This window comes from Pinus tabuliformis, chromosome 5_1 (assembly GCF_031772625.1).
Source record: "Pinus tabuliformis cultivar Carrire ecotype Pingquan chromosome 5_1, CPIR1, whole genome shotgun sequence".
Taxonomy (NCBI): domain Eukaryota; kingdom Viridiplantae; phylum Streptophyta; class Pinopsida; order Pinales; family Pinaceae; genus Pinus; species Pinus tabuliformis.
The window spans coordinates 818,715,895-818,860,073 of record NC_142305.1 but is presented as its reverse complement, the minus strand read 5'-3'; positions in this window follow the sequence as shown (position 1 = coordinate 818,860,073).

Genomic DNA, 144,179 nt, shown 5'->3' with positions numbered 1-144,179 from the left:
CTTTTTTCCTTTTTTGTGTGGAAATGTGAATGTTAACTTCTCTTGGTGATGTGGCAAATGGATTAGGGATGATGGTGAATGGTCAGGTGGCTTGGGAGGAAAGTAGGGGTCTTCTTCTATCTTCCTAGTTTCTTTCTCCACAATTCAGCCTCAAAATAGGCCACAACAAGTTGACCTACAGAATGTCCTAATGCCTCCTATAGGATGTCCTAATGCTCCTACAGGATCCCCTGTATTCCTACAGGATCCAGCCGAGAGCAACAGGAGGGATTTGGAAGGTGGTGTAGGGCTTTGGGAAGGTGAATTGTGGGTGAAATGAGGCAAGGGAGTGGCTAGGACTCCTTCAGAACTCAAAACAGAGTTTGTGAGATGGTTGGATTTGCTCAACAAACTTGGAGAAGTGTTCTTATGGAATGATGAATTTGGTGAGGGACTTAGTGACAAAAAGTGATAATCATGGATGGAAGAGGTTAGGATGGGGTTTATGCTCATGAAATCCCTCTGCACTACTGAAACTCCTACACTACATAAATCACTAATATGTATCCATGAATCATGTTAAACAAGAAAGATTTTCAATTAACTAAAAAACAAAATTTCATTATCTAGTTTCCTATTTCATGCATGGGAAAACTTGCAGAATAATGTGAAACCTTTATGAGATCTAATGCAAGGCTAAAGATATCAGAAATGACAATTAAATCCTATTCTTGAAAACTAGTAAAATGCTGACCTAAGTAACAAAAAACCCTAAATTCCATGAGAAATCAGAATTCTGTCTTTTTGGGGCTGCATAGGAGTTCTTTCCTCAAACCATGGTCCCTGAAGGGAGGAGTGAGGCCAAATCCACCTACTAATATCTTTTTCAATATTCCTTTATCTTCCTAAGCTAACGCTAAATCAATGCACAAATGGAAGCAAACTAATCAAATCCACAACTACTTGCAACGAAATAATGCTAAAGGCAATTCAACCATTAATATATGAAATCAAATAAGCATATAAATACAAGAAGAGGGGCCTTTGTTGCTAGGGTTGGGCCCTAACCCAAGAGCTTCAGCCCTCTGAGTCAACTCAGTGCTCGATCAAGGAAATTCTCATTCCCATTATCATATCAGAAAATTACATAACAATGTCTTCCACAAGTCTTGAACTAGAAAAATGTTTAGTGCTTTCACATCAAAAATTTGAATCCTAATGAGGCTCTAGGCCTCCTTATTTATACAACTAAAGTCTCCAACGACTTCCTTAAATCTAGGGAGACTCGGCTCCCAAACTCAATATGTATCAGCTCTTTAACTATCACTGGTTCAACTGCCTTTTGATCTTCATCACTCGGCTGCTTGCAACTCCAAGCTAGTGTGATTTGATGGAGGAATATTCGAATGAGTGAGGATTAAATGAGGAGGATCTACCTCCTACAATCTCTCCTCCTTGTCTCATTCAAGTTTTTGCCCTTAATTAGTCAAAATTTCCATGATTTTCTATCAAAAACCTGCAATCAATGCACATTAGTCCACTAGGCATAACATTTCACTTTTACTCATCTCATTAAGCAAAATATAATCAAAATATGTAAGGAATTATGAGAAGAGATGATTTAAATAAGCTTGGAGGTGTATTAAGGTCCATATAGTTATCCAATGATGAGGCTCATCATCACCCCCTATTGAAAGTGTTTCTCATCCTCTGGGCAACTCAATCTATATCCATGTCCTTCATTGCTCTAGTGGCTTCCCTGATATCCCATGCTTTTGTTCTATTTTCCTCTTCCTGTGAATAGAATCTTGCCTTCCTCTCTATCTCCTCCCATCACTTTCTTTCTTCCTCTTCCTTCCTTCCTTCCAACATTCCTAAGATCAGTGGTGGAATGAGCCTCAAGCCAATCCAATTGACTTTGAGTCTTTGGAGAGATTGCTTATACATGGGTGTTTTGTTTAGTGCCTCTCTCATTCTCTGAGGAGAATGGTACTCTCTAATTTCCAGGATGTAGGGCAAAGTGTTCTATCTCCTTTGGAAATCTTGCATGTTGTCATTCCCTAAAAATCTAAACATGTCCTCAAAGTGTGTGACTTCTTGTTCTTGGGCAGCAAGGTACCTAGGTGCAAGCTTAGGGTCATTTGCAATCAGGTTGTGGGTGCTAATGACAACCATTGGATTTGATTGCTCAACTCTTATCATGAGGGGTTCTGTCTCTTCTCTTGCCATTACTTTCTTCATCTCTGCAGCTCTTTTCTCCTCATGATTCATCCATGATTCCAAGGCCATCAATTGCAAGTCCCCTATTTTTGAATTTGGGTCCTACACATTCAGATCTGTCAAGGCCAAGTTGTGTAGGTAAAACTCAGACATTTTAGCTCTATCCTCCAAGGTGCTTTAATCACAGAGATAAATGAATTGTATATAGTATTTGAAGGGCATAGTGCCTCTCTGTGCTAAAGTCTTAATTTGGAACTATAACCATTGTTCCTTAAGATACAATTCATAGGACTTTGTTGGCATCCTGCACTAGATTGCCTCTAAGGATAAACTGGCCATGGATGCCAATTGACTTTATCTCTCTTGTAACTATCCCCTTAGCCATGCATTCTCTGCTTCCAACTGAGCTTTCATCATTACCTCTATATCCCTTATGCTGCTCAGTTCTTTGCCCATCTCCTTTACTTTCTCCTCCATGTGCCCTATATCCTCCACTCCTTTAGATTTGGCAATTTGCATCCACCTATGTGTTCTTGCCCTTTATTTTTCAAGCTCAAAGAATAAGGGGATGGAAAATTTCAGTGGAATGACCCTACCCCCTTAAATGAACCTATAGTAAGAGTCAAGATTGGGTTGAGGACTAGGTTCCCTCAGTTCTGGATCTTCCTTCTTTGTTTCTTGCTGAATTATCCCTTCTTGGTCCATTTTCTGAGTTTCCTGTAGGAAGGCCTCCGCTTCCTGTAGGTCCTTCTGTGTCTCCTGTAGGGGACCTTTTCCTTTGGATGAGGCAGACCTAGTGATAGGCCTCCTAAGATAAGTGATGGGAGATTTGGGAGAGGCTTGTCCTGATGATCCTTCTCCTTCATTTTTCACAACAGAAACTATCTTTTCTTTCTTCTTTGGTGAGTCTTTAATGACAATATGAACTTTGGTGGTTGTTTGAGGTTTTCCTCACTTGTTCCTTGTACTTTTTCTTGTCCTAAAGTACAATGGAGTTTGCCTCTATCTCTTCCCTTTTTGCTTGATAGGTTTACTTCGGGTAGCAAGAGCAGTTGTTTCCTCTTTCTCAATGGGTTCTGGAGATACCCTTGGTGATTCTTCACCCATTTTTCCTTGAACTGTAGACCTCTGTTCTTCCTTGTCCTTTGTTTCCTCTTTTCCATTCTCATTCTCATCCTTGTCTTTCTCTTATTCTTCTCCATCCAGTTCCTCACTCTGTTCATCAGTTTCTTCTTTTGCATCTTCTTTTGTCTCTTCACTATTTTCCTCCTCCTTTTCTTCCTCTTCATCCCTCTCACTAGCAGTGGGGCTTTTGTCATATTCAAGAGTTTTTATTTCTCCCTCTACCTCCATGTATCTGAAATTTGTCCATATAATAGGGAGTCTCAAGTTTTGGAGGGCATATTCTAGGATAAGTTTGATTAACCCATGATGGACTAGCTGTTGATGTTTTCCTTCCTGCACCTTGATGCTCATATCTATCAATGATTGAAGAAGAAAGTAGGGTATGCTTAGTCTATTTTGAGGAGGTGTGCCTGCTCCAAACCTTAGTTCTTGGAGAAGCCTGAAATGGTATCCATATACCACATTGTATCTTCCTTCACATGATATATGCTTAAGGAGGTGGTAGTTATTTTCATACCAAGCGTATGGCAGGCTTTCTCTCCTGGCCCCATTTTTGTCCTCCATTGCCTCCTCTACTTCCAAAAAGAATTTCTTCTTTGCAAGTTGGTTGTTACCCTTATCTTCCTTTCTCCAAGGAAACCCTAAAGGAAGTGTGGTGATTTTGCATATGACTTCAGGGGTGATTTCTACTGAGAGGCCTTTCACCACAGTAGTGGCATGGGTCCTAGTTAGTGGTATGAGTGAGAGAGCAAAGTATTTGGCCACCTCATCATCGTATCCCCTCTTTTTTTCAAAGAAACCCATCCAATTGTGACTTGTGAAGATCTCTATTACAGGAGGGTGCTGATGAATTCTCACTGTGTTTGTGGGTTCCCTATTGTTAATTCCACCTGTCATTTTTACTCTGATGATTATGGAGGCTTGTATGGGTCTAATTCAAAATTCTAGTGTGTGAGAGATTTTAAATGACAATTCTATATATAATTCCCCTAGACTACTATCTACTTAACCAAATGGAAGGTGTTTCTATATTTTTTTAACTTGGAAAATATCGGAAGGTATAGCTTCTACCTCTTGGTTACTGCCTGATGAAGCCAACGTTTGATTTTTCCCTCTCTAAATGCCCACTTCCAATCCTATAGATGACTGCTCTATATCCTGTAGGTTCTCCTATAGGATCCTATAAGTTTTCCTGTAGGATCTTTTAGGTGCTCCTGCACTAAAAAACTGCTCACTGTATATCTTGTAGACACTGCTTCAAGAGCCAAGAGAAACCTTGCTTTGATGTATCCTCAAGATTGCGAATGCCTCCTATGCATGGGAATCAATGTTTTATTTCCTCATATGGGTGATTGTGTGGACGGTGTGCTGGCGAGCAAAGTACGAGCACCCACTTTTGGACCATTGGTCCCACTACCATTTCAATATTCCTCCTTACCTCGTAATCATATCCCACTTCGGTCATCCGTAACTTAACTATTTTTGGCCTCATCTCCTCTTTCTCCTAATTAGATTGTTGTCGCGTGTGTAGTGAACTAATTGTATTCTCCTCGTTGACTGGCCGAAGGTGGCCAAGTTAACTGGCCACCTTTGCTTATAAAACCAACTCTTACATAAATCTACATTTTTAATCATATTATGCTAACGAGAGAGCTTAAGCGAGATGACATACCTGTGGTAAGATGCCTTGATGATGCTGCTTGTTGGAGAATGATGTCCCTGTTGTGTATTTTCTGCATATGTTTTTTTTTTTTATATTGGCCTGCTTTGATGCTTTTTTCTTTGGTATGCAGGTACTGGAGGGTGATGTTGACGATCATGTTGACGCTGCTAAGCCCTGGAGGAGCTTCCTTGACAATAGGATCTCTATGCTGAAGATGACTGCAACTTGTGAAATTTCTTTTTGTGGGACAGGCTGCTATGGGATTTCCTACAGGAAACCTACAAGATGTCCTGTAGCTACCTCTCCCTTAATTTTTTATTCATTCTTTCACTTCTGGAGCATGAGGATTGTTGTCATGGGTAGATAAGGGGTCTAGTGATTGGTATGTGAGAGGTATAGCCTTCAGGTATTGTCCCCTTGTCCTCTAATCTTATCCTTCTTTTTTTTCTTTTGAAAACTGTAATCTTTTTGAAATTGACTTATTAGATGAATGCAGGGGTAATCATGGTGGTGAGAGGCATGGTGATAAGGTGGTGAAGTAAACATTTTTTTTTTTGACACAAGCAGGTCATCCCCTTGATGTAGGGTCAATTTCCATGGGATTCCCAAGCCACTGTAATTCCTACAAGATCATCCTGTAGGCTTTCAGGGAATCCTGTAGAAAACACAGAACTCGTACAAACTGAGCTAGATGAGTTCATAAACGGAGGGAATGATGGGATGATGAAGAATATAGAATGGGGGAGTGAAAACGTGAACTGTATAGGTACTTATGCTCCTCTATTATAGCTCTGATCCTCCTCCTGCTGACCTGCAAACAACCTTTTCAAAGTTTTTCTTTTCTCTTATATATATATATAAAACAACTAGTCTACCTCCAAGAGGTTTTCATCCTAGCTACTTGCTCTAGGTGTTGGGTGTGGAGCATAATTATCTTTTGTATTCAAAGGTATCACCGCATTGGACCCCAGTTCGTAATGGGGTGGCAATGCCACCCGTAAAATATTCGTTGTAGGGGGGGTCCGGGGGGGGGCGGGGGGGTGCTATGACCTTTAGGAGCCCCCCCTTGGCGAGGGGATCGGGGGAAGTGCCCCCGAAGCTAAAAATAGATGTAAAATTGCCTTGTAAAATGTTGTAATTTCCTAGTCAATCTAGGCCATTCAATAGGCTGAGATCTAATGGTAGAAGTTATGTTTAATTTACGGTTTTTTGCCCTAGAAGGAAACCCCTCACTATATATGAGGGAATTGTATTGCATCTATGTAGATTTGTATTCTGAGTGACGAAGAGACAGGAGACTGAGAGCGAAGAGGGAATTACAGCATATCTGTTGTAGGTTGTATTTCCTCAGTTTGCTTGATAATATAAAAGGAAGGACTGGTTGTTTCTCCGTGGACATAGCCCAAACTGGGTGAGCCACATATATCTGTGTCTCTCTTGTTTTATGTGTTTTCTGTGTTTATATTTCTGCAATATTTTATGTGTTCCATTGCTCTGTAATATATAATTTTCTAACAACTGGTATCGAAGTTGAAGGTCTATTTGGCTGATAAAATCACATGAGAGAAGGGTTATTGGTTCAAGTGGGAGCAATGGCGGAAGATGGTAGGTTTAGGGTCGAAAAATTTAATGACCAAAACTACTAGTTGTGGAAGATGCAGATGGAAGAATATCTGTATCAGAGAGATCTGTACCAACCATTGAGTGGAAAGGCAAAGAAGATGAAGAGTATGACAGACACAAAATGGGATATTCTCAACAGAAAGGCACTTGGAACAATACAGTTGTGCCTAGCAGTGTCGGTAGCGTTTAATATTTCAAAGGAAACGTCAACAGAGGGTTTAATGTTCACATTGGCCAAACTATATGAAAATCTATCGGTCTCAAATAAGGTATTTCTTATGAAGCATTTATTTAATATGAAAATGTCAAAAGGTGGACCTGTTGCTAATCATTTAAATGAATTTAATACAGTTACTGGCCAATTAAGTTCTGTAGGGGTAACCTTTGATGATGAAGTTAGGGCTCTGTTATTCTGTGCTCATTGCCAGAAAGTTGGAATGGTTTAGTTATGGCCATTAGTAACTCTGTCTTTGGATCTAGTACTTTAAAGTTTGATGATGTTGTTAGTGCAATCCTTAGCGAGGAAATGCGACAGAAAACCTCCGGTGAGACATCAGGTAATGCTTTGACTGCAAAGACTAGGGGAAGAAAAATGGAAAGAGGAAAGAGCCCTGGATATCACAGTAAGTCAAGAAAAGGCAGATCCAAGTCCAGATCAGGGATAGCGTGCTAGAAATGTGAGAAGAAAGGACACCTGAAGAAAGACTACAAGTCTTGGAAGGGAAAAGAAGGAGACGCGCAGCAAGAAAATAATCATGAAGCGAATGTAACAGTTTATGTGTTGCAAGATGCTTTGGTTCTTTCTTTAGAAAATATTATTGATGCCTGGGTGGTAGATTCAAGGGCCCCATTCCATGCCACACTTGATAGGAAACATTTTCATGATTATGTTCAAGGAGATTTTGGACAGGTTTGATTGGGTGATGATAAACCCTATAAAATCATTGGAATGGGTACAGTTTTCATAAAACAAAAAAATGTAAATCAATGGCTATTGAAGGAGGTAAGGCATGTTCCAGATCTAAGGAAAAATCTTATTTCAACAGGGCAATTAGGAGATGAAGGCTGTGTGACTACTTTTACAGATAAAACCTGGAAAGTCACTAAAGGATCCATGGTAATAACAAAAGGAGAAAAGGTTAGTATTGATGCAATGGTATTTCTAATTCTATTAATGCTTTAACCTCTATAGGAGAAGATACAACATTGTGGCATCATAATGTCGGGCACATGAGTGAGAAGGGGATGCAAATTCTTCACTCAAGAAATTTTCTACCAGGTTTGAAGCATGCTGATTTAAAATTCTGTGAGAATTTTGTTTATGGAAAACAGAAGAGAGTCAAATTCCTTAGAGTTGGGAAAGAAAAGAAGAGAGAAAAATTAGATCTTGTGCATATAGATGCGTGGGGACCTGCTCAGGTATCATCTCTTGGTGGCTCTCATTATTATGTTACTTTTATTGATGATGAAACCAGAAAAACCTGAATTTATTGTATTCGAAACAAATTTGATGTATTTGATACTTTCAACAAATGGAAATCTTTGGTTGAAAATGAAACAAGAAAAAGGTTGAAGTGTCTCAAATTAGACAATGGAGTTGAATATTGAAGCAAAGAGTTTGATAGGTATTGCTCAGAGAATGGAATTCGCAGAGAGAAGACAGTTCCAGGAACACCACAAGAAAATGGTGTGTCAGAAAGGATGAACAGGACAATCATGGAGCGTGCAAGGTGCATGATATTCCATGCAAGATTGCCTTTACAATTTTGGGCAAATGTTGTAGATATTGTTGTTTATCTAATAAATAGAGGCCTTCAAGTTCCTTGGATGGTGATATTCCAGAGGAGACATGAACAGGAAAAAAGGTAAACTACTCATTTTTAAAAACTTTTGGTTGTGAAGCCTTTGTCCACATTAATAAAGAAAATAGAACAAAGCTTGAGGCAAAATCAAAGAAATGTACTTTTATTGGATATGGTGTTAATGATTTTGGTTATCGCTTTTATGATTATGAAAAACACAAAATCATTAGGAGCAGAGATGTCATATTCAATGAAAAGGTTTTGTATAAGGATTGGCTACAGGAAAAGAAACAAGAAAAAGAAAACAAAGAATACACAGTGCTTGATGAGATCACAAAAAAAGTGATGGTGCCTGAAAATCATAATAATCAACATCAAGAACAACAACCACAATAGCAACAAGCAAACACCCGAAAGTGGTGTTAGAAGATCTACTCGGATAAGTAGACCCCCTGAACGATACTCTCCTTCATTATATTATGTACTGTTGACTGATTCTGGTGAACCAGAATGTTATGAAGAAGCAGTGCAAGTAGAAACTAGGAAGAAGTGGGAGCAAGCCATGAAAGAAGATATGGACTCCTTAGCACATAACCAAACTTGGGACTTAGTCAGGTTGCTTTCAAGTAAAACAACATTGTAGAATAAATGGGTTTACAAGTTGAAGAAAGAATATGGAGGTAGAAAAAGGTATAAAGCTAAAGTTGTGGTGAAAGGGTTTGCACAGAAAAAGGGTATAGACTTTGATGAGATATTTTCTCTTGTTGTTAAAACGACTTCAATTAGAACTATTTTAAGTCTAGTAGCAGCTGAAGATTTTCATCTTGAGCAGTTAGATGTAAAGACAACCTTTCTCCATGGGGATTTGGAGGAAGAGATATATTTGCAGCCGCCACAAGGATATGAGGTAAAAGGGAAGGAGAAAATAGTTTGCAGGTTGAAGAAGAGCTTGTATGGCTTAAAATTGGCTCCAAGGCAGTGGTATCTAAAATTTGACAGGTTTATGTCTGAACAAGGTTATATTAGATGCCACTCTAATCATTGTGTTTATCTCAAAAGGAAAAATGATGGCAGCTATATTATATTGTTATTCTACGTAGATGACATGCTTGTTGCAGGTTCTAACATGCAGGAAATAAATGTGCTCAAAAGATAATCGGTGAACTCATTTTCAATGAAGGATTTGGGTGCTGCAAAACAAATCCTTGGTATGGGAATAAATAGAGACAGGAAGAATCACAAATTAACGTTGTCTCAAAGTGAGTACATAGAAAAGGTGTTGAAATGGTTTAATATGTAGAATGCAAAACCAGTTAGTATACCTTTGGCTAGCCATTTCAAATTAATTAAGGAGGAGTGTCCCAAGGCTCAGGAAGAAATGGCTCATATGTCTAAAGTTCCATATGCATCAGCAATTGGAAGCTTAGTGTATGCAATGGTTTGCACAAGACTTGATATTGCACATGCAGTAGGAGTTGTAAGAAAGTATATGAACAAACCAGGAAAAGAACATTGGATGGCGGTGAAGTGGATTCTCAGGTATTTGAGAGGTACCACAAATCAAGCATTATGCTTTGGTGGTTCAAACATTGCTCTACAGGGATATGTTGATGTAGCTATGGTGGGTGATAGAGATAACAGGAGGAGCACAACAGGGCATGTGTTTATTGTAGTCGGAACAGATGTGAGTTGGGTCTCAAAACTACAAAGTGTTGTTGCACTCTTAACAATAGAAGTAGAGTATGTTGCTGCTACAAAGGCTAGTAAAGAAATGATTTGGTTACAAAGGTTTCTGGATGAACTGGGTAAGAAGCAGGAGTTGGGCAGGTTATATAGTGACAGCCAGAGTGCCATACATCTTGCAAATAACTCTGCATTTCATTCCAAGACTAAACATATATATCTCAAGTACCATTTCATGCGATCAGCTTTGGAAGATGGACAGTTGAAGCTGGAAAAGATACACACTAGCCAGAATCCTGCAAACATGTTAACAAAATTTGTAACCATGGAGAAAATGAGAATCTGCTCAGTTTCAATTGGTCCTCAAGTATGATGAAGAAGATGAGAGACAATTAGGTCCAAAGTGGAGTCATTTTCCAGCAAATGAAGTAGCAGTGGAGTTGTTATAATCAGTCTCCAAGTGGGAGATTGTTGGGTGTGGAGCCTGATTATCTTCTGTATTCAAAGGTATCACCGCATTGGACCCCAGTTCATAATGGGGCGACAACGCCGCCCGTAAAATATTTGTTTCAGGGGGGTAGTTGTGACCTTTGGGAGCCCCCCCCCACCCTGGCGGGGGGATCGGGGGCAGCACCCCTGAAACTAAAAATAGATGTAAAATTGCCTTGTAAAATGTTGTAATTTTGTAGGCAATCTGGGCCATTCATTAGGTGGAGATATGATGGTAGAAGTTATGTTTAATTTAGGGTTTTTTGCCCTAGAAGGCAACCCCTCACTATATATGAGGGAATTTTATTGCATCTATGTAGATTTGTATTCTGAGTGAGGAAGAGAGAGGAGATTGAGAGCGAAGAGGGAATTACAACGGATCTGTTGTAGTTGTATCTCTTCAGTTTGCTGGATAATATAAAAGGAAGGACTGGCTGTTTCTCCATGGACATAGCCCAAACTAGGTGAACCACGTATATCTGTGTCTCTCTTGTTTTATGCGTTTTCTGTTTTTATATTTCTGCAATATTTTAAGTGTCCCATTGCTCTGTAATATATAATTTTCTAACACTGGGTGTCTCAAAAGATGTTTTCACCAAGATATATTTTTATCTCTTTTTTCTTTTCTTTTTTTTGACACCATTGGGCTACCTCAAGAGGTTTCTAACCCAATAGTGGGACTCAGGTGCTTCATGGAGGTTTTCACCTGAGTCTCTTTATTTTTTCTTTTTTCTTTTTTTCCTTTTTATTTTCAGTGACTTGATGGGGTAGAAGTTTAGACTTGCTCCACTACCAACACTGTCTTTCTGATGCCATTGATGAATTGCTGCTTTGATAAGGGCTTCTTATAGACCTTCAATCTATGCCCATTAACAAGTAAAGGAATAGCCTCTGCATCAATTGTTCTTATCTACACTGAACCATTATCATGACATTTTTCTATGTCATAAGGCCCTAACCATCTAGTCCTTAACTTGCCTTTAAAATCCTTATATCTGGAATCATACAACAAATCCCAATGACCTTCTTGAAATTGTTTTTCCTTTATTTTCTAGTCATGCTAGATCTTCCTTTGAACTTGAGTCACATCTGTGTGCAGGAGGATCTGCATTCTAAACTCATCTAACCCATTTAGCTGGAGCAATATCTCTTGTTGTTCCCTGGTGAGATCTAGATCTAGTTGTGCTACCATTGTTAAGGTGTTGTATTCAAATTTAATGGATAGTAGGGCCTTCTTCCCATAGACCAACTCATAAGGAGTGAATCTAGTGGTGGTATTCCAGGAAGTATTGTAGGTCCAAGTGGCCTCCACTAATCTATCTGTTGAGTCCTTTTTGCTGCTGCTAATCACTTTGGTCAGAATGGCCTCCAGTGCTCTGTTGGTCACCTCCACTTACCCATTAGCTTGTGGGTGGTAAAAAGTGGATGTTCTATGCTTAATCTTGTGCTAGTTTAACAAATTTTCAATCATGTGAGATGTGAATTGGCTACCTTGATCAATGACCAGTTCACTAAAGTACCAAACTTATAAAATACATTTTCCCTTAAGAAATCAATCACTTTCTCCTCTGTTACCGCTTTAATGGCCTTGGATTTAGCCCACTTGTTCAAATAGTCAGTTCACACAATGATGTACTTCTTTTTCCTGGATGGAGGGTCAATGGGTACAATGAAATCCATGCCCCACTTGTCAAATGGCTCGAAATCCACTTGAGGTTCCAGAGGAGTTTCATCACTTGGGGTAGGTTTTCCCATCCTTTGGCACCGATCACACTGACTAGTATACCTCCTCACATCCTAGTGAAGAGTGGGCCAGTAATAACCAGCTTGTAGCACCTTGAATGTTGTCCTCTTAGCTGCAAAGTGACCTCCACAAGGCCCATCATGATAGTTTAGAAGGATGTCAAAGACTTCCTCCTTCCTGACACATCTTCTCAGAATTTGATTCGGGCCTAGTTTGAAGAGGTTTCCCCCAATCCAAGTGAATGGGGCGCTCTTCCTCACAATCTTGTTTTTCTCTTTAGAGGACAAGTTCAGTGGAAACTATGCAGACACCAATTAGTTTGCTATGTCAGCAAACCATGGAGAGAGAAATGAAATGGTGAATAAGTGTTCATCCGGTAACTGATCATCAACCATTCCTTCCTCTCTTGTAGGCAAAGTTAATATGGATAAAAAATATGCAACAACATTCTCCTTGCTAAGCTTATCAATAATAGTTAGATCAAACTATTGTAATAAAAGTAACCATATAATAATCCAAGCATTCACATCAAGTTTATTCATCAAGTATTTAGTTGCAGCATGGTTAGTATGTACAAATGTTTGGTAACCTAATGTAATGCCTAAATTTGTTCAATGAATGCACAACATATAGGAGCTCCTTTTTAGTCACTGTGTAGTTCAGTTTGACCTTTGACAGATTCTTACTGATGAAGTAAATGGCATAAGGTAACTTGTCATGTATCTGGCCTAGAGCTGCTCCTATGGATTTGTGAAAGGCATCAACATGTATATGGAAAGGAAGGGCCCAATTTGGGCCTCGGAGAATAGGTGTTGTTAGGCCCCTATACTACTAGTGTAACCCCTTATTGTTATTAGTACAACCCACTTATTATATTGATGTACCCATGTAGTGCCCATATTGTTATTATTGGCCCCATAAAAGCTCACTATTGTTATTATTTTGCCCTTACATTATCATTGTTATGTCGGCTCTAATTATGTTATGACCCCTTAAACTCATATATATAGAAAGGAGGTATTTTCATTTGTATCATCCAAGAATTGTTCATTTATGTAATGTAAAGGAGGTTGCCCCCTCGAAGACGCTGAATTCTAAGGCGTTGATCTATCTTTTCTATCTTTTTGTGAGCTGGTTTCATAACATTTGGTATCAGAGCTTTGGATTTTATGGTTTCACTGCTTCAAGCTGGTCATCGTGGAATTTTCACTATAATTTTTTTCTGCAATGTTTCAGAAGCTAAAGAAAAAAACCCATTTGAGAAGAAATCACGCTGAATCTTGAGTCCAAATTTCAGAGCTTTTTGCACTATATTTGCGGAGATATGATCTGAGGAAGTTGGTCTTTTTGCAGACTCCTGAATTACATTCCAAACAGGTGACCTTGGGAAAATCGTCATAACTTTCTCTCTGAGCATCAATTGAAATTTCGTAAGAAGGTACAAAAAGAGAACAAATTGTAGTTTCTTGTATATATTTTTCAGAGCCAAAGGTCGAACCAGTGACTCGTGGCACGTCGTACAAGTTCGCTCTACTGAACTAGTCTATAATCAGGTCATCTTGGGATATTGTGCATAACTATTCCTTGGAGAATCCAATTTGGATCAAACTAGTGGCATTGGAAAGAGGACACAGAGGGCTACTACAAATCACAAGTTCATAACTGGATGATCTGAACTTGCATAGATACATCAGATTCAATATCAAGCTTCTACAAAGTGAAAAAAGGTGTGTAGTTTTATTTTTTTAATTTTTGCATAAGCTTGGTTTGAAAAATTAGTTTGAATCGGTAATTGATGCCCCGAGGAAAGAAAATTCAAACACCTAGTAAGCAACCTAAAAGCTCTAGCATGACTCATGAAGAAGAGGAAGAAATGCAACATGATATATCAAAATTACGAGACCAAGTGCAACAAGTGTCACTTGCACAAAAGGCAACAAAATCTAAGATGGATGGTTTAAGGAAAGATGTAGAAGCTAAGATGGATGGTTTAAATAAAGGTGTAGAAGCTAAGATGGATTGTTTAAAGAAAGGCGTAGAAGCTAAGATGGATGGCATGGAAGCTAAGATGAATTGCATGGATGCTAAAATTGATGGCATGGATGATAAGATGGAAGAATTGAAGATAAATATGAATAAGTTGCTACAAGAAATGGACACTAGTGGTGAAAGGGTCGTAAAGGAAACTCATGATGAGAAAAAAAGAAATGTTAATCATGATTTCATAGACTCTAATGTTGGATCGAAGACCCACCATATTCCAAAAATCGATATGAGGAAGTTTGATGGCAAGGATCCCGCAACATGGATATTACAGATGGAGCAATTTTTCGATCTCAATAATGTGCAAAACACACAAAAGGTACGTATTGCAACTTTATATTTGGAACCAAATCAGTTTGTATGGTATCAATGGCTTTTCTCTCGTAAACAAATTATCACTTGGGCAATTTTTACAGAAGAATTGACAGCACATTATGAGGATACAAAAAGCAACATTTTTTTAGCCAATTGATAAGTCTCAAACAAAAGGGTTCAATAATGGAGCACATTGAGGAGTTCAAAAATTGAACATAAGGGTAAAAAATATTCCAGAGGAGCATAGGATTGATGTGTTCATAGGGAATTTAAAGGATAATATCCAACATGATGTTCGCCTTTGGGAACCTGATTCATTAGAGAAGGCATTCAGGTTAGCAAGAAAAATGGAAAGCAAAATTATGGCAACCAGGAAGCATACCACTCACAACTATAAAGATGGAAGTGTTGTTGCCCCTAGTCTTCCACAACCTATAAGGTTGACACCACAACAATTGGAAGAAAAAAGAGAAAAAGGGCTTTGTTACAGTTGTGATAGCAAATACACTAAAGGTCATAAGTGTGCTGAGAAGAAATTATTCTACATAGATTGTGAAGAGGAAGAAGAAAAGGAGCAAGAAAGGTCAAAAGAAGAGGATATACTCCAGGAACAAAGCCTAGATAAAGAAGAAATGAATCCGACCATATCTTGTAATGCATTGGAGGGAATTACCACTCCTCAAACCATCAAGATAGAAGGACAAATCAAGAAGAAAAAGGTAATAGTGTTGATTGATTCAGGAAGTACCCACAATTTCATTGTAAGGTAGCAAAAGAATTGAATTGCTTCTTATATCCAGCACCAGAGTGTCAAGTGATGGTTGCAAATGGAGGAACAATAAATTGCTTTGGAAAGTGCCATAATATCAAGCTATCCATGGGAGAATATGTATTGACTAGCCCAATGCTTTCCATTCCAATGGGAGGTGTTGATGTTGTACTAGGAGTCCAATGGCTACAATCCTTGGGTACAATAGCTTTTAATTTTCAAGAAATTTTCATGAAATTTTCTGTGGAAGGAAAGGAAGTTGAATTAAGGGGTATTGCAGGGAAACCGGGAAAGATAATCAGCTCTAATGGTATGACAAAGCTTCTAAAAAAGGAACAAAGAGGTGTAATTGCACAATTATGTTCGCTAGATTTTTCCACATTGGAATCATCTATTTCTCCAGATCTCCAAAAAGTCTTGGACAATCATTCCAAGGTATTTGAGACTCCCAAAGGTCTCCCACCTATTCGTGATCATGATCATGCTATTCATCTGATTCCAGGAAGTGTTCCTCCAAACATCAGGCTGTACAGATATCCCTATGCCCAAAAGAGTGAAATTGAACGTATGGTTGCAGAAATGCTAGAGGCTGGTATAATTCAACCGAGTCAAAGTTCTTTCTCTACTCCAGTAGTATTGGTGCACAAGAAGGATGGATCATGCGCATGTGTCCGGATTATAGGGAGCTCAACAAGCTCACTATTAAAGATAAGTTTCCCATTCCTGTCATTGATGAATTACTGGATGAATTGCATGGATCAATTTACTTCACCAAGTTGGATCTTCGTTCAGGATATCATCAAATCAGAATGAAGACTGAAGACATTCCGAAAACAACATTTAGAACTCATGAGGGTCATTATGAATTTTTGGTCATGCCTTTTGGCCTTACCAATGCACCTTCAACATTTCAAGGTTTGATGAATTCCATTTTCAAACCATTCCTTAGAAAATTTGTGTTAGTATTTTTTGATGATATACTAATCTACAGCAAGTCTTGGAAGGATCATGTTGAACATGTTGACAGGGTGCTACAACTATTGGAGGAGAAACAATTATATGCAAAAAGATCCAAATGTTTCTTTGGAGTACAAGAGGTGGAATATCTGGGTCATATTGTATCTCATGAAGGAGTTAAGGTAGACCCTAGAAAAATTAAAGCCATTAAGGAATGGAAAATCCCCACATCCATAAAGCATCTGCGAGGATTTCTCGGGTTGACAGGGTATTATCGCAAGTTTGTTAAGAATTATGGGAGAATAGCAGCACCTCTAACAAAATTATTGAAGAAAGATGCATTTTCATGGACTCCAGAAGCAACAAAGGCCTTCAACATCTTAAAGAGGCAATGTGCCAAGCACTGGTCTTAGCTACACCAGACTTCACAAAAACCTTTATTGTGGAATGTGATGCTTCAAAAAATGGAATTGGTGTTGTTTTAATGCAAGATGAAAGACCCATTGCTTTTGAAAGTCGTCCAATCAAGGGAAAGTTTTTACACAAAGCTATTTATGAGAAGGAAATGTTGGCAATACTCCATGCACTTAAGAAATGGCGACCCTACCTAATGGGAAGACACTTCAAGGTAAAAACGGATCATGATAGCCTTAAATACTTTTTAGAACAAAGATTATCCTCTGAAGAGCAACAAAAGTGGGTCACAAAGATGTTGGGTTATGACTTTGAAATCATCTACAAAAAAGGGAAGCAAAATGTGGTGGCAGATGCACTCTCAAGAAAGGATGAGGATGTGGAAGCATTGTTGTGCGCCATTTCTATTATCCAACCAGATTGGATAAACGAAGAAATGGAGGAATGGAAGAATGACGAAGAAGTGTGGGCACTTATTCGAAAGTTACAACAAGATTCCAGTACGTCTGATACATTTAGCTGGCAAAATGATTCGTTATGGTACAAAGATCGCTTATACCTCTGTAAGAATTCCCAGCTAAAACAAAAGATTCTTATGGAATTGCACACTTCTCCCTTAGGAGGGCACTCAGGATTTTTAAAAACTTACCACAGGGTTAAGAAGGAATTTTTTTGGGATGGCCTTAAATCATATATTCAAAAGTTTGTGGCAGAATTTTTGGTTTGCCAACAAAATAAAGTTGAAACAATTAAGACACCGGGTCTATTACAACCTTTATCCATTCCAAGCCAACGTTGGGAGGAGGTTTCAATGGATTTTATCACAGGTTTACCCAAGTCTGAGGGAAAGAGTGTCATCATGGTGGTAGTTGACAGACTTACCAAGTATGCACACTTTTGTGCATTATCACATCCATTTAAAGCCAGTACAGTTTCTACTGCATTTATGGAAACAATTCAAAAGCTACATGGAAACCCAAAGATTATTGTAAGTGACAGAGATCCCATTTTCACTGGAAATTTTTGGACAGAATTATTTTCTTGTCTTGGTACTCAGTTAGCTCATAGCTCATCTTATCATCCTCAATCTGATGGGAAAACTGAGATAGTAAACAAATGTTTGGAAGGATATCTTCGTTGCTTTGTATCTGATAAATAGACACAATGGGTCAAATGGTTGCCTCTGGCTGAATGGTGGTATAACACTTTCTTCCATACAGCAACAAAAATGACCCCATTTATGGCACTTTATGGATATCAGCCACCATCCATCACAACATATTTAAGAGAAAATTCTAAGGTTCAAGCAGTGGAACATCACATCGAACATCAACAACAAGTCCTCCAACTCTTAAAGGATAACCTCGTGTTGGCACATCAACATCACAGCGAAAGAAGTTTTGATGTAGGTGATTGGGTATTCCTACGGCTACAACCATATAAGCAAATGTCCCTCAAGCAAGCTAAGAAGGATAATAAATTATCACCAAAGTATTATGGTCCGTACAACGTGTTGCAAAAGATTGGTACTATGGCATACAAATTGGAGCTTCCTGCAGCTTCTCGATTGCACCCAGTTTTCCATGTTTCATGTTTAAATAAGGTTATAGGTGACAAGCTCCCAGTTCAAACAATATTGCCAGAACTTGACGAGGAAGGAAAAATTATATTGGAACCAAAAGCAGTCACAGAAACAAGAACTCGACAGTTACGAAATCGATCAATTTCAGAGTATCTTATCAAGTGGAAGAACTTATCCACTGAAGATTCCACATGGGAGGATGAGAATTTTATACAGAAGCATCAAGAACTACTCAAGCATTGATGACAACGCTTTTTGAAGGAGAGGGGCATGTTAGGCCCCTATACTACTAGTGTAACCCCTTATTGTTATTAGTACAACCCACTTATTATATTGATGTACCCATGTAGTGCCCATATTGTTAGTATTGGCCCCATAGAAGCCCACTATTGTTATTATTTTGCCCTTATATTATTATTGTTATGTCGGCTCTGATTATGTTATGACCCCTTAGACTCCTATATATAAGGAGGTCTTTTCATTTGTATCATCCAAGAATTGTTAATTTATGTAATGTAAAGGAGGTTGCCCCCTCAAAGAGGCTGAATTCTAAGGCATTGATCTATCTTTTCTATCTTTTTGTGAGCTGGTTTCATAACGGGTGCAATGGTCAACTTGTCCTTTAGGGTGTCCAGGGCCTCTTGACAACCTTTTGACCATAAGAATTCAAAGTCTTTGGCCAATAACCCAAATAAAGGAGAAGCTAACTTGATGAAGTCTTTTATAAATCTCCGATAGTATCCAACTAAACCTAGAAAACTTCTGATATCCTTCTGTTTTTACGAAGGTGGGACCCTCTAGATGATGGCTATCTTATTTGTGTCCACCTGCAGTCCTTTCTGGGATATTGAATGACCTATAACAATCCCTCCAATCATCAAGAACTCACATTTTTCAGGACCAAGGGACAAGTTCATTTCAATGCATTTGTTCAACACCTTACCCAAGTTGGATAGAGCCTCCTAGAAATCATGCCCGTAGGGTGTAAAATCATCCATACAAATTTCTACTGCATAATGGAATAGCTTGGCAAATATACTCATGACTACCCTCTAGAAAGTGGCAGGGGCATTGCATAGGCCAAAAGGAAAGACCCCATATGAGAAAGTACCCCAAGGACAGGTGAAGGTGGTTTTATCTTGGTCTTTTGGGCTAATCTGGATTTGATTTTACCTGCTGAACCCATATAGGAAAGAGAAAAACTTCTTCCCTGCTAGGCCATCTAGCACTTGGTCAATGAAAGGTAGAGGGAAACGATCCTTCTTTGTTGCTTTTTTTAACTCTCTGTAATCGACACAAATCCTCCACTTCCCATTTTTCTTTGGAACCAACACCAAAGGAGAAACCCACTCACTATTCGAGATAGGGTAAATGAATCCTACATCCAATAGCTTTTGCAGTTCTTCTTTAACTATATCCTTGAGAGCTGGATTCATTCTCCTTTGGGGTTGTTAGACTGGTTTGCAACCTTATTTGATATAAATGTGGTGAGTACACACTAAGGGGTGCACTCCCTTCATTTCCTTGTAACTCCAAGCAAAGGCATCCAGATGTTCCCTTAGCATGTTGCACAACCTTTCTTCTTGGTGTACAGAAAGAGCGGGGTTGATTTTCAAAGTTCTTTCAGGGCCGAATTTTATTGTTTTGACATGGGTAGGGTTTGAGTCAACTAAGCATAGATCAATCTGATGGTTTCTCTTGGTTTCCTTTACTACTTCCTCTAAGGACAAGGTGCTGGGAGTTGGATTTTGGAGTATGTGTTCAAATAATCATCTTCATTCGGTTGTCCTCCTCCCATGGTTGCTTCTAAGGTATAGAGTTGGGCTAAGTAAATTTCATCTTCTTCCTCCTCTTCTAGCCATAAAGGTAAGTCATGTTCTAGAGATGGTGAAGCAGGAGGGTATAAGACTAACTGCTTGGACAGAGGGCCATTTTTTATAGTCATATTTCTAGCCTTGCAGCTGATGTAGGCATCGACAGTGGCTAACCAAGGCCTCCCAAGTATGAGAGGTTAACCAGTAAGCTTGGTCTTAAGCTGGAGAACTAGGAAGTCTGCAGGGTACTCCCAAGAGTCAATCTTCAACAATCCCCTCAGGGGTTACTGTGGAATGGTTTTCAAGTTGCAAGAATGTTGTGGTCTTTCTTAATGAACCCTAGAGATTGAGATTGAGCATGGTGTCCTTAGTCATTACATTAATGGCATCCCCAAGATCAATCAAAGTGTGTGGGACAATGGTGCCATTGATGTGCACATCTACTACAGGGCTTCCAGGGTCCAAATACTTTGGGCAAATCCCCTGCCATAGCATTAAGTCAAACAGTTTTCCAATGACATTAATGGTAGGGGTGTCTCTTTTTTTCCTCCCTAGATGTTTGAAACACTTCTCTTTAATCAACTTGTTGTAAATAGGTACATCCTTGATGGCTTGGAGAAGTGGAATTTTGACACATAGATTTTTCAATTCACCGAGAAGTTCATTCTCTTTTGGGGTAGGTTTTACTGGATGAGTCAATCTCTCAGGAAATGGTGGTGGATTCACTCTAGGCATGCTTTCCTCTCTTTCCTCCTCACTCTCCCTAGGTGGAGGTGGAGGTTGGTTGTCTGGGAGTACTCTCCCAGATCTCAGGTTGATTTCCTGAATCTCCACAGCATAAGTAGGGTAGGATGTCTCTCCATTGTACACTTGTTGTGCCTATCTATTGTTCGGGTTCAGATTTGACTGGGCAGGCATCTTAGGTTGTTTAGGTGGAGCAAGGTGTAAATGTTGTGGTTGAGTAGGAGGTGAAGGAAATAAAGCTAGAGCATTGTTGTATGGAGGCCTCCACCCCTGGGGTGGTGCATTCCACTGAGGCTGTGGTGAAGTATATGGATGAAATGACTGGTAGGTTAGCTGGGAATGGCACTGAGGTGAAAAAGACCAAGGAGGAGGTGTAAATAAAGAGGGATGAGCATGGAGGGTCCAAGAAGGAATGGTTGTTCTAGTTAGGGTTGTAATATGCTTGGGATGACCCTTGCATGCCCTGCTGGTATGGCCAAGGCCCATGAGGTCTCCTTTGATTTATGTAGCAGAGTTGTTCAGTCACCCCTTTAGTTCCTTAATACACAGCTTTTAGTCCAGGTAGAGAAGGGCACTTGTCTGTGGAGTGGTTTTCTTCACAGACTGAGCATATTTCGATCAGGTTTAATGGACATTCATTCCTAGGGTGCCTCCTTGTGCATCTAGGGCAGAAGATGGCTAATGCTCTTTTTGCTTCCTCCTGCTTTCTCTTGATGTGCATAGTGTCCATCTGTAGGGCAAGGGTTTGCAGCATTTCACTCTTGAAATCTTCCATCATATTTCCAATTTCACCTTTTATGGATGTGTTGGAAGAGGATGGACTGGTCATTGGTTGACTACCCCTACCCTTTTTCATAGCTGCCCTAGAATGATTCCTAAAGACAATCTTGAAATCTTCATAGGGTAGCTGGTAGATGTCCCCTCCTGCTAGCAAGTTTAGGGTATCCAGAAGATCTTCCCTTACCCCTCGGAGTAGGACTAGATTCAATGCCTCAGGGTCAAGTGTGCACCTAGCCCTCTTGTAACTAAGCTGGAACCTTTCTTCATAATCCTCTAGGGATTCATCATGCCCTAAGGTCATCCTAAAAAGTTTCTTCTTTAGTGTTTTTGGATCTGCAGTTGTCTCAGTACCTGTTGTTGAAGGCTTGCTACATCTAAGCCCAGGTTGTGATGCTATCTCTGGGTAAACCCATAAACCAGTGCAGAGCTGCATCCTTGAGAGTGGATGGGAATAATTTCAACTCATACTCATTAGTGGTGTAATCATAAGTTCTGCATATGACAACAAACTCAAACAAGAAAGTGTTTAGATCTTCTAAGGTTAGGCCATGGAAATGAGGAAGACAGAGGGGCTTATGTTTTTCATCTTGGTATCCCCATTAGTTTCTCTGATGTGAAAGGCACCCTCAATTCTATCTCTATCTCCTTTGTCATTTCTATTTTCAGACATTAGGTCAGTTCGAATGGGTTCTCCTTCTTCTTCTCCCCCTATAGGCTATTCAAATATCTATGGTTATTCACCTAAGGGATCCTCCAATTCACAGCCATCGAAGAAGAGGGAAGGTTGGTTGTTTCAAGTGGTGGGGGTATTTGGTAGAAATTTCCCTAAGTTATCCCTATTCCTACGAGGCATGAAAGAAGTTTTTTTGTTTTTTGGTTTTTTTCAAGCTTTGAGACTAATTGCAGAATTGAAATCACAAACTGAATGAAAACTAACTGCTTGAATGAAATACCATTTGCAGAATGGAAAAGAAAGTGAACTAACTTACAATTACTTTTGCAGAAATGAAACTAATAGTAGAATGTCAGAGATAAGAAATGTAAGTAAGAAAGAAGAAATCACATCTTACTTAGACACCTCCTCGACAACAATGCCAAAAAGTGATGAGCACAAGTATTGCAGCAAGAATGCTGCAACTCCTAGAGCTACCAACTTTACTTTATCAACCTGGGGTTTGTACAAACTTGGAGGTGACAGTGTTGTATACACAAGTAGATGTGATGGGTCTGCTCTTTGTCACTGCTAAGCTGGTGATAGACCACTATGGTTTCTCAAACCAACCTTCTATTGATTCAGAATAAGCTTGATTACCAATGAGAAAAAGGAAAATTTTCACTAAATGAAATCTTGTCTACTGTAGTAAGGAAAAGTCTGGAATCAAATGCTTAAACACACCATTCATCTAACTAACTGCTAAGAGGATTTGCTTCAAAATAATGCTAAGTTGACATGTGTGTAGTCCTATTTTCCTAGGCATGCAATTTGAAACATCCAAACATTCTACTGATGTGCATGTAAATGAACACAATGACTCTTTTTCCTTTTTGCCTTTTTTGTGTGAAAATGTGAATGCTAACTTCTCTTGGTGATGTGGCAGATGGATTAGGGATGATGGTGAATGGTCAAATGGCTTGGGAGGCAAGTAGGGGTCTTCTCCTATCTTCCTAGGTGCCTTTTCCACAATTCAGCCTCAAAACAAACCACTACAGGTCGACCTACAAGATGTCCTAATGCCTCCTATAGGATGTCTGAATGCTCCTATAGGTTCCCCTGTATTCATACAGGATCCAGACGAGAGCAAGACGATGGATTTGGAAGGTGGTGTAGGGCCTTGGGAAGGTGAATGGTGGGTGAAATGAGGCAAGGGAGTGGCTAGAACTCCTTCAGAACTCAAAACAAAGTTTGTGAGATGGTTGGATTTGCTCAACAAACTTGGAGAAGTGTTCTTATGGAATGATGAATTTTGTGAGGGACTCTGTGACAAAAAGTGATAATCATGGATGGATGAGGTTAGGATGGGGTTGTTGTTCAAGAAATCCCTCTACACTCCTGAAACTCCCACATTGCATCAATCACTGACATGTATCCATGAATCATGTTAAACAAGAAAGATTTTCAATTAACTAAAAAAACATAATTTCATTATCTAGTTGCCTATTTCATGCATGGGAAAACTTGTAGAATAATGTGAAACCTTTATGAGATATAATGCAAGGCTGAAGATATCAGAAATGAAAATTAAATCCTATTTTTCAAAACTAGTAAAATGATGGCCTAAGTAACAGAAAACACTAAATTCCATGAGAAATCAAAATTCTATCTTTTTGGGGCTGCATAGAAGTTATTTCCTCAAACCATGGTCCCTAAATGGAGGAGTGAGGCCAAATCCACCTACTAACAGATTTTTAGATATTCCTTTATCTTCCTAAGCTAATGCTAAAGCAATGCACAAATGGAAGAAAACTAATCAAATCCACAACTACTTGCAATGAAATAATGCTAAAGACAATCAACCATTAATCTATGAATCAACTAAGCATATAAATACAAGAAGAGGAGCCTTTGTTGCTAGGGTTTGGCCCTAACCCAAGAGCTTCAGCCCTCTGAGTCAACTCAGTGCTAGATCAAGGAAATGATCATTCTCATTATTATATCAGAAAATTACATAACAATGTCTTCCACAAGTCTTGAACTCGAAAAATGCTTAGTGCTTTTACATCAAAAATTTGAATCCTAATGAGGCTCTAGGCCTCCTTATTTATACAACTGAAGTGTCCAACGAATTCCTTAAATCTAGGGAGTCTCGGCTCCCAAACTCAAGATGTACTAACTCTTTAACTGTCACTGGCTTGGCTGCCTTTTGATCTTCATGACTTAGCTGCTTGAAACTCCGAGCCAGTGTGATTTGATGGAGGAATATTCGAATGAGTGAAGAGTAAATGAGGAGGACCTACCTCCCATAATCTCTCCTCTTTGTTTCATTCAATTTTCTACCCTTAATTAGCCAAAATTTCCATGATTTGCTCTCAAAAACCTTCAAGAAATTCAAATTAGTCCACTAGGCATAGCATCTCACTTTTACTCATCTCATTAAGAAAAATATAATCAAAATATGTAAGGAATTATGAGAAGAGTTGATTTAAATAAGCTTGGAGGTGTATTAAGGTCCATATAGTTATTCAATGATGAGGCTCATTAGACATGTCAGACTTGTTAAGGTATTTCTAAGTAAGAAAATCTGATTAATTCACTCTGAATCAATGAAATATTATATACCTGCATCCAAAGACAAGTAAGTTGGGTTAAGTAAAATTATTGCCCAATCATAAAACGAGATGAGAAATAATTCCAGGGATGACAAGATCAAAGGATGTTTTCAAAAGACTCAAAAGACTACATGCATATGATCACCGAGTCTCTATACTAAACATCATCAATGAATGATAATGACAATATTCACCAATTTATTTTCCAGAAAAATCCTAACTGCCTCAACACAAGGAAACGCCACAAAATTCTCATCATTCAAAACTAGCAAAGGAAAAAACAGTTGGAGCACTCAACCTCCGTGAAGGATAATTTTTCAAAATATGTTGGGAAATTAAAGATGCGAATTCATTCTCTTAACCAAAAGTTTAAGAGGGTTAAACATCAAAATTTAAGAAACAATTTGGCCATTTAAATTTCAAAGGCTAAGATATTTTCAAAGACAGATATTTTTCACAACAGAACTAAATCCTTCGAGATTTAAAAATCGTAACTGTAGACGATCGTGAAGATATTAATGGAAGCTCATTCTTTCACGACAGGATTTAAAACAATTTTGTGAAGCTTATGAATTATTGCAAGTGAAGCATCACTATATCCTTGGATTTAATCAAACAAAATTGTAAAAGACAATCAAGAATTTCATGGAAATCTCTTTTTAACAAGATGATTTAAAACAACTTTATTCTGCTTAAGAATGATAGCAAGCGAGACATCACGACCTACCAGAGACAATTCAATCCTTGGCAATTTAGAACATGAGCAAAGCTATCGAACTTTAATGCTAAAATATATTTCCCAGGGAGCAACCCTAGAAACCCTAAAAGAATGCACAGTGACTAGGGCACAGACCCAACAGCGGCCATCCCGTGCAAAAGATAGATTCAAATTCACTTTCTTCATTTGTGAACACTGGTCGTCCATTGGATCCTCTTCCCCATAGTCCAAGACATTTTAGACACATGAAAGCGTTTCTGAAGGGAATACCTACTTAGTTATTTTTGCCAACACTACCGCGGGAATCATCATTGTTGTCAGTCCTATCACATCCTTCTTATGACCAGTGACTAATATTCTATAACACGCAAAGTCTTCTCTTTGATCTTTTCATGTTTTCTTTAAAAATCCTCTCAGGCGTCTAGGTCTGAATCCGTGGGAGCAATCCAAGATGATGGGTTCATAAAATGTGTGTCAGGACAATGGATTCATTGGTCAAGGATGGAAACTCACTACAAAACTTGTCCAAACATGTCAAAATATAATTGGGGTGAAGGTAGAAAATAAAGCTCTCGGATTGAGTGGGGAAAACAGTGTTTGCCAACCCAACCTCACAAAGAAAATGCCTTTTAGCGTAAAAATTTGGTCAAAACTAAAATAATATAAGGTCAATGAAAAAATTGATGCGTACTATGTTTATTATCTTTGATCACTTTTATTTAATTTTTATAACATGTATATGCTTATATGCTTATGTTAAAACCCTTAAATCATGGCTTCCTCCTTTATATACATGTTCTAAAAGTAAATGCAACTAAGGTTAAAATATTGTGTAATTCAAACCTAAGTGAATATGCTTTGATTTTAATATTGTATTCTCTCAAAATGAATATATATATCCAAATAATTTAAATCTCTAAATGTGTATGCATTTTTCAATTAAATTTATCTAATTTGTTATAAATAAGAGAGTTATATAAACAAGGCTATATAATAATAAAAATAATATTACAATTATTAAAGAATATATCACCTCAAAATCAACTATAAAATCTCAAGCATATTGTTCAACTGATATAACCTATGAATACCATGGGTTCTCATAAACATGGAGCTCAAAACTATTGTTCCACTGATATGACCTATGAATATCATTGGTTCTCATAAACATAGAGCTCAAAACCACCAGTAACTTCACCAAGTTAAATTAACCTTATTATTTTAGTTCAATTTTTTTTTCTTCGAGTTTTTTTTTCAATTTTATTTTGACCAAATAAGAATGTTTAAAGTAAAATTATTATTATTATTATTTTTAATTAATAAATACAATTATTAATTGTTTTATTTTGTTTTATTTTTATTGCTATATTCATTTCACGAAATTTTTCTAAGCGAAGGTGATGCCAAGCATCTCTATCTCTAAATAAAGAATACATTTACACATGCTCATAGCTTTGGATACTAACAAAATTTAAAGCATTGGTCAATCATCAAATTTCATATTGAAATCTCAACACATGAGAAGTAACCTTTCTTAGTCCCAGTCTTCGCAGCCTATCACCAGGGATCAAAATTGGCTCTTACTATGTCTGGTTTTCAGAGATGTTTTGCACATGATCTTCAGTGCAAATCATATCCTAATTATTTCCATCAGAAGAAGCTCGGAAAAATATTTCCAACAGTATATCACACTCCCATAACCGGTTTTTGGATGAGAAGATATGATCGAAATGAATGAGTGATTCTTGGTTATGCATGTTTTGAGGTCAGTTGCTGCACACAATGACAAGTTTAGTACAAGATCAGTTTCTGAAATAATGGTAAGGAATTTTTCAAAAGTGAAAGAGGTTTTTTTTCCATCACATACCAAATAACAAAAACCTCCTTTGGTTTATGTACAGGTGCTACTATGTGGGAGATATGCAGTGATATTTGGAGCCTACATTAAAACAAAGCAAATTTTTCATATTTTTTACTATTTTAGTCATTTTAGTGCGGTGCCATTTTACAACAGATGGAAAGTAATTTTGAAAAACCCAAGGAGGTTTTTGTTAACCACGAGCCATATAACAAAAAACTCTTTCATTTTATTCACAGGTGTCATGAATTTGAATATGTGACTAGATCTTTACAGCTCATTTTGACAGATTTAAGTTTTTAATGATTTTCTGTTTTAGAGATGATTTTGTGGCACAGATTCCGAGCAACTGGAAACGAATTTCTAGAATTTGAGAGAGGTTTTTCTCCAACATGACCTTATCTACAAAAACCTCTTTCATTTTTGTAACAGGTGCTATGGTTTAGGAGATACGAGTTCATCTTCAACACCTATTTTCAGAAATTCGGTCCAAGTTTAATGTAACTGATTCTATTTTGAAGAAGATGGTTGAGCTCAATTCCCTTAATACAGGGATGAGCTAAATGTATAAATTTTATGAATTTCATAGTGTAGAGGTTCGATTTTTGCAGTAGAGAGGTTGTCTTGGCTTTGTGTAAATTTTTTTCTTGAATATCATTTTAATAAAGCAGTCTTTTGCCCTTTGGATCTGGGATTCATCATGGTGCTGATGTTTAGTATGTTTTTCCTGTAATTCATTTACATATTATGTTTTTTCTACCTTGTTACAACATTATCTAAGTGATATGTTAGGAATTCATCCATAATGATGCTCCTTTCATGATGATTTTGCTGTTAGTTGTAATGGTTGTCTTAGCAGAATTCATCCTTGGCTAGATGCTCTGTTGAGCAACCTCGTGATTCTCTTTCATCTAAAGTTGTTGTTGCAGATTCATCCTTTGTTTGATGCCTGCAGGGTAGTGGGATTTCTCCCCTATACTTCTCACATTTACAATCTTCACTTGGCTGAACATGGCACTTAATTTGCCCCAGGTTTGCCGGCAGAAACTGACATCGATTCCATAGTCCAAATCATCCTTTCTCTTGCTATTTCGACCCAAAACAAATCCAATAAAATCCTTTGAGCTACTTTGCCTAGCTTAAAATCCATATTTGATTCAGTCATCTTGACTGAAATTCACAAGGAGAGAGCCCTTTCCCGACCTGGTAGGGCTAACTACTAGGTTAAGCTTAGTTTGTGGTTATCCTAGGATTGCCTCCCTTCAACCTGAGGTCAATCTAGGCTCTAACAACCTTCACAAGCATAATCAAGCTTCCTTGTGGACTTGTTAACGATGTTGGACCCACCAACATGTCAGGGGATTTCCCCAGTAAGAAGTCCCAATTAGACCTTAGACCATTTGGTGTAGGAGTCCTTGTAGTGGGTCATATGGTATCGCCTTGACCGTGGTTTCTCACAGAGGCAAGTAAGATGTCCCTGCTGGTAGAAAGGGTGTGATAGTTGTGATGAGTCAAGGAAGGTGCATGAACGGTTCTAACACATAGCAAGTGGGTTGAGTGTGCCCCTTGGAAACCTGTGATAGCACATGGCTTGAAAGGGAACACACGAGCGAAGATGCATCACAAATTGGAAAGCAAGTTAGCGAGCAATCCAAAGTGATGGTTAAACCAATTAGCACATTTCAGTAAGATTCATACATACTTATACAGAATATTCCATACATTCATGTGTAAGAAAACATATACATATATCATTTAGAGTAAACACGATAGCTGGAATACAATACGACATATGCATGAAACGTGTTGGCTCTGTTATATTAAGAAGTGTAAGTTCTAGTCATACAATACATCCATGTCCACCCACTAGTTCCAATAGCAGAACGTTATAGCCACAATCGCCTACTCCTCCAAAGAGATATACTAGCTCTGCACAGTGGAGAAGCCAAGGCTCATTACAATACTATCCAAGCTCTCTCTAAGATACTCCTATTGGAAGCTTGGCTGACAAAAGCCTCTACAATGAGTTGTGAGGGACTATATATAGCAATGGGTGGGGTGGCCCTTGACATTCCCCTTTGTGGCAGTTCATCTACCCTCATGAATCTTCATCTACTCTATCACTGTTACATCCAACTATCGACACCTGAAATTACACTTGACAAGACATTACATACAATCTACACATGTAACCATGTGAGACAAAATAGGCTTGAGCAAGTCATGCAAGACATCACTATGACTCAGACAACTGTGAGAAGACTAGCTCTTTTACATCCTCATGGTGGTAGACAGTGAGAACTGATGCTAAGCTCAGTAGTCTGTGATGGTGTCCGTGTACTCTAAGGTGAAATCCTTCTAGAAATGAACTCTTGCCTCCATAGCATTTGTGTACACTACTCGAGCTCCTCTGTCCAACTCATCTAATAACATGCGCATCATTGCCTTGAGTGCAGTCGAACTAGAAACATACTTGTGCATGGTGTCTACACTGATCACCAAGTCTAGACTAGTGGCTATGCGCATCAACTCGTTAAAGTACGAGTCAAGCTCCAGTCAGACCTGTGCCTTTTTCTTTGCCTGGGTGAGTGTCCCAATAGATGGGATCACATGTGCACGCAAAACAACATCCATACTCTTGAATACCCATGTATGGGAAACCTGTAGACTAGTGATGAGCTATGGGAGATTTTCATAGTTCCAGATCTGACTCTGGATGCGTTCCTTCAGCTTGACCACTCTGGGCTTCATCATCTTAAGCAAGTGTAGCAGGGATCCCTTGTATCTTATTCTCCATGTTTGCATGTAATCAACAGCAGCATGCGCATTTGACAAGATACGTGCTCTCCTAACACATCGCTACTGCCAACCATTGAGATGGACAACCGCCTTATGCATGGTACCAAATTTGGAATACAACGCCCGCATGACTATGTCAAGGGACAATACTTCATCTAGTATTTCCTTCTTCAAATCTGGTTAGGCAGATGCTGTAACCAATTCTCCTCCCTACTTGGCCATCTATAACTCCTTAGCCATTCGCTTGTTCTCAGCTATCAAGAATTGAACACTTGAGCTAGTGGCTTCAACATATTCTTTGTATATCCATATGAAGGTGTCGGACAATGATGCATACCAATCTGTTATATCGATCAGTGACTCCATTTCTACCTTCAACATGCAGGGTGGATCATGTTCAAATATCATCTTGTACACCGAGGTTACAAAATGATTGGACAGCTTTGTGGTAACTCCTCTAAAGCTGCATTTGGACAACATCTTACAATAAGTGTTCACAGAGGTCTCCACATATTTCCATGCCCACTTCAAGCTCGGGAACTCCTAACGGGCACAGTGTAGGTTTTAACCTCGTACAGAAATTACCTGCATATGAATTCTAAGAACAGAAAATAAACGATGCGAGAGAATAACACATAAAACACATATACATAGAGATTTTCCCCTGGGTCCCAAAACTGGCAATACCAGCTTGATTTTTCATTATTTCCCTTTCAATGTTACAATACATATATATACATGCCAAAGCATCCAATACCATGGACCGAAAACCATCGCACCCAAAACCATGTACGAAAACGATGCACAAAACCATAGGTAGGTCCACCCACCTAATATAGGGTCCAAAAAAAGAAAAATTCCCCAAGGCGTTGCCCTAGACCTTGTAGAGGGGGACTAACCACCCCCCTCAAACCCCCTGTGACCCCCTCGCTACACAATCGGTGCAACTAAGGGGGGGCTCCGCCCCCCCTCTAAGCCCCCAGTTAACTAGGTCGGCTAGTCGTGGAAAGAATATAACACAAGCCAAATTCTCCCACTTGTTGTTTTCTTTCCACAGGGGGCCACATGAGAGCTTAGTCATTCATCCAACCCTGTAATGCCCATTGTTTCTCTACACCAAGAGAACTTCTCAGAGCTCACAGATTTTGTTAATGCATCTGCAGTATTCTTCAAAATATCCACCTTTACCACCAACAACTTTTTGTCTTCTATCATATCCCTCACAAATTGATATTGAACATCAATGTGCTTTGTCTTTGAATGGTAACCAAGGTTCTTTGCCAAGAAAATTGCACTTTGGCTGTCACATTCTATCCTTATAGCTCCCTATACTAACTGCATACTTGAACACAATCTCTACAACCATATTGCTTCCTTGCTTGCATGAGTGGCTGCCATGTATTCTACCTCTGTAGTTGATAGTGCCACTACATATTGTTTCTTACTCATCCAACTAACTGCACCTCCAAATAGGTTAAACACATACCCACTTGTAGATCTTCTCTGATCCATATCTCCAGCCCAGTCTGCATCAACAAAGCCATGGATATCTAAAACTCTGTCCAATCCTAGTCTTCCTTGGTAGCACAAACCATAATCACTAGTGCCACAAAAATACCTGAAAAACTGCTTCATTGTTGTCCAATGCTCCTTCTCTAGTTTTGACATAAACCTGCTCAATACTCCCACTGCATGTGCAATTTTTGGTCTAGTATAGACCATCACATACATTAGGCTACCACTGCACTTGCATATGGAACACGGGACATGTCCTCTTCCTCTTCTTATGTCTTGGGACACTGTTCAGCAGATAAATTTACACCTACAAGAATAAGAACCTTCACTGGTTTACTATCCTACATATTAAACCTCTACAGTATTGTCTCAAAATACTTCCTCTAGTTTAACCAGAGCTTCCTCTTTTCCCGATCTCTTTTAATTTCCATGCCCAAAATATACTTTGCAGCACCAAGATCCTTCACACCGAATTTGGAGGACAATTGGGTCTTCAAATCCTGGTTAATATCTTTGTCATTTCCAACCGGCAACATATCATCCACATACAAGACCAGATAAATAACACGGTCACCAATTAATTTAAAATACATAAAGTGATCTGCTTTGCTTCTAGTGAAGTCAAGTCCCCGTATAAATGTATCAAATTTCTGCTACCACATCCTTGGTGATTGTTTTAACCCATACAGAGACTTTTTTTACTTGCATACTAGTTCTTTCTTATCCTTCACCACAAAACCTTCAGGTTGCTTCATGTAGATCTCTTCTTCCAGATCCCCATAGAAATGTTGTCTTCACATCCATCTGTTCTACCTCAAAATCAAAAGCAGCAACAACAGTTAAAAGTAATCTAATAGAAGCTACCTTAGAAACAGGAGAAAACATATCACCAAAATCAATTCCCCGCACCTGGGAATAACTTTTTGCTACCAACCGAGCTTTGTATTTCTCCACCTTTCCTTCTTCATTTTTATTCTTCTTGAACACCCATTTTCTTCCAATGGGTTTCCTTCCATCCGACAACTCCACCAAATCCCAAGCCTCATTTTTGTGCAAAGATTCCATTTCATCAACCATGGCCTCTTTCAGAGTTTTCCATCCTCTAAATCTACTACTTCCTTCATAGTTTTGGGATCATCATCAGTAATAGATAAAGAAAAATTTGAAAAGAAAGAAAATGGACTATAACTTTCTCGCTGCCTTCTTTCTCGAACTATTCTTCTCACAACCGGAGTTTGTGGCTCTTCATCTTCTAATTCCTCTTCTGCTATAGAGTCTGATTCTTCCTCCTTAAGCTCAAACTCTATCTTCTCAGGTTCCTTGGTTGGACTTCATGTTTAATAACATATTTCACCTCTCTGAACACCACATCTTGGTTGTACACAACATTCCTTTTTACTGGGTTCCAAAGTTTATAACCCTTTAAACAATCCTTATACCCAATAAAGATGCACTTTTCATATTTACTATCCAACTTTGTTCTTTTCTCCTTTGGAACATGTACATATGCATCACATCCAAATACCCTCAGATGTGAAAGAGAGGGTTTCTTACCAGTCCATACCTCTTGTGGAGTCTTAAACTCCAAAGCTGATGAAGGTGATCTATTGACCAGGTAACATGCAGTCTCCATCGCCTCTGCCCAGAATTCCTATCCTAACCCAACACCACTGAGCATGCTTATTGCCCTTTCCATCAACATCTTTTTCATTCTTTCTGCAACTCCATTTTTCTCAGGTGTGTATGGAGTAGTCTTCTGTCGTGCTATACCACACTTCTTACAGAATTATTCAAAAATCTTCTTGCAAAACTCTTCACCATTATCTGTCCTCAACACCTTTATCTTCTTCTTTGTCTGGTTTTCCACCAGAGCCTTAAATTATTTAAACCTATCAAAGACTTCATATTTATTTTTAAGGAAATATATCCATGTATTCCTTGAGAAGTCATCTATAAATGATACATAATACATGGAATTACCTAGTAATGGAACCTTCATAGGTCCAAACACATCATTTTGCACAAGCTCTAATATCTGTTTCTCCCTCTTACCACCAGAGGGGAAACTCACCTGATTCTGCTTCCCATATATACAATTTTCTCAAAAATCAAAATCCAAAGAGCTGTTAGTCATACCTTCTACCATACCTTTACCATGAAGTATTCAAAGACCCTTCTCTCTAATATGTCCAAGTATTTGACGCCATAGCATGGTCTTTTCTCCAAAGACCACTAGATTTTCTGCTCCACTTTTAGGAACCACAGAATTGTTGCAGCCATCAACAAAAATGATACCTTGCAGCTTGTACAAAGTTCCAATCTGAACTCACCGCATCAATACCAGTGCTCCCTGAACCATCTTGCAAGTATCCTTCTCGAACATTATTTCTACAACTGCATCATCCATCTTACTTAGATAAATCAGATTTCTGGCCAATGCAGGAATATGCAGAACACCCGGAAGTGTTCTAATCCTTCCACCTTGCAAATTCAACTTAACTTTTCCGTGACCAACGATTTTAGCCTTCCTGTCATCCCCCAAGAAGACATCACCACCATCATATTTCTCATACTCGCAGAACCTCTCTCTATGGGGAGTGAAGTGAAAGTATGCACCTGAGTCAATCAACCATGCCTCATGATCTACATGTGTACTTGAAGAAGCCAAGTATACATCCCTACCTTAATCTGAGGTGGTTTTCACCTCTACAGAAGGAGCATCATTAGATCCCTTTCCTTTGTCAAGATGTTTAGATTTACAGTCCCTTTTGTAGTGCCCTTCCATTCCGCATTTCCAGGTTTAGGTTTTCCCGGAGATTTAGATCTCCCACTCGATGACTTTTTTTTTTTGTTTTAGGACTGTCCTCGTATAGACAAGGCATCACCATTCTGGCTCTCCATATTTTTCCGTCTCATCTCCTCCGTCAGCAAGGATGAGACTATTTCATCAAACTGCAAGACAGTTGCATTGCTACCTATTGCAATAACAAGACTATCCCACTAACCTGGTAGAGAACACAACAAACTAATGCACTTATCTTCATCTTAAATTTTAATATCAATAGATAATAACTGGCTTACCACAGTATTAAATGCGTTCAGATGCTCTATCACCGAGTCTCTATCTTTCATCCTCAGGTTATACAGTTTTTTCTGCAGGAACAGTTTATCCACCAGAGACTTAGATTGGTACAAAGTCCCTAACTTTTCCCACAAATCCTTTGTCATATCTTCCCCTGATACATTCAACAATAATGAATCTGAGACAAACAATCATATTTTTCTCTTTGCCTTTCGATCCAAATTCTTCCATTCTTCATCGGACACTCTTGTTTGTTTAGTACCCGAATCTACCGCAATCCACTAATCTTTATCCACCAATAGATCCTCCATCTTGAGTTTCCACAACTCAAAACTCTGACCATTAAATTTCTCGATCTCTATCTTTCCACTGCTCACCATCTTCTTTCACCACTAGAATCGATCCCTCAGATATCCCACTAAACAGGGCCTACCACATGCCCGAGCAAAACCCCTTAGCAACAAAGGCGCCCCCTTGAAGCCAAAATAGCTTTGACACCAAATGCGGGTTTTAACCCAGTATAGAAATTACCTGCATATGAATTCTAAGAATAGAAAATAAATAATGTGAGAGCATAACACATAAAACACATGTACATAGAGATTTTCCCCTGAATCCCAAAATCGAGACTACCAACTTGATTTTTCATTATTTTCGTTTCAATGTTACAATATATATATATATATATATATATATATATATATATATATACATGTCGAAGCATCCAATACCATGGACCGAAAACCATCGTGCCCAAAACCATGTGCGAAAACCATGCACAAAACCGTAGGTAGGTCTACCCACCTAATATAGGGTCCAAAAAAAAAAAAACCCCGGGGCACTGCCCAAACCCCCTATGACCCCCCCACTGCACAATCGCCACAACAAGGAGGGGGGGGGGGGGCTCTACCCCCCCCAACCCCCTCGTTAACTAGGTCGACTAGTCGTCGAAAGAATATAACATAACCCAACACACATATTGCATTCAAGATGTAAGCAGACATGTATATTTCTGCATGTTGACCTTTAGGCGACCGTCAAGCTCTTGCTATCTGTTCCTTCAGCTGGTGAGCCAACATGTCAGACCAGTTGCATGCTTTTCCTTCTCTAGCCAGTTGGTCCAACGTGATCACCCAACTCTGTGGGAAGGTTTCCTTGCTCTCTTGGACATACAAGTGACATGAAAAGATGACCAAGTATTGATACATCTTCCGCAGTATCTTCGTCTTGTAGACATGGTTGGGTGTCATCCTGAATTTGGTCAACTCCTTCATCCAGTTCTTCAAGATATCTTTGGAGTTGGCATTGCTACTGGGTATGATGAAGGGTGTTTCCATGGTGATCACTGGCTGCAACATATGATACATTTGTTCATAATCTTTTGCCCTGAAGGTCGCAATCTCCGTCCTGCTAACATTGCTCAATTTCATTGTCTCAGTGTGAGTGTGCGAGACGATCCAATGTATCATTTTCATGCATGGGAGCACGAGACACCTGCATGCAATCTAGTACAAGCTGAACTTGTGAATATTCACATAAACTTGGAAGTCTTCGAGATCTTCCCTAAATGTGCCTGCAAATGCATCATTGATCTCTTTCCATTTCAGCTTGATGTCCTTGTCTACAATCAACTTGGTGTCTTCATAGATCGACAAACTTGTAGACACTTGCTCAACTGCTGCTCTAGTTGCACTTCCGTTAGTGTCCTTTGATCCTGCTCTCTTGGAGGCCATTGATCCTGAACCGCTGAGATATAGACGAACACCTGCTAGATACAAAGACATAGTGACATGCATGGAAAATAATATTTCAACTAAAACCAAATAAAACTTGAGGAACAACATGCAACATACCTGGGGATTGACTGGCAAGGATTGCGCGATTTTTCCTAGGAGGACGGGAGACTGACTGCCAAAACTGCGCAAAAGGTAGTCAGGGCTGCTAGGAGACTAGGTAGCTGCTAGAATTGTGCAATGCGCAATCCACACTGACCTGTTGGCTACTGGAATTACGCAATGAGTAATTTCTGCTGGCAATGGTTGTAAGCCCAGTGACTGCATTGCACAATTTTTTGGGCCATCAGCCACTGCCTCTTAGAATTGTGCAATGTAAGACAGGAGGATAGTCACTTGGCATAAATGCACATTTTCTAAGAGGAAGGCATAGCCTTCCCTCTCATGATTGCGCAATGTTGTCTTGGTGAGCCTGAGTTTGGGCCAAGTTTGCCTAGACCCGCCGATGGGCAACTGAAAGAAAATGTGAATGCGAATGCATGGCAATACTAAGTGTAAGCAGGATTAAATGATCGTGCATGCAAATAGTGAATGAAAGATTCAGAAAATGAAACAACATGCATGTGTGTGAAGCGAGTCGCCGAATCAGTGATTGTTCGTGCAAAACAGTGTCATGCATGTGACATTAGTGAGAGGCTAATGAAAACTAAACGGTGCTAGTACAAGCTAATATTCATGCAAATGATAGCAATCATTCATATAAATCAATCAAACAACACTCACACAAGAGAAAACACAAAAATCGACAAAAATGCTGCAAAAGACAAGTTAAGAGGACTTACCCGTAAATAGCTAAGTTGGATGTGTTGAAGACTCTTGGATGTGTTGTGGGATGTCAAAGCTCCAAGATCGATGTGAATAAGTGAGCTCTAAAGTGTCGAATAAATACTTTTGAGGCTCATGGCGCGCATGAAAAATCTAGGAAAAAGCGACACTTGGAGGAAAGATTCTAAAACGATCTTTGCATGTAACCTCTAGCCGCTAAAAATAGCTCCCTAAAATCTAGGGATGCTTTTTGCATGTTTCTTTTTACTATTTCGGGAAAAAGAATCCCATGCATGCAAGTCAATTTTTCTCAGTCCCAAGTGGAACCGGTCAACCCAATGGCACATGCAATAGCTTGCTTGACTGAGGGGAAAATTTACACATTTTTGGGAGGGAGCTAGGTTGGCTGCCTAGAAGGATTACACAATTTATGGGTCGAGCAGCTGATTTATGCCCAGAATTGCACAATTTTTGGGCTGAGCATACTTGCTGGGACAGATTGCGTGACTTTTCTAGGGAAGGTTGGCATGCAGAATTGTGCAATTTTGGATCCCAACAGGCTTCCAGTTATGATTGCACAATTTCTGAAGGGAAGGTTGGTTCCCCTCCACAATTGCGCAATTTCTTTAGGGAGATTCTCAACCTGCAGCTGGACCAAGTTCGGAGAAACAACCTGTGAGGGGAATGCAACAAGTTATCATGCACAGGCTGGCAATCTGCTTAGAAAACCACTGACGAATGTGTACTTGACAGTGCAAGACATGTTGCTAAGGATGGTTGGTAGGGAGGCTCCAAAACGAAGCTAAGGAAAAATTTTGGAGGGTGTTTATAGCTACTACAACAATTGGTGACACACTGGTAGAACTCCATCTCTCTGAATGGACCTTGTTCATGAAAAGCAAGTATAACACCTCCAGAAGTATTGTTCAGTTCTCAATTCATCTTGGTTTCTAGACCTGCTTGATTGTAAGATGTAGCATCTGCCAAGCTCTTGGTCAGTTGACAAAAATTCCAAGCCAAGCCAACACAGTTGTTTCGATTGGGGTTGAGGGGTATATTGGTGCACAAGCAGTATAGTCGTCAGAGTCTTAGTTTCATCTCTAGTGTTGCTCCATTGTTAATAGGCCTAGATAGTACCCCGACGGAGTCACGCAGGAACACAAGCATTGCTCCACTATCAGCGAGCGTGGTCAGTACCCCGATGGAGTTACTTGTATCACCTCCCTACGCAGGAAGCCTTTCTCTTCTTTCACCTTATTCATTTTTTCATTTTTCATAATCGTGCATAACACTTATTCATTTCAGAGGAGAAAGAGGGATCCCAACGTATTGAGAGCAGAAGAGGTTGTTCCTTCAGATAAGTAGTTTATTATATACCTATGACGTGCATGTTAAGATTTTCCCCCTTACCTTACTCTAATTGATTGAGCTTCCAAGGGTTAACCAAAAAAACAACTGACTAGAGTATGTGACGCTAGTTAGCATGCAAGAATTGTGTTTTCACCAAGTTTCACTTTGAACAGTATGTATTTTCCATCGACGTATCTGAGACTAAAGATAACAAGCTCTTACATAAGAGAAAGGACAACAGATAACCGAATGTTGATAGTTGTAAAATTCCTTTTGTACTTTACCCAGCTTGTTTCAAGAGTCACACACGGTTTCATGTGAAACTAACCTACGAGTGCAAAATAAGCAAACAAACATAAAACAAAGCGAAGGAAGAAGTAAATGCGAAAGCAAAGCAAGTAAGAAAACAAGAAAGCAAACAAACAAACATGTGAGGTAAGTAAGCAAACAAGCATGCAAGCAAACAACCAAAAGAAAACACTACTCCTACTCCTAAGCTAACGGTGCATGGGCCTGATCACATGAAGTGATACTTCCAATGCAGCCACCGGCGCATTGGTTGACCCATGTTGGTGAAGGCATGGTCCACGAGCAACCTGATTGTGCGAACCAACAAACAAGAAAGATATAACAATGAATACAAACACACTCCATGTTTCAATGTGTCCACAAAACATAAGTGAGTGCAAGTGCATGACATGTAGTCCGTGGACTTGTCATGGTGTTGTGTGACACTACGTGCAATTATTAAACATACGCATACTCTTGACTATGACATGAAAGTAAATGAAATAAACAAAGACAACTTGTGTCATGCATGTGTGCTTGTAATGTAAGATTCCTCTAATGCATGAGCGATGGGATCATGTAGTTCGAGTGGAGGAAGTATGATCTGTGTGTGAGATTGATCTTTAATGCATACAGATGAGTGATGAGGAGCCTTGGGTGTTTCAACAATTTCCTGATCAGAAGTGAAACCAACCTCGGCACAGCAAGGGCCTGACATAACCATCAGCTCAAGCTAAAGTGCCTCGACAGTCTGGGGGATTTCAACTTCATCATCAGATAGATGATCATAAATCGGTGGCTTCGAAAAATCAACTGCGATAGAATCATCATCGTGATCAAATACATGAGCAAATAGATCACGACAGCTATGATTAGCAAAATCAATGATTTCATCAGCATCTTCATGATATGATGAATCAAACAGAGGGGTAGATGTGAAGCAGACAAATTCACCCTCTGTGTTTCTGGAAAAGGCAGATGAAAAGTCAAGTGGATTTTCAATGAATAATTTATCCTCTCCATTGTCGGATGATGGACTGACATCTGGTGTGTCCTGCGAGTGATCAACAATGGGTGCATCCGTAGGTGGAGATACACATATGAAATCATGGATGGAAGGTTCACCAAAGAGGTTAGGGAAGAACGGAGGAGGCTCAGACATAAAGGAATTATCCTTTTCCGAGTGTTGATGCTCAATCTCCCAGCCATACTCTTCATGAATGACAACGGATGTTGGTTGTGCAACACCAAATCCATCGATGGCTTGATCCTCATTCACAACAAGTGTAAAGTCTAGAATGGAAGAACACAAAGCAGTATCATCTGGAGGATCATTTGAGTGCGAAGACGAAGGTTGTGGTAAAAAATGCATATGAAAACTCAATGGACTCACAAACAAACCTGCGTGAAAATTAAGTGAAGTGATGTTGGGAAGATGTGACAGTTGAACAGATGTGTGTGCCTATTCTCCTGCATCACTCTGCAGTGGTGGAGCTTTTTGATGAGGGGATGGAGGACAATCACTTGTGACAATTACCGTGTCCATCTATGATTACACAGCCTGATGAGCTTAAGTATTGCAACAATAATGTTGCAACTCCCAGGGCTACCAACTTTACTTATCAACTCGGGGTTCATACAAACTTGGAGGTGACAGTGCTATATGCACAACTAAAAGTGAAGATATTGCCTGTTGTCACTGCTCATCTGGCAAGAGACCCCAGGGGTTCCAAGCCAAACTTCTATAGGGTCAGAAGAATCTTGATTTTGATGGAAGAAGAGCAAATCTATCCTAAGGGAGAGCTACTCTACTGCAGTAATGAAGAAATCAACATGTAATGCTAAATCACACCATACCCTAGCTAACTAGTTAAACAACAATGCCTAAACAAAATTTCTAAATCAACGCTAACCTAATGCTAATTATCTAAGTTGCAGAATTAAAAAGAATCAAAACTAGACTAAGGTGTAAGCAAAGAACTAAACTAAGTCGACTTTCAAGCGGAAGAGAAGTTAGAGGACGAAATCAGTGAAAGGAGGACGTGAGGGAGCAACAATGCATAAGAACCGTTGGATCAATTGGGTGAAAGGAAAATGAACGGTGGAGATCGGATCACAGGAGGTTACGTAGATAGATGGGCGAACAGGGTTAACTAACAGGATGAACAATGGAGATCTTATCGTGAAGGCTTAAGCGAATAAATGGATGAATGGGGTTAATGAACAGGATGAGCGGCAGAGATCGTATCGCGAGGGATTAATTGAGTATATGGACGAACGAAGTTAATAGGAGATGAATGGCTGAGATCTAATCATGCAGGTGAAGTGAAGAGATGGACGGACGAGGCTAACAGGAGTGAGAATGGTTGGGATCTTATTGCGTGGTTGAAGTCAAGAGATGGATGGCAGAGATCGTATCATGGGGAAAGAAACGTGCAGAAATGATGGAGTAGGTTTCTAAGGTGGTAAGTAGTTTCTCGCGCACCCTCAAGGCTACAAGCTGTATTTTAAAATTTCACGCGATTAGCCTTACTACGTGACATGTATAATGAGAAAACCACTTTTCTTGCATGATCTCAGGTGGGTAATGTTTGTGCACTAATCTACGTGAGATTGCACGATGGTCGTTGGATCAGGCAGGGCTAATCAATGGTGGATATCTTCCAAGCTTATTGGTGATCGAGTGAATCGATAGTCATCAAATCAGGCGAGGTGGATCGATAGTGGGGGTTTAAAGCACCTAAAGTGATTGGGTGACACAATAGTCATCAGATCAGGCGAGTCAGATTGGCGATGGGGACTTAAAGTTCATAAAGTAAGTGGTGGACTCCACGCGAGGCAGCATTTGGAGAAAACTAATGAATCAGGTGGTGACTGTGAAGGTTTTTTGGTGATCATATGGAGAGGAAGCAATGCATGAGGAACATGCTTAAGGCAGTTTCAAATGAAAATGACAGAGAAAACTAGTGATGGTGAACAAATAACTGCATCAAACAGCGAACTCCCTGGAACATGCGAGAACCAGAAACCTATGTTTTTGTGGTTTTTGAAGGGTCCCTTTCTCAAGTCATGGTCCCAGAGGGAGGATATGAGGCCGAGACACCTACGCACAACTTGATAGTGAATTTTTCTCCTAACTAACCTATGAACTGAAAGAAGGCATAAATGGAAGTAAACTACAACAAATGAAGCTACTGAAGCAAATGAACAGGAAAACCATGAATAATCTACACTATATTTTTGTAATGAAAGTGAAACTACTTAAGAAAATAAATAGTGAAAACCATAAGGCTACTTAAGAAAATGAACAGAAAACCATGAAACTACTTAAGCAAATAAACAGAATAGAACTCTATGCTAGCATACATGTACAGTAAATAGGAGCTTTGGCTACTTGGGTCGGGCCCTAACCCAAGAGCTTCAGCCCTCAGAGTTAACTCAGAGTTGGCTTAAACAGAACTCATTCTTATTATAAAAAACATGGATTATAGAATAAACTGTCACAAGTCTCTTGCAGCTCAGAAATAAAATAGATTTTTACAATAGAAGTCTGAATCATACTGAGGTCATAAGCCTCTCTATTTATACATTTGAAGTCTCTAACGATTTTCTTCCCATTAGGGAGGCTTGGACTATAAGTCAAGAAAAATTGGTTTTTGTCCCTTTCCCTTGCTCGGCTATCTTTTAGTCTTCAAAGTGATGGCTATGTGCACTTCGCGCTGATAGTGGAATATTCGAACGGAGGGGTAGTAAATGAGGAGGATTTACCTCCTATACTTACTCTCCCTTGTCCCATTCAAGTCTTTACCAAGGTATTTTCCATAGTTCTTTGCTTTTATCCCTTATACCTGCATTTTTCCTTGCTTTTATCCTTTATTCCTGCATTACATGCACATTAGACCACAAAGCCACATATCCAACTCTAACTCATTTCATAAACAAAATATAATCAAAAGTATGCAATAAGTTGTGAGAATAGTTGGTTTAACTAAGCTATGAAACGAATTAAGGCCAATTAAGTCCCATATAATTACTCAATGATGAGGCTCGTCATCACCCCCTACTGAAAGTGTTGCTCATCCTTTAAGCAACTTAGTCAGTTTCCATTTCCTTCATGGCTCTGGTAGCCTCTCTGACATCCCATGCTTCTGATGTGGTCCCTTTTCTTTGTTCATAGAAGCCTAATTTCCTTCCTACTTCCTCACACTGCCTCTTTTCCTCTTCTTCTTTTCTCCCTTCTAGCATCCCTAGGAGTAGTGGTGGACTGAGTTTTAGGCCTATCCAATTGACCTTCAACCTTTGCATTGATTTCTCATACATAGGTGCTCTGTTGAGTTCTTTTCTCAACCTTTGAGGGGAGTGATATTCTCTGATCTTCAAGCTTTGTGGTAGTGTGTGTTGAAAAATTCCAACAAGAAATTGCTAAAAATAGAAGTGCTAAAAATATCAGTTTGGGTACCAGTGCTGGATTGGGAAACAGGGAATGAAAAATGGAAGTGCTAAAAATAGAAGTTCTATTTTTAGCAGTTCAGTGTGGATTCCTATTTTTAGACAATCCCTGGTCTAAAATAGGAAGTAAAATTCGAATTTGGTCTTACCAGAAGTTTGAATATTAATTAATTAATTCTTCGTGAGTTAATTAGTTAAGGAAAATCAAACTTGAAGTCTTTGTGAGAACATGCAATAATTTCTCCACTGATTGGGGAATGTGTCCTTGATTTGCTCCACTGATTGAGGAATTAAGGATGAGTTCTATATTGAGAGGATCAGTTGACTTAGTTTAACTTAGTCAAGTTCAGTTAGATTAATTTAACAAGTTGTTAAATTAATGAGATATAGTTTGTTGATGCTTGCATGCATGTGACAACTGTTATTTTCAGATAACTAAGTATTCTCTCATGGATAACCGATGCATGGTAATTCAGACAGAGACCCAGTTGAGATTAGATGAGGGACAGTGTACTATCAGTTGCTAGGATATTCCTTGGTGAATATTCCTTGCATGCAGAAGGAATATTATTCCTTATGGATTGCGTAGTTGGACTTGAGGTTACAACAGGTATGATATGGCCAACTCACACATGTTATGACATTGGACCCCAATAAAAAATGCCTAAGGAAATAGGAGCTTGGAGGAATTGTGCAGCCTATATATACGGGCCTAAGTAGTCCATGAGCTACATCATCAGAGTACAGAGAGAGCAGGATAGCTTTTGAGCTGATTCTTTTTGTATGTTGTTGAGGATTTCCACTTGATTGATAATACAAAGATGGGGTTTTAGGCTGGTGCTTTCCCTAGGTTATATCTTCTGTGTTATGGTTGATTACTTCTCATTCTCAGTTATATATGTTCATGCTTGATGTTGCTCATGTTTGATTAAGCTTCCGCAAAGTTGATGGTAGATGTAGATCTAGTATTATGCTTTAGTACATTGCATATATCAGTTTGATCTACAAGTGAAATTTCTACATGATATCAGTGAGCTAGCTGATTTATAGAGAAAATTCTACAATGTGTTCCATCTCCTTTAGTGGGCATGTATATTATCATCTTAGCAGCCTAAACATATCCTCAAAATGTGAAATTGCTTGCTCTTGGGCAACAAGATATCTAAGTGCCAGTCGAGGATCATTTTCAATTAGATTATGGGTGTTGATTAGGGTCATGGGGTTTTATTGTTTAGCTCTGGTAAAAAGAGGTTTATTTTTCTCTTTGGCCAATATTCTTTTCATATCTGCAGCCCTTGACTTCTCATGGTTCATCGATGATGCCAAAGCCTTTAATTGTAGATCTCCTAGCACTTCATTAGGGTCCCAAATATTCATATCTATGAGGGCCATGTTATGCAAGTAAAACTCAACCATTTTGGCCCCATCCTTTAGTGCACTTTGATCACAAAGATCAATAAACTGTCCGTAGTGTTGAAATGGCATGGTACTCCTTTGTGTTAGTGTTTTAATCTAAAATTGCAGCCATTTTTCTCTGAGGTAAAAAGCATAGGATTTAGCTGGCATCCTACACTGGATGGCCTCCAAGGAGAGGCTAGCCATATATGCTAGTTGGTCTTTCTTTTCCTGCAATTGTCCTCTCTGTTTTCCTTATTTACTTCCTTTTGTTGTTCTTTCACATCTCCATCAGTTTCTTCCTTTGTTTCCTCCTCTTGTTTCAGCATCATCTTCCTTGTCTTCTTTCAGCATGTTCCTCTGTATTAGTTTCTTCTTCACCCATCTCATCCCCATCTAGCTCTGTATCTTTGGTGAACTGGTGTTTCTACCCCAAATCCTAATTCTTCAAGCATTCTCAAATGATTTCCATAATAATACTATATCTATGGACACTTGCATTCTCTTTTGACTTATTAAAGAATTTCCTTTTTGCCACCTTTTCACTTATAAACCAACTACCTCTTAACCTTTACAAATTTTGATCAAATGATGCATATGAGTGAGTGAGTGGGATACTTACCTATGGTCTTGATGCCATGTTGTAGTTGTCAAAGATCAGAGGTGTTGTTGATGGTCATTCTTCTTCCTCATCTGTTGTCTGCTGATGGTTTGTTAGCTTTTGCAGGTGTTTGTGACCGAAGATCTGATGTTGTTGTTGCTGTCATGGAGCTCTTGGATCTGATGTTGTTGCTGTTGTGGAGCTCCTGGATTACCACTTGGCAATGTGTGGTGTCTCCCTTAGAATTTCTTGATCATGTTTTTGGATGGTGTTGTGAGGATGTTGTAATGAATGGACAGAGGGAGTAGGAGTGTATGTGGATGTAGGGATGATGGTAATGGTTCAGGTGATTCTGTTAGAAAACACAATCTTCACCTGAATTGAAGCAATGAAGTGAAAAACAATAGAATTGATGGAGGGATGCATGGTAAGGAGTGGAGGAGATGAATATATGTGAGGCATGGTTCGCTTTGGATCTTCTCTTTGCTCCTTGCTTGTCTTTTTCACCCACCTGCAAATAAAAACTATGTTTTTTATTTTTTATTATTATAATTTTTTTTAAACACCTAGGCTGCCTCAGAGAGGTTTTCACCCTAGATATCTTCCCTAGGCACCTCAAGGAAGTTTTTCACCCAGGGATCTTCTTAATCTTTTTAATTTTTTCTCATCCTTGGGCCACCTCATGAGGTTTTAAACCCAAAGATGGGACTCAGGAACCTCATGGAGGTTTTCACCTGAATCCTTATTCTTTTTTCCTTTTTCAGTGACCTGATGAGGGAGGAGCTGGAACTTGCTCTACCATCATCATTGTCTTATTGATACTATCAATGAACTTTTGTTTTGATAAAGGCCTCTTGTACATTTTCAATCAGTGTCCATTAACTAGCAATGGAATGTCTTCTTCATCAATAGTTCTGATTTGCACTGAACCATTATCATGGCATCTTTCCACCACATAAGGTCTGAGCCATATTGTCCTTATCTTGCACTTGAAGTCTTTAAACCTGGAATCATATAAAAATGCCCAGTCTCCCTCTTGAAATTGCTTCTCCTTGATGTGCTTGTCATACCATATCTTCCTCTGAAGCTGAATTATCTCTGTATGTAGGAGGGCCTGCATTCTGAATTCATCCAAGACATTCAAATGTAACAATATTTCTTTCTGTGCATGGCCAAGATCAAAATATAGTTGGGCTTCCATCCTCAATGTGTTATATTCAAACTTAATGGATAGCAAATCCTTTTTCTCATATACCATCTCATAGGGTGTAAATCCAGTGGTGGTCTTCCATGTGGTATTATAGACCCAGGTGGCCTCAACTAGTCTTTTTGCTGAGTCCTTTCTACTACTGCTCACTACCTTGGTTAAGATGTTCTCCAGTGCCCTATTGGTCATCTCCACTTTCTCATTAGCTTGTGGATGATAGGGAGTGGAGGCCCTATGCTTGATTCTGTGATGGCTGAGAAGTTCTTCAATCATGCTGGAGGTAAACTGCCTACCTTGGTCTGTGACTAGCTCTCTAGGGTACACAAATTTGTAGAATACATTCTCTCTTAGGAACTCAGCCACCTTCTCTTCTGTTGTTGCCTTAATTGCCTTGGTTTTAGCCCACTTAGTTAAATAATCAGTGCACACAATGATGTGTCTTTTTTGCTTGGAAGGAGGGTTGATAGGCCCAATGAAGTCCATGCCCCACTTTTCAAATGGCTCAAAAGTCACTTGAGGTCGTAGGGGCATTTCATCTCTTGGAGTAGGCTATCCCATCCTCTGGCACCAATCACACTAACTAATGTACTTTTTCACATCCTGATGAAGGGTAGGCCAATAATAGCCTACATGCGACACTTTGAATGTTGTCCTCTTTGCTGCAAAGTGACCTCCATAAGGCCCATCATGATAGGTCAGAAAGATGTCAAAGACTTCCTCTTCCCTTACACACCTTCTCAAGATTTGATCTGGGCCAAGTTTGAACATATTGCCCCCTATCCAGGTGAAGGGGGTGCTCTTCCTAACTATCTTGCTCTTTTCTTTGGAGGGCAAGTTTGGTGGGAACTGTGCTGATACCAAATAGTTTGCTATATCAGTAAACCATGGGTAGAGAACTGAAATAGAAAAAAAATGCCCATCTGGCAACTGGTCATCCACCATTTCTTCTTCACCTGCAGGTAGATTCATCCTAGATAGAAAGTTAGCAACAACATTTTCCTTACCAGGCTTATCAACAATAGTTAGATCAAATTGTTGTAATAAAAGAAACCATCTTATAATTCTAGCATTCACATCTGGTTTTTTCATTAAATATTTGATTGCAGCATGATTAGTATACACAAAGGTTTAATAGCCTGTAATGTAATGCCTAAACTTGTTTAATGAATGCACAACAGCCAGGAGTTCCTTTTTGGTCACAGTATAGTTTAGCTCAGCCATTGACAGGTTCTTACTGATAAAATAGATGGCATAGGAAAATTTCTCCTCTTCCTGACCTAAGGTTGCTCCTATGGCTTTGTGTGAGGCATCAACATGAATATGAAAAGGGAGGGCCCAGTTTAGGCCTTTAAGGATTGGTGCAGTTGTTAACTTACCCTTTAGAATGTCTAAGGCCTCTTGATAGCTCTTTGACCATATAAACTCAGAATCTTTGGCCAACAACCCAAACAAAGGAGAGGTCAACTTGCTGAAGTCCTTTATGAACCTCCGGTAGTATCCATCTATCCCTAAGAAACTCCTAACATCTCTCTAATTTTTTGGAGGTGGGACCCTTTGGATGATTGCTATTTTGTTTGGGTCCACCTGCAGTCCTTGCTGAGATATTGAATGACCTAGCACAGTCCCTTTAGTCATTAAGAATTCACATTTTTGTGGACTGAGATACAGATCCATTTCAATGCATTTGTGTAATACTTTTCCTAGGTTAGTCAGGGCTTCTTGAAAATCACAACCATAAGGTGTAAAGTGATCTATATAGATTTCCACAACATCATGTACTAATTCAGCAAAAATACTCAAGATTTCTCTCTGGAAAGTGGCAAGAGCATTGCATAGGCCAAGAGGAAGGACCCTATAGGAAAAAGTACCCAAGGACAGGTGAATGTGGTATTATTCTGGTCTTCTGGGTAGATTTGGATTTGGTTGTACCCATTGAATCCATCCAGGAAAGAAAAGAAATTCTTCCCTGCCAAGCCATCTAGCACTTGGTCAATGAAGGGTAGGGGAAAATGATCCTTCTTTGTGGCTTTGTTTAATTCCCTATAATCAACACAAATCCTCCACTTACAATTTTTCTTGGGAACTAACAATAAAGGAGAGACCCACTCACTGTCTGAGATAGCGTAAATGAATCCTGCATCTAGCAGTTTTTGTAGTTCTTCTTTGACTGTCTTTAAGAGCTAGATTCATCCTCCTTTGTGGTTTCCCGACTGGCTTGCAACCTTATTTGATGTATATGCTGTGAGTACACATTGAGGGGTGTACTCCCTTCATTTCCTTATAACTCCAAGTGAAGGCTTCTAGGTTCTCTCTCAACATGTTGCATAGGTTTTCCTCTTCTAAAGCGAAAAGAGATGGATTAATTTACAAAGTTTTCTCTGGGAAAAATTCTATGGTTTTGACACAAAGTGGGTTGGAATTGGCCAAGCATAAGTAAATTGGATGATTTTTATAGGTTTCCCTTACTTCTTCTTCTAATGGTAGTGAACTTAGAGTTGGGCTTTGGAGTAGGTGTTTAATTAAGTCATCCCCATATTGTTGTCCTCCTCCTATGGTTGTTTCAAAAGCATAAAGTTGGGCATAAACCTCATCCTCTTCCTCCTCCTCCAACCATAAAGGTAAATCATGCTCTAGGGTAGGTTGAGTGGGAGGGTATAGGACTAATTCTTTGGGCATATGCCCATCCTTGATGGTCATATTCCCAGCTCTACAGCTAATGTAAGCATTAGTTGTGGCCAACCATGGCCTCCCAAGGATGAGGGGGTAACCAGTAACCTTAGCTTTAGGCTGGAGAACTAGGAAATCTGCAGGGTACTCTCAGGAGTCAATGGAGATGATCACATCCTCCATAATTCCCTCAAGGATGACTGTGGAATGGTCTGCAAGTTGCAGAATTTTTGTGGTCTTCCTTAATGACCCTTGGAGGTTGAGATTGAGAATGGTGTCCTTAGTCATCACATCAATGGCAACCCCAAGATCAATCAGAGTGTGTGGGACAATGGTTCCATTGATGTGCACATCTACTACAAGGCTTCCAGGGTCTAAATATTTTGGACATATTACCTACCCCAACATTAAGTCAGACCACTGCCCAATGACATTAATGGTAGGGGCATCCCTTTTTCTTCTTCCTAGATTCTTGAGGAACTTCTCCTTAATCAACTTTTTGTAAATGGGAACATCTTTGATGGCTTGGGGAAGGGGGATCTTTACACATAGATTTTTCAATTCTCCTAGAAGTTTAATTTCTTCTGGGGTAGGCTAGAGTGGTTCGGTTAATCTCTCAGGAAAAGGTGGATTTACTTTAAGGTGGCTTTCCTCTTTTTCTTCCTCAACCTCCCTATGTGGAGAGGGAGGTTGGTTATCAAGGATAATTCTCCCAGATCTTAGGTTGATCTCTTGGATTTCTACAACATAAGCTGGGTATGATGTCTCTCCACTATATGCTTGTTGAGCCTGCCTATTGTTTGGGTTTGGATTTGGTTGGGCCGGCATCTGGGGTTTCTTAGGTGGATCAGAGTGTAAGATTTGTGGTTAGGTAGGTGGTGGAGGCAATAGGGCTGGAACATTGTTGAATTGGGGCCTCCCCCCCTGGTGTGGGGTATTCCACTGATGTTATGGCTGAACATAAGTTTGAAATGACTAGCTGGTTGGCTGGGATTGATACTGAGATGCATAGGAGCAAGGAGGGGGTGTAGACCAGGAAGGATGAGCAGGAGGTCCCCAAGAAGTATAGTTGTGGCTTGGTTGGGGTTGTAATATGCATGGGATGACCCTTGCATACCCTGCTTGTATGGTCTAGGCCCAGGAGGTCTCCTTTGGTTGATGTAGCAAAGCTGCTCAGTGACCCCTTCAGCTCATTGATATACAACTTTGAGTCCAAGTAAAGAAGGGCACTTGTCCATGGAGTGGTTTTCTTCGCAGACTAGACAAATATTAATACAGTTTAATGGGCATTCGTTCATAGGATGCCTCCTAGTGCATCTAGGAAAAAGGATGGCCAAGGCTCTCTCTACTTCCTCTTGCTTCCTTTTGATGTTCATGGTGTCTAATTGTAAGGCAAGGGTTTGCAGCATATCACTTTTGAAATCTTCCAACATATTTCCAATTTCACCCTTGATGGATAAGTTGGAGGATGATGTACTAGCCATAGGTTGACTACCCCTACCCTTTTTCCTGGCTGACCTAGAGTGGTTTCTAAAGAGATTCTTGATATCGTCATAGCGTAATTGGTAGACATATCCTCCTACTATCATGTGTAAGGTATCCAAAAGATCTTCCATTACTCCTCTAAGTAGGACCAACTTTAGTGACTCAAGGTCAAGTATGCACCTAGCCCTTTTGTAATTGAGTTGGAATCTTTCTTCATAGTCTTCTAAGGATTCATCATGGCCTATGGTCATCCTAAAAATCTCTTCTTTAGTATCCTTTGACCTACAGTATTCCCTTTATTTGTTGTTGAAATTCTGATGCATCTGAGCCCAAGTTGTGATGCTATCTCTAGGTAAACCCATGAACCAGCATAATGTTGCATCCTTGAGAGTTTATGGAAACAGTTTTAACTTTTGCTCATCATCTGTATAGTCATAGGTTCGGCATATAAAAGAAAATTCAAATAGGAAAGTGTCAGGGTCCTCTGTGGTTAAGCCATGAAAATGAGGTAGAGCATAGGGGCTTATATTCTTCATCTTAGTGTCCCCATTGGTCTCCTTGATGGGGAAGGCACTCTCAAGTCTCTCTCTATCTCCCCTATCATTTTGGTTTCCAGTCATTGGTTCAGTAGGAATGGGTTGTTCCTCTTCTTCTTCCCTTTTAGGTTCTTCAAATATGTAAGGTTTCTCACCTAAAGGTTCTTCCACTTCACAGTCACCGAAGAACAGAGAAGGTTGACTATTAGATGTGGTGGGGGTATTTGTCAAGAATTTACCTAAATTGTCCCTATTCGTACGAGGCATGAAAGGAAATGTTTTTGGGTTGGTTTTTGTAAGATTTTGTTAAAGCTATAAAGTGCTTGCAGAATGGAAAGGAAAGCAGATAATGACAACTGAAAGAAAGAAAGAAAGAAACTAGATTACTTTTGCAAAAATAAACTAATGGAAGAAAATTGAGGATAAGAAGTAGAAGAAAAGAAAGTTGAAGACTAGAAGTAGAAGAAAAGTAGTAATTACTTCTACTTAGACACCTCCTCGGCAACAGCGCCAAAAAGTGATGAGCCTAGGTATTGCAACAATAATGTTGCAAATCCCAGGGCTACCAGCTTTACTTATCAACCCGCGGTTCATACAAACTTGGAGGTGATAGTGCTATATGCACAAGTAAAAGTGAAGATACTGCCTGTTGTCACTGCTCATCTGGAAAGAGACCCCAGGGGTTCCAAGCCAGACTTCTATAGGGTCAGAAGAAGATTTATTTTGATGGAAGAAGAGCAAATATATCCTAAGGGAGAGCTACTCTACTACATCAATGAAGAAATCAACATGTAATGATAAATCACACCATACTCTAGCTAGCTAGTTAAACAACTATGCCTAAATAGAATTTTTAAATCAACACTAACCTAATGCTAATTATCTAAGTTGCAGAAGTAAAGAGCATCAAAACTAGACTAAGGTGTAAGCAAAGAACTAAACTAAGTCAACTTTCAAGAGGAAGAGCAATCAGAGGACGAAATCAGTGAAAGGAGGACGTGAGGGAGTAACAGTGCATAAGAATCGTTGGATCAGTCGGGTGAAAGGTAAATCAACAGCAGAGATCGGATCGCAGGAGGTTACATAGATAGATGGGCGAATAGGGTTAACAAATAGGATGAATGATGGAGATCTTATCGCAAAGGCTTAAGCGAATAAATGGATAAGCGGGGTTAATGAACAGGATGAGCAGCAGAGATCGTATTGCAAGGGATTAAGTGAGTGGATGGATGAACGAGGTTAATAGGAGATGAATGGTTGAGATCTAATCGCGCGGGTGAAGTGAAGAGATGGACGAACGAGGCTAATAGGAGTGATGAATGATTGAGATCTTATCGCACGGGTGAAGTCAAGATATGGACGACGGAAATCATATCACAGGGAAAAGAAATGTGCAGAAATCATGGAGCGGGTTTCTAAGGTGGTAAGTAGTTTCTCGCACGCCCTCAAGGCTATAAGCTATATTTTAAAATTTCATGTGATTAGCATTACTACGCGACACGTAGCACAAGAAAACCACTTTTCTCACACGCTCTTGGGCGAATAAAGTTCATGCACTAATCCGCGCGAGATTGCGCGATAGCCGTTGGATCAAGCGGGGTTGATCAATAGTGGAGATCAGCCAAGCTAATTGGTGATCGGGTGAAGTGATAGTTGTCGGATCAGGCGAGACAGATCAACAATGGGGGTTTAAAGCACCTAAAGTGATTGGGTGATGAGATAACTGTCAGATCAGGCGAGGCAGATCGACGGTGGGGACTTAAAGTTCATAAAGTAAGTGGTGGACTCCATGCGAGGCAGCAGTTGGAGAAAACTAATGAATCAGGTGGTGACTGTGAAGGTTTTTTGGTGATCGTATGGAGAGGAAGTGATGCATGAGGAATGTGCTTAAGGCAGTTTCAAATGAAAATGACAGAGAAAACCAGTGATGGTGAACAAATAACTGCATCAAACAGCGAACTCCCTAGCTCATGTGAGAACCAAAAACCTATGTTTTTGGGGCTGCTGAAGGGTCCCTTCCTCAATTCATGGTCCTAGAGGGAGGAGATGAGGCCAAGACACCTACGCACAACCTAATATCGATCTTTTTCTCCTAACTAACCTGTGAATTGAAAGAAGGATTAAATGGAAGTAAACTACAGCAAATGAAGCTACTGGAGCAAATGAACAGGAAAACCATGAATAATATACATTATATTTTTGTAATGAAAGTGCAACTACTTAAGAAAATAAATAGTGAAAATCATAAGGCTACTTAAGCAAATGAACAGAAAACCATGAAACTACTTAAGCGAATAAACAGAACAAAACTCTATGCTAGCATACATGTATAGTAAAGAGGAGCTTTGGTTGCTTGGGTTGGGCGCTAACCCAAGAGCTTCAGCCCTCGAAGTTAAATCAGAGATGGCTTAAACATAAATCATTCTTATTATAAAAACCATGGATTATAGAACAAACTGTCAAAGTCTCTTACGGCTCAGAAATAAAACAGAATTTTACAATAGAAGTCCAAATCCTACTGAGGTCCTAAGCCTCTCTATTTATACATTTGAAGTATCTAACGACTTTCTTCACATTAGGGAGGCTTGGCCTATTACTCAAGAAAAATTGGTTTCTGTCCCCTTCCCTTGCTCGACTATATTTCAGTCTTCAAAGTGATGGTTGTGTGCACTCCGAGCTGATGGTGGAATATTTGAATGGAGGGGTAGTAAATGAGGAGGATTTACCTCTTATAGTTACTCTCCCTTGTCCCATTTTAGTCTTTACCAAGGTCTTTTCCATAGTTCTTTGCTTTTATCCTTTATACCTGCATTTTTCCTTGCTTTTATCCTTTATTCCTGCATTACATGCACATTAGACCACAAAGCCAAATATCCAACTCTAAATCATTTCATAAACAAAATATAATAAAAAGTATGCAATAAGTTGTGAGAATGGTTGGTTTGACTAAGCTAGGAGGTGAATTAAGGCCAATTAAGACCCATATAATTACTCAAGGATGAGGCTCATCATAGCCCCATCACTGAAGTATGTTGAGCGAGGCTTGGGCTTAAAATTATTCTTGGGATGAATTTATTTGTTAAGACAATACTTGAATCTATCCCAAAGATAAGGAAATTTATCTGTCTTTTCGGAGCTTGAAACTGCAAATCACAGAAGCGCTGCCAAAAATCCATAGGTGATTCATGCAAAGCCTTCTGTTGTTGTAAAAATTTTTGGTCAAGATGTTCTGGATCAAAATGATGGAAAGTATCTTCAATGAGATCACAAAAATGCTCAAGTGAGTGCACGTTGTCAGCCGGTACGCTGCAACACCATTGTCGTGGGGATTCGCAAAGTGCGTGTGCCAGTAGCTGGCTGGCCTGTTCATCAGAACATCGATCTTCCTCATCAAGCATGGAAAGGAAGTCATGTAAGAACATAGGCCGAACCACTTCGCCTTCACCATCATACGTGAATTCGGACAAGAGATCTTTGAACTCCCTCGTGATGTGGAGAGGTTCAGCATGCGAAAGACATCGTGGAGGGATGAGTGTAACAACATCCATGATAGATGTGCAAAGGTTCAAAATAGAATGAGAGGACACAGTTTGTCATTTTTCCCTCCTTCTAGTGCCAGAAATGTTGATGGTACTAGACTCACCAACATGTCAGGGGATCACCTCGGTAAGAAGTCCCAATTAGACCTCAGACCGTTTGGTGTAGAAGTCCCAACAGTGGGTCATACGGTATCGCCTTAACTGCGGTTTCGCACATAGGCAAGCAAGATGTCCCTGTTGGTATCAAGGGTGTGACAGCTGTGGCGACTCAAGGAAGGTGCATGAACGGTTCTAACACATGGCAAGTGGGGTGAGTGCGCCCCTTAGAAACCTGTGATAGCACGCAGCTTGGAAGGGAACACACGAGCGAAGATGCATCACAAAGTGGAAATAAAGTTAGCGAGCAGTCCAAAGTGATGGTTAAACCAATAAACACATTTCAGTAATATTCATACATACTTATAAAGAATAGTCCATACATGCATGCGTAAGAAAATAGATACATATATCATTTAGAGTAAACAAGATCACTGGAATACAATATGACATATGCATGAAATGTGTTGGCTCTATTATATTAAGAAGTGTATGTTCTAGTCATACAATACATCCATGTTCAAATATCATCTTGTATACCAAGGTGACAAAATGATTGGACATCTGTGTGATAACTCCTCTGAAGAATCATTCAGACAACATCTTACAATAAGTGTTCACAAAGGTCTCTGTCGATGTTCATGCCCACTTCAAGCCCGGGAACTTCTAATGGGCACAAATTTCATCCAATATGTAAGAGGACATGTAGATTTATGCCTGCTGACCTTTGGGTGGCCGTCGAGCTCTTGCTACCTGTTCCTTCACATGTCGGACCAATTGCATGCTTGCCTTCTCTGGCCAGTTGGTCCAATGTGATCACCCAACTCTGCGGGAAGGTTTATGTGCTCTCTTGGGCATACAAGCGACATGAAAATATGACCAAGTATTGATACACCTTCCATAGTATCTTCATCTTGTAGACTTGGTTGGGTGTCATCCTGAATTTGGTCAGCTCCTTCACCCAATTATTCAATATATGTTTGGAATTGGAATTGCTACTGGGTATGCTGAAGGGTGTTTCCATGGTGATCACTAGCTTCCAAATTTGATACATTTGTTCATAATCATGTGCCCTAAAGGTCGGAATATACGTGTCGTTAACACTGCTCAATGTCATTATCTCAGGGTCAGTGTGTGAGACGATCCAATGTATCATGTTCGCGCATGGGATCACGGGATACATGCATGCAATCCGGTACAAGCCAAACTTGTGAATGTTCACATAGACTTGGTGGTCTTTGATAACTTCCCAAGATGTGCCTACAAATGAATCATTGATCTCTTGCCATTTCAACTTGATGTCCTTGTCTACAATCATCTTAGTGTCTTCATAGATCGACAAATTTTTAGACACTCACTCAATTGTTGATCCAGTTGCACTTCCGTTAGTGTCCTTTGATCCTGCACACTTGGAGGCCATTGATCATGAATCGCTAAGAGACGAACGAACACCTGCTAGATCTGGAGACATAGCGACATGCATGGAAAATAATCTGTCAACTAAAACCAAAGCAAACTTGAGGAACAACATGCAACATACTTGGGGATTGACTGGAAAGGATTGCGCGATTTTTCCTGGGAGGCTGGGAGACTAGCTGCCAGAACTACACAAACAGTAGTTTGAGCTGCTAGGAGGCTGGCTGGCTGCTGGAATTGTGCAATGCGTAATCCAGACTGGCCTGCTGGCTACGAGAATTGCGCAATGCGCATTTTCTACTGGCAATGGTTGCATGCCCAGTGACTGTATTGTGCAATTTTCTGGGCCAGCAGTCACTGCCTTTCAGAATTTCGCAATGCAAGACTAGAGGATAGTCACTGGGAAGAAATGTGAATTTTCTGAGAGGAAGGTAGAGCCTTCCCTTTTTGGATTGCACAATGTTGTCTTGGTGAGGCAGAGTTCGAGCCAAGGTTTCCCAAACTCGCCGATGGACAACTGAAAGAAAATATGAATGTAAATGCATGGCGATATTGAGTGTAAGCAGGATTGAATGATCATGCATGCAAACAATGAATGAAAGATTTAGAAAGTGGAACAACATGCATTTTTGTGAAGCGAGTCGCCGAATCAGTGACCGTTCGTGCAAAATAGTGTCATGCATGCGACAACAGTGAGATGCTAACGAAAACTGAAATGGTGCTAGTACAAGATATTATACATGAAAACTATAGCAATCGCTCACATAAATTAAGCAAACAGCACTCACACAAGCGGAAACACAAAAGGCTAAAGGAATGTTGCAAAAGACATGTTAACAGGACTTACCTGTAAATAACTGAGCTGGATGTGTCCAAGACTCCTGGATGTGTTGTGGGATGTTAGAGATCCAAGATTGATATGAATAAGTGAGCTCTAAAGGGTCGAATAAATAAGTTTGAGGCTCATGATGGGCATGCCACAAATCTAGGAAAAAGCGACACTTGGAGGAAAGATTCTAAAACGATCTTTGCATGTAACCTCCAAATGCTAAAAATATCTCCTTAAAATCTAGGGATGATTTTTGTATGTTTCTTTTTGCTATTTCGGGAAAAAGAATCTCATGCATGCAAGTCAAGTTTTCTTGGTCCCAGGTGGACCGGTCAACCCAGTGGCACATGCAACAACCTGCTTGACTGAGCGGAAAATTTGTGCATTTCTGGGAGGGAGTTGGGCTAGCTACCTAGAAGTATTGCACAATTTCTGGGCTAAGTAGCTAATTGCTGCCCAGACTTGCACAATTTCTGGGCTGAGCAGTCCTGCTGGGACAGATTGCGCAGTTTTTCAGGGGAAGGTTGACAGGCATGATTGCGCAATTCTGGAGCCCATCAGGATGTCAGTCAGGATTGCGCAATTTCTAGAGGGAAGGCTGGTTCCCCTCCAAAATTGTGCAATTTCTTGAGGGATTTTCTCAGCCTACAGTTGGACCAAGTCCGGAGAAACAACCTATGAGGGGGATGCAACAAGCTATCATGCACAGGCTAGAAATCTACTTAGAAAACCACTAAATCTTGTGTACTTGACAGTGCAAGACATGCTGCTGAAGATGGTTGGTAGGGAGGCTCCAAAACGAAGCTAAGGAAAAATTTTGGAGGGTGGTTGTACCCACTACAACAAGACCCAAAAAAAAAAATCAAATTTGCAACCATGCAGATCCATCTTCAAATTACTACTACCTAGAAAATGAAAAACTCACATTAAATTTAGAAGCTTCTTATTTCTATAATCACTAAAATGATAAAAACACATTAAATTTGGAAGCTTTAAAATGAAAAACTCACATTAAATTCAAAATCTTCTTATTAGTCCCTGCTACTTTTTATTAGTCCCTACTGCGGAACTATAGCGATCGATAGACGTTTGACTGCATATTAATTTTGAGTTTCACCACACATTTTTTAGTTTTGCTAAATGTTTAACCCAACAAAATATTATTTCATATTTATATAATTAAAAAAATATGTATTATCATAAATCTAATTGGACAATGATATTGGAGGTCTTATTACGTGCTTGGAGTTTTTCAATGCAAATTTTATTTCTAAAGTTTGGATAAGATATAGTTTAGCAAACCTTGGGAAAAATGATATTGTACTAAAACTTTGCATAAGAGAAAGTTTAGCCAACCCTAGCAAACTGATATGGTAAAAATTTGCATAAGAGAAAGTTTGGCAAACCCTGACAAACTGATATGGTAAAACTTTGCATAAGAGAAATTTTAGCAAACCCTGACAAACTGATATTGTCACAATATTGTATCTTTCGTGCATATATTCCAGGAAAAGTTTAGAAAAGTAACTAAGTATGAATTAAAACAATGTTCGACGGAGTAATTAATAGCCTTACTCACAATTGTTTTACTTTAATCAAGTCTAATCAGCATCCATCTTTGGCATTGCCACATGGCTTCGTCTACTCTCGAAACCGCTTCTTTTACTCTTCTTTATACTCGACATCGCTTCTTCTACTTTTCTCTACACAGCTTCTTGCGCTCTTCTTCTTCTGCTCTTCTCTACCATGCTTCTTTTTCCCTTCTCTACAAAAATAATTATTTTACTATTATGTACAGACATAATTCATAGAGATGCATCAAAATTCTTAGAGAAACATCAACAGAATTGAAAATTAAGAAGAGAGACTATGCTATGCTTCATAAACAAAAACTATCGTAAAACAACAACTGGTAAGTGAGCTCTTAACTGATCTAATTTTTCCAAATAAAGATTTATTGTTAATTCTCTAAAATCCTTGATTTTCAGCTCTGAACTGCTCTAATTTCTCTTTCTAAATAAAGATTTCTTGTTAATTCTCTAAAATTCTTTGATTCTTTCTAAATAAAGATTTCTTGTTAATTCTCTAAAATCCTTTGATTTTTCTAAATATAGACTTCTTGATAATCCTCCTCCAAGCAGTTCTCCTGAATTTGAGTCACTTTTTCTTTCTTCAGGTTGTAAAATGAAGGTGAAGCCAACCTAGCTTCTCGACCTAACTAGCTTGTTTTTCATGGCTGTTGGCGGGTGCAAGTGAGCTACACTTTCCCTTGGTGGGTGGGGGGACTTTGATCCCATCAAAAAATCCATAAACACTAGTGCGAACGCCAAACCTTAGCCAATAATCTCAGGTGCCCTGCTCCTGGTAGTAGGATTCCAATTATCCATCCCCTTACTCGCTATATCTGGATGAGACAAACCATCAGCATGCCATGGAATTTTGCATTGGGCACAATGTCCAATATAAAAAAAAATTACACAGACAGGGATTTAGGAAAGCCTTCATGTTTCTGTAAATTTCTCTTGAAGAAGCTTTACTCCTGATTCATGTTTGAGAGAATCATATGTTTGAGAGTATCATGGTTCATTGGTTCCTCTCTGTTGATGAGTAGTTGAAAGGTTGGTGTGAAAGGTTGCTTCTTGTTTATGCAGATCACGCCTCTTGGATAAACTGATCGAGTAGCACATGTAATACCAACATCGACTCTTGGCATCAAATAGCGACATCAACTAGCTCAAAAATTACTCTTGAAGAAATCAGTCTTGATCCGTAGGTTTTGGAACCGATCATGATGCTTACTTATTATGCACCTGGTTTTGTGGAAGAAGGAGATTTATGCACTAGATCTGAAAGGCTTTCACTTGAATATCCGTAGGTGATTGATTGTTTCTCCATCATTGATTGGCTCTGTGAAATGCACATTAATGATAGAGAGGACAGGAAAATGACTAAAAATCTAACGAAGTATACTCCATTTAGCATGGTTTATGGTAAGGAAAGGAGACAATTGTTGGACCTTCTCTTAGATCTATCCAGAGCCTTCGATAAGAGGCAGATGTAATACATACATGAATGATGCATGTTATATTTGAATGACAAGTACAAAGTCATCAATCAACTTATATATTTTATATAATTTAATTAAATATCAATCACCACTTGTATAACCCTGTGGGCCCACATTTTTACCACTTGTTTATCTTGCCATAACTCTAAAATGCATGTCAAATTTTAGATAATCGTGAGTCTGGTGGATGCATAATTTACTTATGCAGGTAGGCAACTGCAAAACTTTTTTTTATGCAGGTAAGTGACTACAGAACTTTTTCTTATGACTTGTTTATCTTGATATAACTCCAAAATGCATGTCAAATTTCAGATAATTGTGAGTCCGGTGGATGCATAATTTACTAATGCAGGCAGGCGATTGTAGAACTTTTTCTCTAAATTTCGGATATAGACAACCAATGATCGAGAACTCCTTCTTGGGACTGATGGCCTTTTGGCTATTGGCACTCACAAGTTGGCTATGATGGGTACTCAAACTAGGGACTGTGTTGTATGACCGGCAATGACAACTGGCTATCTTATATATCGACTTCATGCAACGACTATCGACTATCTCGCCTTTTCTCACTTCTTGTCTTTCCCTGATAGTTGGTGTCGCTACCCCTGCCCTGCTCGGTGCCTTTCACTAACCCTTATTTTGCATGTACATAGATTTCTTGGATTTTAAAATCATCATATTCATATCTCTCATGCCTTAGCTAGATTCCATCGTAAACTCCCGCAATCAAGTACAGGGGTTTCCCTCTTATTCTTGCTCTCATATTTCCTTTCTGACACCTATTTAATAATCTAGATATTGTATTGATTCCATATGCATCTCTAAGTGAGATGGAAAAACAATAGATGAAGAGCGGGTGGTCAAGGAGAAGCTAGGTCTCAAAAGGAATCGGGCAGCGAGAATAAACAAGTGCACGAAGTGTTTCACAAACATTAAGAAGAATGGATGCTTCTTTGGTACCACTATTCCCTATTGTTCACCTTCCTTGCCTTGCTTGGCCTTCTTCCTTAAATTAGAATCCATTTTATATTTAAGGAATCATACTCTGAATTTATGGTTCAATTATCCTATGAACTCACGCTTGAAAGGTATGCCTAACTGCTTTCAATTTTCACTCTAAATTTATGTTAGGATAATGTTGAAAACGTATGCCAATCTATTTTCAATGTATATATCCTTTGACATTTTTTTTATTCATAATTTAATTAATGTCTTCAAGATTAATTTGTGTTGTTATTTAAGACTGGTTTAGCTTTCCCATTTTGATTTCCAAACACTTTCTTGCATTAATGTATTTCTGACCATTAACATACAAAAGGTTGAACACAAGTTGAACAGACACTCTAGTTTGCGGAGGTTGTTACTTGATATAGCTTTTGTTTATTTGAACGACAATAACACTTCATTTTGTTATTCTAATTTTGTTTTTCCCTCTGAATATTTTTTAGCTGGTGTTGTTTTTACAAATTATTTTTACAATTTTCTAATGTTTCTATTTTATTTTCTGAAAACATAGAATGTTACAATGAAATGAAATACACTTGTGAAGTTAGATTCAGAAGAAAAAATGATATTTTTTTTATTCACTAAAACATTTTCCTTTGAAATTTCAAAAGTTTCTTTAATATTCCCATGTTTGGTCATTGTCTCCTACATCATGTACTTGTCATTTGAGCTTGGATATTCTTGAATATGTTGTTTTTTTGTCCTCATCATCATATTCACTTTGGCCTCAAAGATCAAGTAGGAATTATTATTTGCATTAGTTTATTTTTTCTATTTTAAAAAGAAGTAGATTAAATTAAATTTAAGTTTTCCCGCTATAGCTTTTAGCTTATTTGTGTTCTGAGTAAGAACAAAAAGAATAAATCCAAGATATGTGTGTCTATTTTTTAGAGCTAAATTCCTTTATTTTTTCTCTCTATCTTGGATTCTCTCACTTCGATTTTTACCATACTATCATATCCATTCAATATAAAAGAAAAATATCTTTGGAATCAATACTTGATTCCAAAGAAAGAGATGATGTGCATTACTTTGATATATGTGTCCCATCCCATTTAACCCTTCCATCTAACTCTATTGAGGGTAGAATCAAGTAATGCATTCAGTTTACACCTCATAGATCATATCTTCAACTGTACAACTTTCTTTTTCTTTTCTAATGTAGTTAGATCATATCTTCCACTGTATAGTATTTTTTTTAAAGTGTAGTTGATATATTTTATTGTACACTTTTGTTTTGGTTTTTTTAATGTGATTCACTTTACTAGTCTACTAAGAATATCTACCTCTTATTCTTAAGAATCAAAGTAGATAATCTTGATACATATCAAAGCATGAAATTCTAACAGAGTGGGAAGGAAGACAACAACTTTGACATGAAGTGTGAAGCTTGAAATGTTTCATTGTACATCTTATCTAATGGAGTGATGCGGTGTGAGGTCTCATGGTATACAACAAGTGTGAGATTTAACGCCTTGTCAGAGGCACGATTATTACACACCTACTCATGAGTCTCACTGAGCATTTTCCTTCGAAACATTTTTCACTCCCAGGGCTTTGGATAATTGAGAGATAAAAAAAATTAAGGATTTTTCTTATTAATGAAATTTTGGATTTTATGAGAAAAATAAAACTTCGATTTTATTTTTTTGAAAAAATAGAAAACATTTAAACGAAAGTTTTTTTGCTTTGTTTTTTTTAATAAAAAAACATTTAAATGCTTCTCATTTCACAAATGATCACAATCTCTAGATAATCAATGTGGGTTCCTAAAATGAATTCTTGAGCTACTCATTTCTTCAATAGAAAGCTCGCCTATATACTATTGTAGACAATCTTCTTTCAATTCAGTTCAATTATTTGACATCAATGGTTTAATATTTACTCCTTATATCTTATATAAGGCATATCTATTGCTCTGATCCCACCTGATTTGAAGTTGGACTTTTAAGAACCGTCAAGATTGGAATATAATCCTATTTCAAAATTATATCATCTCTTGCGGTGCTTTTCACTTTTTAACAATTGTCAAGATTGGAATATAATCCTATTTCAAAATTATATCATCTCTTGTGGTGCTTTTTACTTCAGCCTTTTGCTTCATACGAAGACAAAGAAATAAAAATGATATAATTTAACAACGAACTGTTGAGGCATAAATGTCATGCTACCACCTCCAGGCCCAGGAAAATGCACAAGATGAGGTCCATGAACTCCATAACCTTAATGGGTGGAAAAATCATGGGCCATTTAGGATTGAAACTTTGTCAACTTAATGAGAACTTCATTTTCCCAAAAGCCTTAAAATATCCTCTCATTCTTTCTTCCCGTTGGTACTCCAACCTCCTCCTGCGCTTGCCTAGTCAATTTGGCTCCCAAATTTTTACCAGGTTACCAACCAGGACCCAAAATCTAGCTTATTGTAGCACTAGAAAAAATGTGTTTCTATCAATGGATTACTTGCATGTCTTTCACATGTACACCAACAAACAAGTGCTAATATATATTAACGAAAATATTGAATGGATATGTTTCACATGCACACGTAGTATTTTTATATCTCCTTGTGCTTGTTTCCATGGCATTACTATTAATACATATTTGCTTGAATCTACTCTGTGTGGATCTCTAGTGAAAGCAATTTTCAATATCCACAACATAAGATTATGTGAACTATGCAAATGGTCAATTGTCATCTAGACTAATTCATTGAGATTGTAGTTAAAAGGAATTATGAATAACAATACTAGTGTGAATTCTAGGAACTATGAGCTACCCCAGATATTTATATTTCACCAACAAACTTTTGCATTTAGCTTCCCAAAAATGAAAACATTTCTTCTATGTAGCTTCATGACAGATGTCTTATCTGTAGCTTCATGACAGATCTCGGTAAGGCCATGGACACACCATGTTTTTCTTTTTATTTTTCTAAATAAAGCAAAAAAATGATCACACTAATGCAAACACAGGAGCTTATTTATCAAACTTTTAGGGCAGGGGTGTTAAAGAAGACAAAAATTAATGACCCTAATGCAATCACTGAAGCTTTTTTTTTATCAAACTTACTAAAAAAAAATTATCAAACTTTCCCGGTAGGGACTACTGCTGCATGTAGCTCTTGTTTCTATAATGGCGAAAATGAAAAACTCACATTAAATTCAAAAGCTTCTTATTTCTTTTTATTGTAATATACATTAAACACAACCCAAGTTTTTCTACATTTAATACATGCATTTATCTCTATTTTTCTTTTTAGTTACACAACAAATATAAAGGGCCATCAATTATTTCTAGTTTTTCTCGTCATTTGTCAAAAAAAATTACAAGGGAAAGCACAATTTAGTAGCTTGGTTGAAGGAGAAACATTCTCATTGAATTAGAAAAAAATCCCAATTTCATAACATCATTTTGAGGACTGGAATACCATTTTTTTTAATGTGTAGTTGAGCATAAGCTTTGAAGCATTCTATGTTGAATATCTAATCTGTTGCAAATTTTTTTTATCAGAGGTTGTTCAGCGTGCTGCTATGGTTGCTGAAGTTGAGGGGAGTACACAAATTGAAGGCACACAGCTTGAGAGAATATTACCCCAACTACTTCTGGACTTCTGAAATGAAACTTGGAGATTTGATTCAACATTGTGAAATATGAGTTAAAGTTTAGGAGTAGTTTATTTGCATACTTATATTTTTGGGTAATGGTTGAAGTCACTGAGATGCAGAATTCCTGGTTGAATCAAGGAGATTTATTTTCAACATCGTCTATTTAGGAAAATAAATTGGAAACTTGGACAGATCTAAAATGGGGCAGATTAGTAATGTTGTGCTAATTCCCCATTCAGAATAAAACAAAAGATGCTTATCATTTTCTTATCAAGTGCTTAAGGATTTACCATGTTTGCTTAATTAATTGATTCCCATGAGAGGTTCTTATGTAAATGTTATAAACAAATTAACATAAAATATATGCTGAAAAGATGCAAAATAATAGCAAAGAACATCAAAATACAACACACAACACAGAGATTTGATGAGGATTTCACCCCTCCTGGGCTACGTCTCCTTGGTCCAGCTTCCATTGCTTATGCCTCTCTATTATGCTCAAAATTACAACAAAAACGTGTTTAAAATGCTCAAATTCCACTGAAACCTATATCAATGAATTCATAATACTCAAAAATGGCCATCTAGCCTCTTTTTGCATCCAATTCGGATAAGAACTAAAGAAATTATGACTTCTCCTAGTTCTCCCACTATTTGTTCCAAAAATTGCTCCAAAACCGACAGAAACCCACAAATTCACTCCAAAATATGCTAATTAAGAGAATATTTCGCCACGCTGCGGGCCATAACCTATCGGCTATATCGCAAATCGCAATCAGCAAGTGTTGTAGGCTCTTATGGTCTATGAATAGAAACGAGTGATTTGCGATTGCGATATCGCAGACCCGACGGGATACTAAATTGCAACTTATAGTGGCATCACATCCGGGGACTTTATTGCATTTTGCAATCGACGGAGTACCAAGGTTTTTACTATGCGGGACTTTGTTTTTCCTGAAATATGCAATTGTGATATCGCATCGTAACCCAACCTGTCGGGGGCCGATTATGCAACACCTTCCCCTTCGCTAATTACGATTGTGATTGTGATTTGTGATTGCCTTATCGCATTGCAACCCTGGCTATTTTGGGGCTGATTTTAAATGGCGATCTGCCTATGACTGTGTTTACGATATGCGAGGGCCAATGGCAACCTACCACTTGGCACCTCCTCATTCGCTGAAGGGCTTTGCCACGTCATCTAATACAACCATATGGACAAGTCAAACTTGAACTTTGACTTGCTCTAACTTCTGCAGACGAGCTCGGATTTGAGTGTCGTTCACATCGTTGGAATTAGAATGAAAAGCTCTTCGATCTGAAGCTGAGTTTAACAAAATTCTAACACTTTGATATTTTAGCATAATTTTGAACACCTGATCACTCCTCCCCATTGGAATTCTTTTGGACCCCAAAAGATCACTTTCAATTGACCAGCAAGTGAGGGTACAGTTCCCTCACCTTTCCAATCTCGATCCATCGATCACTGAATTGGAACTTGTGATCTCCACAATACTTTCCTTTAACCTTTTCAAGTTGTTCTTGCACTGTTTGATGTACCATTTGGAGTCGTTCAATGAACTCTTTGGCCTTGTCCATGTTACTATCAGTAGCAACATCCTTCTTACCAAGATGATACAACACATTATGATGCAAATGGTAAACAAATTCCTCCACTTGATTCATTTGACTCAAGCTTGAATATACATCTTGAAAGTATGTATTTTTTTTAACATAACTTTCATGTAAAACAAAATGATGCTTGAGGAAAGTAGTTATGCAAACTATAGTCTTAGAAAGTACATCAACAAACTTGTCGCTTATACCTTTCCTATACCTTTTGACCGAGTGGAATAGAAGAAAACCCATCCAATGTAAGTGCCTTTGTTGCTCCAACTTAAACACTTTACCATTGAAAATTTCTGAATGAAAAGAAATGGGCTTACCATATTGCAAAAATATTGTGCCCCTGGCATAGCCACATATAGAAAACTGAAACCTATATGAATGTCTCAAGTCTGGAAAAGAAAGTAATATAGTTGTACTAATATTTTGTTTTAAACCATCAAATGAATCATTGTTTGCCTCCCCACTGGAAGAACTTTTGCACAACTGCCAACGAATGCAAATGAACTACAATAGAAGAAAAATTAATAAAATTTCTCCTCCAATCCCAAAAAACCTCTTATCCAAATGACTGTCTTGAGCCCTCCCAGTAAATTACGATCAAATCAAAGGCATCTGCGGTTCATGGGGATGTATGGTTCCTTCACTTGTGTCTGTTGGAATGGAGTCAATTCTACCACAGACTGTTACGGTCAAGCGGACTACTGGAACAGAGCCCAGAGTGACAGATCTGCAGCTTCTACAGATCCCTCTTGCTGGAATTATGGCATCAATCTTGGAGAGGCCTGGCTTCAGCTCACCTTCTCCACATCCCACGCAGACTGCCAAAAATCCCTTGGTAACCTGAACATGCTTGGAAGAACCAATTTCACGGCTCAAGTACATCAAAGAAGTTATATACTTTGACATCTTCAGAAACAAATGTTCTTGACATATGACATCAAGTATTTTTTTCTCATACATGACATGTTCATAATGAAATTTTATGAAAATGAAAATGTCATCCAAAAAGGCTATTCTGTCTAGAAATGGCTTCATCACATATTTCTTCATATGTGTAAAAGTAGTGGGAGCATAGCAAAGACCAAAAAGCATAACAAGCCATTCAAACAAACCTTGATGGGTTTTTAATGTCGTCTTCCATATCTCTCCTTCAAAAACTATACGTTGATGAAAACCACTTCTTGAATCCCATTCAAGAAAATGCTTACCATTCTTTTGGGGTGCCCAAACAAGTGGTGTACCCCACGATAAAGGAGTAGGCTGAATGATCCTTTTATTCAAAAATCCCTGGATTTGCATCTTAATTTCTTCTCTTTCCATCATTGACATCATGTACATGCCAATGTTAGGAAGAAGACACTTTTGCTGCCACTGTAACTCAGGTTGGATTCCCCTCTTGGGAAGTAATCCCTTTGATTCCTGAAACAATTCATCAGATTGGTTAACAGCGTCAACCAAATCAATTTCCAGATTCGAATTACAACCATTAAACGCTTCATAATCAATATCCTTCTCGAGTTTGATCATGAGAAGCACAAGATTCTTGCTCGAATTCACTAGTCTTTTCATCTGCCCTGCATTAACAATCGAAATATATGTTTTCTTGTTATGAGCTCTCACAATATATTCTACTCCATTTTTGAATATGTGATATTTATTTTCATGTCGATGGAAAATAGCTTTTATGTCATAAAGGTATGGGTTTCCCAATACGATGCCACAGATGTCTAACGGCACAACGTCAAGCTCCACTTCATCTCTAAAATTTGCAGTAATTGCGAATTTTAGCTTACACTTTCTCATAACCTACAACTACGCATTGTCACATACCCATCCAAGCGGATATGGTTTATGATGTGGAACAGTTTCCAGATTTAAAATCTTGACAATGTACTTAGAGATAAGATTGGCTTGAGAACTGTTATTGAATAGCATATCAATCTTGTGGTGTTTTGATATTACCCTTATGTGAAACAGTTCTATTCTCCTCTTCTCATTCGGAGTTTCATGTTGTGAGCCTAAAGAACTAGTGCTGGCAATGGATTCCTTTCCTTGGAACCCCATGGTTGTGATTTTCGTTCCATCACCTGATTCCAATCCCAAATCCTCTTCTTGAGTGATTGTAGTTGGCTTTTTATTTCCTTTGTTGTTGAATTTCTTTGGCTACATTTCTGGATGAAGCTTCCAATAGTGAGCTTCATCGTGACCCTCTCTGGAACAATGTTTATAGATTGTTTGCTCTCCTCCCTTTTTAATGGATGCATTTTTCTTCCCCTTGAAACCCTTTCCTTTCTCTTTACCCTCAAACGGCTTTTTACTACCTTCTTCTAGGGTGTTTTTCCCTCTTGCTTCGAGGTGTGTAGCTTGAACACAGACCTCATCAAGATTCGTGGGATTAAACATAAGAATGGTGTGTCGAAGATAGCTATGCAAACCTCCTATGTATTTCAGCAAAGTATCTTGTGATTGTAAGTCTACTCCTAGCATAAGAGCTCTTCTCCTAAACTCCTGAGTATACTCTTACACATTTTGACCTTTTAACTGTCTAAAATTTTTCCAATTCATGATAGCTTTTTGCATATGAGCTAAAGGGTAGAACCTGTTAGTCCTTGATTCCCACTATACGAGTGTTGAACCTGTTAGCGTTTGAAATTTCACCTCAGGCTGAAAAGGCAAATCTCAAAGCTACATCAAACCATTTCACCTCGTAGCTAGCCCTACGGGGTATGAGAAGGCTCTCTCCGGTCTATCTCGGTAAAATCTTCAATGGATGAGATGACCAACAAGGTAACACTGATATTAGGCTAGTAAACTGATTAAAAGGTTGATTTGGGGGTTTTTGGGGTTTTTGGTGGCAAATTGAGGATCTGCAATTTAGGGTGCGGGGATTTGACACAGTTTCTGCAGGGGGGTCTTTGGGGCAAGGTAGGAAGCTGTATTGATGTCTTTAGCTGAAAGGGATGATTAAGAAGAAAGATGAGAGGGCTAAAGAGAGCAAACAATGGATTTGAATTCTCTTTAGACAGCAGAAAACATAGAAATTAAACAAATTTAAAAGCAGAGCATGGCTAGCATGAATTCTAACTTTATCACTTCATTTGTTTAATATGCAGCAGTATAGAAAGGAAATGAATCACATAACAAAGCTTACAATAACATGTAGAAACACACCATCAACATATGAGTCCACAAGAATCCCAAAGATGACTGCAAAACCCTGGTCTTCCTTAGCCAAAAATTGCAGAGATACAAGTGAAATATACAATGATAGCTCCTCCCTCAAGAGTCCAACCATGAAAATGAGCATGAAAGTACATAATATAGATGATCTAACCTCTTTCCCTGCCTCCATGGGTCGAGCTCACTATCCTAGGAGCTGTTTGAACAACTTCTAAACTAAGCCCTACAAAATAGGCAGTCAAAACAACTTGCCTCTAAAAACTTGGAAACCAGTTCATACAGTCAATTTTACCCTTTTACATGAGAAAAACTTCTAGAAGAGTAAAACAAGAGTAAAAGCATCCAAAAAGTGCCACAAGTACATTCAAAAGGACCACCATCGACCTCAGCAAGTCAAACTGGAGCTAAACTGCAAATTCTGGGCTGAACTGGTCAAATCTGGCAAAGTTCCCTCAACGGGTCGCGCACATCCAGCTCAACGGGTCGCGCACTTTGGAGCCCTGTTTGGAGGCCTTCCCGATGTCAGAATGAGGCGCAGGATAGCTCGTTGGAAAGGTCTCTGAGTCTAATTTCCAACCCAACCAGAATTTTAGGATTGGAGGTCATTTGCCCAGTAAAAAGTCAATTCTCCCAAGAATACTTCTGCAGCTCAAAAAGGGGCAGAAAGTCAAAATTTGACTTTATTTTGACCTTTTGGAGGCCCAAAACTCCATGAAAACTCAAGGTAATGCATGGGCATATGTAACTTTGCATGAAAAATCCATCAATGCTGAGTTTCCGCAAAACGGAGCTACGATGACAAAGGGTCTCACCGGGGGTGAGACCCGTTGAGAAGCCAAAACCTGTAAATTTCCCAAAAATACCAAAATTACCCAAAATTCTCAAAAAATTTTGGGATTTGTGCTGGGAGTCCCCAATAAAGTACCATGCTCAGTCAAAGAGGCTTTGGCCAAAATTTGGAGTGGATCGGGCCTTTTCCGTCGTTTTTAGTGCCTTGGCCAAACTCCTTGGATCCAGCGACTGTAATTTTGGCATTTCTCTAAAACCATGACACCTGTGCAAAAAGTGAAGGAGGTTTTTCTTCTTTGGCATGTTATGGACAAAAAAATCTCTTATTTTTCCAAAATTCATCTTTTATTGCTCCGAAACATCATTTGAGTGCAACTTGTCCCGATGTGAGAAACAAGGAATTTTGTCGAAATGGAGCGAAATGAAGGGGATAGGGGGCTTCTAAATTCTTGGGGAAATTTTTGGGAGTAGGGAGGGATGTTAGGGAGCAGGGGAAAGTGGAATCTCAGAGATTGAGCGAGTGGAAGGGGTCCAAAAGGGCAAAACACAGGCCAAACCTAGAAAATTTCCAGGTTGTAGCTAGAAACTAGGGTTTGTGCAAAAATGTGGAATTTGGGGGATCTGAGTGTTGGGAAGTGTTTGATAAGGTACTTTAAGGATAGGGGAAGGTGTATGAACATCAGGATCTGAGTTTTGCCGGTGATTTAACCATCCAAGAGAAATTGCCTTCAAAACCCTAGGAGAGGGAAATGAGCTTGCCTAGGCACAAATGAAGCATGAATAAGGTGTAAAATGACTCATTCGACACTGACATGATAATGAAAACCCTCTGAATGATGATAGGCTCAGCTGAATGATGACATGGACTGACATTTGGGCAAACCCTAGGCTTAATGCCTAGTGACCAAATTTTGCTTGAAGACTCACTGAAATGACAAAATTTGACCTTGACACTCTGAGACCACTTTGTAAGAGCATATTTGATCACTGTAGGAAGGCTGGAAAGACTGACACTAACATTGGATCCAATGGGGATGGTAGCTCCTTGGAGGTGCCAAGAACCTTAGACCTCTGGGAGAGCAGACCAGTGCCTTACAATTATTGGGCAATGGAGTCAAAAACTCAAGCTGAAATGCATGACTGAAAACTAATGACTTGACAACACAAATTGACTCTCACTCAACTAAAAACTGACTCAACACTTAAACACAACCGACAAACTGAAAATGATGCTCAAAGGGAGCTTATTCATCACAACCTACTCTAACAGTTTCATTCATCACCTGATCAAGTGAAATGAAACAACCAATGCAACCAAGTAAGTATTCCCTCTGCTGTTTGAAATCTCTGCAAGTGCTCGCTTATGACCAACAAGAGAGAACTAATAAAATGCAACTCCCATGACGACTTAGAAACAGATCCATAGAATGATATGAATTCTCTATCCACCTCCAAAAATACTGCATAAGGATCTTGAAATTCAAGCACACTGGAACTTAGCTCATCCAATGGATTACTTCTCTTCGCTTCATACCATGAATGCAAACTTTGATCTGAGCCTTGTGACGAGACCTCTGCTGAAAATGACAAAGAAACTGACTGCCGGATCAAGCTTGTATCGATACACGTTTCAAGCTCACATATAGACAATGGAGATAGATTTTGACTACACACCTCATCCAAAACATCAGCTATTGGATCATGAAAAACTTGAAAAGACTGCTGCAATCCCATTTCTATTGGTTCCATTGTGATTACATGATTGCCTACATGCTGCTCATTCTTCACTGAAGATGGACTATGCAAATTTCCCTTCAAATACTGAAATGATTCAAAACAGAATGGTACGGAGTCACCTTGAATCATTAAATCATGTGTGTCCACTTCCAAGTCTTCAGCTGCAACTTGACAATCAATGGCTTTCGGGGGTTGCAAATCTGAATATGTAAAGTCTTGAACAAAATTTCCATTATTCTCAAGATGATCCAAAACAAGACTTGTTGACAGCTGATTTCTAATTTCATGGTAGTTATCTCTGATGAACTGAAACGAATCAAAAAAAAAAAGGCAAAGATCCTTCACTTACTTTAAAATTTGCTGCACTTTCCTCATCACTGTCATAGCTGATATGTGATGACTGAACATTGTATTCAAGCTGCTGAAAATGAACTTCCTCCTCCCACAAACTAGCTGTTGATTTGTCTGCAAGATTAGCTTCTGTTTGGAGAACATAATCATCATCATACTGATCAAAACGAGGCAAATCATCACTATAAAACACATCATCAAGCATGCAGGTCATATCAACAGATCTCTCTTCTTCACAATGATCTATAAAACAATCACTATGACAACTGGGATCATAAACAAAATGTTTTGGGTCAGCAACTTGTTCTTCTTCAATCAGCGAACCATGAGTTTGAACATCATAATCATTCCTTGCGTTGATCTTGTCCATCATCTTTTCCACTGTACTTACCAAAATGTCAAGTTTCACCTCTAAAGATGTTGATTCGGCCGGATCTATGTTTTTCATCTCTTCTTCCTTCATCCTTGCCTTTCGAATCAGCAGATGTGCCTCTACATCTACTGCATTGTTTTTCATCTCGTGAAGTGTTGCAATATCCCTTTCTCTCAGCTGAAACTCCATCTCCGGATCAAAGGCACCCGGATAGTGCAAGAGAGCAGATCTAGGAGTAGACCTTATATCAACTGGGATTGAATAATAAACTTGATTAAATCTGGCCGAAAACTGTTGTACTGTCTCACCTGAAAATCTTTTCAGCTGGTTATACTCTTCTACAATCAAGAAAAGGTTCTGCCCGATCATCCACCTGTCGAGAAAAACTTTGACAAACTGCTGGAAATCTGAGATGCTTGCATCAAGCAGGGCTTTGAACCAACTCTTCACTTTGTCTTGCAAAGAAAGAGCAAAAAGCCTTATACTAACATCTTCTTCATCAACTTCAAAAAAATTTAGAAAATTCTCAAAATTCTAGACATGTTGCTCAGCGTTGACATTCTTACATTCACCATCAAACATCGGCAAGTATAGATCATAATTTTTGGGGTAAGCATAAAGAACAGGAGGTAAAACAAGAGGTTTATACCGATCTGGAATTTTACAAGGTATAGGGGTATGTACAGCAGGTATAGGTTCATCACAAAATTCGGAAAAAGGATCTTGATCAAGCTCAAAAGCATGCAAATCTTTGGTATTCACAATCTTCAAAGGGAAAGAATCAACGGCAGGCCGAGGATCTAATATACTTTGCAAAGCCTTCTTGACATTCTTGGGAAAAGAGAAGAAATAATTTATGACAAAGAACAAAATGTCTTGGATAAAATTCCAACTTGAATACCTGATATGTCCATGTTGTCCTTTCATGTTTCTGCTGGTCGAGATCATCCTCCAGTGGAGTCTTTGGATCTGATCTTGAAAATGATTTAGAGTCGCCAAGTGAATGATTTCAGCCTGTCAAGTGTCTGATCGTTGTCCACAATCAACAATCAGATCTGAACTTGATACATGTACTAGGGTAAAGTGTCAATGAAGCGCTACGTTCACAAGCTCATGGAGATTGACTGAAGCAGCGTTTATCTACTAACGCTGATGTAAAAATAGAGCGTTTTCGAAGGCTACCTGGCGTAACTTCAGGCTCCGTCTAAGACTTATGAAATAACACGTCAATGAGCAAAGGTTTAGATGTTCTCCCCAGTATGGTCGCCAGTATGTTAGCGTTTTAAATTTCACCTCAGGCTGAAAAGGCAAATCTCAAAGCTACATCAAACCATTTCACCTCGTAGTTAGCCCTACGGGGTATGAGAAGGCTCTCTCCGGTCTATCTCGGTAAATCTTCAATGGATGAGTTTACCAACAAGGTAACACTGATATTAGGCTAGTAAACTGATTAAAAGGTTGATTTGGGGGTTTTTGGGGTTTTTGGTGGCAAATTGAGGATCTGCAATTTAGGGTGCGGGGATTTGACACAGTTTCTGCAGGGGGGTCTTTGGGGCAAGGTAGGAAGCTGTATTGATGTCTTTAGCTGAAGGGGATGATTAAGAAGAAAGATGAGAGGGCTAAAGAGAGCAAACAATGGATTTGAATTCTCTTTAGACAGCATAAAACATAGAAATTAAACAAATTTAAAAGCAGAGCATGGCTAGCATGAATTCTAACTTTATCACTTCATTTGTTTAATATGCAGCAGTATAGAAAGGAAATGAATCACATAACAAAGCTTACAATAACATGTAGAAACACACCATCAACATATGAGTCCACAAGAATCCCAAAGATGACTGCAAAACCCTGGTCTTCCTTAGCCAAAAATTGCAGAGATACAAGTGAAATATACAATGATAGCTCCTCCCTCAAGAGTCCAACCATGAAAATGAGCATGAAAGTACATAATATAGATGATCTAACCTCTTTCCCTGCCTCCATGGGTCAAGCTCACTATCCTAGGAGTTGTTTGAACAACTTCTAAACTAAGCACTACAAAATAGGCAGTCAAAACAACTTGCCTCTAAAAACTTGGAAACCAGTTCATACAGTCAATTTTACCCTTTTACATGAGAGAAACTTCTAGAAGAGTAAAACAAGAGTAAAAGCATCCAAAAAGTGCCAAAAGTACAGTCAAAAGGACCACCATCGACCTCAGCAAGTCAAACTGGAGCTAAACTGCAAATTCTGGGCTGAACTGGTCAAATCTGGGAAAGTTCCCTCAACGGGTCGCGCACATCCAGCTCAACAGGTCGCGCACTTTGGAGCCCTGTTTGGAGGCCTTCCCGGTGTCAGAATGAGGTACAGGATAGCTCGTTGAAAAATTATCTGAGTCTACTTTCCAACCCAGCCGGAATTTTTGGATTTGGAAGTCATTTGCCCAGTCAAAAGTCAATTCTCCCAAGACTACTTCTGCAGCTCAAAAAAGGGGCAGAAAGTCAAAATTTGACTTTATTTTGACCTTTTGGAGGCCCAAAACTCCATGAAAACTCAAGGTAATGCATGGGCATATGTAACTTTTCATGAAAAATCCATCAATGCTGAGTTTCCGCAAAACGGAGCTACGATGACAAAGGGTCTCACCGGGGGTGAGACCCGTTGAGAAGCCAAAACCTGTAAATTTCCCAAAAATACCAAAATTACCCAAAATTCTCAAAATTTTTTGGGATTGGAGCTGGGATTCCCCAATAAAGTACCATGCTCAGTCAAAGAGGCTTTGGCCAAAATTTGGAGTGGATCGGGCCTTTTCCGTCGTTTTTAGTGCCTTGGCCAAACTCCTTGGATCCGGCGACTGTAATTTTGGCATTTCTCTAAAACCATGACACCTGTGCAAAAAGTGAAGGAGGTTTTTTTTCTTTGGCATGTTATGGACAAAAACCTCTCTCAGTTTTCCAAAATTCATCTTTTATTGCTCTGAAACATCATTTGAGTGCAACTTGTCCCGATGTGAGAAACAAGGAATTTTGTCGAAATGGAGCGAAATGAAGGGGATAGGGGGCTTCTAAATTCTTGGGGTTTTGGGAGTAGGGAGGGATGTTAGGGAGCAGGGGAAAGTGGAATCTCAGAGATTGAGCGAGGGGAAGGGGTCCAAAAGGGCAAAACACAGGCCAAACCTAGAAAATTGCCAGGTTGTAGCTAGAAACTAGGGTTTGTGCAAAAATGAGGAATTTGGGGGATCTGAGTGTTGGGAAGTGTTTGATAAGGTACTTTAAGGATAGGGGAAGGTGTATGAACATCAGGATCTGAGTTTTGCCGGTGATTTAACCATCCAAGAGAAATTGCCTTCAAAACCCTAGGAGAGGGAAATGAGCTTGCCTAGGCACAACTGAAGCATGAATAAGGTGTAAAATGACTCATTCGACACTGACATGATAATGAAAACCCTCTGAATGATGATAGGCTCAGCTGAATGATGACATGGACTGACATTTGGGCAAACCCTAGGCTTAATGCCTAGTGACCAAATTTTGCTTGAAGACTCACTGAAATGACAAAATTTGACCTTGACACTCTGAGACCACTTTGTAAGAGCATATTTGATCACTGTAGGAAGGCTGGAAAGACTGACACTAACATTGGATCCAATGGGGATGGTAGCTCCTTGGAGGTGCCAAGAACCTTAGACCTCTGGGAGAGCAGACCAGTGCCTTACAATTATTGGGCAATGGAGTCAAAAACTCAAGCTGAAATGCATGACTGAAAACTGATGACTTGACAACACAAATTGACTCTCACTCAACTAAAAACTGACTCAACACTTAAACACAACCGACAAACTGAAAATGATGCTCAAAGGGGAGCTTATTCATCACAACCTACTCTAACAGTTTCATTCATCACCTGATCAAGTGAAATGAAACAACCAATGCAACCAAGTAAGTATTCCCTCTGCTGTTTGAAATCTCTGCAAGTGCTCGCTTATGACCAACAAGAGAGAACTAATAAAATGCAACTCCCATGACGACTTAGAAACAGATCCGTAGAATGATATGAATTCTCTATCCACCTCCAAAAATACTGCATAAGGATCTTGAAATTCAAGCACACTGGAACTTAGCTCATCCAATGGATTACTTCTCTTCGCTTCATACCATGAACTTTGATCTGAGCTTTGTGACGAGACCTCTGCTGAAAATGACAAAGAAACTGACTGCCGGATCAAGCTTGTATCGATACACGTTTCAAGCTCACATACAGACAATGGAGATAGATTTTGACTACACACCTCATCCAAAACATCAGCTATTGGATCATGAAAAACTTGAAAAGACTGCTGCAATCCCATTTCTATTGGTTCCATTGTGATTACATGATTGCCTACATGCTGCTCATTCTTCACTGAAGATGGACTATGCAAATTTCCCTTCAAATACTGAAATGATTCAAAACAGAATGGTACGGAGTCACCTTGAATCATTAAATCATGTGTGTCCACTTCCAAGTCTTCAGCTGCAACTTGACAATCAATGGCTTTCGGGGGTTGCAAATCTGAATATGTAAAGTCTTGAACAAAATTTCCATTGTTCTCAAGATGATCCAAAACAAGACTTGTTGACAGCTGATTTCTAATTTCATGGTAGTTATCTCTGATGAACTGAAACGAATCAAAACAAAAAGGCAAAGATCCTTCACTTACTTCAAAATTTGTTGCACTTTCCTCATCACTGTCATAGCTGATATGTGATGATTGAACATTGTATTCAAGCTGCTGAAAATGAACTTCCTCCTCCCACAAACTAGCTGTTGATTTGTCTGCAAGATTAGCTTCTGTTTGGAGAACATAATCATCATCATACTGATCAAAACGAGGCAAATCATCACTATAAAACACATCATCAAGCATGCAGGTCATATCAACAGATCTCTCTTCTTCACAATGATCTATAAAACAATCACTATGACAACTGGGATCAGAAACAAAATGTTTTGGGTCAGCAACTTGTTCTTCTTCAATCAGCGAACCATGAGTTTGAACATCATAATCATTCCTTGCGTTGATCTTGTCCATCATCTTTTCCACTGTACTTACCAAAATGTCAAGTTTCACCTCTAAAGATGTTGATTCGACCGGATCTATGTTTTTCATCTCTTCTTCCTTCATCCTTGCCTTTCGGATCAACAGATGTGCCTCTACATCTACTGCATTGTTTTGCATCTCGTGAAGTGTTGCAATATCCCTTTCTCTCAGCTGAAACTCCATCTCCGGATCAAAGGCACCCGGATAGTGCAAGAGAGCAGATCTAGGAGTAGGCCTTATATCAACTGGGATTGAATAATAAACTTGATTAAATCTGGCCGAAAACTGTTGTACTGTCTCACCTGACAATCTTTTCAGCTGGTTATACTCTTCTACAATCAAGAAAAGGTTCTGCCCGATCATCCACCTGTCGAGAAAAACTTTGACAAACTGCTGGAAATCTGAGATGCTTGCATCAAGCAGGGCTTTGAACCAACTCTTCACTTTGTCTTGCAAAGAAAGAGCAAAAAGCCTTATACTAACATCTTCTTCATCAACTTCAAAAAGATTTAGAAAATTCTCAAAATTCTGGACATGTTGCTCAGCGTTGACATTCTTACATTCACCATCAAACATCGGCAAGTATAAATCATAATTTTTGGGGAAAGCATGAAGAACAAGAGGTAAAACAAGAGGTTTATACCGATCTGGAATTTTACAAGGTATAGGGGTATGTACAGCAGGTATAGGTTCATCACAAAATTCGGAAAAAGGATCTTGATCAAGCTCAAAAGCATGCAAATCTTTGGTATTCACAATCTTCAAAGGGAAAGAATCAACGGCAGGCCGAGGATCTAATATACTTTGCAAAGCCTTCTTGACATTCTTGGGAAAAGAGAAGAAATAATTTATGACAAAGAACAAAATGTCTTGGATAAAATTCCAACTTGAATACCTGATATGTCCATGTTGTCCTTTCATGTTTCTGCTGGTCGAGATCATCCTCCAGTGGAGTCTTTGGATCTGATCTTGAAAATGATTTAGAGTCGCCAAGTGAATGATTTCAGCCTGTCAAGTGTCTGATCGTTGTCCACAATCAACAATCAGATCTGAACTTGATACATGTACTGGGGTAAAGTGTCAATGAAGCGCTACGTTCACAAGCTCACGGAGATTGACTGAAGCAGCGTTTATCTACTAACGCTGATGTAAAACAAGAGCGTTTTCGAAGGCTACCTGGCGTAACTTCAGGCTCCGTCTAAGACTTATGAAATAACACGTCAATGAGAAAAGGTTTAGATGTTCTCCCCAGTATGGTCGCCAGTATGTTAGCGTTTGAAATTTCACCTCAGGCTGAAAAGGCAAATCTCAAAGCTACATCAAACCATTTCACCTCGTAGTTAGCCCTACGGGGTATGAGAAGGCTCTCTCCGGTCTATCTCGGTAAATCTTCAATGGATGAGATTACCAACAAGGTAACACTGATATTAGGCTAGTAAACTGATTAAAAGGTTGATTTGGGGGTTTTGGGGGTTTTTGGTGGCAAATTGAGGATCTGCAATTTAGGGTGCGGGGATTTGACACAGTTTCTGCAGGGGGGTCTTTGGGGCAAGGTAGGAAGATGTATTGATGTCTTTAGCTGAAAGGGATGATTAAGAAGAAAGATGAGAGGGCTAAAGAGAGCAAACAATGGATTTGAATTCTCTTTAGACAACATAAAACATAGAAATTAAACAAATTTAAAAGCAGAGCATGGCTAGCATGAATTCTAACTTTATCACTTCATTTGTTTAATATGCAGCAGTATAGAAAGGAAATGAATCACATAACAAAGCTTACAATAACATGTAGAAACACACCATCAACATATGAGTCCACAAGAATCCCAAAGATGACTGCAAAACCCTTGTCTTCCTTAGCCAAAAATTGCAGAGATACAAGTGAAATATACAATGATAGCTCCTCCCTCAAGAGTCCAACCATGAAAATGAGCATGAAAGTACATAATATAGATGATCTAACCTCTTTCCCTGCCTCCATGGGTTGAGCTCACTATCCTAGGATCTGTTTGAACAACTTCTAAACTAAGCACTACAAAATAGGCAGTCAAAACAACTTGCCTCTAAAAACTTGGAAACCAGTTCATACAGTCAATTTTACCCTTTTACATGAGAGAAAATTCTAGAAGAGTAAAACAAGAGTAAAAGCATCCAAAAAGTGCCACAAGTACAGTCAAAAGGACCACCATCGCCCTCAGCAAGTCAAACTGGAGCTAAACTGCAAATTCTGGGCTGAACTGGTCAAATCTGGCAAAGTTCCCTCAACGGGTCGCGCACATCCAGCTCAACAGGTCGTGCACTTTGGAGCCCTGTTTGGAGGCCTTCCTGGTGTCATAATTAGGTACAGGATAGCTCGTTGGAAAGGTCTCTAAGTCTACTTTCCAGCCCAACTAGAATTTTTGGATTTGGAGGTCATTTGCCCAGTCAAAAGTCAATTCTCCCAAGACTACTTCTGCAGCTCAAAAAAGGGGCAGAAAGTCAAAATTTGACTTTATTTTGACCTTTTGGAGGCCCAAAACTCCATGAAAACTCAAGGTAATACATGGGCATATGTAACTTTGCATGAAAAATCCATCAATGCTGAGTTTCCGCAAAACGGAGCTACGATGACAAAGGGTCTCACCCGTTGAGAAGCCAAAACCTGTAAATTTCCCAAAAATACCAAAATTACCCAAAATTCTCAAAATTTTTTGGGATTTGTGCTGGGAGTCCCCAATAAAGTACCATGCTCAGTCAAAGAGGCTTTGGCCAAAATTTGGAGTGGATCGGGCCTTTTCCGTCGTTTTTAGTGCCTTGGCCAAACTCCTTGGATCCGGCGACTGTAATTTTGGCATTTCTCTAAAACCATGACACCTGTGCAAAAAGTGAAGGAGGTTTTTTTTCTTTGGCATGTTATGGACAAAAACCTCTCTCAGTTTTCCAAAATTCATCTTTTATTTCTCTGAAACATCATTTGAGTGCAACTTGTCCCGATGTGAGAAACAAGGAATTTTGTCGAAATGGAGCGAAATGAAGGGGATAGGGGGCTTCTAAATTCTTGGGGAAATTTTTGGGAGTAGGGAGGGATGTTAGGGAGCAGGGGAAAGTGGAATCTCAGAGATTGAGCGAGGGGAAGGGGTCCAAAAGGGCAAAACACAGGCCAAACCTAGAAAATTGCCAGGTTGTAGCTAGAAACTAGGGTTTGTGCAAAAATGAGGAATTTGGGGGATCTGAGTGTTGGGAAGTGTTTGATAAGGTACTTTAAGGATAGGGGAAGGTGTATGAACATCAGGATCTGATTTTTGCCGGTGATTTAACCATCCAAGATAAATTGCCTTCAAAACCCTAGGAGAGGGAAATGAGCTTGCCTAGGCACAACTGAAGCATGAATAAGGTGTAAAATGACTCATTCGACACTGACATGATAATGAAAACCCTCTAAATGATGATAGGCTCAGTTGAATGATGACATGGACTGACATTTGGGCAAACCCTAGGCTTAATGCCTAGTGACCAAATTTTGCTTGAAGACTCACTGAAATGACAAAATTTGACCTTGACACTCTGAGACCACTTTGTAAGAGCATATTTGATCACCGTAGGAAGGCTGGAAAGACTGACACTAACAGAACCCTCCATTCTCAATGAAGCCAACTGAATTTTGATATCATCCTCTTGAAGGTTTTGAATTCTACAATACGCCTCCAACTGACGAATCTTGTTATCCAACTTTTCTGCATTCACTTCTCCATTGTACATGGGAAACACGAATTTAACATCCAGTTTAAGTAGAGTTGATTTTTCAGCTTCTTTCGAAGAATGATGATGAGTGTGAGTTCGGGTTGTATTAGTGGAAGAGTGTGAAGATGCTTGTGAAGAAGAGGATGAAGAAGATGGTGGAGAGGATGGAGGCTTATCTCCATTCCCATTACCTCCTTTTTCCATTACGTCCTCCTGAAGAGCCTTCTCATTTGGGAGGTTTGGAACTTTCTCCTTGCAATATTCTATTCCTCTCTTCATAGAGGAACTTCACCATCTCTATCATATCAAAGAAAGACTTTTTGAATGCTCTGTCATCATCAATCATGGTAGGTTCTCCTTCATGAGAAATGGTCTCTGAAGACTCAACTGCAACTTCTGCAACTTGAGGATGTACTAGTGTAGAAGACTTTTGCAACCTTGCTCTTCTTCCACTTGACCCAACTTTAGGGCTTCCAACCAGCTTTCCTTCTCCTCTTTTGAGTTTTAACCTTGTTAGCATGACACAAACTTGAAAACAATTAAATCCCTCTTTCACAAAGAAAATCTAGTAAGCAAAAACCATTGCTTCAATACCAACTTGATCTAAAATGGAGCAGATTAGTAATGTTGTACCGGTTCCTCATTTAGAATAAAACCCAAGATGCTTATAATTTTCTTATCAAGTGCTTAAGGATTCACCATGTTTTCTTAATTAACTGACTCCCATGAGAGGTTCTTATGAAAATGTTATAAATAATTTAACATAAAACATATGCTAAACAGCAGCAAAATAACAGAAAAGAACATCAAAATACAACAAACAACACAGATATTTGATGAAGAGTTCACCCCTCCTAGGCTACGTCTCCTTGGTTTAGCTTCCAATGCTTGGGCCTCTCTATTAGGCTCAAAATTACAACAAAAGTGTGTTTACAATGCTCAAATGCCTCTGAAACTTTTCTCAATGAGTTAAGAATACTCAAAAATGGCCATCTAGCCTCTTTTTTCATCCAATTTGGATAAGAACTGAAGAATTTATGACTTCTCCTAGTTCTCCCACTATTTGTTCCACAAATTGCTCCAAAACCAATAGAAACTCACAAATTTGCTCCAAAATTCATTAACTAAGCGAATATTTTGCTGCGTCGTGGGCCATAACCTATCGGCCATATCTTAAATCACAATCGACAAGTGTTGTGAAATCTTATGGTCTGTGAATAGAAATAGGTGATTTGTGATTGCAATATCGTGGACCCGCCAGGATATTAAATTGCAATTTACAGTGGCATCACATCCGGGGACTTTATCACATTTCGCAATTGGTGGAGTACTAGGGTTTTTAATATGCGAGACTTTTTTTTCCTGCGATATGTGATTATGATATCGCATCGCAACCCAACCTGCCGGGGGCCGATTCTGCAACACCTTCCCCTTCGCTGATTGCGATTGTGATTTGTGATTGCCTTATCGCATCGCAACCTTGGTTGTTCTGGGGCCAATTTTAAACGTCGATCCACCTGCGACTGTGATTTGCGATATGCAGGGCAAATGGTGGCCTTCCACTTGGTGCCTCCTCATTCGCTTAAGGGCCTTTCCACGTCATCTAATTCAGCCATGTGGACAAGTCAAACTTGAACTTTGACTTGCTCTAACATCTGCATACGAGCTTGGATTTGAGTGTCCTTCAGCCGTTGGAATCAGAATGATGAGCTCTTCGATCTGAAGCTGATTTTAACAAAATTCTAACACTTTTATTTTTGAGCATAATTTTGAGCACCTGATCATAGACCCTCAAGTTGCATTGTTATAAAATTTCACTCTTTATAACACCCAAACATTCCTTTTGGGCATGGCTTGGAAGGAGAGAGTTAAAAATATATGTGTAGAATTTAAATTAAAGGAATGATAAAAAGATTACTGGAATCTCTTCTCAGTTGGACTGATATGGTAATTATGTTATAATGTCAGTACCATCCATGAGGAGATCAAAAGAGAGCATGTGGCCAGGAACTGTTCTCTTGGTATTACATATGCAGGGAAAGGGAAGACAGGGATCTCTAAAACACCATGCATGGTTCATCCAATAGAATAAGTTTCAAAAGTACATATTATTAAGATGATGGACCCTGTGGTGTCTGAAAAATGACTACAATCAAATTACTGGAATTACTCCAATCATAGTCAGTGACGCAGTGATCTATGGGAATTCTATCAAAAGCATGAGTGGAATGTCCAACATTCAAAGTCTAATTAGAGTTTGTCCTCAGTTTGATATTCTGCGGGATGCTCTATCAATGCAAGAGCATTTACATCTACTTGTTGGCATCAAAGGCATGCCAAAACCTATCATTAAATTTGATGCAGAGAACTTGTTATCATAAGTAAAGCTATTAGAATCATCTATTATGTAGGCCGACAAATATAGTGGAGGAATGAAGTGGTTTCTTAGTTTCGCAATAGCCCTTATAGAAGATCCTAAACTAGTTTTCTTTGATGAATAGACTACTAGCATGGACCTTGTTACGTAAAGATATGTATGGGACATCATTGAGGATGCAAAAAAGGGTCCAACCATAGTCTTAACCACCCATTCAATGGAGGAAGTTGATATACTGAGTGATTGAATAGCCATCATGGCAATAGGGAAGTTATAATGCATTGGCACTTCAATTCGGTTGAAATCTTGTTTTGGGTCTAGATTTGTTGTAAATGTAAGCGTGAAAAAAGAAACAACATGAAATAATTTCTTGCAAAAAGGGAATGATTCCTTGATAAGAGAAGGTAGTGGACATCAGAATGAGCGAGTGAAACATTTCTTTAGAGGGAATTTGAATATAGAACCAATGCAAGAGAACAAAGCTTACACAACATTTATCATTCCCCATGAAAAGAGAAACAATTTATAGATTTCTTTGTCCAACTACAAGACATACAAGACAAGTTAGGGATTTCAGACACTCAGTTGAGTCTTTCGACTTTCAAGGAAGTGTTTTTTAGCAATTCTAGGCAGGAAGAAGTTGAGATTGGAGTTGTTGAAGCCAACTTTGCTACACTAAACTTACTTTCTTGAACATCAATTTGAATTCCTGTTGGGGAAACGTAAGCACCAACTTTGGTTATCTTGTCTGTGAAATCTCTATGGATCTGTTTTTTTCTCTTAATACTTGCCTAAATAATTTTATTTTCATTTTTTTTCATGCAAGGTGTTTTTTTTATAGGTGTTAGTACATCGATTTCAAGGTCCAAATATTGAACCTATGTGAGGAGACCTAACCTAGGTATTCTAACTAAACTAAATTTATCATTAAATTTAATTACAATAAGAAGAAAAATAGCATGTTTGTAAATCTATATTTATTTGATAAAAAACATATAAGTAAAATTTGATTAATAACATATTAAACATATAAGAAATTTCATTTTGCATCAATTTACATAAAACAACAAATGGAAGAATGCATGCTCCAATGGCTTGGTTTGAATTCTTTTGACTCTATTAGGATGCTCCTCCTAGACTACCCAACTGAATTTACCTCCTAGCCAACTAGGAATGATTTCCTAGCCCAAGGAACCTCCACAAGTTCCCTAGCCCAATTCCAACAAGTTCTAATATTTCCAAGTTAAAACTAACACTCTCCAATAGATCCAAGTTTGAGTTATCTCCATTCTCTCCCTTCTCCTTCTCCACATTCCTCCCCAAATAAAATCCTCCAATGCCAAAATAAAGAACAAGGATCCCCCCTTCCCCTCCAATCCTCCTTCCCTTTATGTCTCTTCCTCTCAACCACCTACCATTAATGCCATGAATACCCCACCATCCTTTTAATTTAATGACATTTACTTTCCTTTCTATATCTTAACCCAAAAGTAAACTTGAGAAGACATCTTGGGAATTGAAATATACATATTTAATTCAGAAATAAATTGGAGAATATTATCTTATCCAAAAGTAAATTTGAGAAGACACATTGGAAATTGAAATATGGATATTTAATTCATAAATAAATTGGAGAAGATCATATTTTATCCAAAAGTAAATTTGAGAAGACACCTTGGGAATGGATTAATAACTGAATAATATCAAATAATAAAAGTCATATTAGTAAAATAAAATTACATATTCACAAGTGTAGGAATTACTTAATAATTATAACTCAATATTTTCAGTGTAATTACACATTAATCAAAATTAGCATGATAGGATCAAGTATGGCATTACAGTAAAACCTAAAATGAATAAAAAAAAGTAATGTTTTTCCTTCGGTGATTTACCCTACTATCTCATGATTTGATAATGATCTTTTCACATATTAGCTTGCAATTAGAGCCAATATTCAAGTTTATATTCTTCTGCTATTGATTTCCTCACACATTATCTTGGTATTAGAGCCAAGAATCAAATTCTCATTTGGGGCCTTGACAACAAGAATCAAGGTCTTTTTTAGACACCTTTACTGTTTAAGAAAATTGAGGGGTGAAAATGTGTCTCTCGAGGATATTTTTGCAAGTTTCACATCCCCCATTTGCATATATTTGTGGGTTTGTATAAGTGCTTTCATGGTAGATGTTTCTAGTAAACATTTCATACATTTTGTGGATTGAATGAGACATATTTTGCAACATTTTGTACTGTAATTTTTGCACTTATTGCAAACATTTCCTTGTAACTCACTTGGAAATCACTTGGAACTTCCTTGTTACTCACTTGTAACACATTGGAAATTCCTTGTAACTCACTTGGAACTTCCTTGTAACTCACTTGTACTATTATAATGTTCTTTTGGTTTCATCAAGACATTTCTCAACATCCCTTATGACACTCACTAATAGTTTCTCTCATTTGATGGAGTGTTATACGAATTTCAACCAAATAGGTATTTTTCAGATCTATCTTTTTCGAGTGACAAAAGTTCAGGTATGATAGAATAAATTGACCAAACATCTACTACGTCATCTAGCAGTCGAAGATCAACTGGAGGTGAAAAGATTAGAAGAAAATTCCATAGACGCGTGGAATTTTTTCTCACTAAAGGGATACATCCAAAGCCACAAAGGCTAGAATAGATAAATATGGGCAACATCATCTTGGCCCAAATGGCTACTCAAAATTGGCTGCAAAAACTGCAAAAAAAAAAAAAAAAAATCATCGAAATTATAAATTCTTAACAATTTTAATTTAATATCACAAAAGAAGAAAAATCCATGTTCTCATGAAAAATTGTAGGGGTCACAATTCAAAGAGGCTCCCATGAAGAAAGACCTTGAGCTTATTTTCAAGCACAGATATCAAGTTATGGTTGAATGTAGGACAAGCTTGGTGTCTTCACAATCTTTCCGCACCCAACCTAACACTCAAGTAAATAAAAGCAACGAAGAGAATTATAAATTATTACTTGTACAATCTATTGGTTATTATTTTTGGTCATAAAGTAATGTGTTGGATTATAAAAAGCAAGCAAGAAATGTAGGTACAACACATGATCCTTGTGACGGTGGAGTGACCCTTGAAATTGATGTTCAGCTCGATACTGGACATATTTCATGTGTTATAAAAAAATTGTAGTGTGTATTATAATTAAAAATATTTAAATGAAAATGGTGTATTAATTATAACCTTTATTGTTTCTACTCTAGAGCATGTACAGGATGAGGCCAGAGAAGAGGAGGAAATATGGCCACATTTGAAAGTATTATGCATCCCTCCAGTACTGAAGCAGGGAAAGAACACTATTAATAAAACACTTGTAATAATAATAAATATGAATATGAATTTAACGTTTCTTTATTATTGCAGTTGATGTTCTGCCCTCTTTGGAGTTGCATAGACATATGACCAGGTCGGGAGCAAGGCATACAGAGCCCATAAAAGCTGAAGGGAAAGATCAAGGAATGTATCTTTCTTCAGTAACGTTGTTAGGGGTGCTGCAATTCTACCATAATTCTTAACAAACTTTCGATAATACCATGTAAACCCTAGAAATCCTCGAAAATTCTTTATGGATGTGGGGATTTTCCATTCCTTAATGGCTTTAATTTTTCTAGGGTCTACCTTAACACCTTCATGAGATACACTATGACCAAGATATTCCACCTCTTGTACTCCAAAGAAAAATTTGGACGCTTTTGCATATAATTGTTCCTCCTCCAATAGTTTGAGCACCTTGTCAACATCCTTCCAAGACTTACTGTAGATTAGTATATCATCAAAAAATACTAACACAAATTTTCTAAGGAAGGGTTTGAAAACAAAATTTATCAAACCTTGAAATGTAGAAGGTGCATTGGTAAGGCAAAAAGGCATCACCCAAAATTCATAATGACCCTCATGAGTTCTAAATGTTGTTTTCAGAATGTCTTCAGTCTTCATTCTAATTTGATGATATCTTGAACGAAGATCCAACTTGGTGAAGTAAATTTCTCCATGTAATTCATCTAATAATTCATCAATGACAAGAATAGGAAATTTATCTTTAATAGTGAGATCGTTGATCTCCCTATAATCCGGACACATGCGCCATGGTCCATCCTTCTTGTGAACTAATACTACTGGAGCAGAGAAAGAACTTTCCCTAGGTTGAATTATACCATCCTCTAGCATTTTTGCAACCATACGTTCAATTTCACTCTGTTGGGAACGGGTTCCCCCAAGGATAATTTTGGGCTAAAAGCCCATGTTTTGGGACAAATTTTGTAATAAAGTTTTAAAGTATCCACATTTTGTGGTCACGGAGTGCAAAGGTGTCATGAGTCATAAAGGGTTGTCTGCCCTTATTTTGTAAAATGTAAAGTCGACTGTAAAGATCCACCCATGGTCTGCGGACCATGGGATTGTATAAAAAGGAGCTAAGAAAGTAAGCTCTAGGTAGTTAAGAAGTAAGTTTGTAGACAAGTTCTAGAGTCTTAGTAGAGAAGTCTAAGTGCTTTGGGTCTTAGCATAGGTAGAGGCTCTGCAGCTGAGTGCTCAGAGGCCTAGGGTGGAAGTCTGCAGCTGAGTGTGTAGACCCCTGCAGCTGTGTGCACAGGGCGGATAGAGTCTGTATTAAACCGAAGATATCAATAAAGAGAAGTATTATGCAAATTATGTGTATTTATTTCCTGTACTGCATCTGGTTATATTGCATTTTGGGTTTAAGTTACAATGTTTATGTGATGTGCGAATATATGTGATTATATTGGTTAATTGAACGTAAGTAAGAATATCAGTTTACGCGACGCTAACTGTGATTGTTTAGTAAGATAAGTAAAACACTTAAGATAACTTGGGAACCTATACAATACGTTGTCATAGTAGCGCAAAAGTACCTGGACCGCAGGTTAAGGCTGTGCGAAGGTCAATCGTACACCTTCGCGGAGGTACTAAAGGGCAGAATAAAGGGCTAGACTGACAGAGCCCTAAAGCTTAGTGACCTGCGCGAAAGTAGGAACAGAGGGTATAAACCGACATCACGACCATCTCAGGGTGTGGAAACTTGGTTCCAGCATCCCCCCATACTGCTTCGGGTGAGACTTCAGTCCGCGCTCTGTGGGTTGATGCCAAAAGGGCCAGTAGTGTAGGGATTTGTTTGGCTAACTAACGTTGAACCTGGGTCAGGCCCCACAAAGCCAACAAATGGTTCCGTTGCTGGGACCAGAATCTGCATGAGAGATGTGTGATGTCGTATCACTGGAATCCAACTAAGAAAGAGGTTGAAGACTGGTTGGATAGGAAGATCCACGAATTCACGGTGCAGGAGAACATAAATCTACTGTTGACAAAAGAACAGTGGCTGGATAGGTACCTATATATAGAAATCCATGAGATATTTTTATGTTCCTTTCGAGTTGAGTTATACGAGTGGATCGCGAAGCTAGCGGATAGCCAAGGAAGGTGGATACTTGACGGTCCTATTGTCTAGACCCCAGAGTTAGTACAGAGATTGGAAGCCTCTAAGGATAAGATAGCCCGTGTTGTTGATCATTAGCTCAATCGCATCATAGGAGGATTTGTGACTGAATTCGCGGTTGATACCTTGGTTAGTTACAACGAGGCAGAGCTGCGCTTTTTCAAAGGTCTGCGAGGTAAGTACTTGAAGTCTTTAAATACTTGGATTAAGATGTTATTGTGTGAAAAACGGGTTATAGAAATGAAGGAAGAAAGGGCCATGAATATAGCCCACTGATATCACTGCCGTTAGGTGACGAAGAGGGAGTAGCACAAGCTTCTCCGTGAAGTGGAGTTCAATAAATAAGACAGGGATTCCTCCGATTTCCACCTCCACCTACCCCACCTCCAACTTCACCACCATCACCTGTGACTTCACCCATACCACCACCACCTCCACCGCAGTTCAACATGGAAAATTCAATGAAGCTGCCTTTGTTTAAAGGCTTGGGAAATGAGGACCCAGACCAGTTTTGGTTTGTCATGAAAGCTGTATGGGAAGATCAGGGTGTCACAGATGATCACATGAAGAAGGAAACATTGGTTAGCGCTTTGCAGGATTGCACGCTAACTTGGTACATCAAGTACTCTAATGATAACCCAAACGTTGGGTTGGCAGAGATCCAAACCGCGCTGAATAAAGAGTTCAGTAGGCCTAAATCTGAGGCACAATCGATTGTGGGGTTCAAGGAAATCATGATGAAACCAGGTGAGACACCTTGGGAATTGGATCATAGATTGAAGTGTAAAATCCACGAAGCCAATATGAACTTAACAGATGGACAACACCGCGAATGGTTCATGGCTTCGCTCCTACCTCACCTGAGGGTTGCGCTGTCACAACAGAAGATTACGACTCAGACAGAGACCTTGGAGATTGCCATAAGACTGCATGAAACGCCGATGCAAGGCCCGAATCTGGGGGTTCGATAGATACTTGCACAGTTGCAAAATCTTTGTCTTGAAATGCAAAGTTTGAAGCAGGACAGAATAGTTCGACCTGAGGTGCGTGAAGAGATATGGTGCCTAAAATGTAAGGGTCAGGGGCATGACAAAGACCATTGCTTGGTCTTTGCAAACTATATTGTAGGAGGAGGACTGATGCCTTTAAGGCTGGAGACCCAAGCAGGACTAAGCATGGGCCCTGTGTTGTGGTGCGCTATATGTCAGGTAGCAGGAAAACATACAATGAATAACTTTCATTTGCTTCAAAAGTTTGTATAAACACCGCAACAACTGTTCTGAAACTTCTGTAGGTCGATAGGGCATGACGAGCACAACTGTCGAAGTTATGAATTGATGATGGACAGAACACCCGCCTATAGGGTTCAGGCAGAAACGTGGCCCCCCTGACCAGAGCGCTAGGATGGCACGAACTGGCTTTCAAGGGCACGGATGAGGCCGAGGAGGAGGAGGGCCTGGCAGAGGTCGGGGATAGCTAATATGCTACAACTGTGGAGGACCAAGACACTATGTCTGTGAATGCACTAACCTGACGTGTCCACCGTGCAAATATTGTACTCAGTTTGATCATGAGATAGAAGACTTTCCTACGTTGATAGCAAGGATACGTGATAGAGGGGTGCTACTACATTAGCCGACCCAGAACCTGCAGATGATGAGGTCTGAGCCTCACGAGGAGGATCCAAATTTGAATATAGTGCTCCGAAGTGGAATCGCAATAGGCGATGATAAGGGAAAACAACCCGAAGATAACACATCGGTTCGCAAAGCTCCGGTGAAGGAGGCTGAATTTGATTTGGAGTGCGCACGCGAAATGTTCATGGAAGAAAAGAAGAGCTTTGCTGAGGCCTCTACCTTAGGGAACAAGGATAAGCTCGATTAGGACATGGACCCTTCTATGCTTACAACCTTTCTAGAGACCTGCATGAAGCTGCTGCGCAACAGCAAGGCTATGAAGGGGTTACAGGAGCTTATAAATAGATGCGTCGGAAACACTTCGGGTGAACCACGCGTGGTATGGAAGATTGGTAAGAATAAAGCAAGGACAGGATGAGAGATGAGACTGACCACGCAGATAGGAGAATATGAAATGGATCAGGTTATTTTGGATCTGGGGTTAGACGCGAACATTTTACCAAAGCAGACTTGGGAGCGGATGGGGAGACCCACGCTGCAGTGGTCTCTGATTCAGTTAAGGATGGAAAATCAACAAAAGATCATCCCCATGGGATGGTTGTAAGGAGTGACTGTAGATATTGAAGGCACGAGCGCATTGAATGACTTTGAAGTGATAAAAATTGTGGATGACAACAACCCCTACCCTACGCTCCTTGGCATTGATTGGGCTACTGACATGAACGGGGTAATCAACCTAAAGAAGCGAAAGATGATATTTGTGAATAAATCGCTCTGTGTAATAGTACCCCTAGATACTGCTGAAGGATCGCGCCATACTAAACCTATCCGTGATTATGAAAGCAATGACATTTTGGATTGCATATATAAGATAACAGCGCAAGACCAAGATTGGGTGAATCCGACAATAGATGGACGAATTACCTGGGATCGAAAAAGTTACTACACCTCAAACTCTGAAGAAGAATTAGAGCGCTGGTAGAATCGGCTACATGAAGTAACCATCCTGAGATGTAAAATGATGGCCCGGTCGCTGCACTGTGTATCGTCAGAGGTAAGAGACCTGCCCACTTACGATGGCCTGACTGATGTAGATGTATTTTTGGATGAATTTGAGAGGGAGGTACTAGAAAAGAAGCGCTTCCAAGCTTTAGACTGGGCACTGCGCGCTACGCCTGCAAGATGGTGGGGTACGCAAAAGGGTAGCTTTGATGATTGGCACGAGTGTAGGAGGATGATGAGAACATGCTTTGGGAAGCCGAAGGTACGAATGACAGAAAAATATGACGGGAAGGATGATCCACGTGCACACTTGGCCAAATGGGCTAAGGCTTACGGAGCGAAGCCCCAACCTGAATGGGTGCACTTGTTTTGTCACACCTTGGATGTCATCTCGATGAACTGGTACATGGAAACAGAGCTCCTCCATGGTGTAGGTGAATAGGATATTTCTACGCGAAGGATTCATAATGACGTTCAGCTTCGAAGACGGGTTTGACTGTATTGACGAAACGCTACAAGAAGTTAAAGCAACAATCTTTAGGATAACGTAAGATCCTTTGGATCTGATCCAACCCGATTGGAGTACTCAGCTAAGCCATGCACTGGAATGCTATAACATGACTGCTGAAGAAGAAGACAAGGATCTGTGAAAGATCAATATCCTTGAAACCGAGGGTCACCGCGAGGTCGAGGGACCGCAAATTGAGAATCCTGATATAACCATGCCACTGAAAACAAAACAGGTAAATATTGGTACGGAGGCGGAGCCAAAATTTGTGAATATTGGAGATTACTGGGATGATTCGATAGTAGATAAGGTCGCTGAATTTCTCCACGAATACCAGGATTTGTTCCCTACCAAGTTTACAGAGCTAAAGGGGATAATAGGAGACCTAGGTGTTATGAGAGCTTACTTTCTTAGCTCATTTTTATACAATCCCATGGTCTGTGGACCATGGGTGGATCTTTATAGATCACTTTACATTTTACAAAATAAGGGCAGACAACCCTTTATGACTCATGACCCCTTCGTGCTATGCAACCACAAAATGCGGAGACTTTACAACTTTATTACAAAATTTGTCCCAAAACATGGGCTTTTAGCCCAAAACTGTCCTTGGGGGAACCCGTTCCCAATAGGTCCCCAACAAAAACATGGTGACTTGTCCTCGAGTCACTTTGCGGGTGCAGAGATCTTGGTGCGAAGACCTCCTAGCTCGACCTGTATGACCGCAACCTTGATAGTGCATTGTGCAACCACCTGCTTCGCTTCTTCAACCAACTTCTATGTCGTTGGTCCTGAACTGTCCACCTGAAGCTTATGCTGAGTTGCTTGCAGATGAGAAAGATTGCCTTCAATAGAGGCCATGACCGAATAAGCCTCATCCAGCCAGGGCTTCAATCGCGCCTTCAACATTGCCTCATTATGTTGCACTGCATCTACCTATTCTTTCAATTATTTGGCCTCTTGTAGCTTCACCAGTCTCTGCGTGAGAGCGACGGTGCGCACTATACCTTTTACTTAGTCATAGCGTTGTTGTAGTTCTCGCGCTTCTATCTCCAATCGCTTCACATTAGGGTCCTCCTGCATGCTCGTTAGGACCTCGAACGAGTGTTCAAAAAGTTATGTGCAGTCTTCTACTACAATGTCTACCGCCGCTATTGCCTTTGTGACAATGGTGGCTCGTTGATTCTTTACTTCTGGTGGAGTTGAAGGTTGGGCCTTCAATTGTAGATCTGCAATCTGTAGGCTAGGCTCCAGCTGAACCCTAGCCAACTCTGTGTGAGCATCATGCACCCCTATAACAAGCTTGCAGATGCGCACCTCGAACAGTTCTTCCTCAGGAATGTCCAACTCCGAGACCATTCGGCATGCCTCCTCCATGACTTGAACTATGCAATTGTTTTGGTCGGTTGCCTCGGTCACGGCGGTGATGGAAGAGTCTTGCTATAGGGCCATCTGTTCATTATTAATCCTCTGCTCACTGATCACCTGTAAAGAGTGGTGTTCGTGGGCCCTCAACTCCATGATCACTCCATCCTGCAGTAGGTGGCGCACGTCACCAGGGAGCACTGCCAAGTTTAACCCCAATCCCTTGAGGGCGCTGACGGTGGGCCTATCAGCTTCATTCTCTGTGGTCAATGCTCCATCCGACAACACTATCGCACTGGAGACCTTCACACGCAACATCTAGGCAGCTTCCGAAGTGCCGATAGCGAGGCTGGTGGACACTGTGCCAGCCTGTGATGCATAGGTCTACAACTCCTGCAGACCTGTCTGCATGGCCCCCAATAGTAGTTACTGCTGCTGCTCAAACTGCTATAGTTCCTCGGCGGTGACATCGCACACTGTGTCTCCAATGTCATGCAAATCGATTGGGTCCATCAACATGTTAGTGGCCTTGGATTTCTTCCTCAACCCTACTTTCTCTTGTTCCCTTGGACGCTTGATGCAATCCGACGTCGTCTGTGGGTCCACTCCATGCTGCTCTGTTTGCTCGTCTGTTTCTTCCTCTGTGTCGAGTGAAGGTGACCTCACGCCTTTGTCAGAGCCCCACTCTGTTTCAACTATCTTCTTTTCATTTGCTGGTCGGCATCGTGCTTCGCCTCAGCCTTGTCAGCAGCCTCCTTCTTCCTCTTCTCGGCCAGCTGCACCATTTTGAGCTTGGCCTCCTCCTATTTGCGCTGCGCAACAGACTTTCTCACCCCCACCGCCAAGTCTGAGGTAGTGCGCCACTCTGCCGGCCAACGATCAAGGATTGCATCAATTGCATCATTTGTTGCCAAGTAATGAAAGTCATACCATGTCTACGCAGGGTCCTTCTGTGCCCTAATCGACACATGGTGAAAATCTGCCTTGAACTCCGTGTACCCTTGCAGGTTGGAAAACACAGTGGGCGACAACCGTGGTTTGCGATTGATAGCCATGCGGATGTTCATTTCCATCAAGATCCATAAGATCTTGCTATCTTTGATGCACTGAGAATCCTTGGTCACCCACAGCGAAGTGTACTTCGTTGCTTCTAGCATGTCCAACGCGACCCAGGCGAATTGACTATCTTTCAACAGCTCCCAGGCTACCAGCACAATAGACATAAAGAGCCACGCATAGTGGAATGTGTTGTTGAGCTCCTTGCCTCGCAACATTTCGCAAGGAACTCACCGCAGAGACAGTGCGCCTAATTGAACTGGACTCCTTCGGTGCATTGGGCTACAAGAGAAACGACTTGTACTGGCACTTCATCTACGCGACACTTCCTCGTAACCTTTCCTTCCAAAATCTGCATGGCCACCTTGACTGCCAAGTCACTGATACTTGAGATGGAATAGCCTTGTGGCTTCTTTACGAGCTTGAATTTCTCCTTCATGGCCTCTACGAGGGCGAGTGTTTTGGATAATTTGGTATCTACAAATAAATATTAATTCCCTAGATAAGTAGCCATATCTAGAACAACAGTTTAAAGTATTTTAGTCTTTTCCTATAAGAAATATATAAGATTAGAAGATGAGAAGACCTACTTGTAGTTCCTCTTTCCTCTCATCTCCTTGTATCGATCTTGTCGCTCCTTCCCGTACTTAATACGCTTGAGAAGTTCCTGTAAACACAACAGAAAACAAATAATCGATCAAAGAAAAAGATCTATTGAATATAAGCGAATGGAATCAGATACATTTCACACATATAAGCATTACAAGACAATACAAACATATGGGAGAAAGGTTCAAACACTTTATTGAATAGAAGAAGGAAATACAACCATTGTGTTTGATTCAAAGTCATTCCTCCAGCTTGGATCCCATCCACATCACATCAAAAGCATGACAAACTTGTAGCATTACGATACTTACTTCAAAGCCAATTCTCATAGCAACATTATCTCCTTACAATTCAACATAATCCAGCACCTAATCACTTAGATGAGTGGTCAATTTATAGGGAGATGAAGGAGGTTTTTTCATAAATGGTGGCATTGAATGGCCTTCCATACTCAAAATTAGTTCCATGGAGGAAGGGATGAGAGGATAGGATGCATCTTAACTCATTCCTCATCCATTTTCGAGCTCATAGGAATTGATAAGTGAGGGAACCTTCTAGATGACTCCAAAAGATAAGAATATTCCCCAAACCCTATGTGAATTTTTCTCAAAATCGCCCAACACAGGTGAAAGGAAGCCTAAGTACTCTGCAGAGCACCTAGCATGGACTTAACTACTCTGCAGCACACCCTTACATGGGCCTACCTATGATGGTCCCTCTAGAGGCCATTTCTGGATGTCTTCAAGTCATGAAATTGTCTAGGAAGGAGGCATTCAAAGGGGTGACTTGTTTAGGGCATGTAGCAACTGAAATTAGGTTTTGATGAGCCCTAAAACACTGATCTGGATTATGGGATTGATGTGCCCAAATGGATCTGTAACAACTGCCCCCTAAAGCATGAAGTTGGAAAAATGCCAATGTCGAATGAAATGCTTTACGATGTGATGAGGACGTATCAAACTAGAAGGTGACCTGCATCAATACATATATCGTGATTTTTTATTTTTACATGAATTTCTGAGGGCAGGCATACCCATGCTCAGCTTATAAACTTTCATTACATGTACATAAACAGTCATCTATAGATATAGACCCATGATTGGAATGACTATCAATGTAAAGCCATTGTACATATGATTTAGTACTCCTGAAATCGCAGCCCAGATGGATGAAACTAGATCTGGGGTCTTCTATCTCATTCAATCGTTCGCTCAAGTACGAGTCTAACCATGTGAATATGTGATCTGAAGTTGAACATGGGATGACACCATCTGATTACCAGCCAATGATGTAAGTTGTTAACAAATGCAAGAGAAATCACCGATAATGATAATGATCCTCAAGGTACTACAGAACATTATGCACGGTGTGAATGAATGATTTGACATAAAACACCATACAAAGTCTTTTAGTCGAAGGCCATTGATGTTAACCTATCGCCGGAAGTGAGAAACCTACCATTGATGTATGCAAGCCTCAAGGTACTGGAAGGGTGTTTCTAATTCAACTTCTTGGATAATGAGCTGATGTCGATAAGAAGTGACTTGTCGCAGGAGGGCCTTGATGTATCCCACATCAACGACATGAAACGAGTGTAATGATTTTAGAGATGGAATTTGGCTAACGACACAAGGTTCAAGAATGGCGGTCATGAAAATGAAGGTTTATGGTACTGAAAAAGATGAATTTTGACTGAATGACTTCTCTTGAACATGTCAGAGACACTGAGATGAATTGGTAGCATTAACCCAAAAGAAAGTGATGGATGGTATGATAGACCAATGTAGTGATAACCATCAAGCTAATAACCCAACCCAAATAGTCACGGCGATGGAGTGAAAGTGTCATGTTCAAGAGCAACCTGCTACCATAAAGTGGTTTTCCCCTTTTTCCCATTTTCCCCAATCATTGTTGACCAGTACCTCTTTATTTTTATCAAGCTTGAGGAGGATAACATATGCTTGTTGTATAATTCCACCCTTCGGGTGAATCCATCGCTATTTGATGTTTTAACGAGTCTAGCGAAGGTGAAACTCGGTCTTGTCTAGATGGACAAGTTTGTCGCTATTTGATGTTTTAACGAGTTTAACGACAAATATAACTCGGTCCTTTTCATGTTTAGAGAGTTTGAAAAGGGACAAAAAGAAAACTCCACAAGTTATTTTTCGTAAATTAATCTCTCAAGCCCGAAAAAGCGTAAAATAATACAAGAGAGATGTCGTTTCCAATCCATTAACGAGCTGGAAAGGACAAGCGCTCGACAATCTTTTCATGTTTAGAGAGTCTGAAAAGAGCTTAAAGAGGACTCCAAGAGGGTTCCTTTTTCGTTTTTAACAGAGCTCGAAAAAGAGATAAAAGTGTGCTCTGTGGTCAAAGGTACAATTTACAACTGAGCAGATTGAATTCTATAAGTCAGCTACAAAACCTGCTCAAAGCACCACCAGATGAATTAAAAATACCTGTTTCATAGGCAAAAATAGGCAAATACCAATATTTACTCGATTAATGAAATAAACATAAAACAAGTTTTTACCATCACATTTTTACCATTTGGAACTTACCATTTAGTTTTGTGCTCTGAGCTAGTTTTTGACCTCGAACTTCATCAGCGGATTGCGAGAGATTCTGTGGACCATTTCTCAAGCCGTCCGGACTAGGTAGGAGCTTAACATCTATTCTTTCTTTTCAGGTAATTCTTTTGTCATTTCATGCAAGTTTTAGGGTTTTTTGGGGCCCCTGGGGTTTCATTTTTTCTCCCTAGGATTAGCATAGGCTTTCACATCTAAAACTGCGCTGAAGAGCACCCAAATGGAAGGCTTCATGCTCTGCAATGCACTATCTATGTGCTTGGGCTGCACTGGGTGAGTTTCCCAAGTTTGATTTAGTTGTTTGCTCCAAAATTTGTCCTGTTTTTTGCATGGAAAGGATCCTAACTAAGCTTATGATTGTGTTTCAAGCTTTCATCAGATCAGAATGTTGATTACATGGCGAGAAAGAGAGCACGAAGAATAAGACATGGTTTCCCTAAACAATCCAAGTACAGTTGAGGCCCTCAAAAACTATGGGTTACTCAAATACTTCAAGTTGTTCAGAATGAGGCAACAAATAGAACTATTGTAGTTCCTTGTTCATGCATGGGATCCAATAGATCAAAATTTTCACATTAGGGACAAGATGGTCCCTATTACCATTGATGATATTTACTTTCTTACCAGACTGTCGAGGCGAGGTGCCCCCATCTCACTTTCTGGATTTTCCCGTGGAGGTGAATTGGTGAGAGATTATATTAGACAGTTTTGTCGGCTAGGTACACAGCCTAGCAAGGATGGGAAAATAAACATCAGGGATGTAGGTGATTTTCCTTTGAGAACGATCCTCTTCACAATCGTAAAATTGGCTGGTAGTGTGACACTACATCTAGCTAACAGATCATATATGCAGTAAGCACTGGAGTGTCTAGAACCAAAAGTATTGAACTGGTGCGAGGTTGTGCTTTCTTCACTGGAAGAACAACTAACCAAGGTAAAAAATGGTAATATGAAGAATTTCTACTATGGTTTGATCTTAATCGCTTTGATCTTAGAGGGAATCCCATTGATGCTACCACAACATGTATCACTGGGTGTAGCTAGTCCTAGAGATCCACGTATGTAGAGGTGGGTCGAATTGATGGCTCGACATGTGGGTCAGTCAACAATCATTTTTTCCACATCACTCTTCAGTTGGCTCGAATGACAACATATTGTTATCAAGGAGCATCCATACTCAGGGATGGATTTCCGTGGAGATCCATATTTTATTCTACCAGTTGGATCACAATGGCGTGCTATGGGTAAATTGTTTGACCAAAGTGTTTTTTTATTTTTCAAGTTTCTACATGTTTTTTTGTTTTTAATGTTTCCAAGACTAAACTAAAATCATTCTTATGCATGCAGATGTGGGTACTGTTCGACCTGTGGGGCACCAACAGGGTGAAGGTGGGCTAGCATGGAGAAACATTGGGAGAGAAGTTCTTTGGGACTTAGATTTGGTCGAGACCTTAGCAGAGTTGCAAGTTCACATAGAGGGATTAACCCTTGGTATTCTGGATGTCTGAATCGAGGAATTACCTATGAGGCTGCAACGCCACACTATTGGCATTCCTAGCCACTGGGCGAGGCTTTTACGCATGATAACACAGGTTGTGACATGTTATCATGAGAACCACTAGATATACTTAGGATGTTTTGCATGCATTTTGAGTTTTTTGGGTCAGATGACCAAACGTGTCTTAGAAACAAATTTTGTAAAAACTTTTAAAACACCTATCTATTTTACTTTTAGAGTTTTCTATGGTTATATGCAATCCTATTCAACTGATGATGTAAATTGAAAATATTACTTTTACATGTGTCGCAAATGTCTATTTAACACATAATTCGCTAAAGAATCATTTAATGTGTTAAGATTTCTAGAAATATGTTGATACTGAATGTGTTCAAAATGCCTTTCCAAAATACGAACTCTAAGGAACATACAAAAAATTGTTGGATTTTGGACATTATAAATGTTTGTCAGTTGTAGTACAATGAGTTGTGAATCCAACCTAACAATGATTCGGTGAATGCCAAGTGAAATGGCATCAGAGAGAAGTTCAATCAACGTGCTATACTCAGTGATGTTGTTCGTTGATCGACCGATACAAATCCCTTGAAAACTCACCAACTCGCCACTTGGAGTGAAAATAGCCCATGTTGCAGAAGATAGGTTTTGCGTACTACGACTACCACCACCGGCATAACCAAAAAAAGGTTCTGAAGACTCCGACATCTGCAACAAATGCAAAGCAGATTACTAACCAGATAAACACTCTAAAAGACACACACACACACATGCAATGAAAGCATATATACAGTGAGTTTTACTACACTCAATCAAGCATAGTAACGTTTGAGGTACAACCCATTTTAGGGCTGCGACAATGGAATCCCATCATAATCTACTAACTCATTGGCACCTTTTGCCAGAACATGCTTGACAATATAAGGACCCATCCATATCGATTCGAATTTCCCTGCTCCAAGTTTATCAGCTTCCTGATCGTAAAGCAAGGCCACGTATCCTTCTGAGTAGATACGAGGCTTGACATTTTTATCATATTGCACCTTGATTCGTTTCTCATGCACTTCGTTAGCCAACGCGGCATCATGATGAGTTTCATCCAGATGGATTAGTTCCAAGAGACGTACTTCTTTGTTAGAAGTGTCAGGTAAAAGGTCAATCATGAGTTTGAGAGATGAAATTTTGCATTGTATTGGTAAGACTACTTCCAAACCATACACCAAATGAAAGGGTCTGAATCCAGTTGCATTTCTCACTGAGGTTCGATATGCCTACAAGGAAGAGTACAAGATTAAGTGTCAGTTTCGCTTATGAACCCCTATCATTCTCTACAACATCTGCTTCATGACTTTGTTGATGGCCACAACTTGTCCATTCGCTTGCGGGTAATAACGGGTAGAACTATCATGTGATAGTCCCAACTTAGTAGTCAACTCAGCCATCATGTGATTGCGAAAATGTGACCCATGATCTATAACTATGGCTTGTGGTACACCAAACCGGGCAACCACATGGTTAAAAAAGAAAAGAGCAGTCGTTTTTCAACTGTTGTTTAATGTCACCTCCACCCATTTGGTAAAATAATCAATGATGACTATAATATACCCATGAACGGTGACTATAATATACCCATGCCCCCCGGCCGAGGTGGGGTTACATGTCATGAAGTCAATGCCCCATTTGGCGAATGGTCCAACAACAACGACTGGATGCAATGGTGCAAGTGGTAATATGGTTTTTCGGTCATCTATCTGGCATGCATGAAAGCTTCTTATGGCAATAATACAATCTTTGAATATAGTTGGCCAGAAGTAACCCGCACGGCGAATTCTCTGTGCGGTAGCATATCTAGACAAGTGTCCACCACAAGCACATGAATGGTAGTCATTCAATGCTTTCTCGACTTCCTCATGCGTGAGGCACCTCTGTGAAATCGTATCGATACCACGACGGTAAATGGTGTTTCCAATGGTCAGATAATCTTTGACTTGGTATCGAATACGTCGTTGTTGCAAGCGAGAGGTATCCGGGCGGAAAGTTTGGGTCTGAAGATAGATTAGTATATCTCCATACCACGGGTCAGATGACGATATCAGAAACAGAGACTCATCCAAGATCAATGGTTCAGATGTTGAATCAATGGAGGTCGAGGGAAGGTCGCAAAGTAACTCCGCGAAAACTAGAGATTTCTTTGATTTGGACTTGATGAATTCTAGATCAAACTCCTGCAAAATGACTATCCATTTTGAGTATTTGCCCCCCAGCAATTGACGTGACAAAATGTATGTCATAGGGTTGCAATCCAAAATGACAGTGGTCTTCCGGAGCAGGATGTAATGGCGAAATCTTTGAATAGCTTGCACAACTGCCAAAGCTAGTTTCTCAACATAAGAGTACTTACTTTCTGTATCATTGAGATTGCGGCTCAAATAATAAATCGGATGTTCAATCCCATTTTCCTCTTGGACTAAAACCATGCCAATGGTTGTATCTGCAGTGGCGAGATATAGGTAATAGTTGTTTTGATAATTTGGAGAATACATTAATGATGCTCTAATTAAGGTATATTTAAGAGCATCAAAGGAAGCTTGCGCAACCTGATCCCAATGGAAGGGTATCCCCTTTTTCAAAATACGTGTAAAACCTTTAGCCATCTCAGCGTAATTAGGAATGAACCTCCTCAGAAAGTTAGCCTTCCCTTGGAGTCTCTGTAACTGTAAAATATTTGAAGGTGGAGGCAAATCAAGAATTTCCTGAACCTTTAATGGATCAAGTCGAATTCCCTCTCTAGACACTACAAATCCAAGCAATCGAACAGAAACAACACAAAACACACATTTGTGTGGATTGAGTTGTATCTTGTAGTGTCAACACCATAAAAATATTGCTCTCAAATGTTGCGGGTGATCAATCCGCTTTCGTGAATAAGCAGGTAAATCGTCAAGGTAGGGTTGAACAATGTGGTTGATGTCATGGAAGGCATAGTTCATTGCCCTTTGAAATGTGGCCCCTGCATTCTTCAAACTGAATCAGAGTTTCCTATACGCAAATGTGCCCCATGGAAAAATAAAAGTTGTTTTAGATTGGTCCTATGGGAAAATATTGATTTGATTGTAGCCGGAAAAACCATCCATAAATGAGAATATTTCACATCCGGCACATTCATCAATAATCTGGTCGATAAAAGGAGTAGGATAATTGTCCTTTAGACATGCTTGATTTTCATCCCTATAATCGACGTACACTCGAATTTTCCCTTGTTTCTTCATGACAGGAACAATGTTGGAAACCCAGTCAGTAAGAGGTATGGGGTAAATGAAACCAACACGCAAAAGTTTTTCAACTTCTGCTTTAATTGCAGCGGCTTTCTTTGGATGAACAGGTCAAAGTCGTTGTCGTACTAGCTTGACATCAGGGTACATTTTTATTTCATGTTCAACAATACTAGAGTCAATGCCTGGCATATCCTCGTAAGACCATGCAAATATATCTCGAAATTCACGAAAGAGAGTACGGTAACTATCAAGTTCTGATGGAGAACAAGATTTGCCGACATGAGTGTTCTATACAACATTAGGCTTGGTTGAAATATTAATAGAAATCGTTTCTTCAATATTTGACAGGTTTCGCTCGGATTCTACTGTGTCTATGAAAACTGAATTCGAAAGGAAATCAACAACTGAAGGGTGGTTTAGTTCATTTGAATAATCTTCGATTTCATCTGGAAGATGGGAAAGATGATGATAATCTTCCCAAGGTTCTCCTATCATCCTTGATTCAACGATTCCTTCATCTGTAGAATGTATACGTGAGAAAGGATCCAAAGAAGTACCATATTCTAATGAACGGTCTACCCATACAATTGGTGAAAGTGGATTTAGGTTTGCCACATAAGCAAGAAAAATTGATTGCTATGCTAGCTCAATGGGGCTTAGTGGAATAACCTTAGTATTACTATCAACTTCAGAATCATTGGTAATCCTCCTTAAATCAGATGAGGTGGGGGAAATCATGTTACAAGTCTCTACTCTTGCCACTTCCGCCAAATCAGATGGTGACGGTAGCATTAAACATTAGGGAAGGATCTTTAAAGAGACCTACTCCAACACTTTGAAGTGACAGCAGGGGTCTGTGTACCAACATAATGCTTCTCGTAGCCTGTGAACTATTTGCAAAGAAGGCAAGCTAGTCGATAATTGTGATTCCACCCTTATTGGGGAATGAAATAGTACAAAAGTACGTGGAAACCATAGCAGCCATAGCATATACCCATGGCCTTCCCAATAAAATTTTGTAATCGAGGGGTCCATCAACTACCTCAACTTCAATAGTAATTGTTTTGTCCCCTAGTTCGATTTGCATATTCTCAAAATCCCACAAGGAGTATATGTTCATCTGACAAAAGCTTTTAACGTGGTTGGTGATCGTGACAACAATGGTGAACTAAGTGTTTTCCAGTAGCTCATTGACATAATGCAAGTAGATGCCCCCTCATCAATAATAATTCGGTGAACATTCTTATTGAGAGCTTTTACTTGAATTAGGAAAGCTAACTGCACCGGTAAATGTGGTGTATATCCCGCATGGTTAAAAACCACAAGATTGGAATCTGTAGGGTCTATTCCACCAATTGCTGACAGTGAAGCCTGCTTCTGGGACTGATAGTTTTGTAACACCTCGAGTGTCGACATAGAAGAAGGTGATTTAGCAAGATCTTCAACTATGTTATAGTTCTAAGTTGCTCAAGCTCGAGGGTTAAATGTCAATTTATGCACAACTCCCTTTGGTGGTTTTATTGTCAATTCTAGTGCAATAGGTGGTGGAATATTTTCAGATGAAGTCGAAGTCGAAGGATTAGGTTGATTAGTGGCCTGATTATTTGATGATGACAATGGATTTCCGTAATCTTTATTTCTAGTTGACACCAAAACTTTGTTTTGTGGATTTGTGATGGATAACATGAGTACTTGGGATGTGTAAGCATGGTTTGTCGCAACCAAATGTGTCTCCAGGTTTGGAAATGGATCAATCAACACTGTAGATGTGTTAGAAGTCTTTAGAAGTTTAGAGACCTCTGAGCGGTGTGGACAATCTCTTGTAAAATGATCATCATTACAGATTAGACATGGATAACGAGGTTTCCTTACCGAAGTAGAGGAATCAGATGATTTCTCTTGAGGGGAATTATCTTGTTTCTTCTAGTTTTTCCCCTTCTTCTTGCCTCCTGGTTTCTTTCGATTTTTTCCTTTCTCAGATGACATAGCATTAACCTCAAAAGCAAGAGTGTTTTCTGATGCATTGGTAGTTTGATTGGTAATGGCAATAGTTTGACCAGATGGTCTTCCTACCATTTGCGTGCTCAAAGAACCGATCACACTGTCGCCAGCATGAGAGTCCTTACTCGATTGTGGAGGAGGAGAAACAATGAAAGTTGGTCGGGGTGCATTGGGAATCTTGTCATAGAGCATGCCAGATTGTGTATAAATCAAATCCAAGTATTGGGCATGAGAGATTACTTGTTCTTCTGTGACAACTCCACCTTTTTCCACATCCTCAGTGATTGATGGCAACAAGGATTTTATGAACCAATCAGCCAAAAGCTGATTAGGAACATATGTCATAACCATTCAACGAAGACACTGCCACTCATGAATACAATCTAATATATGGGTAGCAGTAGTCTGTTTAAAGTTGGTTAGGAGTTCCATTCCAATCTCGTATCTAATAGGCAATTGGAATTGGGTCAGAAATGTGGTGGCTAAAGTCATAAAGTTGTCAAAAGAAGCTCATGGTAACTCAATGTACCACTTAACAACCAAACCAGTAAGCGTTCTTTGGAAAAGACGGAGTCTAACCTAGTCATAATTTAAGGAGTTTGATGAACACCACAAATGAAAGGTCATGACATGATTTGATGGGTCTTCTCTAGGATTTCCATTGAATTTCGGAATGTCAGAAGGTAACTTATGCGGAATCACCGCCCATGAAGGTGCATATAAGATTGGATCATTAGTGAGCCGAATTAAATCTGGTAATTCTAAAGTTGTGTTGTGGCCAGCAACAACCCCCCCCTTTTTTCATTTAGTATCAAATCATGATACCGAATGAATGGGGACCCTTAGATAAAAATTTTAAGAAAACCTAGACTTTCTTTTTGAAGTTACAAATCATAATTTAGAAAAGGCATCTTAGATATTTTCTATGGTAGACGATAGGTCTTTTAAAGTCGCGTATGTAAAAAAGAGATAGGAAACATCTCCGTTACTCTTCTAAAATCAAAATACGCGCCACCCTCATGATTAATAACGACATCGCATCGCACCATACTAATGTCCATAACGAAAAGCCAAGAAATTCGCCGATCTGCGATATTGCGATCGCTAGATCGCATATCGCAGAAACAAGCCAGACGAGGTTTGGCAAGCACTCAGTTTTGCGATCTGCGATATCGCGATCGTGCGACATGCGAAGGTACGTCAGCAAATCATAAAATCACCTTAGTACGAATCCTTCGGGCGCGCCTTTCAAAGGAAAAGCCACTTACCATAACATGACCTGAAATCATGTGCTTTTAATGTTAGTAATTGAATTGGTTGTCAGTCATTAAGAGGATTAAAGACGCATGCCTTGTTGGATATTTGCTTCACGTAAGGTGGCGTAATTGAATTATCTCTTGCATTTAAAACTCTCCCATCACCTTTCTGATCGGACATTCCATTTCACTTGGAATCTGCAGGAACAAAGTGCAAAGACGACTCAGAAAGAAACACAAAGTAAAAATGGGAAAGAAGAACAAAGCTCAGAGCTCCGAAGCAAGAGAGAAGAACAAGGAGATGGTGCCCCTATACACAGATACAGCCTGCAACCGAGATGCAGGAATCTCCACATGGGAAGGCATGTACAGGCTATTAGAAGAGGAGAAACCGAGAATAATGAAGGTGACTGCCGTTGCAGGTGCACCACGCTCCTCTGAAGCAACCCTAGAAGACCTAGCATGTTCATTCCTTCACAGAATAGCGGCAAGGCCTAAGATTCTACCATACACAGATATGGTCAAGTGGATTCTAGATGATGCAGAATTAAACAACAGACAATTCAAGATTCAGGGACATGGGCTCGTGGGATCTTTCGCCGCCCAAGATCTGAAGCTAATGTACCATCTGCCCGAACCGCAAGCGACCTATAATGCACAATTTCTTAGGAAGTTCGCAATGGAGAACCCAGATCTATCGGACACCACTAAAGAATGGTCTAGAAGAGATGAGCTGTTAAAGAAGGATAAGAACGGTATGTACAGCACTGGTTCCCTTACTTCTCCATATTGTTTTGCTGCAGCCATGCTATGTAGGTTGTTTGGTATGCCCGATATCAACAAGTTTTCATCTGAGTGGCTGCCATTAATTGACGTTGCCACAAATACCGATATAGTAGATTGGGCTAAAATTATTTCCGATACTCTATATACGGCTGTGATTAGTTACAGGTCCAAAAGATCCTTTTCTCAAAGGGTCTATCCTCCTTTCTATTTGGCTGCCTATGTTATGGATTCTGTTTGCCTTGTATCTAATTTCCCCATTATGGGATGGAAATGGACTACCCAAGACCCGTTGCCTATTCACGTCTATCACAAAGTCTTGTGGGACTCCCAGTTTGCCCCTCATTTTTACCAGATTTGCCATGGGTTTATATTGCCCATATATAGAATGATATATGATAAGGACCCCCCAAGTTGCTCTCCCGAAGCCGAGACAGACATCATCCCTATCGCAAGATGGTTTGGGGAAGAATGGTTTACGTACATTCGAGTTTATGGAAGCATTGTACCTCCACATGTCCTACCCTTGTATGTCCCTGATAAGCTTTTGGCTCGAGAAATCGCTTATCAAACCTGCTCTGAAGGCGGCTTAACCAAAGAATTAAAAGATAAGAAAAAGGCCATTTGGCCTCAATTTCTCGTCAATTATGGGGCCTTCTCTTTATTCGATGTAGGACACGCTTTTGGTGAGGTGGAAAACGTGACGTGCCTTCAATTATACAAGTTCCCGGTGAGGCCATTCGACCCAAATAAAATTGCCCAAGAGTTTACTACGAACGTCAAGATAAGAGTGTTCTTCGGACACAAAGATCTGTTTGACGATCTCTTTCAGGGTAAGAGCTCACTCAAAGAGATTTTGCGAGAAGCTCAGTCAAGGTTATCTCCAGGTGACCTCCGGAAATTCACGTCATATAGAGATAGAAGGCTGGCCAGCATTCCACTAGAAAGGCTGCGAATACCTACTAGAGAGCCAACTCTGAGCGTCAGCCTCAGTGAGAACTCCAGCACTTCTAGATCTAGGTCCAACGCCGCACAAAAAGGTTCCGAACATCCTAAAGAGTCTGTACATGACAAAGGAATTAACGAAGAAGCAGTCAAAGATACAGCTCGGTCAAGTGTAATGTCTCAGCAACAAGTTATCACCTCGCCACTAAGAAATGTTCCCCCTCCGGTTATCGAAGCTCCTCTTGTCACAGCAAAGCTAGATAAAGAGTGGGAGTCCTTCAATGATTTAATCAACCTCGAAGGGCAAGTCCCAAAGATGCCTGTGAACGATACACAGGAGGTGCAAGAAGTTGCTCCAACCATAGTCAGTGTTACCACAGAAGCAGAAGATCTCTCCATCACTCCATCCTCAGAACTTCTACTTAACGTAGAAGAAATTCCCCCACTAGATGTTTTCTACAGTCCCCAGCACAAAGCAGTTTTGAGAAGACAGAGAAAGAAAAGAAAGCTCAAAAATGCACTGTCTCAAGATGCTGAACATTTAGACGTCTTGTGGAAAGACCCAAGTAATAATCCAACAGAAAATCTTACGAAGCTGTCTCAAATCGCAGGAGCGTATGCTTCTGCAACTATTGACAAGGCCTCTGAAGTTTAGCAGCTCTTAAAGGAACAAGAAAATCACATACAACTGCTACAACAACAGTTACAGCAAGCCAACGCAAACAATGAAGCTTCCAGACAGCTCGAAAAGCTCCAAGAAGACTTCCAACATATGCAAATAGGCTACCAAAAGAGTCTTGAAGAAAAAGAAAAACAACTACAGGCGGAGCAAGAAACGCACAAAGATGAACCTAAGCCTGCAGATTTTATTTCAGATTCCATCAGCTTGAACGAGCAACTACTGAAGCAACAAGAAGAATTGGGGCATAAAATATCACAGTGGAGGCACTTCTGTGAGCTAAGCGACAAAATCACCAGTCAGGTGGTGGAATTGCGAAGCGAATATGATCAGAACGACAAGAGGGTGACAGAGTATCTGACTTGGCAAAACGATGAGGAGGGAAAAAGAGCAGGAGCACCTAGAATTAATGAAAATCATAAAGAAATGCTCTTTAATAAATGGGACAAGCAGATCACGCAGGCAGAGCAAGCAGCAGAGACAGCGGCGACACAGGCAAGTATTCTTATCGACTGTGTAAATGAAAATTTACACAGGGCCAATTTGATTTCAGAGACCACCCCGGGATACCTACCAAACAAGTTGCAACTGGAGACAGAATGGAGGCAAAAGGCACAGGCAAAAGGGAAAGCTATCCAAGCACTGGCTAGACTGAATTGGGAAAGTTACTGGATGTACCTGGTTAAACCACATAGCCAATGGATGATGGTAAAGTGTATCATGAACGCAGCCGAGAAGGTAGCGCCAGCTCTTATAGATGCCATTTTTGCAACCCAGCTCAGAACGGAAATTAGCCAGCCGACTCTTCTCAAGCCTATGTTAGAAACATGCAACTTCAAAGACCAAGTCCACAAGTAGTTTTATTTAGAATGTTGTTTCTTTTTGTTTTTAGTTATATTAGAAAAAGGATAGTCGTTTGAAAACCGAATCCTTAATTTTGTAATAATACTATTATTAGAATTAGGACATAGTATTTTAACCCTTCTCATTGCATTGGAGAAGGGTCCATAAATTTGTCAAAAACTTGTCCTCAGAACATGCATTTCTGCACCTCAGAGGAGGTTTTGATGAATGGAAGGATCGGATTTATTTATATTTGCATCTTAATGTCTGCTACTGATGTTGCATTTCTGTACTCTTACTAGGTGTTAGAAGTAAGTAGAAGTAAATCATTATTGCTTGAAGTTTGTGAGTAAAAATTAGTCATAAATGGTACTTTTATCTCTTGATGAATTTCTACTTATTTGCTTAGAGTGATATACAGCTGATGTTATTTATATGTTAATGTATAAATGTGTGGTTACCATTTGGCACTTTTGTACGATGGAGTCATTTGTTCATGCTTGACATATGAATGATTTATCATGCGATATGCAGTCCACAACTGTCCTGTTTAACTTCTTATACAGAATGGTTTATCTTAAATGGTTTATATTCTTATAGTAGCTGAATAATCTTCATTACCAGTTATTATATGAAATCTTTTTAGATCGCATGATGGAAAAGATATACCCTGGGTTAGCGTAGATTGCACATGTTGTTTTCATTAGATTTCAGCAGCTTATAGTCAAATCATGAGTTAGATTTAAATTAGCTCTCAAAAGTTCTCAAGAAGCAGCATAATCAAACCCTACACACACACACACCCCTTAGATCGGGAAGTTGGTCCCGTTATCCCCAGTCGGACCCGCTACACCAAACGGGCACAGAGCCGCTAACCAGGTTCCCGACCGGGTGGGTATCCCCCTTGTTGTTGACCCGATTTCAGGGCCCTCAACATATTTGGCGCTAGAAGGAGGGCCTGAGCATAATACCTGTTGGAATGTTTTTCGAATTATAAATCTTGAAACAGGATGACTACTCATGAAATTCCTATTTGGAGTTGCATCTATGTTCATACCTCTTCCAACATTCCACCGGACGTGGTAAGGCTATTGTCTCAGGTAAAGTTCAATGGTAAGAAAAACTCTTCCACATTCAATCACGCCCTTCAGTTCATACAAAAAGTTTCAAATTTTGATACTCAGAAGATTGATGAAGGCGTTTTGTGCAGGATTTTTACTCTTACCTTCACAGCATAAGCTACAAAATGGTGCAGAACCCTCCCAGTTGCATCAATTCACAGCTGGGACCAGTTCGTTAAGATTTTCATCTTGGAATTTGATTGTTATGATTACGACCAGGTATATGATGAAATTGATTATCTTAGAGAACAAGATGAACCCGTAAGGGATTTCAATATGCGATTTCATCTTAAATGCCTACAGTATGATCTCGAAAATGAGCTCACAAACGAAGAATCTTCAGATTACGATGAGTATTTCCTACCTCCTATGTTTGACCAATCAGAAATTAATTCTACCTTTGCTAGCTTTTCTTCTAATATGAATGATCATTCCAAGTCAAATACACAAAGCATTCATAATGAAGAAAATCTACAAAGCCTGGGAGTCATGCATGCTCTACTACCAGAAAAGAGAGATGAAGATGCTAAAAGCAAAATTACCTTGGAAACAGAAGATGACTCTGACAATATCATTTCAAGTCAACGAATGCAGATGCCAAGGTTAGATCAATCAAACGTTTCTCTTTCAAAAAGTATCAGCGCAAAAAGGTATGATCTAAAACCCGACATTTGTGATGGATCTGATGAACAAAGTTTCTTTTATGATGTTTTTAAATGCATTGTTCCAGATTTACATTTTTCTCTTTATCCTGATGTTTTTAGTGATGACAACCTTTCCCCTCTTAATGTTCAAGATATCTCAAAAACTACAGAGGGTTATTTAAATGACTCATCATTAGGTTTTCAAGTTAAAGAGATTGCATTAACACAACTTTCGATCAAGGACAAAAAGGAATTGCCTGACCTCCCTTGTCAGAAAACATACAATGAAAAGGAGGAACCTAGGGAAATCTGTAGAATCTTTTGTGATAGTTACTTTGACAATGATGATGTTGTTGAGTCTTCTCAGATAACTCAACTAGGGTTAGAGGATAAAGGACATCTTAAATCAGAAATCATGTCAGTCCGCCGTCATCTCGAAGTAGAAGATCACTTAAATGATTTTACTATCCCAGGTAATACCCCGATCTATGATTCATATCATGAGGAAAGCTCCATCCCTGTTTGTAATCATGACCTAGTTCCCTATTCACAAAACCTGGCCAGTTTTTGTGAAAAACAAGATGTTACAAGTAAAACCCAGTCGTGCTGTAACACTATTTGTATAAATTCCCAATCATTCCTTTCTCACTCAAACTCATTATGTACAAAATCAGATTTCTTTTCAAATCTTCAAACTTTTGATAGATTATGTTTTAGTGACTTACATATGAGAATTTTCTTCTCGAACAAAATCACAAAAAACTCGAAATTAACAGATAAAAGGTTACAAGTCATTGAAATCAAAAAATCTTGTCCACAATTTGACTTGCTGTCTTTCCTATTGCGACATCATCAATTCACAACTGAAATTCATTTTGATTTTTATGATCCAATAGGTACCCAGTTGGAAACAACTTTGCATAAGAAAAGAAAATCAGCCAGAATTCCAATTGAGGTTCTGTGTTTTTATTTCTCAGCCAACAATTACGATCCAAGAAAAATTCGTTTCTTTTTATTAATGCTTGGAAGATTCATTCGGCTAGGGATAAAAATGAATAGATGGTTCCATTGGAAATATCATTTCACATAGTTATTTCCTGTATATGGTTAGAATAGGAGTAGGAGTAGGAGTAGTTTAGTTAGGTTTTTTGTTTTTAATAACTGATAGGCAAAGCTATACATATTCCCTTCATAACCTCAGAAAATATTTGCCTATCATCCCTTTTTAATTTCCTCCATAATAATGTTTGTTCTGGTTCAATGACATTTGACATTTACTGAAGATACCTTGTCTCTGTTGAAAATTTGGAACTTCTGCTACTATCAACAGTGAATCTTTTAAAAATTTGATCTTTATTATCATTAGAACTTCAACCCATATATGATGATAGTTTCAAACTCCAAAATTTTAAAGAAAGCTATCTCAGTATAGGATTTGTTTTAAGTTAGCACAATGAAAGGTATCAATTTTAAGATAAGTATTCTTTGTCAAAACAGTCTTTATTGAAAAAGCAGCTCTATCATTGTCGTCCAGAACTTTCTTAAGGAAAAACAATGACTTCCTCCATGCTAAAAGGAAATTACAGCATTCAGAGAAACAACCCAAGGAAAACACTATATCTCAAAGAATAAGAGGTCTCATCACAAGTCGGCTTATCATGATCACAGATATTATAACTTGCTGACTTTTCCAATACTGTCTATCAAAACAGGGCAACGACTTAAGATTGTTGCAATAAAAAGACAAGAGGTCTCATCACGAGCCGGCTTGTTCAGCAAAAGTGTAAATCAAGTGAATGACTGTGTCATAATTTGGCCACCAAACCAAGACATGGTTCTTTAGAGAATTAAAAAAGGAAAAGTGTGTAAAAAGGATTTTTCTCTTGAATGTTGCGAGTAACCTCAAGCAGGATAAAGGATCATTGTTGGTTAAAAGGTAACCCTGTCGAGGCTATGGACGCCTGCTGGCAGCAGAGGCTCTACCTGCGACTAAGGAGCATACTAAAGGACTGATAAACAGAGAAGACTTTATTTTATGTTTTACAAAGACCAAGTAACAGCTGATTTAGATGCAAAGACGAACTGGGTGTACAAATAATTAAAACGGAAAGAGTTTGAAATGAAACATCATAGGCAGTTTGAAGTCTCATTTGTCTTATCTTTTTATAATAAAGTTCAAAATTTTTAAATTTTTCAGAAGTTTTTAAAAAGCGTCAATAGAAATAACAGAGATAACTGGTTCTCCCAAGTGAATCACCAATTGTTGTGGCCAGCAACAACCCCCCCCCTTTTTCATTTAGTATCAAATCATGATACCGAATGAATGGGGACCCTTAGATAAAAATTTTAAGAAAAGCTAGATTTTCTTTTTGAAGTTACAAATCATAATTTAGAAAAGGCATCTTAGATATTTTCTATGGTAGACGATAGGTCTTTTAAAGTCACGTATGTAAAAAAGAGATAGGAAACATCTCCGTTACTCTTCTAAAATCAAAATACGCGCCACCCTCATGATTAATAACGACATCGCATCGCACCATACTAATGTCCATAACGAAAAGCCAAGAAATTCACCGATCTGCGATATTGCGATCGCTAGATCGCATATCGCAGAAACAAGCCAGACGAGGTTTGGCAAGCACTCAGTTTTGCGATCTGCGATATCGCGATCGTGCGACATGCGAAGGTACGTTAGCAAATCATAAAATCACCTTAGTACGAATCCTTCGGGCGCGCCTTTCAAAGGAAAAGCCACTTACCATAACATGAACTGAAATCATGCGCTTTTAATGTTAGTAATTGAATTGGTTGTCAGTCATTAAGAGGATTAAAGATGCGTGCCTTGTTGGATATTTGCTTCATGTAAGGTGGCGTAATTGAATTATCTCTTTCATTTAAAACTCTCCCATCACCTTTCTGATCGGACATTCCATTTCACTTGTAATCTGCAGGAACAAAGTTCAAAGACGACTCAGAAAGAAACACAAAGTAAAAATGGGAAAGAAGAACAAAGCTCAGAGCTCCGAAGCAAGAGAGAAGACCAAGGAGATGGCGCCCCTATACACAGATACAACCTGTAACCGAGATGCAAGAATCTCCACATGGGAAGGCATGTACAGGCTATTAGAAGAGGAGAAGCCGAGAATAATGAAGGTGACTGCCGTTGCAGGTGCACCACGCTCCTCTGAAGCAACCCTAGAAGACCTAGCATGTTCATTCCTTCACAGAATAGCGGCAAGGCCTAAGATTCTACCATACACAGATATGGTCAAGTGGATTCTGGATGATGCAGAATTAAACAACAGACAATTCAAGATTCAGGGACATGGGCTCGTGGGATCTTTCGCTGCCCAAGATCTGAAGCTAATGTACCATCTGCCCGAACTGCAAGCGACCTATAATGCACAATTTCTTAGGAAGTTCGCAATGGAGAACCCAGATCTATCGGACACCACTAAAGAATGGTCTAGAAGAGATGAGCCGTTAAAGAAGGATAAGAACGGTATGTACAACACTGGTTCCCTTACTTCTCCATATTGTTTTGCTGCAGCCATGCTATGTAGGTTGTTTGGTATGCCCGATATCAACAAGTTTTCATCTGAGTGGCTGCCATTAATTGACGCTGCCACAAATGCCGATATAGTAGATTGGGCTAAAATTCTTTCCGATACTCTATATATGGCTGTGATTAGTTACAGGTCCAAAAGATCCTTTTCTCAAAGGGTCTATCCTCCTTTCTATTTGGCTGCCTATGTTATGGATTCTGTTTGCCTTGTATCTAATTTCCCCATTATGGGATGGAAATGGACTACCCAAGACCCGTTGCCTATTCACGTCTATCACAAAGTCTTGTGGGACTCCCAGTTTGCCCCTCATTTTTTACAGATTTGCCATGGGTTTATATTGCCCATATATAGAATGATATATGATAAGGACCCCCCAAGGTGCTCTCCCGAAGCCGAGACAGACATCATCCCTATCGCAAGATGGTTTAGGGAAGAATGGTTTACTTACATTCGAGTTTATGGAAGCACTGTACCTCCACATGTCCTACCCTTGTATGTCCCTGATAAGCTTTTGGCTCGAGAAATCGCTTATCAAACCTGCTCTGAAGGCGGCTTAACCAAAGAATTAAAAGATAAGAAAAAGGCCATTTGGCCTCAATTTCCCGTCAATTGTGGGGACTTCTCTTTATTCGATGCAGGACACGCTTTTGGTGAGGTGGAAAACGTGACGTGCCTTCAATTATATAAGTTCCCGGTGAGGCCATTCGACCCAAATAAAATTGCCCAAGAGTTTACTACGAACGTCAAGATAAGAGTGTTCTTCGGACACAAAGATCTGTTTGACGATCTCTTTCAGGGTAAGAGCTCACTCAAAGAGATTTTGCGAGAAGCTCAGTCAAGGTTATCTCCAGGTGACCTCCAGAAATTCACATCATATAGAGATAGAAGGCTGGCCAGCATTCCACTAGAAAGGCTGCGAATACCTACTAGAGAGCCAACTCCGAGCGTCAGCCTCAGTGAGAACTCCAGCACTTCCAGATCTAGGTCCAACGCCACGCAAAAAGGTTCTGAACATCCTGAAGAGTCTGTACATGACAAAGGAATTAACGAAGAAGCAGTCAAAGATACAGCTCGGTCAAGTGTAATGTCTCAGCAACAAGTTATCACCTCGCCACCAAGAAATGTTCCCCCTCCGGTTATCGAAGCTCCTCTTGTCACAGCAGAGCTAGATAAAGAGTGGGAGTCCTTCAATGATTTAATCAACCTCGAAGGGCAAGTCCTAAAGACGCATGTGAACGATACATAGGAGGTGCAAGAAGTTGCTCCAACCATAGTCAGTGTTACCACATAAGCAGAAGATCTCTCCATCACTCCATCCTCAGAACTTCTACTTAACGTAGAAGAAATTCCCCCACTAGATGTGTTCTACAGTCCCCAGCATAAAGCAGTTGTGAGAAGACAGAGAAAGAAAAGAAAGCTCGAAAATGCACTGTCTCAAGACGCTGAACATTTAGACGTCTTGTGGAAAGACCCAAGTAATAATCCAACAGAAAATCTTACGAAGCTGTCTCAAATCGCAGGAGTGTATGCTTCTACAACTATTGACAAGGCCTCTGAAGTTCAGCAGCTCTTAAAGGAACAAGAAAATCACATACAACTGCTACAACAACAGTTACAGCAAGCCAACGCAAACAATGAAGCTTCCAGACAGCTCGAAAAGCTTCAAGAAGACTTCCAACAGATGCAAATAGGCTACCAAAAGAGTCTTGAAGAAAAAGAAAAACAACTGCAGGCGGAGCAAGAAATGCACAGAGATGAACCTAAGCCTGCAGAGTTTATTTCAGAGTCCATCGGCTTGAATGAGCAACTACTGAAGCAACAAGAAGAATTGGGGCGTAAAATATCACAGTGGAGGCACTTCTGTGAGCTAAGCGACAAAATCACCAGTCAGGTGGTGGAATTGCGAAGCGAATATGATCAAAACGACAAGAGGGTGACAGAGTATCTGACTTGGAAAAACGATGAGGAGGGAAAAAGAGCAGGAGCACCTAGAATTAATGAAAATCATAAAGAAATGCTATTTAATAAATGGGACGAGCAGATCACGCAGGCAGAGCAAGCAGCAGAGACAGCGGTGATACAGGCAAGTATTCTTATCGACTGTGTAAATGAAAATTTACACAGGGCCAATTTGATTTCAGAGACCACCCTGGGATACCTACCAAACAAGTTGCAACTGGAGACAGAATGGAGGCAAAAGGCACAAGCAAAAGGGAAAGCTATCCAAGCACTGGCTAGACTGAATTTGGAAAGTTACTGGATGTACCTGGTTAAACCACATAGCCAATGGATGACGGTAAAGTGTATCATGAACGCAGCCGAGAAGGTAGCGCCAACTCTTATAGATGCCATTTTCGCAGCCCAGCTCAGAACGGAAATTAGCCAGCCGACTCTTCTCAAGCCTATGTTAGAAACATGCAACTTCAAAGACCAAGTCCACAAGTAGTTTTATTTAGAATGTTGTTTCTTTTTGTTTTTAGTTATATTAGAAAAAGGACGGTCGTTTGAAAACCGAATCCTTAATTTTGTAATAATACTATTATTAGAATTAGGACATAGTATTTTAACCCTTCTCATTGCATTGGAGAAGGGTCCATAAATTTGTCAAAAACTTGTCCTCAGAACATGCATTTCTACACCTCAGAGGAGGTTTTGATGAATGGAAGGATCGGATTTATTTATATTTGCATCTTAATGTCTACTACTGATGTTGCATTTCTGTACTCTTAGTAGGTGTTAGAAGTAAGTAGAAGTAAATCATTATTGCTTGAAGTTTGTGAGTAAAAATCAGTCATAAATGGTACTTTTTTCTCTTGATGAATTTCTACTTATTTGCTTAGAGTGATATACAGCTGATGTTATTTATATGTTAATGTATAAATGTGTGGTTACCATTTGGCACTTTTGTACGATGGAGTAATTTGTTCATGCTTGACATATGAATGATTTATCATGCGATATGCAGTCCACAACTGTCCTGTTTAACTTCTTATACAGAATGGTTCATCTTAAATGGTTTATATTCTTATAGTAGCTGAATAATCTTCATTACCAGTTATTATATGAAATATTTTTAGATCGCATGATGGAAAAGATATACCCCGGGTTAGCGTAGATTGCACATGTTGTTTTCATTAGATTTCAGCAGCTTATAGTCAAATCATGAGTTAGATTTAAATTAGCTCTCAAAAGTTCTCAAGAAGCAGCATAATCAAACCCTACACACACACACACCCCTTAGATCGGGAAGCTGGTCCCATTATCCCCAGTCGGACCCGCTACACCAAACGGGCATGGAGCCGCTAACCAAGTTCCCGACCGGGTGGGTATCCCCCTTGTTGTTGACCCGATTTCAGGGCCCTCAACAAGTTGCTACAAATGGCAACTGTCGATTCAGATCAGGTTGAACATACCCAGGATATGATGGAATTTCCTGAGCAATAGGTCTTTGCATACCAACATAGGGCATCTGCATTTGGTAACCTTGATAAGGTCGTTGTTGAAAAAATTCGGCATCAGGTGGTTGTTGATAACCAGGTTGAATTTGCGGTTGTCCATAACCTGCAAAGCCTTGTTGACCAGGACCTTGGTAAGCTTGATATTATCCATACCCAGGTAGAGCTTGTTAGGTAGTTCCAAATTGGGGTTGGAATTTCTAGAATTGAGGTTGTTGAAATTGAGTCTGCCACGGTTGTTGAATCAATTGTTGTTGTTTTCGGTACAATTGTTGTTGATTTAATGGTTGTTGTTGCCCAGCAATGAAAGGTAGGCCAAGTTGTGAATAAACTATACTAGTGTAAGCCTGAGTCAATCCAGATAAGGGTATACTACCCTAAGGTTGTTGAACCCTAGACACAAGTGGTTGTTGTACAACACCCTGAGAAACTTGAACTTCTTGACCTGAAACATGTGGTTGCGAGGTAGAAGGACCAGTTTGTACCAATTGAGATACAACAGTTTGAACTTGTGACTGTGGTACAGTAGTAACAACAGTTGTAGTAGGAATAGAGGACATAGTTTGCATTGGTTGTGTTGGATACACAAGCCTTGGTTGAACTGGCATTGTTGGTTGCCATTGAAAAACTCAAATTTCGGGCTAACCTGAATACTGCGGGATACTACCATATGATGGTCCTCCGAGATAGGGAGGATAAGGTGAATAAGCATATTTCTCTCCATATGGCAGCAATCCAGTATGTAATGGATACATAGGTCTTTGTTGACTAGATTGCCCACCTTGATATTGATATGCAGGATCAAACTGTTGAGTTCTCGTTAAAGAAGAACCAAGTAAAATTCCAGTTGAGGACATGGGTGATGACCATGGTGTAGAAGCAACCCGTGAGTGGGTTCCAGATAAATATTGGTAACCAACCAGGATGGACGATTCACCATATAGATGCGACTCAGGTGTGGTAGAAAACATTGAAGAGGTTGCCACAAAAGATTCTTCCGTAGTTGCATCATATGATATAGTCTGGGATGTTGACGGTTGTTCAGCCATAGTTAACTGACCCAAAAGTTGTCCTAAAGAATCGACGAGTACTTGAAAAGAATCAGGAACAAACAGAGCAATAAAATGAGGAGTATGAGGGTAAAGATAAAGCCTAGTTCCGAAGTGGAGTGGGGTTCCAGGTGTAGAATCTTCTTCCAATTCTTCCTCGAAAGCAATTAAACCAGGTGGAAGAACTTCATTGTCTGGTCCGTAAAAGACTTCTTGTGTTGATAAAGTGGAAGTTTCAGTAGTTACTGATGTCTGAGGCATAACCGATTGATCGTCTTCCGGTAAAGTAACAACTTCTGAATGTTCAAATTCAAAGTCCAGATGTTCAGGTAAAAGAACAACAGTTTCAAAAAGAGGTTCCTGAACAACTTCAGGTTCAGATGTAACTTCTATTTGAACTGTGATAGGTTTTGGATTAACTTCTGGTTGAACTAATTCAAGTTCAGAAGTAATTTCTTGTTGAGCAACTTCAAGTTGAGGATCAACTTGTTGTTGAACAACTTTGGTTACTATTTCACTAGGATCAGTGCTAATGTCCTCAAGTAATTGTGAAACTTCTTCTTCAAATATGGATGTACCAGAAAAGGTTGGAGTAACTCGTGTCTCAATAATTACCGAAATAGATGATTTAGGTAATTCATATGAAGAACTAGGAGTTCTTGATGTACTTGACTCAATTAAGCGAGACCGCTTTGACCGAATAGGTGTAGCTTCGGGCGGCAAAGGTGGTTTATTTGCTATTCTCCACAAACGACAGGGTAAGGGTTGATGTTCCTCCACGATTGTTGATTAATTTTATTATCAAAAAAGAAATAAACAAAAATGGGTAAGCTAGGAAAAAGGTTTACCAATCCTAGAACATGTCTCTAGCCTATAACCACTAAATGTTTTTCGTTAATGACAATGCTCCAATGGGTAAATTGATGTTAATTTTAAGTTGATCTTGCTTAGGAATTTTCCTTTCAAGTTCACCATGTGATTGTTGAAATATGGCAACAAGAATATTCCAATTTAATTTGACCTTGAATTAAATTTTGAATTAAAAGCGAATTTAGTCTTAACAGCTACTTGGAAATAATTAATTAATTCATTTTGAATTAATTAGTTGGAGAAATTCAAGTTAGAAGTCTTTTTGAAGTCATGCAAGAGTTATCCCTTAAATTAAGGAGATAAGATTGAGTTATATTTGAGTTGTAATTAGTTAACTCAGTTTACTGAGTTAAGTCCAGTTAAATTAGTTCCAAACTGTTTGAGGAACTAATGGTGAGTTAACAATCAGTTGATGCATGCATGCACTCAACTAGTGCTACTCCAGTTAACTGAAGATTCCCTCATCAGAAACTCATGCATGTCTATTCTGAGAAAGACCCAGTTGAGATTAAAGTCAAGGATAGTGTACTATCAGTTGCATGTGTTTTCTCAAAGAGAAAACTCATGCATGTAGTCAAGGATTTAATCCTTGAGGATTGTGCAGTTTTGGAAGAGATCATCCACTTGGTTGTAGGTAAATCATCCATAAGGAACAGCGCAAGGAAATAGGAGCTTGGAGGGCAGAGAGGAAGGCTAGAGAGAAGCCAAGATTGCCTGTGATCATCTGTGAGGATTGCACTGAGATCTGGCTTATTATGAGAGCTAAGGCTTTATATAATTCCTATGTATTTCCACCTTATATGATAATACAGATAGTAGGGTTTTTAGCTGAGGCTTTCCCCAAAGTATTTTCATGTGTTTTGTGCGATTCATTCTTCTTCTTCTGGATATATTGTTCAACTCGAACTTTAAGCTTTCGCAAATTGATAGAAGAAGTAGGTTATAGTATTCTTCTTTGATTTGTATTGCATTTTCGGGTTAACCTACCATCATATTTTATAATGTGATGTATTATGAAATTCCTAGGAATGCAACTATCATGATAAGCATTCTTTCCATTCAATTTAATGATGAAAATCCTATCTATTAGGGATAGAGCAATCAGATTTCTTTCGATCAAAGAGCAAAGATCACAATCTAATGCAATTTCCCTACACTATTCCTATGAGCACACACAAACTTTTTCAATGCAACATGCATGTATTTCTTTTCGATTTCCTTAATGGGAATATGAAATAAAGGAAAATTATGCAAATAATCAATCAATCTTTAATAAGAATGAAGACTTTTACGACAGTTCTATTTCAAAGGAAAAGAAGACTTTATGACACATTCTTTCGAACAAAGATTAATCAACTATATTCTAACTTTGACTATAGACCGATCATGAAAAAAAACATTTAAGAAAAATTAATCAATCAAGTCACAGTAGGGCTAGACAAGGAGATAGAAACTTGTTCTCTGAGACATAACATTCATTGATCAATCATCAAACAAACAAATAAAGAAAAGTTGGCAAAAACACATTCCAAAGGTGGGAAACTGGCCCTAGGAGGATCAGCGTAGCCCTGAATGGGAGACAGTGCACTTCAGAGCACTGTCCCTAAGCCAATTTTGCTCTGCAAACCTGCGCTGGTGACAATGAGCCATTTCAAAAGGAAATTTGACACAGTTTTGACCAAATTATCAATGCAAAAGAGCTGAAATACAATCAATGAACACAAGTAGGGTCTGCAAGGATGTCCTAGGAGGTGAATAAGCTACTAGTAAAGAGGATCTTCCCCAGTATGGTCACCAATTCATTTTTGAGAATTTAGTATCTACGGATAAATATTAATTCCCTAGATAAGTAGCCATATCTATAACAACAGTTTAAAGTATTTTAGTCTCTTCTTATAAGCAATATATAAGATGAGAAGATGAGAAGACCTACTTGTAGTTCCTCTTTCCGCTCGTCTCCTTGTATCGATCCCGTCGCTCCTTCCCATACTTAATACGCTTGAGAAGTTCCTGTAAACATAACAGAAAACAAATAATCGATCAAAGCAAAAGATCTATTGAATATAAGTGAATGGAATCAAATACATTTCACACATATAAGCATTACAAGAAATACAAACATATGGGAGAAAGGTTCAAACACTTTATTGAATAGAAGAAGGAAATACAACCATTGTGTCTGATTCAAAGTCATTCCTCCAGCTTGGATCCCATCCACATCACATCAAAAGCATGAAAAACTTGTAGCATGACAATACTTGCTTCAAAGCCAATTCTCATAGTAACATTATCTCCTTACAATTCAACATAATCCAACACCTCATCACTTAGATGAGTGGTCAATTTATAGGGAGATGAAGGAGGTTTTGTCATAAATGGTGGCATTGAATGGCCTTCCATACTTAAAATTAGTTCCATGGAGGAAGGGATGAGAGGATAGGATGCATCTTAACTCGTTCCTCATCCATTTTCGAGCTCATAGGAGTTGATAAGTGAGGGAACCTTCTAGATGACTCCAAAAGATAAGAATATTCCCCAAACCCTATGTGAATTTTTCTCAAAATTGCCCAACACAGGTGAAAGGAAGCCTAAGTACTCTGCAGAGCACCTAGCATGGACTTAAATTCTCTGCACCACACCCTTACATGGGCCTACCTGTGCTGGTCCCTCTAGAGGCCATTTCTGGATGTCTTCAAGTCATGAAATTGTCTGGGAAGGAGGCATTCAAAGGGGTGACTTGTTTAGGGCATGTAGCAACTGAAATTAGGTTTTGATGAGCCCTAAAACACTGATCTGGATTATGGGATTGATGTGCCCAAATGGATCTGTAACAACTGCCCCCTAAAGCATGAAGTCGGAAAAATTCCAATGTCGAATGAAATGCTTTACGATGTGATGAGGAGGTATCAAACTAGAAGGTGACCTGCATCAATTACAATACATATATCATGATTTTTTATTTTTACATGAATTGCTGAGGGAAGGCATACCCATGCTCATCTTATAAACTATCATTACATGTACATAAATAGTCGTCTACAGATATAAACTCATGATTGGAATTACTATCAATGTAAAGCCATTGTAGATATGATTTAGTACTCCTGAAATCACAGCCTGGATGGATGAAACTAGATCTAGTGCCTTCTATCTCGTTCAATCGTTCGCTCAAGTACGAGTCTAATCATGTGAATATGTGATCTAAATTCGAACATGGGAAGACACCATCTGATTACCATCCAATGATGTAAGCTATTAACAAATTGAGAGAAATCATCAATAATGATAATGATCCTCAAGGTACTGCAGCACTTTCTACATAGTGTGAATGGATGATTTGATGTCAAACATACAAAGTCTTTCAGCCAAAGGCCATTGATTTCAACCCATCGCCAGAAGCGAGAAACCTGTCATTGATGTATGCAAGCCTCAAGGTACTTGAAGGGTGTTTCTAAGTCAACTTCTTGGATAATGAGTTGATGTCGACAAGAAGCGACTTGTCGTAGGAGGGCCTTGATGTATCCCACATCAACGACACAAAATGAGTGTAATGATTTTGGAGATGGAATTTGACTAACGACACAAGGTTCAGGAATGGCAGTCATGAAAATGAAGGTTTATGGTATTGAAAAAGTTGAATTTTGACTCAATGACTTCCCTTGAACATGTCGGCGACACTGAGATGAATTGGTAGCACTGACCCAAAAGAAAGTGATGGATGGTATGATAGACCAATGCAGTGATAACCATCAAGCTAATAACCCAACCCAAATAGTCACGGTGATGGAGTGAAAGTGTCATGTTCAAGAGAGACCTGCTACCATAAAGTGGTTTCCCCCTTTTTCCCATTTTCCCTAGTCATTTCTGACCAATACCTTTTTATTTTTATCAAGATTGAGGAGGATAACATATGCTTGTTGTATAATTCCACCCTTCGAGTGAATCCATCGCTATTTTTTTAACGAGTCTAGCGAAGGTGAAACTCGGTCTTGTCTAGATGGACAAGTTTGTTGCTATTTGGTGTTTTAACGAGTTTAATGGCAAAGATAACTCAGTCCTTTTCATGTTTAGAGAGTTTGAAAAGGGAAAAAAAGAAAACTCCACAAGTTATTTTTCGTAAATTAATCTCTCAAGCTCGAAAAAGTGTAAAATAATACAAGAGAGCTATCATTTTCAATCCATTAACGAGCTGGAAAGGACAAGTGCTCGGCAATCTTTTCATGTTTAAAGAGTTTGAAAAGAGCTTAAAGAGGACTCCAAGAGGGTTCCTTTTTCATTTTTAACAAAGCTCAAAAAAGAGATAAAAGTGTGCTCTGTGGTCAAAGGTACAATTTACAATTGAGCACATCGAATTCTATAAGTCAGTTGCAAAACCTGCTCAAAACACCACCAAATGGATTAAAAATACCTGTTTCATAGGCAAAAATAGGTAAATACTAATATTTAATCGATTAATGAAATAAACATAAAACAAGTTTTTACCATAACATTTTTACCATTTGGAACTTACCATTCAGTTTTGTGCTCTGAGCTAGTTTTTGACCTCGAACTTCATCAGCTGATTGCGAGAGATTCTGTGGACCATTTCTCGAGCCGTCCAGACCAGGTAGGAGCTTAACCTCTCTTCTTTCTTTTCAAGTCATTCTTTTATCATTTCGTGCAAGTTTTAGGGATTTCTGGGGCCCCTGGGGTTTCATTTTTTCTCCCTGGGATCAGCACAGGATTTCACATCGAAAACTGCATTGAAGAGCACCCAAATGGAAGGCTTCATGCTCTGCAACACTCTGTCTCTACGCCTGGGCTGCACTGGGCGAATTTCCCAAGTTTGATTTAGTTGTTTGCTCCAAAATTTGTCATGTTTTTTGCATGGAAAGGATCCTAACTAAGCTTATTATTGTGTTTAAAGCTTTCATTGGATCAGAATGTCGATTACATGGCAAGAAAGAGAGCACGAAGAATAAGAGATGGTTGTCCTAAACAATCTGGGTATAGTTGAGGCCCTAAAAAACTGTGGGTTACTCAAATACTTCGAGTTGTCCACAATGAGGCAACAAATAGAACTACTACAGTTCCTTGTTCATGCATGGGATCTGAAAAATCAGACTTTTCACATTAGCAACAAGATAGTCCCTATTACCATTTATGATATTTACTTTCTTACCGGGCTGTAGAGGAGAGGTACCCCCATCTCACTTTCTGGATTTGCCCGTGGAGGTGAATCAAGAGATTATATTAGATAGTTTTGTTGGCCAGGTACCTAGCCTAGCAAGGATGGGAAAATAAACATTAGGGATGTAGGTGATTTGCCTTTGAGAATGATCCTCTTCACAATCGTAAAATTGGCTGGCAGTGTGACACTACATCTGGCAAACATATCATATATGTAGTAAGCACTGGAGTGTCTAAAGCTAAAAGTTTTGAACTGGTGCGAGGCTGTGCTTTCTTCACTGAAAGAACAACTAACCAAGGTGAAAAAAATGTAAGACAAAGAATTTCTGATATGGTTCGATCTTAATCTCTTTGACCTTAGAGAGAATCTCATTGATGCAACCACAACATGTATCACTGGGTGTAGCTGGTCCTAGAGATCCACGTATGTAGAGGTGGGTCGAATTGATGGCTCAACATGTGGGTTAGTCAACAATCATTTTTTCCACTACATTCTTTAGTTTGCTCGAAAAACAACATCTTGTTATCGAGGAGCATCCATACTCAAGGATGGATTTCCGTGGAGATCCAGATTTGATTCTACCAGTTGGAGCAAAATGGGGTGCTATGGGTAAATTGTTTGACCAAAGTGTTTTTTGATTTTTCAAGTTTCTACATTTTTTGTGTTTTTAATGTTTCCAAGACTAAACTAAAATCATTCTTATGCATGCAGATGTGGGTACTATTCAACCTGTGGGGCACCAACAGGGTGCAGGTGGGCTAGCATGGAGAAACATTGGAAGAGCAGTTCTCTAGGTATTAGATTTGGCCAAGACCTTAGCAGAGTTGCAGGATCACATAGAGGGATTAACCCTTGGTATTTTGGATGTCTGGATCGAGGAGTTACCTATGAGGCTGCAACGCCATTCTATTGGTGTTGCTAGCCACTGGGTGAGGCTTTTTCACATGATAGCATAGGCTGTGACATGTTATCATGAGCACCACTAGATCTACTTAGGATGTTTTGCATGCATTTTGAATTTTTTGGGCCAGATGACCAAACATGTCTTGGACACAAATTTTGTAAAAGCTTTTAAAACACCTATCTATTTTACTTTTAGAGTTTTCTATGGTTATATTCAATCTTATTCAAATGATGATGTAAATTGAAAATATTACTGTTACATGTGTCACAAATGTCTATTTAACACATAATTCGCCAAAGAATCAATTAATGTGTTAAGATTTCTAGAAATATGTTGATATTGAATGTGTTCAAAATGCCTTTCCAAAATACGAACTCTAAGGAACATACGAAAAATTGTTGGATTTCAGACAGTATACATGTTTGTTAGTTGTAGTACAACGAGTTGTAAATCCAACCTAATGATGATTCGGCAAATGCCAAGTGAAATGGCATCAGAGAGAAGTTCAATCAATGCGCTATAACAAATGCGAAGCGGATTACCAACCAGATAAACACTCTAAAAGACACACACACACATGCAATGAAAGCATATATACAGTGAGTTTTACTACACTCAATCAAGCATAGTAACGTTTGAGGTACAACCCATTTCAAGGCTGCAACAATGGAATCTGATCATAATCTACTAACTCATTGACACATTTTGCGAGAACACGCTTGACAATATAAGGACCCATCCACGTTGGTTTGAATTTCCATGCTCCAAGTTTATCAGCTTCCTAATCATAAAGCAAGACCAGGTCTTGTTCTAAGAAGATACGAAGCTTAACATTTCTATCATATTGTGCCTTGATTCATTTCTTATGCACTTTGTTAGCCAACGCGGCATCATGACGGGTTTCATCTAGATGGATTAGTTCCAAGAAACGTGCTTCTTCGTTAGAAGTGGCGAGTAACAGTTTAATCATGAGTTTGAGAGATGAAATTTCGGATTGTATCAGTAAGACTGCTCCAAACCATACACCAACTGAAAGGGTGTGAAACCAGTTTCATTTCTCACCAAGGTTCGATATGCCCATAAGGAAGAGTATGGGATTAAGTGCCAGTTTCGCTTATGAACCCCTATCATTCTCTACAACATACGCTTCAGGACTTTGTTGATGGCCACAACTTGTCCATTCACTTGCCAGTAATAAGGAGTAGAACTATCATGTGACAGTCCTAACTTAGCAGTCAACTCAGCCATTATGTGATTGCGAAAATACAACCCATGATCTGTAACTATGGCTTGTGGTACACCAAACCGAGCAACCACATGGTTAAAAAAGAAAAGAGCAATTGTTTTTCCGCTGTTGTTTAATGTTGGCATCGCCTCGACCCATTTGGTAAAATAGTCAATGATGACTATAATATACCCATGAACGGTGACTATAATATACCCATGCACCCCTGTTGAGGTGGGGTTACATGTCATGAAGTCAATGCACCATTTGGCGAATGGTCCAACAACAACAACTGGATGCAATGGTGCAAGTGGTAATATGGTTTTTCGGTCATCTATCTGGCATGCATGACAGCTTCTGACAGCAATAATACAATCTTTAAATATAGTTGGCCAGAAGTAACCGACACGAAGAATTCTCTGTGTGGTAGCATATCCAGACAAGTGTCCACCACAAGCACCCGAATGGCAGTCATTCAATGCTTTCTCAACTTCCTCATGCGTGAGGCACCTCCGTAAAATCGTATCGATACCACGATGGTAAAGGGTGTCGCCAATGATTAGATAATCTTTGGCTTGGTATCAGATACGTCGCTGTTGCGAGCGAGAGGTATCCAGCCGAAAAGTTTGGGTTTGGAGATAGATCAGTATATCTCCATACCACGGGTCAGATGACAATATCAGAAACAAAGACTCATCCGAGGTCGATGGTTTAGATGTTGAATCAATGGAGGTCGAGGGAAGGTTACAAAGTAACTCCGCGAAAACTAGAGATTTCTTTGATTTGGACTTGATGAATTCCAAATCAAACTCCTGCAAAATGACTATCCATTTTGAGTATTTTCCCCCCAGCAGTTGACGTGACAAAATGTATGTCATAGGGTTGCAATTCGAAATGATAGTGGTCTTCCAAAGCAGGATGTAATGGCGAAATATTTGAACAGCTTGCACAGTTGCCAAAGCTAGTTTCTCGACATAAGAGTACTTACTTTCTGTATCATTAAGATTACGGCTCAAATAATAAATCGAATGTTCAATCCCATTTTCCTCTTGGACTAAAACCATGCCAATGGTTGTATTTGCAGCGACGAGATACAGGTAATAGTCGTTTTGATAATTTGGAGAATACATTAATGATGCTCTAATCAAGGTATCTTTAAGAGCATCAAAGGAAGCTTGCGCAACCTGATCCCAATGGAAGGGTATCCCCTTTTTCAAAAGACGTGTAAAACCTTTAGCCATCTCAACGTAATTAGGAATGAACCTCCTCAGAAAGTTAGCCTTCCCTTGGAGTCTCTGTAACTGTAAAAGATTTGAAGGTGGAGGCAAATGAAGAATTGCCTGAACCTTTAATGGATCAAGTTGAATTCCCTCTCTAGACACTACAAATCCAACCAATCCACCAGAACCAACACAAAACACATATTTGTGTCGATTGAGACATATCTCGTAGTGTCGACACCGTAAAAATATTGCTCTCAAATGTTGCGGGTGATCAATCCGCTTTCGTGAATAAGCATGTAAATCGTCAAGGTAAGGTTGAACAATGTGCTTGATTTCATGGAAGGCATAGTTCATTGCCCTCTGAAATGTGGCCCCTGCATTCTTCAAACTGAATGGGAGTTTCCTATACGCAAATGTGCCCCATGGACAAATAAAAGTTGTTTTAGATTGGTCTTGTGGGCGGATATTGATTTGATTGTAGCCGGAAAAACCATCCATAAATGAGAATATTTCGCATCTAGCACATTCATCAATAATCTGGTCAATAAAAGGAGTAGGATAATTGTCCTTTGGACATGCCTGATTTACATCCCTATAATCGACGCACACTCGAATTGTCCCTTGTTTCTTCATGACAGGAACAATGTTGGAAACCCAGTCAGTAAGAGGTACGAGGTAAATGAAACCAGCACGCAAAAGTTTTTCAACTTCTGCTTTAATTGCAGCGGCTTTCTTTGGATGAACAGGTCGAAGCCACTATCGTACTGGCTTGACATCAGGGTACATTTTGATTTCGTGTTCAACAATACTAGAGTCAATGCCTGGCATCTCCTTGTAAGACCATGCAAATATATCTCGAAATTCACGAAAGAGAGTATGGTAACTATCAAGTTCTGATGGAGAACAATATTTTCTAACATGAATATTCTCTACAACATTAGGCTTGGTCGAAATATTAATAGAAATTGTTTCTTCAATATTTGACAGGTTTCGCTTCTACTGTGTCTATGAATACTGAATTTGAAAGGAAATCAACAACTGAAGGGTGGTTTAGTTCATTTGAATAATCTTCGATGTCATCTAGAAGATGGGAACGATGATGATAATCTTCTCAAGGTTCTTCTCTTATCATCAGTGATTGGACAATTCCTTCATCCGTAGAATTTATACATGAGAAAGGATCCGAAGAATTACCATATTCTAACAAACGATCTACCCATACTATTGGTGAAAGTGGATTTTGGTTTGCCGCATAAGCCAAAAAAATTGATTGCTATGTGTTGATGCCTCGAAAATCGCTGCAACAACATTGGGGATAACCACCCGGTCCGGACCCTAGTAAAGCTCCTTTTCCGTTTGGAATAGTGGCTCCGACTGGGGATAATGGGACCAGTTTCCCAAAAATGGATAAACGGGATGAATGGATTATTTATTAACTAAGCTAGTGATGGGCGAATAACTAAATCTATTGACAAGAATACAAGAACTATGACCTATCCCGGGAACCTATTGAGCTTTAAAGTGTAGCGCTTGATGGTCTGTGTCTATAGACAGGCATATAGATGACTCCATCTAACAGACATGGATATTATTTCATTCAAGATTACTGTGCCTAAATAGTTAAGCAAAGCGATTAAAGCAATATTACTCCACTCATCATTTATATCATCGACACATACATGATTAAAAGAAAAGCATACCATAAAACATCCAATAGTGGAAGGAATATAGAACTGTTGTTAAAGCACATGCATATAATCAATAATAGAAAAGATAATCAAATAACAATTCACATGAAAGGAATGAATTCAGACATAGATAGAAATACCATATGAGCTGCTTTGACACTCCCAATATCAATCGCTACTTGTAATTCTTCGTTCAACGCAGAAACATTTTCCATACAAAGACAATAGTGCACAATTGCATAAAAAGCTTCCTTATCGAATTAAGAACAACTGGTCCAGTTTCATAAAAGAATATGACTGAAGCACAATAGTGCAACTTCAGCCTTTAAGTCAAGTACAAAACTTTACGACCCTTTCCAAAACAATGAAAGGGTCTATAAATACTTAATTAATCTATCTATCTATAAAACAGAAATCCTACTTAATTGGTATCAATAAATCTTGATCCTATTTTTCTTCAGCGATCTGGCAGTCGGCGGCATGATTCATCAAGTAGGCTGCTTGCCTTTAAATCTGAGCTGACTTATCGCAAGCATTGACTCTACTTCAGGTGGTTTGTTGAGGTGCGAGCTGAGCTGGGTGGCACAGGTGGCATCCTTAATATCGGGGATAATATACCCGATCGCATCCATTAGGCATTTGATGGCGGCTCTCTGTGTGTGCGGCTTTACCAGGAAAAACCAATATGTGTCCCAGGTTAAACTGTTGATCCCAGCGATTAACCTCCCCTTTCTTCCAGATCTGGATAACATGATTGCTCCAACGTTTTCATTGTTGTCAACTTTCCTGGTGTGCATTGGGAAATCATGTTTGATAAGTAGAGAGTGTTATTGACCAATTCAACTAAATTACTAGAAGTTGATTTACATCTTGAAACCGCCCTCTCTGCTTTCATTAACTGGGAATGCCATTCAGTGAAGAGTATATCTTTGTGTGATTCTAAGATCCTGGGTAAATTGGCCGCTTATCCTTGGTCAGAATCTTGCCAATCGAGAAATGCAGCTATCGTTTCTTCAGCTTGATCTAATTCAGTCTTGGCCTTGTCTACTTGCTTACTTATGGATGCCGTTAATTCACATAGTGGCTCTGCCTGGGCAATTTGTTGACACAGAAGCTTAATTTGAGATATTAATGCAGTATTTATTTGTAATGCTTCTGCTCTAAATTCAGCCACTTGTGGAATGCCCTTTGTTTTCTCGAGCTGTGATGATAATTGAGCAATTTGCTCATCTTTTGTTTTCATCATTTGCTCGTTCGCTACCTTCAATTGTGCCAATGCCTCTGATAATTCTTTTTGTTTCTGGATTGCGCTTTGGTCAATCCTTTGTTTTTCTGCCTGCAATTGTTGTGTTAGTTGACTGTTCACTTGCTGTTGCGTCAACAATTGCTGCTCTGCCTGCTCCGCTTTCTGCTTTGCTTCAGTTAGTTGTGCCTGTAATGAGAAAATCTCTTGATCCTTTGTTTTCAGTAAAAGGCTTACCTCCGATGCCTTGTCTATTGTCGCTGCCGAATAAGCTCCTGCATACTGTGACAGTTTTTTCAAGTCATCGGAGGGGTCAAATTCCTCCTTCCAAACTACATTGCCCGTGATAGTTTGCTCCGGGAAAAGGGAAGGTTGATCAGTCCTTCTTATTTTCCTTTTTCGTTTAACCACCGCTTTATGCCTTGGGCTGTAGAAGACATCCAGGGGAGGAATATCTTCTACCTGCAGAATGATTTGGTCAGAGGGGTCCTTTGGTATTACCTCTACCTCTTTAGAAATGGGTGGGCCACTGGTTCCACTTAGAACCTGTGGTGAAGTGATATCCTGTATATCCGTTACCTTTGAAGTGTCTGTGTCCTTTGAGCATTCCAAACCACTGATAATGGAATCAAATTGCTTCCATTCCTGGAGTAATTTAGGGTCAATATGAGTATCTATATTGACATCAATGGTGGTTTGTTTTTCCTTTTCAGCTTGGGTCTCCTTCCGCACTTTTTCCTCCTCTCTCTTCTGCCTTTCCTCTTGTTCTTTCTTCTGCGTTTCCTCTTTTTCTCTTCTTTGCTTTTCCTCTTGTTCTTTCTTCCGATTTTCCTCCTGTGGCTTCTCTTGTTGTTTCGTTATAACTGGAGGTTCCTTTGACAGTTGCCAATCAGGCTCGCTTGAGGATGTCGCTGGGGTTGTTGCTAGTAAATCTAGAGGCAGAGTTTGCAACCTCTGTTCTCTAAGTTTATTAAATTCAGTCAACCCTTCATCATTATATTTCACTTTGGCGAATGCTTTAACCTGATTTATTGTCTCAGCTGAAGAGAACAGGTCGTCAAACATATCTTCTTTATGATCAAATTTTGTCAATTTGGCCTATTCTAGTGCAGTATAGGCAACTTTGTTTGGATCAAACTGCCTATTTGGAGAGTCGCCAGAGTTAATGATTTAATCTTTGTGGCTTCCTTTTCTGCATGTTTGAGATCATGCAGAGTATAGACACCACATCTCAAGGGAAAAGAGGGCCAACCTTGCTTCTTATTTTTCTTGAGAGTCTGTGTAACACTCTCAGCCATAATCTGGTAAGAGATTTCTCTTGCCAATAGCTTATCTGGTATGTATAAAGGGAGAACATGAGGTTCGGCTTGGCTACCGAAAACTCTTACATAAGTGAAGTTTTCCTCCCCGAACCATCTTCCTATTGAGGTTAAGTCAATTCCGACTTGATAAGAAATCTTGGGAGCAGGTTTATCAAAAATAGAATAATGAACAGGTAACATAAAACCATTGCATACTTGGTACAAATGGTGCTTATAAGAGGACTTCCATAATTTCTGATGGTATATGTGAATAGGCATGGGGTCTTGTGGCTTCCACCTCCAGCCGAGCACAGGAAATTCAGAATTAAAACACAAGGTATCTAAGATATAGGCACTGTAATAGAATGTGGGAATTATCCTTTCAGAAATGCGGGTCTTACTCCTAAATTCAAGAAGAGCTGAGGCTAGTTTATCTGAGAGAATAGTGGCCCAATCCATAATTACACTGTTGCATGTTGCTTCCATTAGGGGAACCATTTCTATGGTAAAATTAGCAGAGTCATGCAATCCCCACAATCTACACATCATTATTCCAGCACAGCAATAAGGAGAAGCCAGGGAATCAACTGAGTACTTACCAGAAGACTCATGTTTGTGCTTTGCCGGATTTTGTCTCCAATCCCGGATGGGTTCGGATTCAACTTCATTTTTGTTTGCGAATTTCTCCAGGAACGCCTTATTGTATATCTTCTCTGGCTCAGGCAAATGATACATTTGCCTTAGATCATCCGCCCTGAATGACCCGAAAATTCTCCCGTCTCTGGTGCTGAAGGTTCTATCCAGGATTGGGATTTCTTCAATTGCCCACCGCACTACATCTGTGTATGGGAGAATTTGTTCCCTAGCTGCTATCCGGTGAAGGAAGGAGTCAGCTAAGTCCTTAAGAGTACCCTCGGATTTCCGAGTTAAATCCACAGTGGCTTGTACTGTTGTTGCTTCTGGTTCTTCGGCTTCAATCAGGTTGTAGGTGCCTTGCCAAGTAGTTCTGACGAGACCCAAACATGTAGTATCAGATATCAATCCCTTCTTTTTGTCAGCGACAGCTTGTCCTGCAGCTGGCACAGTGGAAGCGCTTGTGGCCTTCTTGGATTTCTTCCCCATTTTTCTTGAGCTTTCTCCTTTGGATGAATTCTGCACAGAGGCGAAAATAAACGTAACACAGAGGAAATGGCAATGAAAGCTTTAAAGTGATGAGATATATTGACTGATGCGTAATAAGTGATTAGCTTTTAAAATGGGCACAGATACAATCCATGGGAGGATTTCAGGACTTACGATCACATTAAATGGCCGTTAAAAACCTGCCAATCTTAAATGCCCATTATATCATTAATTGGCCGAATGATTCATTTAATCGTGCTGTGGATGTTTTGGCGGTTGCGCACAGGTGAATCATTGTTGGACGGATCAAGCCTTTAATATGAAATAAATCGTGATATCCCTTTATTCCAACAGTTTTTTGAAATCTACGCTTTATCGCAATCGGCGATCGGGGCAAACTTAAACCTTTTATATTTCCATCTTTTAGAAACCCCGATAGCCGATAGCGATATCGCATCGCATCGGGAGTATTGGAATCATATGAGATATGTATTGTATATGGCCGATCGCCGATAGCGAAATCGCATCACATCGAGGTGAATGGGCATTGCAATGTGCATAGATAGTGTATCGTCGATTGCCGATTGTGATATCGCATCGCATCGGGGGTATGACCTGGGGGCGCTCTTTAAAATGTGCATAGAGTATTGCCGATCGCCGATAGCGATATCGCATCGGCGGAAACCAATGTGTTATTTACATATGCTCCTTATGTCATTGCGATATGCGATCTTTCGTACGCTTTATCGCAATGATTAAGAATTGGTTTATTTGATCAAAATGGGTTTTTCAAAAAGGTTTTATATAATATTTTCCTTTGGTTTTCGGACCTTTTTAAATAATACAATATTGATACCAATCAAACTCTAAAGGGACCCATTTCATATGATAATTTTGTGAATAAAATGATAAGAAATGGGGGGTTGTTGTAGAGCACAACAATTGGCGATTCGCTGGAAGAAACAGTTATCTCTGAAAAGTATAGTAATACTTAAACTTTTTCAAAATAGAGTTCTAATCAAAAGGGAAAATTCTAATATAACTGGGTATATATGCATTCCGAATGAAATGAAACTATTTTGCTAACTTCCTCTCTTTTTTAAGAAAATAGATACATTCTAAGTTTTAAATAGGCCTTTATTGGTTTATAATGATAAAACAGAAAACCTTTCCAAATCAGCTTTTATAGTGAACTCATCTGTCATAGGTAGAGCCTCTGCTACCAGCAAACGTTTATAGTTTCGACAGGGATACCTTTTAACCATGCTATTGTCCATTGTTCCATCCAATTAAGAGTGTGATTAACAAAATGAATTCAAAACATGTTTTCATATTTTGTATTTCATTTCCTTTTTCTGTTATTGATAAGATAAAAAGCCATTGTCCTGGTTTGGTGGCCAGCTATTGACAATGCCATTCACTGGTAGTAATCTAACCGAACAAGTTGGCTCGTGATGAGACCCCTTGTCTTATAATTCTAAGCCATTACCCTGTTTTGGTATGCAGTATTGGTAATGTCGGTTAAACTATTTCCCTATGAACATGGTAAGCAGGCTTGTAATAAGACCTCTTATCTTTAATATCAGATATTTTTAGAATTACACTCTGAGTAATCATAAACTTTAGTGAATGGGATGAACAATCTTCTCCTTAAGAGTAAATGGATGACAGGGTAAGAGTTGAAGATGCTGAAATTGGATTAGCTTCTATCTTGATATTGATAACCTTTTGAGACCAATTTGAAAACAGAAAATGATTTACAATACTTCTAAACTTTGAGAGGTGTTAACAAAACTTGAAATGTGGTTTCAAAATACAATGATACCTAATTTCCTAGAAATTATCTCTTTTGGTTGTGAGCTCTATTTATTTAAAAGCAAATATCCATACTACTTCTGTGGGACAACTTTTCAAACACAGCAAAGGTCAATAGAAGATACCTTACAACATTATTTTCCACAAATCCTACAAACTACAAAACTCTATCAAACTGAAAGGAGAAGGGGTTACCTCCTCAATTAAAGAATTTCTTCAAGATAAGGTCATTAACAGGGAGAGAATCTCTCAAACCTGATAAGTCTTGCAATATAAAGGTCGAATGGCCTATCTTCTCGTAGATCTGAAATGGTCCAAGCCACATCTTCTGGAACTTGGTGTGTTTACCCTTGTCCTCATGGTCTCTGTCCCATTTCAGAACTAAATCACCGACTTGGAATTGTTTTGAACCGGATGAGACTGAATCAAAAGCTGCTTTGATGATTTGTTGATGTTTGGCATGAGTAACCCTGGCTTTTTCTCTTTCTTCTTCTAGTTTTAGAATTTGATCATGTCTAAACTGAATAGAAGAAGAAGGAGTTTCCTCAATGAACTGTACTAGGGCTAAAGAAGGAAGAACAAGATTTGTGGGTAGTACTGCTTCTTTTCCATACACAAGATTGAACGGAGAAGATCCTATAGAAGCTTTCTGTGTTATCCTATCAACCCATAATGCAAACATTAAGGATTTGTGCCAGTTTTTATGATTTTGTTCAATAGTTCTCTTAATGATTTTGATCAGATTCTTATTAGTAGACTCTGCTAAACCATTACCCTGGGGATAGTAATTAGCAGAATATTTTAATTTAAATCCTCTTTTAATAGCGAAATCAAACATAGCATTGCCTGAGAAATAGGATGCATTATCAAAAACAAGAGAATTTGGGACACCAAACCTGGTAATGATGAATTGATCTATGAACTCAATGATTGCTTTAGAAATTGTTGTCCTCAAAGGAATTGCTTCAAACCACTTAGTAAAATAATCGGTAGTAGTAAGGATATACTTATCCTGTTTGGAAGATGGTGGAGTAATTTCCCCAATGATGTCCAATCCCCATTGCTCAAATGGTTGTTCAATGATGACCGGTTGTAGAGGGAAAGCTGGTTTTCGTTGTCTTCCACTAGAAGTTTGACAATTAAGGAATTTCCTTACATACTCGTGGGTATCTCTAAACAAAGTGGGCCAATAGTATCCAGCATGAATAATTTTGTGAGCTGTTGTGTCAGCTCCAAAATGTCCTCCTGCTGGCCCATCATGTAACTCCTGCAAAACCTTTTGTGCTTCAGGTTTCTCAAGGCATCTTAATAAGATTGAATCATAATTCTGTCTAAAAATCACATCATCAGTAATTGTAAAAATTTTCGCTTTTAACCTTATGGCCCTTTTGTTTTTGTAAGACAGGTTAGGAGGTGCATATCCATTTTTCAAATAAAAGATTAAATCTGCATATTGAGACTCAGAATCAGTAACACTTATCTGGTTGATTTCTTCAGTTTGATCTGTATCACCTGATTCTGGGATGTTGGATGCTCCTGGCAATAACCTGCAAAACCTTGGCCCCTAACAATCTTTGCTGGCCTAATTTCTAAGTCATATTCTTGAAGCGCTGTGACCCAATTTTCCCTTTTTTCACCCAGTTCCTTTTGGATTAATAGTTTCCTAACTGCAAGGAAAGGAACTATGACTTTTGTGTGGGTTTTCAAAATGAAGGGTCTATAATGTTTGACCGCTTTAAATACAGCAAAGGCTTGTTTTTCTACCTCGGAGTAATTCAATTGAGCACCCTGAAGATTTGAGCTAAAAAATGAAATGGGTGCTTCCAGATTCTGATCATTTAGTTGCGTGAGTACTGCAGCATAAGACAAGTTGGATGCGATGGTATACAATGTAAAATGATTAGAAAAATTTGGAGTATTTAAGGCTGGGGCATTGATTATTGATTGCTTGATTAGATCAAAAGCTTCTTTTTCTGCTGATCCCCACTTAAAGACTGAATTTTTCTTAATCATTGTTTGAAGTGGCAAAATAATTTGAGAAAATCTGGAACAAATCTTTTAACAAAATTGATCTGGCCTAAAAATGACTGCATCGATTTTTTATTGTGTGGGAAAGGGATTTCAGAGATTTGTTTGATCCGGTCAGGATCAATACAAATGCCATCTTTGGACACAATAAAACCCAAGAGCTTCCCTTGATCAAGAGCAAAGAAAGACTTTTTAGGGTTAAGAGAAATACCATATCTTTTGCAGCGTTGAAAGATTTGACTTAAGTCATGCAAATGATTAGCTCTCTTTTTAGAGAATACAGTAATATCGTCTAGATAGACGACCACTGTTCTATTAATCATCCCTCTAAAAGCTGTATCCATCGCTCTTTGGAATGTTGCTCCTGCATTAATCAGTCCAAAGCGCATTTTCTGATATGCATATGTTCCCCATTTGGTTCTGAATGTGGTTTTAAGCTGGTCATCAGGATGGACCAAAACTTGGTTATATCCTAAGAAAGTGTCTAAAAAAGACATCAATTCAGAGCCTGCTACTGATTGAAGTATTTGCTCCATAGTAGGTAATGGGAAATTGTCTTTCAAGCTCGCTTTGTTCAAATTTCTGAAATCAATACAAATGCGAATGTCGCCATTTTTCTTTCTGACTGGCACCATATTAGAGACCCAATTTGAGTGTCGGATAGGAAAGATAATCTTGGCTTTCAAGAGTTTGTTAAGTTCCGATTTTATCTGGCTCTCTAAGTTTGGATATATTTTTCTTAACTTTTGCTGAATCGGTTTCTGATCGGGAAGCGTTGGAATGGTATGCTGGATAATTGATGTATCATATGTCTTCAAATCATCGTATTTCCAAGCAAAGACCTGTTTATTTTTCCTTAACAGTCTAATGAATGCCTCCTTCTCTTCCAAGGAAAGTCCTAGTCCTAAGTTAATGTTTTGAGGAGTTTGCTCGGTGCCAAGATTTATCAATTCAAACCTAAGGGTAGAACTTTGGAGCTTTGCATTAGTTACAGGTTTAAACCTGTCTTTGATATCATAAAGATCCTCGAGCTTTACCACTGGCTTTGGGATTGAATTTTCCTGTGGCGTTTCTTTCATTTGTAGGTCATGGTCATTTTCCTCAATAATTTGATTGTCATAGGACTTTTCAGAAGTTAGAAATTGTAAAATATCCTCGTCATGGTTAAATACTCTCCAATTAGTGACATTGTCAGGAATTGAGGGCCTAAAAAGCAATTCTACGGAAAATCTATATGGGCTGTAGTCTTCAAAAGGTAGGAGCTTGGAAGCTACATTAGCTAGGAGATCGGCTGCCGAGTTTTGAGACCTAGGGATGGCGGAAATGTTGAATGCGGAAAAGTGCGAGGTAAGTTCTTGTACTAGCAATTAATAATGCTTGAGGTGATTTGAAAGACAATGGATTGCATTCCTCAACTGTTTAACAATAATTTCAGAATCGCCAAATACTTTTAGATATTGCACTTTAAGGCCGATTGCTTTATATAGTCCCTGGACTAAGGCTTCATATTCAGCTGTATTGTTAGTGCATTCGAATTCTAGCCTACAGGACAGCATTGTCTTTTCTCCTTGTGGACTAACCAAAATACATCCTGCTCCTGAGCGCTCACTAGACTTGGACCCATCGAAATATAAAGACCAAAATAAAGAAGTATTAACAATTGGATTTACAATTTTTTCAGTATCATTGAAACATCTTGATCGATCTGTTTGTGAAAAATTTTCAATCTGAGATGTAGAGTGGTTTACTGAGAACGGAGAGGGTTGGGCAACGAAGTTGCCAAAGAATGACTCTGATGAATAATTTCCCAAAATATTGTTGTTGAATGCTACCGGCTGGTTTTCTTGTTCGAATTTTGTAACTGTATGGGTCATATGTTTTTCCCGATCGATCCTTATTTGATTTGGCTTACCCCTGTAGGGAAGCCACATATGTGACCAATCAATGGAAATATACCCATGCAATTTCTCAGACCAATCCCTACTCAAAATTAAACCGTAAAATTCAAGTATATCGGCTATTAGGATGTCAATCCTTTGTACTACTCTAGGATCAGCAGACAACCTGATAGTTATGGAATTAATTTCTCCCACAACCTGCACTTTGGTCCTGTCCAACTGTACAATATGGATAGCAGACTTCTGGGGTTCAATGTTCAGTTTAGAACAAACTGAAGCTGGCATTATGTTAGAAGATGCCCCAGAGTCAATCAAACAGTTGTGCAGGTTTCTGTTATAGATCTCATAGGTTAGAAGGAAGGGTGGAGTATGAGAATTTGATCTATCTCCAATCAGAACTGAATCGGTAGCTTCAACCATACTGGGGGGAGATTGGCCTGAATCATTAGCAGCTTTAGCACTGGGAATAGGTGTAGAGGGAACAACATTCAATTCTTTGAGAAGCAATTTCTGCTGATGTTTTAATTTACTAATTTCAAACATAGTAATGTTTGCTTTAGTTTTCTTCATGTCATCAACAATGTTATACTCCATTGAATCGGATACCACTAATGTTTTAGATGTTGAAGGAGTATTAGAAGTTGAAGGCTGGTTTTGGGGAACTACTAAAGGTGATTTCTTTGCAGGTATTTTTTCTTTGGTTGTAGCGGCACCTGCACTCCTTTTCTTTGACGTTACCTGAACAGGTTCAGAAGTACTTTTGCTCCTAGTAGTGACCGGGAATGCTTCTTCTTCATTATCGGTATCAGAGTTGGGGAGTATAAAATCCCACATTCCATGACATTCTACTACTTCTTCTTCATCATCAGTTGGTGAGATTGTTTCTTCTTCCTCTTCTTCTTCTTGCTCTGAATCTGCATTAGATATGACATTTGGTGACTTTGATTCATTTCTCTTATAAGTCCTAAAGGGTCTTTTGGTTGAGGTTTCGGCTACCTGTTTTTTTATTTCAACCATTTCATTTGATAAAGTTTTTAAGACCTTTTGCAAACCTTCCATGTCATATGGGTCTTTTGGGGTTTTCTTTCTTGAGTCATCTTTGAAAGACACTTTTTTGGCTTTTCTGTCTTCCAGAGCAGCCTTCTTCTCTAGAGCATTAATGCGCTTTTCCACAGCAAGTGCTTCTCTCATGTTTTCAGCTAAGGTAGGTTTCCCAGCCCTGTCTACAAAAATGGCTATATTGGCAGGTAGGGCGGTTATATACCATTCGCTTCGAATTTGTTCACTTGGTTTGGAGGCCATCGGGATTTTGTTCAGGAGTTTGTTGAATCGAGCATTAAATTCCTTAATTGGTTCCCGATGCTCTATCCTAATATTGGAGAGATCGTTTATTAGGGTAGCCAAAGACCTATCATCTCCATATTTGGTAAGAAACTGCTCTTGGCAAGTGTTCCAACTAGTAATGGAACCAGAGGGTAAAGAAAAATACCAGGATCCTGTTGATCCTTGCAAGGTGTAAGGGAAGAGTCTAACAACAAAATCTTGTTCTGTTACTCCTTTCAAGTTGACTGCCAACATGAAATTATTAATGTGTTCCTCAGCCTGGGTCCCATCATCTGGGTTAAACTTGGGTAGCCATTTTTCAGGAGCATCTGGTAATGGATGCAATGGTGCAGGCATATTGACTGCACCAGGTCTGGTCCATGGATCTGCCATTATAATAGCAGTAGTGATTGATACTACCGCTGGAATTCTAGATGTCTGGGAAGGAAATAATATTGAGGAGTGAACAGGTTGGGATGTTGAAGCTCCTAATCCCTGATGAACAACGATATGTAATGGGGGAGTGGACGGTTGACTTTGCAGAGAGGAAGATGCAATGGAGGATGTGGATGAAAGCTCTTCACTATCAGATCCTTCAGTATATTTCTTCGCCTTTTTCCTTTTGGGTAAAGGGAACTCAGTGGGTTCAATACCGAGCTTTTCGCTCTGAAGTCTGGTGAGAGGGTGAGGTAAATTGAACTGCGAAGTCGCACTGCTTTGTGATACCTCTGATTTCTGTGGTGAAATCGAGAAGCTCTGAAGTTTGTGGATAAGAGACTGGACTTCAGGCGATTCAAGACTTAATTGTTCTGGAGTATGATGGGTTTGAGCAGTGGTAGTTGATTCCTCTTCTTCTTGTTTGGATACTGGAGAACCAGCATACAATTGGGAAGTACAAGGAGATATGGAGGGAGAATTACTCTTAGAATGGCCTGCAGATTTGGGTTTGTTTGCCATTCACAGTTGGGCCCTCCTTCTAGCGCCAAAAATGTTGATGCCTCGAAAATCGCTGCAAAAACATTGGGGATAACCACCCGGTCCAGACCTTAGTACAGCTCCTTTTCCGTTTGGAATAGTGGCTCCGACTGGGGATAATGGGACTAGTTTCCCAAAAATGGATAAACGGGATGAATGGATGATTTATTAACTAAGCTAGTGATGGGCGAATAACTAAATCTATTGACAAGAATACAAGAACTATGACCTATCCCAGGAACCTATTGAGCTTTAAAGTGTATCGCTTGATGGTCTGTGTCTATAGACAGGCATATAGATGACTCCATCTAACAGAAATGGATATTATTTCATTCAAGATTACTGTGCCTAAATAGTTAAGCAAAGCGATTAAAGCAATATTACTACACTCATCATTTATATCATCGACACATACATGATTATAAGAAAAGCATACCATAAAACATCCAATAGTGGAAGGAATATAGAACTGTTGTTAAAGCACATGCATATAATCAATAATAGCAAAGATAATCAAATAACAATTCACATGAAAGGAATGAATTCAGACATATATAGAAATACCATATGAGCTGCTTTGACACTCCCAATATCAATCGCTACTTGTAATTCTTCGTTCAACGCAGAAACATTTTCCATACAAAGACAATAGTGTACAATTGCATAAAAAGCTTCCTTATCGAATTAAGAACAACTGGTCCAGTTTCATAAAAGAATATGACTGAAGCACAATAGTGCAACTTCAGCCTTTAAGTCAAGTACAAAACTTTACGACCTTTTCCAAAACAATGAAAGGGTCTATAAATACTTAATTAATCTATCTATCTATAAAAGATAAATCCTACTTAATTGGTATCAATAAATCTTGATCCTATTTTTCTTCAACGATCTGGCAGTCGGCGGCATGATTCATCAAGTAGGCTGCTTGCCTTTAAATCTGAGCTGACTTATCGCAAGCATTGGCTCTACTTCAGGTGGTTTGTTGAGGCACGAGCTGAGCTGGGCGGCATAGGTGGCATCCTAAATATCGGGGATAATATACCCGATCGCATCTGTTAGGCATTTGAGGGCGGCTCTCTGTGTGTGCGGCTTTACCAGGAAAAACCAATATGTGTCCCAGGTTAAACTGTTGATCCCAGCGATTAACCTCCCCTTTTCTTCCAGATCTGGATAACATGATTGCTCCAACGTTTTCATTGTTGTCAACTTTCCTGGTGTGCATTGGGAAATCATGTTTGATAAGTAGAGAGTGTTATTGACCAATTCAACTAAATTACTAGAAGTTGATTTACATCTTGAAACCGCCCTCTCTGCTTTCATTAACTGGGACTGTCATTCAGTGAAGAGTATATCTTTGTGTGATTCTAAGATCCTGGGTAAATTGGCCGCTTGTCCTTGGTTAGAATCTTGCCAATCGAGAAATGCAGCTATCGTTTCTTCAGCTTGATCTAATTCAGTCCTGGCCTTGTCTACTTGCTTACTTATGGATGCCGCTAATTCACATAGTGGCTCTGCCCGGGCAATTTGTTGACACAGAAGCTTAATTTGAGATATTAATGCAGTATTTATTTGTAATGCTTCTGCTCTAAATTCAGCCACTTGTGGAATGCCCTTTGTTTTCTCGAGCTGTGACGATAATTGAGCAATTTGCTCATCTTTTGTTTTCATCATTTGCTCGTTCGCTGCCTTCAATTGTGC